The following is a 144179-nucleotide window of genomic DNA, read 5'->3' as shown; positions in this document are numbered from 1 at the left end:
TCCTTCTGTAGCCTACTTCCTCAAGACTACCTGCCCCTCCACCTATCTTCGTATCATCCACAAAATTGGTCACAAAACCATCAATTTCATCTAAATCATTGATATATAATGTAAAAAGAAGTGGTCCCAACACAGATCCCTGCGGAACACCACTATGTACCTGCCAACAAGCAGAAAAGGCTCCCTTTATTCCCACTCTTTGTCTCCTGCCAATCAGCCATTGCTTTATTCATACGAGTATCTTTCCTGTAATGCCGTGCACATTTAACTTGTTAAGCAGCTTCATGTGTGGCACCTAACTGTTCCTAAACCCAGTGGTGTGAGTTCTGAGGCTCATGTACCTTCTTCCTGAAGTGTGCATGGCCTGGGTGGTGGGGGTCCCTGATGATGGATGCTATTTTCCAGCAACAGCCCTTGGTGTAGATGTGCTCAATGGTGGGGAAGGTTTAATCGTGATTGACTAGGCCATATCCACTACTTTTTGTTGGATTTTTAGTTTAAGGGCATTGGTGTTTCCACACCAGGCAGTGATGCAACCAAGCAATATACACTCCCACACATCTATAGATGTTTGTCAAAGTTTTAGATGACATGCCGAATCTTCACAAGCTTCTAAAGAAGTAGCGGCTTTCTTCATAATGGCACTTGTGTGCTGGCCTCAGGATAACACCGAGGAATTTAGAGTTTCTGACCCTGTCCATCTCGGATCCTCCATTGAGAACTAGCTCATGGGTATCCGGTTTCTTCCTCCTGAAGTCAATAATCAGCTCAAAGACAAGAAAATCTGCAGATGCTGGAAATCCAAGCAAAACACACAAAATGCTGGAGGAACTCAGCAGTAAACAGTGAAAAAGAGCAAACAGTCAACGTCTCGGGTCAAGACCCTTCATCAGGACTCATGTAGCACCGTGCCAACAGATTTTCAATCTCCCCCCTATATGCTGATTTGGCCAACAACAGTGGCGTCATCAGCAAATATAAATATGGCATTGGAGCTGTGCTTAGCCTACGGTCATAAGTAAAAAGTGAGTAGACCAGGGGGCTAAGCACACAGTCTTGTGCAACTGTGCTAATGGAGATCATGGAGGAGATGTTGCCAGTCCAAACCGACTGGGGTCTACAAACGAGGATATTGAAGATCCAGTTGTACAAGGAGGTATTGAGGCCAAGGTCCTGAAGCTTATTGATTAGTTTTGGGGGACTGAGCTGTAGCCAATGAAGAATGTCCTCATGTAAGCGTCTTCACTGTCCAGATGTTCCAGGGTTGAGTGAAGAGCAAAGGAAATGGCATCTGCTGTTGACCTTTTGTGACAGTAGGCAAATTAGAGCAAATCCAAGTCACTTCCCAGGCAGGAGTTAGTAAGTTTAATCCTGATAAATATTGGTAAATTGATATGCCAATATGAATTTAAAATTAGTGCAAAAGGAATGTGCACACAAAGCAATATCATTAAATAATAATTGACAGCTTAATTGAAACATGCTACTAATTAAACAGAAGATAAGAGACCAGAACTGTATCCGAGATGTTCAGATTTACAGAATCCTAAAGCTGTAAATTTTGAAACAATGACACAGCTAAAATAGAAATCGGGTTGGAAGAATATTTGAACATAGAATGGCGCCACCTCATGTCCAGTAATTGAACTTGGTGGAACATTAGGAAAATTGCCCTGAAGGTATATGTATGATCTCTTCACTCACTGATTTTTCTTTTTATTGCACTAAGGTGATAGATAACTTATCAAGTACATAAATGCTCACATAAAATATTTTTGATGGTCATTCTTCTTTACATGTTTTATGAGCCATGAAGAGCTAGAGAAATTTGAAAGCCTTTATTGACTTCAACAAGTATTACATTCCTGTGTGAGGTTCACAAATCTGGCAGCTGAGCCTAGGAGAGGTCAAAATTAAGACAATGTGGCTCTAAGACTACTGATGGATGTACACGTGATCTCTTGGATACTTTAAGGAAATCATAGTCCCTACTGATAATTTCATCTGAGTCATTGAATTGGAGGACAAGGGGGGATGACGTAACCATGGCTGACAAGGACAGCAGAAAAGCAGAAGAGAGGGCGTATAATGTAGCAAAAATCAATAGGAAGGAAGTTAGAGGATTGAGAAGCTTTTAAAAACCAACAGAAGGCAACTAAATAAAACAATAAGCATGGAAAAGATTAAATATAAAGGTAAGCTAGCCAATAATATTCAGTAAAAGAGAGTACCAAAGGTTTTTTTAAAAATATACAATATAAGAAGTAAATGAGAGATGACAGTGGACTGCTGGAAAATGAGGCTAGAGAGGTAGTAATGGGGAACAACAAAATGGTGGATGAACTCAATTAAGTATTTTGTGAAGGTCTTCTCGGTGGAAGATACCAGCAGTATGCCAGAAACTGAAGAGTGTCAGGCAGGATAAGTGGGTGTAGTTACTATTAACTAGAGAGAAGATGGTGACGCGACGCGCATGCAGCGGCCACTCCGGTGATGAATATCTGTTATCTGTCAAGTAGGGTGCCATGCACAATTGTGATTTGATGGAGGCAGACGTGAGAGCACGGAGGAACATCTGGTGAAACTTCTGAAATGCCTGCTTCGCTGCTGCTGCTACTGTGTGGTCCAGAATCTCCAGAGGGGAAGGCCCCAAGTCCTCGGCTTTGCTTATTGCTCGGCAGCTGAGGCTAGGGTTGAAGCGCTCAGCAGAGATGGTGCTCGGTGCTTGGTGTTGGTGGGCTGGTCGGAGGCTCGAAGTTTTCGGATGGACTCAGAGTCAGCTGTGGTCGGGTGCTTCCAGGGTGCTGCATCAGCAAGTTTGCGGCGCTGGAGGTTCATGGCAGGGAGAGTTTCTCCTTTCTACCGTCTGCGTGAGATAATGGGGCTATCGGGACTTTGAGACTTTTTTTTACCGTGCCCATGGTCTGCTCTTTATCAAATTACGGTATTGCTTTGCACTGTCGTAACTATGTTATAATTATGTGGTTTTTGTCAGTTTTAGCCTTGGTCTGTCCTGTGTTTCTGTGATATCACACTGGAGGAACATTGTATCATTTCTTAATGGATGCATTTCTAAATGACAATAAACGAGGACTGAGTGTCCTCATAATCTAATCTATTACTGAAGCTGAAAAGTCTGAAGATAGATAAGTAACCTGAACAAGATAGACCACACACCAAGGTTCTGAAAGAGTAGCTGAAGAGATTGTGGAGGTATTAGTAATGATACTTCAAGCATCACTAGATTCTGGAATAGTTCCAGAGGATTAGGAAATTGCAAACGGGACTCTATTCTTTAAGAGATGGAGACAAAGGACAGGAAATTATAGGCCGGTTAACCCTGCTTCTGTGTTTTGGAAGATGTTGGAGTCCATTATAAAGGTTGAGGTTTCAGGGTACTTGGAGGCACATGATAAAATAGACCAAAGTCAGCATGGTTTCCTTAGGGGAATTCTTTCAGGAAATAACAGGCAGGATAGAGAAAGGAGAGTCAGTGGAGGCTGGTTACATGAATTTTCAGAAAGGCTTTAACAAATGCTGCACTTGAGGCTGCTAAACAAGTTAAGACTGTCTGTCATTCAGGACCCCCTTCAGCCAGGACATGCCCTCTACTCATTGCTACCAGCAAGGAGGTGGTACAGGAGCCTGAGGACACACACACACGCACCATTTTAGCAACAGCTTCTTCCCTTCCACCATCAAATTTCTGAATGGACAATGAACCCACGTACACTACCTCATTATTATTTTGCTCTATTTTTGTACTGATTTAATTTCTTATTGTAATTTATAGTTTTTTTATTATTATATTTTGCAATATACAATTGCCGCAAAACAACAAATTTCCCAACATACGCCAGTGATATTAAACCTGTCTGATTCTAATGCTGAGGCTGTATCAGGCATTGATCAGACTGCTTCTGGAGTATTGTGAGTACATTTGGGCCATTTATCTAAGAAAGGATGTGCTGGCATTGGGGAGGCTCCAGAGAAAGTTCACAAGAATGACCTCAGGAATGAAAGGGTTAAAGTTTGAGGAGTGTTTGAAAGCTCTGGGCCTGTACACTCTGGAGCTTAGAAGAATGAGGGGTGATCTCTTTGAAACATGGAATGTTGAAAGGTCTAGATAGTGTGGATGTAGAGAGGATGTTTCCTACAGTGGGGGAGTCTAGAACCAGAGAGCACAGCCTCAGAATAAAAGAAATTTTCTTTTGAAGAGCAATGGGGATGAACTTCTTTAGTCAGAGGAAGGTGAATCTGTGGAATTCATTGTCAAGGATGGCTGTGACGGCCAAGTCATTGGGTGTATTTAAAGTGGAGGTTAATCAGAATCAGGTATAATATCACCAACATAGATCTTAAAAATTGTCTTTGCAGCAGCAGTACAATGCAAAACATAATAATAGAGAAAAATGTGATTTACAGTAAGAATATATAGTTAAATTAAATAAGTAGGTTTTTTTTACAGCCCATTAAGTCACTGGCATTCATGGCAGAAATGAAGGTCTTCCATCTCTAGCAGAGTTCAGAACTTCCTTCATCATGTCAGTAGCCTCCTCTTAGTTTTCACTACTGTCAGTCACACAGGTCCTGGGTGGAGACTCAGGAATACCGTCAGGAATATCAGATGTAGGATTCTTCCTTGCTGCTTCTGTAACAATCTTGTTCTATCAGTCAGAGTTGCTAGCCCTGAGCTGATTCCCCGAAGCTGGAGGATCTGTGGACCACTCTTCAGAATCAGAATCAGGTTTATTATCACTGGCACGTGTCGTGAAATTTGTTAACTTAGCAGCAGCAGCAGTACAATGCAATACATGGTAATATAGAAGAGAAAAAAATATTAAAAGTAAATCAATTACAGTATACATATATTGAACAGATTAAAAATCATGCATAAAGAGAAATATATATTAAAAAAGTGAGGTAGTGTTCAAGGTCCATTTAGGAATCAGATGGCAGAGGGGAAGAAGATGTTCCTGAATTGCTGAGTGTGTGCCTTCAGGCTTCTGTACCTCCTATCAGATGGTAACAGTGAGAAAAGGGCATGCCCTGAGTGCTGGAGGTCCTTAATAATGGACGCTGCCTTTCTGAGACACCACTCCTTGAAGATGCCTTGGGTACTTTGTAGGCTAGTACCCAAGATGGAGCTGACTAGATTTACAACCCTCTGCAGCTCCTTTGGGTCCTGTGTAGTAGCCCCCCATACCAGACAGTGATGCAGCCTGTCAGAATGCTTTCCATAGTACGTCTATAGAAGTTTTTGAGTGTATTTGTTGACATGCCAAATTTCTTCAAACTCCTAATGAAGTGTAGTCACTGTCTTGCCTTCTTTATAACTTCATCAATATGTAGGGACCAGGTTAGGTCCTCAGAGATCTTGACATCCAGGAACTTGAAATTGCTCTCTTTCCACTTCCGATTCCTCTATGAGGATTGGTATGGGTTCCTTCATCTTACCTTTCCTGAAGTCCACAATCAGCTCTTTCATCTTACTGATGTTGAGTGCAATGTTGTTGCTGCAACACCACTCTACTTCTTTATCTGAGCTCTACCCTTTGAACTATTTGGCAGCCAACATAGTTCCCCAGGTCATTGAGGGACGCAAGCCTCCAAACCAATGACAAGGTTGTGGTCCTCTTAGAAGTAAATAAGTAGTTCAAAAATAAAAATAAAGAAGTAGTGAGGTAGTATTCATGGGTTCAATGTCCATTTAGAAATGGGACGGCAATGGGGAAGAAGGGGATGTTCCTGAATCATTGAGTGTGTTCTGTCAGGCTCCTGTCCCTCCTTCATGATGGCACCAATAAGAACAGGACATGTCCTGGGTGATGGGGGTCCTTAATGATGGATGCCACATTTCTTAGTCATTGTTCCTTGAAGATGTCCTGGATACTAAGGAAGCTAGTGCTCACGATGCAGCTTATTCTGATCCTGTGCAGTAGAACCCCTCCCTCAAACCAGACCGCGATCCAGTTAAGGTTCTCAAAAGTTATGGGGAGAAGGTAGGAGAATGGGGTTGAAGGCAATAATAAATCTGCCTTTTCAGAGGTCAGTCTCAATGAGCTGAATGGAATGATTCTATTTCTATGTCTTATGGAATGTACATCTAGGCTCACAATAAAATTCACTGTAACTAGTGGAATTTTACTTAGAAAACAATTTATCTAAAGTATGAAGGAAACAACTAATATCCAATAGTGCAACAACTTCTCCCAATAAAATTACGCAATGGGAACTCCAGGTAGCGATAACCACCTGGCACCTGCTGACCTATGAGGTATGCATCACATCCTCTTATACGGTTTTTCATATATTCATTAATTTTAGATTCAACTTTTCTAACTTTCCATTAAGGCTACCTTTCATTATCTCCACATCATCCAGATAACCTCTAACTATATTTTTTCCAAAGCTATTTTATGCCTTTTTCCATAATCACATAGAACAGATGACAATTTTGAAACAAAATGGTGTATCAGTTTTCAGATGTGTTTCTTTCCACTAAACTTTTTTGAACACCAGGGATGGATGTTCTATCGTCCTCAACCTCCACATCCAGCACATAATTCTAACTTCCGCCCTCTCCAACAGAATTCCACCATTTTTCCACCCCCACCCACTTTCTGCAGGGAATCACTCCCTACGCAACTCCTTGTCCATTCATCCCTCCCGGCATTATCTTTGTAAGCTGAACAAGTGCCACACCTGCCCCTACAACTCCACCCTCGCTACCATTCAGGGACCCAACTGCCACGATCAGGTTGGGGTGGGGGGACACCTTATATTCCATCTGGGTAGCCTCCAACTGTTGGAATGAACATCAATGTCTCAAACTTCTAGTAATTGTCTCCCCTCCACTCACCATACCTGCCCATCACCTTTCCCTGGTGCTCCTCCCCCTTCCTTTTCTTCCATGGCCTTCTGTCCTTTATCAGATTCCTCCTTTTCCTCTTTCACCAATCAACTTCCCAGCTCTCTACTTCATCCTCCCATCTTCCAATTTCACCTTTACTTCCTCCCCTTACCTTACCAACTTGTCTTTTCTCCAGTCCTGATGAAGGGTCTCAGCCTGAAACATCAACTGTTCACTCTTTTCCATGGATGCTGCCTGGCCTGCAAATTCCTCCAGCATTCTGTGTGCTGCTTCCATGTCCAGCTTCTGCAGATTTTCTCTTGTGTATTATTTCATCTTTTTCTTATGAATGCCACTGCCTGCAAGTTTATATTGCCGCTGTGCATAATGACAATATATAGTCAAAAATCCACGACTAATATTGGGGTTTTGGATAAGTGATATGGTACATGAGAAAAAATGATTTAAAAACCAGATGTCCATAGCAGATATCTCCAATAGTTTCAAACATTTCACTGGGGATTTAATCAGCAACTTTCTCCCAAGAATAAATATGGCCAGAGTTAGAAAGTGCCTTAACACCTGCCACAAATGGTGTGCGCACATACCAACTTTAAGGATTAAAGGCTGATTTATACTTTTGCGTACTAGCTTACGCCGTAGCCTATGCAAGTGAGCTACGCTGTTGCGAGCATTTATACTTGTGCGTTGGTGTGTCTGCGTTGCTGTGCAATTCACCGCCAAAAGGCTAGTTGGCGGTGGGGTTTCTATGCCACTGTGTTGAGACTCAAACTGCAAACAATGGCCACTAAAACTGAAGGAGGGTGAATTTTCTGTGCTTGTCCAGCCACTGAGAGACATGGACAAGGAAATGCATTTCAAATATTTTCAGATGTTGGCAGGTAGATTTGACGATTTGGTTCATCGTCTCCATCCATTTATTTCACATCAGTGTATGCACAGTATACTCAGACAGTGGCAATCGCCATTTGAGTTTTAGCTTCAGGTGGAAACATAGAAAATAGGTGTAGGCCATTCGGCCCTTCGAGCCTGCACCGTCATTCAGAATGATCATGGCTGATCATCCAACTCAGAACCCTGTACCTGCCTTCTCTCTGTACTCCCTGATCCCTTTAGCCACAAGGGCCATATCTAACTCCCTCTATTAAATATAGCCAATGAACTGGCCTCAACTGTTTCCTGTGGCAGAGAATTCCAGATTCACCACTCTTCTGTGTGAAGAAGTTTTTCCTACTCTCGGTCCTAAAAGGCTTCCCCTTTATCCTCAAACTGTGACCCCTCGTTCTGGACTTCCCCAACATCAGGAACAATCTTCCTGCATCTAGCCTGTCCAATCCCTTTAGGATCTTATACGTTTCAATCAGATCCCCCCTCAATCTTCTAAATGCCAACGAGTATAAGCCTAGTCGATCCAGTCTTTCATCATATGAAAGTCCTGCCAACCCAGGAATCAATCTGGTGAACCTTCTTTGTACTCCCTCTATGGCAAGAACGTCTTTCCTCAGATTAGGGGACCAAAACTGCACACAATACTCCAGGTGTGGTCTCACCAAGGCCTTGTACAACTGCAGTAGTACCTCCCTGCTCCTGTACTCAAATCCTCTTGCTATGAATGCCAGCATACCATTCGCCTTTTTCACCGCCTGCCCACTTTCAATGACCGGTGTATAATCACACCCAGGTCTCATTGCACCTCCCCTTTTCCTAATCGGCCACCATTCAAATAATAATCTGTTTTCCTGTTTTTGCCACCAAAGTGGATAACCTCACATTTATCCACATTAAATTGCCTCTGCCATGAATTTGCCCACTCACCTAACCTACCCAAGTCACCCTGCATCCTGTTAGCATCCTCCTCACAGCTAACACTGCCGCCCAGCTTCATGTCATCCACAAACTTGGAGATGCTGCATTTAATTCCATCTAAGTCATTAATATAACAACTGGGGTCCCAGCACTGAGCCTTGCGGTACCCCACTAGTCACTGCCTGCCATTCTGAAAGGGTCCCGTTTATTCCCACTCTTTGCTTCCTGTCTGCCAACCAATTCTCTATCCACATCAATACCTTACCCCCAATACTGTGTGCTTTAAGTTTGCACACTAATCTCCTGTGTGGGACTTTGTCAAAAGCCTTTTGAAAATCCAAATGTACCACATCCACTGGTTCTCCCCCATCCATTCTACTAGTTACATCCTCAAAAAATTCTGAGGTTCGTCAGACATGATTTTCCTTTCACAAATCCATGCTGACATCGTCCAATGATTTCACCGCTTTCCAAACGTGCTGTTATCACATCTTTTTTTTATTATTGCCAAGAATTTTATTTGCATCTTAAAGCGTGTACTACAACGTATACCAAGCATCCGTGAACAAGCTCGAGGGTATCAAGTCCAAAAAGGTGGGTTTATATTTGATTTATTTTCCTGCAAGCCAGATATATGTTCCAGAGACCCGATGAATTTTAATTCTAATGCCCCCATCCCACAAATACAAGTTATTCCTGTTAAATATTGTTAGTTAGAAATATTGAGCCTTTGAACTACCAAAACCAGAATACACAATATCCTTAAAAAGGCCAACACAGCATGGTATTATCAATGAACCTCAATTCTTATCTATTTCATGTCAAAAAAGCTTTAAGCCCATTCCACCATACTCAAATGCAAACCCACCTATTGCCTACATTTCCTCATCCCAATCCCCATCTATATTTAAAATACCAAGCATGTTAACAAAAAGCCTACAGCAATACAAAATAAAAACATAGGCCATTTGAGATTCCAATTTTACTGTCTGAAATCACTTAAAAAAACAAAAATCACAAGACAAAATCGTTCCAGAAGATGGTACTAGAGTAGCTAAACAAATATCAAAATAGTAACATCTCAGAGACTTTTTGTCCAAATTCTCTGCAACTTGTGCATTACATTATGTACATTTTAGGTTACTGAAACATATCATGCACATTCACTAAATACATCCAACAGTAAGTTAAAATAATATTTGAAACAGTAAAATACCAAAAAGACCTTATGTACTAACGCTCACTACAACTGATACAATCTGCAAAAAAACTTGAGGCAATAAGTGGAATGGCTAAAGACTACTGAATATTTTCAGGTCTGTATTTAGTATCTACGGCGTTTATTTGCACCAAACTCTCCAACTTGATTTCCATGGGGAAATCCAGCCAGGCTCCCTACCATCGGTCCACCCATCTTATTTGTCCCTTTAACTTACCTAACACCAATCCCTATTAACATGTATTTCCCTCAGTTCCTCCATCTCACTAGACCCTCTGTCCCCTACAGAAGATTATTAATGTCCTCCTTAGTGAAGACAGAACCAGTTATTCAACTGGTCTGCCATGTCGTTGTTCCCCATAATCAATTCACCTGTTTCTGTCTGTAAGGGACCTACATTTGTCTTAAACAATCTTTTTCTTTTCACATATCCATAAAAGCTTTTACAGTCAGTTTTTTATGTTCCCTGCCAGCTTTCTCTCATAATCTTTTTTCCCTTTCCTAATTAAGCCCTTTGTCCTCCTCTGCTGGACTCTGAATTTCTCCCAATCTTCAGGTGAGCTGCTTTTTCTGGCTAATTTGTATGTTTTGTCTTTGGAATTGATACTATCCCTAATTTCCCTTGTCAGCCATGGGTGCACTACCTTCCCTGATTTATTCTTTTGCCAAACTGGGATGAACAATTGTTGTAGTTCATCCATGCGATCTTTAAATGCTTGCCATTCATTGCATATCCACCAGCAACCCTTTAAATATCATTTGCCAGTCTATCTTAGCTAATTCACATCTCATACCTTCAAAGTTACCCTTCTTTAAGTTCAGAGCCTTTGTTTCTGAATTAACTATGTCACTCTCCATCTTAATGAAGAATTCCACCATATTATGGTCACTCTTACCCAAGGGGCCTTTCATGACAAGATTGCTAACTAACCCTTCCTCATTGCTCAATACCCAGTCTAGAATGGCCTGCTCTCTAGTTGATTCCACCACGTTGGTTCAAAAAACCATCCTGCATACATTCCAAGAAATCCTCTTCCTCAGCACCTTTACCAATTTGGTTCACCCAATCTATATGTAGATTGAAATCACCCCTTATAACTGCTGTTCCTTTATTGCATACATTTCTAATTTCCTGTTTAATGCCATCCCCAACTACTATTAGGTGGCCTGTACACAACTCCCACCAGCGTTTTCTGCCCCTTAGTGTTATGCAGCTCTACCTATATCCATTCCACATCCTTCCTGCTAATGTCCTTCCTTTCTATTGCGTTCTCCTCTCTAACCAGCAACGCCACCCCACCTCCTTTTCTTTCATGTCTATCCCTCCTGAATATTGAATATCCCCGAATGTTCAGCTCCCATCCTTGGTCACCCTGGAGCCATGTCTCTGTGATCCCAACTATATCACATTCATTAATAACAATCTGCACCTTTAATTCATCCACCTTGGATTTCCACCCTCCAACCATTCTAGTTTAAAGTCACCGCAGTAGCCCTCGCAAATCTCCCTGCCAGGATATTGGTCCCCCTAGAATTCAAGTGTGACCCGTCCTTTTTGTACAGGTCACACCTGCACCAAAAGAGGTCCCAATGATCCAAAAACTTGGATCCCTGCCCCCTGGTCCAATCCCTCAGCCATGCATTTATCCTCCACCTCTTTGCATTCCTACTCTGTCGCATTGCACAGGCAGCAATCCCGATATTACTACCTTTGCCGTCCTTTTTCTCAACTCCCTATATTCTCCTTTCAGGACCTCTTCCCTTTTCCTACCTATGTCATTGGTACCTATATGTACCACGACCTCTGGCTCCTCACCCTCCCACTTCAGGATATCTTGGACCCCATCAGAAATATCCTAGACCCTGGCACCAGGGAGGCAAACTACCATCCGGGTCTCTGGACTGCGTCCACAGGATCACCTATCTGACCACCTTACTATCGAGTCCCCTATTACAACTGCCCTCCTCTTCCTTTCCTACCCTTCTGAGTCGCACTCTGTGCCGGAGGCACGGCCACTGTCGCTTCCCCAGGTAAGCTGTCCCCCCTAACAGAGGGGCACAGCCACTGGGGTACTCTCTATTACATGACTTTTCCTCTTCCCCCTCCTAGCCGTGACCCACTTGTCTGCCTCCCGTGGCCCCGGTGTGACCACCTGCCTGTAACTCCTCACTCTCCCTGACCAGACAAAGGTCATCGAGCTGCAGCTCCAGTTCCCTAACATGGTCACTTAGGAGCTGCAGAAGTCAACAGGCTGTAGCAGCTAGCTACAAACTGGCATCAAGCACAGGGTCCTCCATAATTTCAGAGGTCTGTACAGCTTTATGGAAAGTATTGCAGCCAGAGATCCTTCCCTGCCCTTCAGTCGCCCAATGGGAAGCTATTGCAGTGTAGGAGGAAATGCGATGCTACCAAGCGGACCAATCACAGTTGTGCAGTCTGCATCACCGCAACGCATAGTTACATTTTTGGGGAGCTGCGCGTCAGGCTACAGCGTAGATTTGACGCACAAGTATAAATTGGCCTTAAGGCCCAATCCACCTACACAAACCACGTTGCCTTTCTGAGTTCAACTCATGGGCACTGGACCCCTCAGCATAGAGGGTATTTTCCAAAGATAACACCTCAAAAAGGCAGTATCATTTATTACAAACCCCCATTACCCAGGACACACACAGTTCTTAATGCTATCAAGATACAGGAGTGTAAAGCTGTTTTAGGAACAGCTTCTTCCCATCCCCTATCAGGTTTATTAAAGTATAATAAACCCATCATGTACACTACAATATACAGGCATGTATACATTTTTTGTTGCAATTTATTTTATCTTCTAAGGTCCATTCCTTTCCTACTTGTTTCCTTCAGTCCTTTACCACTCCCCCTTAACACCCCCAACTTCTTACATCATCCCCACCTTATTCTTGCCCCTTCCTTTCCAGTTCTGATTAAGAGCCTTAGTCTGAAGCTTCAGCATTTAACCTTTTGCTGTCTATAACATCCTCATCCATATTAAAACTGATCCACATAGCACACCACCACCCTCAAGTCTGGACAATATAACCAAGGCCCATTTATCATGAGTAAACCATCAGAACACAGGGCAACTTTCACCCTTGAAAAACGAAGGGGTACTCAGTATGACTGTTAAATTCCTCAAGGGTCAAAGAGCAGTGCAAGTATACCAGACCAGGTGAAAATGCAAATCAGCCACAATAGCAAATAATAGACTTGAATCAAGATGCTCACACCTGCTTAACATTTGTACATGTTCAGAAGTGCAATGGACAGAATGTTATTCCAGAAAAACATTTATTACGCCATTTTCAAAATAGATCAGAACTAATGCTTCTTCAGTTTGACTTCCTCCTACTGGTTATAGCACTGCTGAGCCAAGTTAATTCTTCATGTGCAAACTGGAAGAGAAAAAACACATTACATTACCTATCAATACAACAGAAATTCTCTAACCAAATTACACCCTGCGACTATTTCCAGATTTTCAGTGTACAAAAACAGCATCATTATTTCAGAAGCAGAACTGGATAATGTCATCATTAGATCAGGAAACAGTCTATCAGCACCCATCATTACAGATCTACATTAATTACAAATACCCACACGTAACATAGCCGATACTTGCCATGGATACTGTTCAAACCTCCTCCTCACAAATGAGAAAATCTGAGGAGTCCTCACCTTTTCCAGTCCTGAAGGTCCCAGCCCGAAACGTAGACTGTTCACTCTTTCCCACAGGTGCTCCCTGGCCTGCTGAGTTCCTCCAGCATTGTGTGTTGCTTTAGACCTCCAACTTGCCTTTACTGGCTACTTAAATAAGAACGTCTTCAAATCTGAAATACGATTCAAAGTCAAAAATAAGATACAACAGTAAGCAAATAGGTCAAGTACTGCTGACAGGATATTCCCTGCCCGTTTATTAATCTTTACCAAGTCTTCTTCAGAACACTATAGGTATCACCACAGATACTCAGAAGCAGAACTGACAAAAAGGTTTTCATCATGAGAAGACTGGATCATTTGTAATGCAGAGTATCAACAGAAGTCAAAGAACCGAGAGACTCCATTCCCAGTTCTAGTTACTCTCTCACCCCTTCTCTTCTCACCTGCCTGCAAATTCCCTCTGGTTCCCCTCCTTATCTTTTGTCCACCGTTCTGTTTTAGATTCCTTCTTCAGTCTTTTACTTGTCAGCTTTTAACTTCATCTGCTCACCTGTCAGTTTATACTCATTCCTGATTCCCAATATTATTCTTAATTTTTCCCCACTCCCTATCCAGCTCTGAAGCAGCTCAGCCCAAAATGTTGATTTATTTCCTTCCATAGATGCTGCCTGACTTGCACTTCTCTAGCATTTTGTGTACTGTTCAAAATTCTCAATACTTGCAGAATCTTCTGTCTTTATAAAGCTGATACAGGCACTCAGTCCCAAGGATCAGCTGGACATAGCATTCTTCAAGCAGAATGTTTTAGTTTTGCCTAAGATTCCAGCAATGATTTGTATATCTGATGCAGTTGAAAATGATCCTCAGTACTCTGGTTTTGATTTTAACAGTCAGGACAACCTCATCTTCAGAGTCCATTTATAAAAGGTGTTTTGGAATTTTGTCGACAGAAACGTTTAGAAAGGAAAATAAGTTTTAGCAATACCAGGTATACAGGGCACTCTAACAATTCATAAAATAAACACGTGGTGTGCAACCAGGTTATCCAAAGGAGTCTTAGTTATCCTACTGTAGCTTTTTTTAAATCAAAGCTTTCTACAGATCTGTTCTTCCCCACCTGCTATGCCATCCCATGTCCAAAGCCCTTGAGTTCTTTCACACTAGCAGATTACTTCTCAAAAATAAAGCAGTCTCAATTGTCGAAACTAATTATCAAAGAAACTCAGATCAGGCAACATTTGAAGTCCTACAAGCAGTTTTATGTTTTCATCACGATTGCAGCATTTACAATCTCCTACATCTGCACAAAGTTGTATTTTCTAAAGGAAATTACGAGAAGGTTAGCCATGCGAGTCGTTCTAGAAAATAATTAAGGATAAAAAAAATAGCTAAATTTGAAACGCTATAAGCAACCTGCAGTTATTTCGTTATTAAAATAAGACGCTTAAAGCAGAAGGGTCTCTAGTAAAATAAAATCAGTACAATGACATACTTCACGATTGCAAGCTGGAGCCACAACTCATCCCGATTCTAACATCCGCACCGGTTCAACGCATCGCCATCTTTGGACACTAAAAGAAAAAAAAAGAAATTAATGTGAGCCCCCGGATGGAAACGCAATCAAGGAGAACAGGTTGATTAACGAGTGCTCAGTTCTCCAAGGTAAATCTCCACAATGTGAATTCGGAAACCGCAGAAAATTGTCCTCACAGACACTCGCCTAGTTACTGTCCCACCGCCTGCACTTTCCCCCTCCCGACCCCGGGCTCATTTCGAGTCTGCCGCCGCGGCCTTCATTACCCTACCTCGCACATGGCCTCCGAGCCCGGGACAACAGCAGCGGAAATAAACCCATCCCACACCAACACGAATCTTCCGAGGAAAAGGGCGAACAGCACCCAGACCCTCTCTATATATAGACTGGCGTGACGCAGTGACGTTGTCGAAGGTGACGAACACGTAACTATGCGATTGGCCGGAGGCGTGGTCTGTACATTGGTTGTCCTTGTACGCGCAGCGATGTTTTTGACGAGTCCCGGAGCGGGGTGTCGGCCCGAAACAGCGACCGTTTATTCATTTCCATATACTGTCTGATCTGTTGACTTCCTCCAGCATTTTGTGTGTGTGTGTTGCTTTGGATTCCAGCTTCTGCAGACCTTCTTATGTGTCTGTAATGTACTAGCTTGAAAGAGCAGCGAAGGACCTTGGACGTTAAGCATAGTGTTCCTCATTTCCCAGATGACACTTGGCCAGATTTTTCTGTTCTGCTTTTATTCTTTGGAAAGGGATACTGTATTCGGCTCATATGCCTACGTTTCAATTAATCGTACTCCTAAGCTGTTTTTTTTTCTACACAGAACAATACTGTATAGCCTCCCATTCCATGCCTAGACTGCATTTCAGAAAATCTGATCATTTGGCTGTCTTACCTGCATACAGGCAGAGGCTAAAGAGCAAAGCTCCGGAGACAAGCATAACAAAGAGGTGGTTGAGGGAGGCAGGGGAGCGGCTACGCAATTTTTTCAAGACTGTGCAGTGGGCCGTGTTCAAGGACTCAGCAGAGGATCTGAATGAATACACCACAGTGGTCATGGACCTTTTACAAACAGATGAGTGTGTCCTCACAAAATTATCCAGAGTCTTCCCCAACCAGAAGCCCTGGAGATCCGCAATCTGCTGAGGGCCAGACCAGGAGCACTCAGGTCTGGTGACCAAATAAGATACAAGAGGTCTACTTATAATCTCTGGAAAGCGATCTCACATGTGAAGCGGCAATTCTGGACCAAACTTGAATCATTGAAGAATGTGCGACAGCTGTGGTAGGACTTGAGTGCTATCACCTCCTACAAAGTGAAATCAGGCGAAATGGTTTCATTCCCAGATGAGCTCAATTCCTTTTTCGCTCACTTTGACGGCACCTTCACGAACTACACAGCCTTTGATGACCTGTGATTTCGGTCTCTGAGCATCCTTCAGGAGGATGTACCCACAGAAAGCATCCAGCCCAGATGGAGTACCAGGTCAAGTGTTAAAGCCCAGACGGAGTACCAGGTCAAGTACTAAAGACTAGCTGGAGTGTTCACTGTTATCTGTAACTTTTCGCTTCAGCGGTCTAAAGTACCCACCTTCTTCAAGCAGACTTTAATTATTCCGGTGCCTAAGAAGAATGTGGTAACCTGCCTAAATGATTATCATTCAGTAGCACTTACATCCACAGTGATGAAGTGTTAGGTTTGTGATGAAACATATCACCACCTACATGAGAAGTGACTTGGATGTGCTCCAATTTGCCTACTGTCACAACAGATGCTACTTCATTGGCTTTTCACTCAATCCCGGGACATCTAGACAGCAAAAATGCAAACATCAGGGTGTTCTTTATCGACAACTTGGCATTCAATACTATCATCTCCTCAGAACTTATCAATAAACTTCAAGACCTTGGCCTCAATGCTTCCTTGTGCAGCTGGATCCTCGACTTCCTCACTTGTAGACCACTGTTAGTTTGGATTGATAAAAACATCTCTTCCACAATTTCCATCAGCACAGGTGCACCACGAGGCTGTGTATTTAGCCCCCTGCATTATTCGCTTTACACTGCTGACTGTGAGGCTAAACACAGCTCCAATGCCATATTTAAGTTTGCTGATGACACTGCTGTTGTTGGCCGAATCAAAGGAGGTGACATATCAGCATATAGGAGGGAGATTGAAAATCTGCTGGAGTGTTGCAACAGCAATTTCTCAGTGTTGATTTTAGGAGGAGGAAACTGGAATCCATGAGCCTGTCCTCATTAGGGGATCAGAGGTGGAAAGGGTCAGCGCCTTTGAATTTATTATTTCAGGGGATCTGTCCTGGGCCCAGCGTGTAAATATCATTATGAAGAAAACACAGTAGCACCTGTACTTCTTTAGAAGTTTGCAAATATTTGGCATGATATCTAAAACTTTGACAAACTTCTGTAAATGTGTGGTGGAGAGTAGATTGACTGGTTGCATCATGGCCTGGTATGGAAACACCAATGTCCTTGAATAGAAAATCTTACAAAAAGCAGTGGGTTCTGCTCAGCCCATCATCGTCACATCTCCCGGTCCAAAGGCAGCATCACGATCCCTTACCCGTGCACGGACTTCCGCAATAAACCATGGCTTCTGATTTGCCCTCACCTGGATATCCTCCCTACACTTCTCTATGTAGCTGGTCACAGAATCCACATATTCCTTGATGTTGACGTGGTTGCCGTAGGTAGCAGCTTCCCTGAACATTCTCCAGCTCGTTTTTTCAAAGCAGTTCTGCATTGCTGAGATTGCCCCCTCAGGCCAGGTTTTCACCACCTTTAGAACTGGTTTGGCCTGTTTTGATCAGTGGTTTATATGGTGGAATTTGCATTACAGATAAGTGATCAGAGTCCAATGTGGGGTTGAGGGACAGCTGTATATGCATGCACCTGGTATGGGCCAGCCAGTGGTGGTGTGGCATCAGCACTGAACTTCTAGGTGGATGGTCCCGAGTTCGAATCTAACTGGGTCCCAACCTGAGGAGCAGCGGTATCTGCATGGAAGAAAGGCCTGGCAACATACTTCTGTATCTTGCCACAAAAACCCTGTGGACAACTATATGAGTCAATGATGACTCGACGGCACTCAACAACAACATGTTAGTATAAATCAGGTCTGGTGTATTTTCACAAAGAGAGAATCTGCAAATCTGCACTGGAAATCCAGAACGGGTCAGGCAGCATCTCTGTAAAGGGTCTCAATCCCTCCACGGATGCTGCCTGACATGTGGAGTCCTCCAATATAAAATGCATTGCGCAACATCCTTTGACAGGTGGGAAGAGACGATCTGAAAGGAGGGGCAGAGTATTTTTTTAAAGGAACGCTTTGTGCTGATCCAGAATAACCACTATCAAAATGGGCATTCATTAGGCATAAGCACTTTTAGAAAAATATATATACAGGGCCTTAGGCACAACAAGTACAGAATGGGAAAGTACTGATTTCATGAGTTTGTGTGGACTCAATGAGCAAAATGAGTCCCCCTTTAAGTGTTACCCCTGCTAACAGCCACATGACTAAGTGGTGAGAAGGCTTCTTTTCATAAGCAATATACTTCCAGGGTCGGTATGATTCGAGCAACCAAACAGGAATGTTGTGATGTTCCAATTAAAGAAACCTCGTTTTGAATGATTGGTGTATAAATACTGCCCATACTCAGTTATTGGTCAGCAAGAAATTACAGATCGTACGCCACATAAAATTCTAAAAGTATATTTACTAATTTCAGCTCTATCTGTTATTAGGGGAAAAAAGAAATGTCCTTTTACAGTTAAACCAGTCCAATGCACACATAACCATTGAAGCACATATTGGAGTATTCAGGGATGTATCTCTTTACTCAAGCGCTGGACCTACAGTCTGTGTGAAAACACCCGCCACATTTTCGAACTCCCCTCAAAGACCATCTCAAGCTCTCTCTCATATGAATATTGCCCTTCCTCCTTGGAGCTATTCACCTGCACTTCTTGCAACGGGGGAACTCTCCTTTCCACAGTATTCTGTGGCAGCTTCCCTTCTATCCCGCTTCGCAGCTCCTGCCAAAATTGCCCAAACTGGGCTACTTTCTCCAGATCCCATCATCCTGATTGGCTAACACCACATTCCCAATTTGAACAGCAGGGCTCCTTTGCCGAAACAAAAACAAATTCTTCCAGCAGAACACACTGCTTTTGCAGAAAACTGCTAAAATGAGACCTACAGCAAAGCAGTAGAAATCTTAACCTGGGCATTACATAAATTATTATTGAAAACACAACTCATTGGTTAAGAATCACCTGCAATTCTGTGAACTATTTCAGGCCCTTTGAGGGTGGACATGGAGAGCTGACCATAATGCCAAGTCTAAAGGAATCCTGCACATGGTCCGTACCCCACTATTCTATGCCTGCTCACATCAATATCTCAATATCACTCCAACGTCGCTACCCACCACCTCCCTGGCAGGATGTTACAGCCACATACCAAAGGAAATGACTTCCACAACTCCTTTAAACTTCCCCACCCCTCGCCTTAGAATCAAGCCGTCCAGTATTTGATCTTTCCATCCTGGTTAAAAGACCCAATTTATCCTATATATGCCCTTCAAAATGGAATATACTGCTACAGGTTGCCTCTCAGCCACCGATGCTCCAGCAAAAACAATTCCAAATTTGCCAGCTTCTCCATATTACTAATATGCTCTAATTCAGGCAATATTCTTTGTGTACATGGAATGCACCATCTCCAAAACCTCTACGTCTTATATAGCATGGCAACCAGAAATGCATATGCATATATTACAATTGTTGCCTAATCAAACTTTAATATTGCTGTTTCAGAAAAGTTAATGTTTTATGACATTTGGCTCTCTTCCAGGCTGGGTAGGATCTGTACAAATGGGGTGGTTTACACCTGAACCGGGGGGGGGGGCGCACACATATCCTCATGGGAAGGTTTTCTGCTCAAGAGTGCTTCATAAGAGTTGCAGGGGGCGGGAACTAAAGTGACAGGACAGCAAGTGGAGCGGCTATGGGGAAAGTATATGCTAAGCCTACAAGCTAAGATGGAAACTGAAAGGTTGAGCATGGCGAGACCTGGGAATACAGGTCCATAAATCATTGACAGTAACATCACAGGTGACTAAGATTGTAAAGAGATCATTTAGTACATTGGCCATCATAAATCAGGGCAATGAGAATAGGAGTTGGAATGTCATGGTGAAGTTGTACAAAATGTTGCTGAGGCAAAATTTAGTCTATAATATGTAGCTTTGGTGAGCTAACTACAGGAAAGACATCAGTAATCTTGAAAGAGTACAGGGAAAATTTACAAGTTATAGGAAAAGGTTGAACGGATTGGGACTTTATTCCCTGGAATGGAAATTTACAAAGGCACACACAATTATGAATGGTATAGGTAGGATGAATGAATGTCCCTTTCCCCTCACGTTGGATGAGACAAGAACTAGAGGTGCAAACACGAGGAATTCTGCAGATGCTGGAAATTCAAGCAACACACATCAGAGTTGCTGGTGAACGCAGCAGGCCAGGCAGCCTCTCTAGAAAGAGGTACAGTCAACATTTCCAGCCGAGACCCTTTTAGATGTGGGTACAATAGTAAAATTTAAGATAACTTTCGACAGGTACATGAGAGGTGTGTGAATGGCTAGGGACTGTCTGGATGCAGGTAGATGGCACTGGGAAGATCACAATGGCATGAACTAGATGGGCCAGAGTCTGTAACTATGCTGTGGTGTTTTGACTCTATATTAGTATATTAACATATTTAACACATTAAATTATAAATTACAATAATTTATATTTATTTCTTTTACCAAAGTTGGGAGTAGGAATATTTAAAAAGGTAAGTCTCAAAATCTGATGGCTGCGGTAAGACAAGAGAAGGCTGAGAAGAGGCTGTTGAGTTTTCCTTTTCAACATTACTGAGCGGCAGTGGAATTTTCCTTACATACAATGTGAGAGATCCAGGACTCTACACCTGTGGGAAGGATGCCCAGTTCCACATTGACTACATTAATGAACTGGAGCTGGAGGTGAACATGGTTGGAAACACAGCTTTATTGATCCACTTTGAGGTTGTCACTCTTAAGGTGCAGATGACAATGTTTGGTGACCACCCCCCCAGGAATAGCAAGGGAAACAGACAGGGCAGGACCCCGCTAAAGCCCTTCTGTTCAGTAGCATATACCACATGCTATGGGAGTAATGAGCTTTCTGGGCAAAGTAACAGTAGACAGGTTGGTGGCACTGAAACTGGCTCTGAGGCTCAATAGCAAGGGAAAAGACAGACAGGGCATGGTGCAAAGGATCTATGCTGTGCTGTATCTCAATGAATAATTACCCTGGCACCGGGCCTTGAGGTCTTCACCTCTTCTCTGTAGGTCATCTCATTGTTGGTGATGAGCCCTACCACTGTTGTCACCAGCGAAATTGACAAGGTGATTACTTGGGTGTTTGCCTGTGCAGTCATGTATGGGCAGTGGGCTCAGCACACAGCTCTGTGAGGGGCACCCCTGTTGAGGATAATGGGGATTGAGGAGCAGCTGTACATCCCGACTAATTGAGATCTGTTTGTTAGTAAGTCCAACACCCAGTTGCACAGTGGGAATTTGTTCCCCAAGGACTGTGGGACAAGTGTTGAATGTTAAACTGGAATCCAGAAACAGCTGTGTCCTTGTTTTCTAGGAATGTCTGGGTCAGGTGCATGACATATGTTAAAGCAACTGTTTCAAAATGGTTTCAGATATCCTAGTGCACATTAGTACCAATGATGCAAGTAAGAGTGATGAGTTCCTCTACAGTGAATATAGGGAGTTAAGAAATTAAACAGCGGCCATAACCTCTGGATTACTTGCAGCACCATATGCTCACGAACAAGGGAAAACAGAAAGTTAGAGCTGATGAATGTGTGGCTGAGGAGCCGATGCAGGGTTTCAAGATGACTGTAACAGTGGTCACAGCTTACCAGGATGCTGCCTGTATTTGAGGGTATTAGTTTTAAGTAATGAAGTTGGACACAAATAATGAATGTTTTTAATCGGCAAGTGCCACTGTCAAATGTAGTAGTGTGCAGGGAGAAAGGATTTAATTTGGCATACTTGGCACATCATAGAACAGAGTTGGCCATGTGCTGTCATGATCTATGCTCTCCCATTCGTTGGGGTCTCAGCTCCTCTACCATCAGTTAAGTATGCCACATTATCCTTTAATAAACTCAAGGGCATTAGTTTTTTTTTAAACTGCAAGTAGCTTTTGCCCCATTCTTGATTCAGATCAATCAATAGGCTACCAGGACCAAAACTGTTAGGCTGTTCACTGATTATAATTTCTAGCACTCCCACATCTGGTGTTACAATGAGAGTTTCTCCTTCTGTAGTAGTGTAGTTCTCTTAATATACTTCAGAGCATATTCTATCAGGCAAGCTTAAAATTTTAATCTTTCCTACTTCAAATTCTACAGAAAATATGACATAAAAGCCCCCTCAACCTTATTCTAATCCCCCCCCATAACCTTTGATATGCCCCCTTTTAATTAAGAACCTATCAAGCTTAACTTTAAATATATTCAAATGACTTGGCCTCTACAGTCATCCATCCATGGCAACAAATCCCAGATTCACCATCCTCTGGCTAAAGATATCCCTCCATCTGTTCTAAAGGGACATCCTTGTATTCCGAGACTATATCTTTTGATCCTAGACCTCCCCCAACCTATAAGAAAACACCCTCTCCACGTTGTTGATCAAGGCCTTTCAATATTTACTAAGTTTTAATGACTTCAACACGTACTGTATAAGAGCCATTAAATGCTCCTCAAACATTAGCTCTTTCATTTCTAGGACAATTCTCATGAACTTTCTCCATACCCTCTCAATGCCAACAGATCCTTTCTTAGAGAAGTGGTTCAAAACTGCTTGCTCTCATCCCAAACATGAAAATCTGCAGATGCTGGAAATCCAAGCAACACACACAAGAAATGCTGAAATAACTCAGCAGGCCAGGCAGCATCGATGGAAGAGTACACTTGGCTTCTTTGGGCTGAGACTCTTCAGCAGGGCTGGAGAAAAAAGCCAACAAGACTTAAAAGGTGGGGGCAGGGGTAATTACTGTAAGTTTGAGAAACTGATGTTTATGCCATCAAGATGGAGGCTACCCAGATGGAATACAAGGTGGTGTTCCTCCAACCAGAGTGTGGCCACATCACATTGGAGGCCACAGATATTTTTCAGAGTGGGAAGTGGAATTAAAATGGGTGGCCACTAGGAGACCCTTTTTCAGGCAGATGGAGAGTAGGTGCTCAGTGAAGCTATCTCCTAATCTACATCGGGTATCACCAAGAGGGCACACTGGACACATTATATGACCCCAATAGACTCGCAAGTGAAGCATCAACTGAAAGGACTGTTTGGGGCCCTGAATGGTAGTGAGGGAGGTGTAGCATTTGTTCCACTTACTAAGGTAAATGTCAGGAGGGAGGTCAGTGTGGAGGGACGAATAGACAAGGAAGTTGCATAGAGGTTGATCCCTGTGGAGAGTAGACCCCCTTCAAAATCTACTCTGCAGCTTTTAAACTCCAGTCCTGCTTAAGGGTCTCAGCCTGACACAGGGATTGTACTCTTCTATAGATGCAGCCCAGCCTGCTGAGCTCCTTCAGCATCTTGTGCGTTGTTCACTCTCATCCCTTGTTTGCTTTGTGCGTGTGTGTCCTATGCACATGCCTCTTAAAATGTATCAGCCTCTACATGTCCTCTGGCTGCTTGTTCCAGGTAACAACTCTACAGAAAAAGTACCTTTAAATTTCTACCTTTCCTCTAGTTCTATGCTTCATTTTTAGAAATTTCCAAGCCCCTCTTAAATTCCAGTGAAGATTAACCCAGACCTATTCATACCCTCATTATAGCCCACTGTTCCAGGCAAATTACAGTGCTTTTTCCCCCCTAAATTCCCTCCATTACTACCACAGATGTGCAATAAAATTAGTCACTAAACCTAGATAGGTATAATTCTGTTAAGCAAAGCCACCCAATGCATTCTCCAGGAAGGTAGACATTTTTAAAAATTTCAGCTTCCCTCATCTCTACTTTGAATAAACTGAGTAAATTGACTAATTCAAGTCCATTTAAAACAAATTTCCTAAAAATGTTGAATTACAAGCAGCATTCAAGTTTTCTTTTTGTTGTACTTAACTCAGTAGCCAGTAGTTTAGATTTAAAAAGCCAAAAAATGAGGAAGCTTAAACCAGAGAAAATCCAGAAATCCCAGCAACACACACAAAATGCTGGAGGAACTCAGCAGGCCAAACAGCATCTAGCAAAAGTGCAGTCAACTTTTCCGGCTGTCAGCTCTCTTTTCTCCAGTCCTGCCGTAGGGTTTCAGCCTCTAACGTCGACTGTAGTCTTTTCCTGGACGCTGCCTGGCCTGCTGGTCCCTCTAGCATTTTGTGAAGGAAGCTTATGCCACTTGGTTTAATGAGCATTTCAGATCTTTGTGTTTGTGAACTTCCCACTTCCAATGTATATTTGCAGATAATGCTGTAAACAGTTACTAAATGGGAAAAAATGTTTCCTGCCTTCGAAAAGGTGAAGCTACAAATAAAGCTTTTCTTTCTGCAAACAGGAGTTTGATCTTGCACAAGAATGAGTCTTGAAATGCTACAGTAAAAGCACCAAGTCACTAGATTGTGCACGAGTCACTGTTTTAGTAAATTGATATTCCATGAAAACGTCCCTGTCCTTCCATTGTGCTAGCAGCCTCAGTAATCTGTAATTTTACAGAACCCCAATAAACTGTACAAAATCTGCCATTGGACATTTCCTCAACCAATCATGGTAAGCTTAAAAAAGCTGTTCAGTTGCAAATAAATCTTGACCTGGGAAACACTCTACTGTGTTATCTTATGCATTCGGTATTAGCTTCTAGTGGGATCAACTGGAAATTGCAAAATTGGTTGAAAAATGTTTTATTAATACATTTTCTACAGGAATAAAGCTTATTTGCCCTTCTTGGCTTTGATTTTCCTCAGGTAGAATTCCAGCTCCTTTCCTTCAAGGATGTAGCCATCAGCTCTTCCACACTGACCAGGTCTTGAAGATATGCAAGCTGCAAGGAAACAGCAAGACATAACTGGATTTAATCATTACATTACACAGATTCATAAATTTGTCATGTCAGAGTCATTCCCCACCTGTGCTGCCTTGCACTCCAAGCAGTATCCCTGCCTGCACTAGTTTCAAACAGATCTCATCAACTGTTACACCCTGATCATTAGCTGATATAACAAACCATGCAAATGTTTAAATGTCAATTCTCCAAGATAAACATAGACAACAGCCACAGAAAATGGAAACCAAAGTTGTTTCCTCCTCATTTTGATCATTAACTAAGGGTTGACCATCAAAAAAAATAGCAAATACTTTCATGCCCTAGAGTAGAAGATAAAACACCCATCACAGCATCAACATTGTATGGAATACAGAAAAGTCACCAAGATCAATATTAGGGGGAAAAAAGTTTATTAGCAGCAAATGCCCCTCTACCTTCACTGCCAATGCTTTATCAAATTCTCAGGTGTTATTGGCATCAACCTCCAATAAATGATGCATATCATGGACTAAGCATCGACCAAAGTGCACAGTAGCTAAGCAGAACCCGGAACCTCCAATCATGCTTTCAAACTGCACCCAATGCTCAAGAATTGTGTAGCAGTACACCAAAGCCCTTATATACACACAAAGCCATCTATTCAATTTAAAACAGAAGGATATCTAGCATGGATATAGATGTGCAAAATTTGTAATCTTCTTGATGGAAGAATAAAAGTTTCATTATTTACCAAGCAATTTCCCTTGCTGGAATTGTTCTTCTAGCAGTGTACTGATTTTTGCATTCTTTCTTCGCTCTTCATATTTCTTCTGAATTTTCTTTGACCTTTTCTTGTTCAGAATTTCTTCCTCTTCAGGTGTCTGAAATCAACAAAACACTCATCTTACAAGGCAATAACGATAGCAGAAAAGGTTACACTGCTTTGCACCAATTTACACAGCACTTTAAAAATTTATGCTGCATTGTTATATTTTCTCTTCCACTATCTTAATGCACTGTTGTAATGAAACGATGTTTCTATGGCCTGCAAACGTTTTTCCACTGTACAGCAGCAATATATCAACTTACTAATAAGAAAAATGGTTGTACAGTATTAAATGATTTTTCTTAAACCTATATTCCACCACTCCCAAGAAAAACACTGGGATTTCCAAAGTATATCAAAGCTGCTTAATGCAATCACTTTTAATCCTGGGAAAACAATTTATACTGAGGGGAGTTGGGACATTTTATATTCTTTGAAGGACACATCCAATCTATTGAATTATATCCAACTAAAGTACACTTTGAAAATCATTCCCAAGTAGCTCCTTTCCTCACCAATGGAAGCCTGCCCATTGCCTCTCCAGCCAAATTGTCTCCAGACAATTCTCATGTAACAAACTCACAAGCTGCACTCAGCACTCGTATGATCAAAATAGACGATCAAACTACACGTAAAGCTGCACATTTTCAAATATGTTTAATCCAGGTAAACAGATTTGACATTTGCCTAGATTTCAGCAATCTTTGCAGAAACTGGTCTATTATTTCTCTAGTTTAACAGCCTTAAATAATTCACAGAATTCAAAACAGGTTGACTATCATCTTCAGCAGTAAACCTACATTCTGCATTTTACATCAAAGTTGACAGTTGATTGCAAATGGAATGTACAATATCCATTAACCAGGAATAGGACAGTATACAAATAGCATACTGTCACATTTCAGCCACACTGTAGGAGAGACACATCCGTTCTCTATGTACATTGATTTTGCTGTTCATTGGCCATAGCTCAGCATTTAACACAATTCTCACAATTGTGATTGAGAAGTTGCAGAACCTGGGCCTATACTTCTTTGCAATTGGATCCTCAATTTCCTAACCAGAAGACAATACGTGCGATTGGTGATATTTCCTCCTCGCTGACGATCAACACGGGTGCATCTCAGGACGTGTCCCTATACCATCTATAAATTTGATGACACCACCAATGTTGGTAGAATCTCAGAGAGGGCATACAGGAGCGAGATATGCCAACTAGTAGAGTGGCATCGCAGCAACAACCCTGCACTCAACAGCAGTAAGACAGAAGAGCTGATTGTGGACTTCTGGAAGGGTAAGACGAAGGAACACACATCATCCTCGTAGAGGGATCAGAAATGTTGAGTGTGCAGTCTCAAGTTCCTCCATGTGAAGATCTGATGACCTAACATGGTCCCAACATATTAATGTAGTTATAAACACAAGACAGTGACTACAATTCATTAGTTTGAAGAGATTAGGCATGTCAACATATACTCAAAAACTTCTATAGATATATCATGGAGAGCATTCTGACAGGCTGCATCACCGTCTGGTATGGAGGTGGGGGGGGGGAACTACTGCACAGGACCAAAAGAAGCTGCAGAGGTTTGTAAATTCAGTCGGCTCCATCTTGGGTACCAGCCTACAATGTACCCAGGACATCTTCAAGGAGTGCTGTCTCAGAAAGGCAGCGTCCATTAAGGACTTCCAGCACCCAGGGCATACCCTTTTCTCACTGTTACCATCAGGCAGGAGGTACAGAGGCCTGAAGGCATACAATGATTCAGGAACAGCTTCTTTCCCTCTGCCTAAATAGACATTGAACCAGTGAACACTACCTCATTTTTTCAAATGTATTTGTTTTTTTTCATGACTTTTAATCTATTCAATATACATATCATAAATAATTAAATCAATTACAGTATACTTATTTTCCTTCTATATTATGTATAACAATGAACTGCTGCTAAGTAACAAATTTCACAACATGCCAGTGATAATAAACCTGATTCTGGTAACTTGTCATGAGTGGGGGCATGGTAATAGTGAAGGGAATAAGTTACATACTCAGGCCTTGCTCGTGGCAGTTTGCAGCTGGGGGCCGACTAATGTCCTAATGTTTTATTAACTGCTCAATTATGCTTACATTTTGTCATTTTAAAATTGTCTATCTGCGAATAAAGGGTTGAATACTTATCTTTGATTTTTGGAACAATCATTGGAGCTGAGGGCACATCATACAAGCATATCAAAGGGGGGGGGGGGGCGCCAGCAAAGGCGATTTGGCTTGGTTCAAATTGGCCACTACACGCATTTAAGACATATTTAATCACACCAAAAGTAAAGAAACTTAGGATACACCGTGGGACTCAATAGGAAGCTATGCATAAAGAGGTACATAGCAAACATTTAAAAACACACTCAAAGCCAGTCTTGGATTCAGTAGTTACTAAACCACTACATTAACATGTATATCTCACAATTCCCACCCCACCTCAACTGAATTGGCAATACACTGCAGATCTAACAAAAAAAAATTGGTAAACACAGACCAAAGCTTACCTTTTATGCATTTAAATAGCAGAAGTTAAGAACTTTCAAAATTGCAAAAAAGCAGAAAACATGTACTGGTTATGAATACATATCAAATATTTGCTCAACATACCAATTTGGCACCCTTCTTCCGACCAAGTGGAAGGGCAAAGTGAGATTCATACCACTGCCTGAAAGGAGTGCTATCAATCTGAACAATACAGTTCTTTACTAATGTCTTTGTCCTGACCAATTCATTGTTGGAAGCATTGTAGACTACATCAATGATCCTGGTCTTCCGTGTACAACCTATAAAGAGAAAGGCGATTTAGCTCTGGTTTAGAAACAGTAAGAGACACTTCAAAGGAGTTAAGCCAAAACTGCTACTGACATCCCACAAAAACTTACATTCAGAACCCCAGGAGTAGTTTCCTGCATCCAACCTCAAAGCCCGATACTTTTTATTTCCACCACGGACTCTCACTGTGTGGATACGACGTGGTCCAATCTACAGGCATGTAAAATATCGTTAAATACATAGCAAAAGACAATGAAATTGCCAAGATAGCACAAACAGCAAGTAGTCCTGACACAATGCTAAATAAACATACTATCCAAAACTGCCCACCTGCATAATGCTCTCCAAATACTACATCATGTTCAAGTTTTAGCAGATGTAAATTTCAAATAACATTTCAAGAGGAATAGATTATACAAGGAAGGATACAATGCTAAGGCTTTATAAAGCACCATGAGGCCTCATTTGGAGTACTGAGAGCCATTTTGGGTCCCTTATCTATGAAAGGATGTGCTGACATTGGAGAGGGTTCAAGAAAATGACTTTAGGATTAAAAGGCTTATCATGTGAGAAGCATTTGATCGCTCTGGGTCCGTATTCACTAGAATCCAGAAGAATGAAGGGTAACCTCATTGAAACCTATCAAATGGTGAAAGGCCTTGACAGAGTGGATATGAAGAGTATGTTTCCTATGGTGGGAGAGTACAAGGCCAGAGGACAGCCTCAGAATAGAGGGGCATCTTTTTTAGAACAGAGATGAGGGGGAACTTCTTTATCCAGAGAATGGTGAATCTGTGGAATTCATTGTACCTAGGCAGCTGTGGAGGCCAAGTCCTCCCCCCCCCCCCCACATATACTTAGGGGCAGAGGCCAACAGATTCTCAATTAGTCAAAGCATGTGAGAGGAATAGGCAGGAGATTGGGGACTGAGAGGGTAAATGGATCAGCCATGATGAAATGACAGAGCAGACTCAATAGGCCAAATGACCTAATTCTGCTCCTATATTTTATGGTCCAAAATACACCCTGGACAGATTAGGTGCAAACCTGCAATTCTATTTTAGAATACAAAAATATTAAATATAAAAACATTCAGATTCTACACAAAGAGAAATGAGTAACCCAGGCAGTGTGGTCAGTGTAACTATGACAAAGAAACATAGGTGGATGCAAAAATGACCAGAACAGTCACTAACAACCCACCTATCAAGAAAGTCATATTGTCATCATTCACACTGCAAGCATCTAGAATTAACCAATTCCCTCTCTGTGAAATGCATCCAAAATTCACTTGGGAGTGCTACGATTTACAGTAAGGCTACAAAATAAACTACGTCAGATACCTTGGTATTTGCAGGAGGACGTCCAAGTTCATATTTTCTCTTTTTATGATATGGCTTCCTTTTACCTCCAGTCTTGCGGCGCTTGTGCCAATTATTCCGGGATATACCTGTGACAAACCGCAAGTTAAACTACCGTCCCATGCAAACATATCAAGTTGACAGTGCACAACAGCAGGTACTCAGTTCTCCAAGGTGATTCTCTACAGGAAACATTCAGTGCTGTACGAGTTTCATCATTTATACCTGCTGCATTACAGGTCAACAAAAACCCATGAAGTTAGCAGCTAACAAAATCGGTGTACAATAAGTGCATCGCGACACGCTAGTCCCATAAAACCTTTAGTTGCGATACTCCAAGCCACTGTTCTTCACCGTTGTACTCTTTATTTGTTCTATAATTATTTGCAATTTAGTAACACCTGGGTTTTGGTGGCTGCTAGTTTGAAGTACCAAATTCAAGAAGAGTCGCTTGCACTAAGTACGATCCTACACAGCATCTCTAGAGGCCGCGTTTAGCTGTGATCCATGAACTACAGCACTTAAGTGTTGCCTGGCAAAACTCACCTGGGGAATTCCATCCTTCCCTCCACCCAGAGCTGCAATACACGCTGTTCGACTCACTGGGTTACCATTACACGAGTTATTGGGACAGTCGATGATAACCGGCCCTCATCTCCGCAACAGTGAGGGGGGACCAAGCCGGGCCCCGCAAACCTCCCCCCCCCCCACATACACACACACACTGATGGGGTCCCGGTTCTGTGCCCCCCACACTGACGGGGTCGCAGCCGTGCCCCGTCCATCCTAGTGCTCAGGGCGCGGGCTAAGCACCGCCATGACGGCCAGCCGGGCCCACCCGCCGTCAAACACCAAAGTATCAGCAGAGCCAGCGCGAGTTGTGCCCCCGGACAAAGCTGACCCTCATCTCCAAGCTTCCTTGGACGCGGCCTGTGGCAGAGCGAAGGTCCCGAACCGCCACAAGCGGCGGATTGACTCGGATTGCATTCGGACAAACCCCGCAGCTCACGTACCCATTCTCAGGCTTCGGGCGGAAAGAGGAACCGCAACGGCTGCTGGGTCACAAGTCGCTTCAAAGTCTCGCGTGGATTCGCTGGGCACCGCGTGACGTAGGAGGAAGCGGATTGTGTTTGTGGTGGGACGGTCGGGGAAAATCGCACTGTTGTGGCCGCGGCCGGGGTCAATCGCACCGTGTTGGCCGCGGCCTAGCGGACGGTCGGGGACAATCATACGGTGCTGGCCGCGTCTACCTGCACATCAGTGCCATACTATTATTCCAGGCCTGGAGCTTCCTTCTTTCCGAGTTATCCCAGTGGGACGGGCAGCCGGGCGATGTTTTTTCCCCCCTCATGTGATCCTTCCAGGTTTGCACAGGCTCGGTGAACATTTGCAAGAATCCCAGTTAGGGGTGAAGATGTTGCCGGAGTAGTAAACCTGGACTTTAAATTTTCTCTGCCCCTTCACCATAATTTCTTAAGATTTATCGACATGATTTCAGTTTCCTTTGAGTTTGCGAGACTTTGTGAACTGGAGCAAACGATAGTAGAAGTCTCCAACAAAAACATACCTTTCGTTATACACCACAGAAACAGGTCATTCGGCCTTTCGTGTCCATGTCGACCTTTCTGCCCATCTGCACGAATTCTATTTGCCCACGTTAAAGTCCACATCCTTCTAGGTCTTCCCTATTCGACTACCTCTCTAATTATCTTTTAAATAACAAGTTCCAGATAGTAACCACCCCATTTTAAAAACAAGCCTACTTGTACCGCAAATCCTCGTTAAAGCCGCTTCCTCTCACCTGAAACCTATGTCGCTTGTTTTTGATACCCTCACCCAAAATTAATCTGTTAAGAACGTCCTTCGGTATTTAGAGTTTGGAAGATAAAGTCTGATATCCAAATATTACCTGTTTTCATTAGCTTTTATTGTATCCTATTCGTTCAAATACAGTTTTAGAATTAACTGATTAAACCCCTTCATGGCCTTGCTCCTCCATTTAAATCCCAGGTTCATCCCAAATAAAACCTTCCCAGAACTCTTGTGTACAGCCATGAAGTGACTAGGATTATGTAGTTATTCAGTGGAAGCAAGTTCACATCAAGGAGGAGGTGTATACATATATACAGTGCATTAAAGTGGCTAAACCCCCAGGGGCTGACTGAGTATTTCTGTAGACTTGGAGGCTAAAGAAATTTCAGAGACATTTACAGAGAAATTTGCTTTATCATTAGCTGTTGCTTAAGGTAACGAAGACTGGAAGGTGACCAATGTTATTCAAGACTGTTTTAACGTCATGTCCTGTGCACAAGTGTAAGGAGAACAAAATACATGCAATTGTTACTCCAGATCTGAGGCAGCACAAAAGCACACAAAAGATTAAAAAAACAATAAACACACACAGTAAATATAAAAACACATGTATACACAGATCGATTGTAAGTCTATAAACACACACAGTAAATATAAAAACACATGTATACATAGATCGATTGTAAGTCTATAAAGTGATGCTGGGGCTGTACATAAGGTGACTGACGGAAAATAATAAAGTAGTGACTGGAGGTGTTGATCAGCCTTACTGTGGGGAAAAAAATAACTTTCTGAGTCTGGTGGTCTGGCTTGGATGCCACGTAGCCTCCTCCATGCTGGGAGAGGGACAAACAGTGCATGAGCAGGGTGGGTGGGATTCTTCATAATGTTACTGGGCTTTTTCTGGCATAACAGATCCTGCAGATGTTTTGCAAAAGATTAGCTTTATTTGTCACATGTACAGTGAAAGTTTGAATGCTTGTCACCAGTCATTAAAATAAACCAAGTCATGTGTTAATTAGTTTTGAAGACTTTAAAAATCTGTATAATATTACAACATAATGCAGTAAGTACCATTAGCTGGTTTAGAGCAGGGGTTCCCAACTTTTTTTATGCCATGGACCCCTCCCATTAACCGAGGGATCCATAGACCAGACATCCCACCCGCAAAAACCCATTTCAGGGAGGTAGCACCATCAATTTGCGGGAGACTCCGGGAACTTCTGGGAGAGGTGGGACGTCTGCAATAGAGTAGCTCCTTAGCAGCTAGCCAGCTAGTTTAAATAACGTTAGTGATGCTAATGAATGAATGACACCTGTTAAACTCACCTCAACATGTCTTTTACCGTCTTTTTTTATTTCAAAATATACTTTATTCAAACATATAATTATATACAATACACCATTCAATAACTTTCCATCCTTTACATACGTTCCCATTATAGTCAGTACATATCCGTACTTATGGCCACCCACGTGGCTCTCCAGTTGTTCACCTTACCACATCATTGTTGAGGGGTATACTCCCCGCCACCTGACCCCTCCCAATCCCACGGGTGGAGAAACCTATACTGTGGTCCTTCCCCACCGGGCCCTTGCAGTGGCTGCACCAAGTTTCAGTGCGTCCCTCAGCACGTACTCCTGCAGCCGAGAATGTGCCAGTCGGCAGCATTCTCCCACAGACATCTCCATGTGCCGGTAGATCATCAAGTTTCGGGCCGACTAAAGAGCGTCTTTCACCAAGTTGATGATCTGCCAGCAGCACCGGATGTTGGTCTCCGTGTGCATCCCCGGGAACAGCCCGTAGATCAGAGAGTCCTCTGTTACGCAGCTGCTGGGGATAAAACGTGACACTAGCCTGTCCATCCTCCTCCACACCCTCTTTGCAAACTGGCAGTGTGTAAAGAGGTGGGTCACAGACTCCTCCTCACTGCAGTCCTCCCGTGGGCAGTGGGGTGTGGAGACGACGTTCCGGGCATACAGGAGGGCTCTGACTGGGAGGGCCCCTCTCACCGCCAGCCAGGCGAGGTCTTGGTGCCTGTTGGTGAGATCTAGCAATGAGGCATTTTGCCAGATGAACTGGACAGTCTGCTCAGAGACCCACCCCACTGTGTCCATCACATCCTTCTCCTGCAGTGCCTGCAGGACATTACGTGCCGACCACTGCCTGATGGCCCTGTGGTCAAAGGCGTTCTCCTGGAAGAACTTTGCTACGTAGGACAGGTATGGCGGCAACGACCAGCTGACTGGGGCGTTGTGCGGGAGTAGGGCCAGACCCATCCTTCATAGCCAGGGCGACAGGTAGAACCTGGGCACATAGTGGTACTTGATGCCCAAATACCTGGGTTCTACACACAACCTGAAGCAGCCACATACGAAGCTGGCCATCAGGGTGAGGGTGACATTGGGGACGTTCTTGCCCCTGTTGTCCAGGGACTTGTGCATGACGGTCCATCTCACCCGCTCCACCTTGGATCCCCAGACGAATCTGAAGACAGCCCGGGTGATTTCCGAGCTGTAGGAGCGGGTGACGGGCCAGACCTGCGCCAAGTACAGCAGCCCTGAGAGTACCTCACACCTGATGACCAGGTTCTTGCCCGTTATCGACAGGGAGCGCCCTCCCCACAGTCCCAGTTTCTGTTTCACCTTGGCAGTCCGCTCCTGCCAGTTCTTGTTGCACGCCTCAGCCCCTCCGAACCAGATCCCCAACACCTTCACGTGGTCAGACCTGATGGTGAAGGGGACGCTGGATCGGTCGGGCCAGTTGCCGAAGAGCATGGCTTTGCTCTTCGCGCGGTTGACCCTGGCCCCCGACGCTAGCTCGAACTGTTCGCAGATGCCAATCAACCTGCGAACTGACCTCGGATCAGAGCAGAAGATGGTGATGTCGTCCATGTACAGGGAGGTTTTCACTTGGGTCCCTCCACTGCCTGGCAGCGTCACCCCTCTTATGCCCTCATCCCTCCTGATGGCTTCCGCAAAGGGATCTATGCAGCAGACAAACAAGACAGGGGAGAGGGGACAGCCATGCCTGACTCCAGACCTGATGGGGAAGCTGTCTGTTTCCCACCCGTTGACCTGGACTGCACTACGGATGTCTGTGTAGAGCAGTCTAATCCAATTCCGGATTCCCTCCCCAAATTTTATTTTGGAGAGCACGTCCGCCATGTACGTGTGCGATATCCTGTCGAAGGCTTTCTCCTGGTCCAAGCTGACCAGGCAGGCGTCCACCCCCCTGTCCTGCACGTAGGCGATGGTGTCCCTCAGCAGCGCGAGGCTGTCTGAGATCTTCCTGCCTGGTACAACACAGGTTTGGTCCGGGTGGATCACCTGTCCCAGAGCAGACTTGACCCTGTTGGCGATAGCCTTGGACAGGATCTTGTAGTCCACATTCAGGAGACAGATGGGTCTCCAATTTCTACTGTCCTCCCTTTCCCCCTTCTGCTTGTAGATGAGGGTGATGATGCCCTTCCTCATGGACTCTGACATACTGCCGGACAGAAGCATAGTATTGTACACTTCCAGCAGGTCGGGGCCCATCCAGTTCCACAGAGCCGAGTACAACTCAGCCGGTAAGCCGTCGCTTCCGGGAGTCTTACTGGACTCAAAGGAATGGATGGAGCCTGTCAGCTCGTCCAGGGTCAGTGGCTGATCCAGACTCTCCCGCTTGCCGTCGTCTAAGACCTGTGTGATAGATGACAGGAAGTTGCGGGAGGCTGTGGATCCTGTGGTCTTTTACAGTCTTAACCCACCATGGGCAATAGAAAAGTCACTGTTGCAAACAGTGCAGCGAGCAACACTGTCATTATTTTTGACCCCTATTCGGCAGGGTTACACTTTAGTGTAGTCTGGGGTGACGTACGTTTTATATTTTCTTTTTTTGGAACACTCTGCCATGGCGCTCTCTCTCTCTCTCTCTTGCTCACTCTCAAAAAAATCGATTTCCAGGATATTGTATATAATTTGCGGGGATCAGGAAGCAACTATCAATATGCGGGAGACTCCTGGAACTTCCGGGAGAGGTGGGATGTCTGATAGACCCCAAATCTGGAATGAGTATTGTGTCCATGAAAGCCTGGTGATTATTCATTGTTGGCAATGGCTATATCTGCACTGGCTCAATGATTTCCTATGGTTCATGGTCACGTCTGTAGACCACTTAAATATCCAGGTTGAAACTTCTAGAGTAATATTAAAGGTGAGCAGTTTTACATTCCTGGGTGTCAACGTCTTGGACAATCTGTCCCATGTTGATGCAATCTCTTAGAAGGCATGTCAGCAGCTCTTACTTTGTTAGGAGTTTGAGGAGATATCGTATGTCACAGCCTGGTTATGGAGTCTCCAATGCACAGGATCACAAGAGTCTGCAGAGGGTTGTAGGCTCAACCAGTTTCAACAACCCTCCCTCCCTCCACAAAGGGTATCTTTAGGACTTGGTGCCTCAAGGAGGCAGCATCCCATTGTTATGGACCCTCACTGTATGGGATATGCCCTCTTCTTGTTACAACCATCAGGGAAGAGGTATAAGAGCATTGAGACCCACATTCAGTGATTCAGAGACAATCTTTCAGGAGATCAGTACTGAGTGTGTAAGTATGTTGGATGTTAAGAGGTCAAGAAGGAGGAAGCGTTGGGCCTCCAAGTGAGTATTAAGATGGTTAAGTCCCCAGGACCTGCTGAGATTTACCACAGGTTATTGAAGGAGGCAAGAGGCAAGATTGCTGTGCCCTTGACCAGTGTCTTTTTGTCCTCTCTAGCCACAGGTGAGGTCCTGGGGAACTGGCAAGTAGCTAATGCCTCTTATTCAAGAATGGAACAAGGGAAAATCCTGGGAACTCTAGACCGGTGAGCCTCACATCAGTTGTAGAGAAATTGCTAGAGAAAATTCTGAGGGATAGGATATATGAGCATTTGGAAACCCATGGTCTAATTAGGAAGAGCTAGCATGGCTTTGTGCAGGGCAGGCAAAAAACTTGATTGAGTTTTTTGACAGGGTGACAAGAGAGATTGATGAGGGTAGGGTAGTGGATGTTGTCTATATGGATTTTAGTAAAGTGTTTGACGAAGTCCCTCATGGGAGGCTAATCCAGAAGATTAAGATGCACAGGATCTGCGGTGAGTTGTCTGTTTGGATGCAGAACTGGCTTGCACATAGAAGGCACAGAGTAGTGGTTGAAGGGACTTATTTGAGTTGGAGGTCGGTAATTAGTAATGTTCCACAGGGAACTCTGCTCGGACCTCTGCTGTTTGTGATGTATATAAATGACCTGGATGAAAATGTAGATGGGTGGGTTAGTAAATCTGCAGATGATACCACGATTGGTGGAGTTGTGGATTGTGTGGAAGACTGGCAAAGAATGCAGCGCAATATTGATCAGCTGCAGATATGGGCTGAGAAATGGCAGATGAAGTTTAACCCAAATAAATGTGAGGTGTTGCACCCTGGTAGGGCAAATGCAAGGAGACAATACACTGTTAAGGGCAATGTTGTTGACAGAGAGATCTTGGGATCCAAGTTCTTATCTCCATGAAAGTGGCTACACAGGTTGATAGGGTGGTTCAGCAAACTTAGGCAATGTTTGCAGTTATTAACCGAGGCATTGAGTTCAAAAGTCAAGTGGTTAAGTTGCAATTTTATAAAACTCTGGTTAGGCCACATCAGGAGTATTGCATAGAGTTCTGGTCGCCTTACTTTAGATGGATTTTGAGGCCCTGGAGCGGGTACAAAAGAGGTTTACCAGGATGCGGCCTGGTTTAGAAGGCTAGTGCTATCATGAGAGGCTAGACAAATCTGGGTTGTTTTCTTAGGAGAGGCTGAGGGGAGATCTGATCGAGGTTTATAAGATTATGAAAGGTATAGATAGAGTAGGCAGGGAGTATCCATTTCCCCAGGGTAGAAATATCTAATTCCGGAGGACATGCATTGAAGGTGAGAGGGGGTAGGTTCAAAGAGGATGTGAGGGGTAAGTTTTTTACTGAGAGAGTAGTAAATGCCTGGAATATGCTGCCTAGTATGGCAGTAGAGGCAAATACGTTGGAGGCTTTTATGAGACATTTAGATAGGCACATGTGTTACGTACCCCGTGACAGGGATAAAGAAACCAGCAGAAATAGAAACCACTTTGGAGTCCAGTATTGCTATAAACTACTAATATTTATTAGCAACTACGCAATACAGTAAATATCAATGTAAATAAATCAAACAGGTTAGCAATGATTATATATATAGTTACGCAAATCAGTAAGTGTGGAAATATATGTATGAAAACCAAGCTTCTTTCAGTCTAGGGGTAAAAAGATACAGGCTTACGATGTTGAGTAAAGTTCAGTTCGTGGTATGTAGTTGAGTAGTGATAGAGAGAGAGAGAGAGAGAGAGAGTGAGTTGAGTCTTCAGGTGAGCTGATGCCGTCGATCTCCTCATCGTCCTCCGAAATCCTTTACAAGTCACCGACTGTGACTTTAACCAGGAGGACCGGTTTTCCTGTGGTGGAGCTATCACCCCGGCAAGGGTGGACACGTAGACAACTTCCCACCAGTCAACTCCTTCTTCTTCACTGGAATAGCAATTTGGATCGATCCGCCTGATCGATCCTCCAAAACCCACTTTCTCTGCAGGCACAACAATGCTCATTCAGTGTCCAGATCATGTGTCTGAGGTCTGTATCATCTGACCTCCCATTTATTTCACCAGGCTGACCATCACCTGTCATTCAAAGAGTCCCTCCTTCCTTTGTCTGTAAAGAAATGCGAGCAGGCAACAAGTCCTTGGAAGAAACATCAATAATGTCCTGTTGGTCACCATAGCAACTTCCGAGCTGCTCGGTGTTGTCTCCAACTCCAAACTCAGTAAAGATCCAAAGTTACTTCCAATGCCTTAAAGTGACAGTCCAACCGTTGATCTTCATCTCTCTCTCTCCCTTTTCAAAAGCAACATATCGGTGGTAAATAACTCTCTCTCTGTCTCTCTTCAAACAGTTAATAGGGGCACTCCTGGATCCCCTCACACATAAATGTGAGGAAGATGGAAGGATATGGATATACTGTAGGCAGGAGGGATTTCTTTTTTTGGGTTTTTAAAATTTACTTTTTAGCTGGTTTGGCACAACATTGTGGGCTGAAGGGCCTGTTCTTGTACTGTACTGTTCTATGTTTATTTGGTCATTTTGTGGAAGTTGTGAGTGAAAATTTTAGTTTGTCTTTGGATTTACAGAGTTACAATGCTTATGTAGGCACTTCATCAACTGTAAAGCATTTTTGGATGTTCTGAAGTTGTGAAATTAGAAGTTTTACAGGACAAACCAAGCCAGAATGCAAATCAGAACCAGAACTAGATTTAACTAGATTGTTTTCAAGCACCATCTGCCTTTTACTTCAAAAACACAATCCATTTTTAATCTGTCCCTGGCCCAGGCAGTTGTCCCCACAAGCTTCAAGATCACCACCATCATGCCAGTGCCAAAGCATTCCATTGCCACAGGCCTGAATGTCTTCCGTCCAGTTGCACTCACCCCTGTCATTGCAAAGTGCTTTGAGAGACTGATTCTATCACATCTGAAATCCTGTCTGCCCTCTACCCTGGACCCCCATCAATTTGCCTATCGCACCAAAAGGTCAACAGAGGATGCCACCTTCACGGCACTTCACTCTGCCCTGACCCACCTGGGCAGCCCCAACTCTTATGTCAGAATGCTGTTCATTGACTTTAGTTCGGCATTCAATACTGTGATCCCCTCCAAGCTGATCACCAAACTTTGCCAGCTTGGTATTAGCGTATCCCTCTGCAATTGGACCTTGGACTTTCTGACTAACAGACCCCAATCAGTTAAGTTAGACAACCTCTCCTCCTCCACTCTCACCCTGAACACCGGCGTGCCTCAATGCTGTGTGCTGAGCCCTCTTCTGTACTCCCTTTTCACCTATGACTGCATTCCTGTACATGGTTCTAACTCTATAATCAAGTTCGCAGATGACACCTCGGTGGTTGGTCTGATCAGGGGGGATGACGAGACGGCCTACAGGGATGAGGTTCAGCACCTGGCTGCGTGGTGTGCCGACAACAATCTGGCCCTTAACACCCAGAAGACCAAGGAGATCATTGTGGACTTCAGGCATGCTAGGAGTCACATTCACGTCCCCATCTACCTCAACGGAACTGTAGTGGAGCGTGTATCAAGCTTCAAATTCCTTGGTGTCCGCATTTTCGAGGATCTCACCTGGTCCCTGAACTCCTCCATCCTGATCAAAAAGGTGCAACAGTGCCTTTATTTCCTGCGGAGCATCAAGAAAGCTCACCTCTGTCCCAGGATACTGACGGACTTTTACCACTGTCCCATTGAGAGCATACTCACCAACTGCATCTCAGTGTGGTATGGCAATTGTCCTGTATCGGACTGCAAAGCACTCCAGCCTGTGGTAAAAACTGCCCAGCGGATTATCGGCACCCAATTGCCCACCATTGAGAACATCTACCATAAACGCTGCCCAGGCAGGGCGAAAAGCATTATCAGGGATGCATCTCACCCTAACCATGGACTTTTTACTCTCCTCCCATCTGGTAGGCACTACAGGAGCCTCCGCTCCCGCACCAGCAGGCACAGGAAGAGCTTCTTCCCTGAGGCTGTGACACTGCTGAATCTCACATCACAGCGCTAAGCAGTATTGCACCCATATTGTACTGTCTCAGTACTTTTATATTTGTGTGCTGTAGCACTTTTTTTATTCGCAGTTATTTTGTAAATAACACTATTCTCTGCATTTCTGGTCAGATGCTGAATGCATTTCATTGGCTTTGTATCTGTACTCGGCACAATGACAATAAAGTTGAATCTATTCTAATCTATTGCAGAAGTTTAAATTCATTGTTTTCTCAGGGTGCTATAGTAGGAAGAAAGGGAGGATTAGACGCATTATTCTTCATTTTACATTTTTTAAAATGGGATATTATTAACAAAGGCAGGAGTAAAAAACTCTGAAGGTTTGTGGAGGTGGTATTTGTACTGAAGTAGGGATTGGGCAGAGAACCACGGGCTACTTGGAGGGAATTTCAATGCACATTTGAATCAAACTATGTATACAATATACAACCTTGAGATCCTTCTCAGTGCAGGCAGTCACAGAACAAAGAAACCCAAAAGATCCCATAAAAAAGGCCATCAAACACCCAATATACAGAGACAAATAAAAAACAAATTGTGCAAACAATGAAACTAAGCCAGTAACATTGAGAACAAAAGTGAATCCATAGACATGAAGCTGGGAGCTGACAGAGCAGTCTACAGCATTGGCCTCAGTTCAGCACAGAGCCAAGTAAACATTATTTAGCTTTCAGACGCAGAGCCTGGAGAAGCTGAAGCAGGCCACAGCCTCAACCTCAGTTTAGCGCAGGGCTGAGTAAATGGAGAAAAACTACTCTTGAAGCCTGTTGATCGAGAGACAATGCTTATGGGGCAGTAGTTGTTACAAAGCATTGGTTGCTAAATTCAGCGAATTCCTAAACACTTGTATCCTCTTTCATCCTCCGAATAGCATCTGTTACTCTAGCTTGACTGATTGACTGAATCTGTCCAAAGTCCTAAATTCCCCTCAAACCAAGGCTGGGACCAAGTTTTTGCACTATTCAGCATGTCACAACTGCATCAGTTCCTGTTTTAACTTCATGACCTCCTCTAAACTGTATTTTGACATTTTTTCCCTTGCCCTTCTAGCTGCAGGTTACATTTGGTTGTTTTGCTAACTGAACTTTATTAAATAATTGTGTCTGATGATAGACTACAGCTGCAGGATGACTGAAAATTCATGTAAGTACGTGTTGTGGAAATGTACTTGTAGTAACAACACAGTATTTTTGTCTGTAACAAAATGGAACTTGTATTGTACCAGAACACTTTGCTAAAATTGTTTGTGCAACGTTATTATGCCGATGGAGCTTGAATATATGACAAACTGCAGAAAGACAAGCCGATGCATTACGGGAAGAATGCCAAGGCCAGTGATTAAGCAGATGTATAGAATGTCCTTGAACTGAATCTAACATTTGGGTATAAAGGAGTGATTATGTGGTTTGTTTTTTCAAAGCTATCACCGGCTCTTGTGCGGTAGTATCCTTCCCTTGCAGCACATAAAATAAATGTGCTTATGACTGACCCTCTCTGTGTTATTGTTGTTTGTTATAAGACGTAGCTAAAAGGTACTTGTCAGGATTTGGAGGTCCCACCGAGATCTTGTGTTTAGGGGTGGGAGCAGACACAGGGATTCTGGTGTCTGCCTGCTCCTGGGGATAGTCCAGCGGAGGAGTGATCACCAAAAAGTAAATTTGCTCTTTTGTCTTTATGGCCTTTCCAGGTGAGCAGCAAACACTGGTTTCTGCCCCGCTCCTGTTCTATACACTGCGATCTATGCTACTGTCTATTGAGTGGATCAGTTTCTCTCTCCGTGATTCCGAAGCTTTTGGCATGTCAAACAGGAACACACTGTATGGGCATTAGTGATTAGATTCGAGCAGTAAGAGTGTCAGGAATACGTATGGCATCAGAGACGCACCACATTTGACCAGTACATGTGTCAGGAACATTTATGGCATCAGGGAACCACCAAGTTTGAACATTAAGATTGTTTGGACATCTGGTGCCAGAGATGCACCGGTACTGGTAAAAGGAGTGAGTAAAAGTGGGTTTGTGGAATCTGAGCTCATAAGTTTAATCCTTACAGGATGCTTTAGTGAACAAAAGAAAAAGAAAATATGGTAAATAGAATGAGAGACTAGACTTTTCTTGTTTCATGGGTATGTGAAGAGCAAGAATTTCAGGTTGTGTACTGTAAACAGTCTCTTGATATTAAATGGAGCCATTGAACCATTGAAATTAATAATAATGAGACAAGGGTAGACTTTCCCTGTCTCAAATAAGGGGGCACCAGCATGGTATATGTTTAATAATTATGGGAAAGGATTGGTGCAAGAATAACAGGTGGGGAGTCAAGGGGCATATCAATATTAGATGGCAGAGTTATGGGCCATGGTAGAAGAAATTTCTGACCCAGAGATAGGTTTGAAAAAGCTATTCAGAAACTTAAAACTATAGTTTTGTTTCATTAATCTAGTTTTATAAATTTGGGAACGTCAGTGAGGACATGGTTAGCCCCCAGATTCGAATTATATGAGGTTAAATTTCAGTGGTTTCAAGAAGACCGTAACAGTGCCAGGCCATAACCTGCTGTCATGCGAAATGAAGATTTTAATAAAAATATGTACAATGCATTGAATGCTGCCTTTCCTAAAAGGCTAATTGGTCTAAGATTATGGAAACAACAAGGTAGCAGTGAGTTTTTTGGAAAATATATACAGAAGATAGTACAGAAAATGGAACAATATTCAGGATTGCCAAAAGAGCAGGCCCTTGGTCCTACAATTAGTACTATTGAAAATGGTCTTTTGCCCAAACCCAAATTACATTGTCTTTCCCAACAAAACATCAGCTTATTAATGTTCCAAAATCAGACCTGGTGGAGATTAGCATAGGAGGCCAGGATTTGTATTATACCTTTCTACTTTCTCTGGATATGCCTATAAACTTATGTGGAAGAGATTTATTGTGTAAAATGTGAACTATTATTACCTGCACACCTGAGGGACTGAATTTGGTATAGCAGGGAGCCATTGTAGACTACTGTATACTATTTCAGTAGCAGTTAACCTATTTTGTATAAGTGGCAGTTACTCACTACCCACTTATAGAAGAGTTTGGAATATTTTTATGTAAGTGCCTTGAAAGCCTCCAGAGATTGTTCTAGATTCTGCTTAGATCTACACCACTGTTATCTTCATTGAACAGTTTATTTTAACTTGGCTGGAAATCTTTCCCTGAAGGCTGAAGATGGGATTGATAGATCATATAAATCAAAAATAGCATGCCTGTGGTTTATCAAAAGCTGAAAATCAAGTTTGGGAACAATATACGAGATGTATTTTTGCAAAATCCAGGGAAACTATTGAAGGTGGAAGGATCTCATGCACTACCCTCTGATGGACCATTTGTCATTATTGTATTGGTCATTATTAATATTTTTCATGATAGGCTGAAGCATTTCCTTGTAGAAAGAATGACTCAGTTATAGTAGCTAAATGACTCAGTTATAATAGCTAACTTCCCCGAGATGTTGGGGTGGAGATATGTCTCCACAAAAGGAAGCGTAAGGCACTCCTTCCCTCTGCTAGCCTGCAGGTCAGCCTTGGGCAAGATGTAGCACCTGTTTAGCCCCTGATCAGGGTCATGTGAAACCATGGGAACAGGTGGTGGGTGCTCATATGATGAGCAGGTGCATATCACAAGTCCTGGTTATGTGACCACTGACGCCAGGCAGACAAGCTCTGAAGTGTATTGATAATAGCTAGGGTCACCCATCTTGTAAAGACACTGCCCAGAAGAAGGCAATGGCAAACCACTTCTGTAGAAAAAATTGCCAAGAACAATCATGGTCGTGGAAAGACTATGATTGCCTACGTCATATGTCATGGCACATAATGACAAACGAATAAGGTAAGTATGTGAGACCTTACAGATTGACCAACATTTCCATTGTAGCTACCATCATCAGTTGGTAGGCTTATTAGAAAGGATGAATGGAATGGTTAAAAACAAACTTAGTAAAATGTGTGAGCTGTTATGTACTCTTAGGGTTTATATTTTATATGGACTGTCTTCTGGACACTGTCTGAGGTGCTCCGGGGGGGGGGGGGGGGGGACAAAACCTGCCTTCCAGATGGTGTTTATACGAACTCTAAATCGTGTTTACACTTATACAAGGACGCTGCCTGCTTGTGAGTTCCTACAGAGAGGTGGAGTTGTTTGATGGACAATCAATGTTATGGTTTCTCTGCAGCTTGTTTTGAATATACAAGAACAGTTACAGACACAGAGAAACACATGCCCAGAGTCAAGATGGATTTGATCAATGTAAGACACCAGTGAGTGTGGTCCTGGTTTAAACTTTCAGTAGCTCAAAAGGGGTGAATTGAGATCAATCCTGAGTATTGATAAATGATTCTCACAAGTTTTCTGCAACTAGAACAAATTTGCAGGAAGAGAAGAGAGGAGGGATAGGTTTGAAACAGAAGAAACGTAGTGGCAAAGAGGTCACTGTTTGGACTCTCTATCTAAGTAGCCCGTAAGGGTGAGTTTGAGTTCCATTCGAATAGGAAGGTGTGACTGTCACATAGTTAATGCACAGGAGTGGGTTCTGTGGTGAGGGGAGTACCTTTGTGAATACCACTTGTGTGTTACCCTTGTTTGGGTGTGGTAGTTCACTGAAGAAAGGCACCCCTGTGGCAAGTCACTGTTGGAGTTATTTCATATGTCATGGTACTGGACATGTGGCAATCACAGTTGTGTGTTTGGGTAACCTTGTGTGGAAACTACCTGTGTGTGATAATCCTTGCCTGGGTTGGTAGTTTTGCCACGTGAAGATGGTACCTGAGTGATAGACTACTGTTGGTGATAATCCACACGTGGATTCTGTCTGAGTATCCTGTGGCCACCACTTTGGGATGACCCATAGCTGAATTTGGTTGTGGTACCACTTGTGTTGAAAGGATATTCACCGAAGATCACTGTTGGTGATATTTTGTGTGTGGAGTGGAACAACTTAGGAGATAAAACCTACTACTATTGTTATCTGCTATTGCTATCGTGGAATCTGTGGAATATCGACGTATTGCCTTCTCACAACATTTGCCTTTTGGATTACAAATATCTCTCTCTCCCCTCAATTCTACTCAACTAAATACTGTATCACGAATGGAACTGACTTCACTTACCTACTATTGTAAGACTGTATCCATTTACCTCCTAAGCTTGAAGAAGTTTGGGTTCTATATTTACTCAACTGTATAAGCAAAAGTTCTGCTGACCTGTTTGATTTATCTGGTTTTATAGTATTATTACGTAGTCACTAATAAAATAGCTTATGTTAACAGCAATACCAGACTCCAGGTGTTTTCCATTTCTGCTGGTTCTTTAACCCGTTACGGGGTACATAACAGCAATTGAAAGTTAACGAGGTGAAGTCTTTCGCTTACCAAAAGAAATGCCAAACATGTGATAAACTACAAAAACATGTTAGGGAGTGAAAAGTCTAAAGACCAAATCTTTGCATTAGCTGAACGAGCAAAAGATCACTGTAGTTCCATTGATGTGCATTGTATGTAGTTTCAAAGCAAACTAGACAAAAGGTTAAAACGCAGCTGTGACTTCAAGTGGGCAGTTCTGCTGGTAATATTACTAGTGATGCTACTGCCCTGGGAAATACCTAGTTCTGAAGTTTAAGGCAGCGGTCCCCAACCACTGGGCCACAAAGGATGTGCTACCGGGCCGCGAGGAAACGATATGATTTGGCAATATGAGTCAGCTGCACCTTTCCTCATTCCCTGACACACCCACTCTTGAGCTTGAACGCACGCGAGGTCATTACACACGCGTCATCCATGTCAACGCGGGAAGGAGATCAACTCCTCAAGCTTGCAAATAACGGCGGGCTGAAAAGTGTGTTTGACATTAACATCTCTGCCAGCATTCTGGATCAAAGTCAAGGCTAAATATCCTGATAGCCACGAAAGCACTGAAAATATCCAAACGTTACTTAAAATGTTATGATGTTATTGACTTACTTATATAACCATATAACAATTACAGGACGAAAACAGGCCATCTCGGCCCTTCTAGTCCGTGCCAAACGCTGCTCTCACCTAGTCCCACCGCCCTGCACTCAGCCCATAACCTTCCATTCCTTTCCTGTCCATATACCCATCCAATTTTTCTTTAAATGATAATATCGAACCTGCCTCTACCACTTCTACTGGAAGTTCGTTCAACACTTACTTCAAGTTCCCCTGATAATTGACTTATCACTATATTCATGCGAGGAAAATATGCGCTGTGTGTTTAATATTAAATTCGTTAGATAAACCCTTTTAAAAATGAAATTGAGTGTATTAGCCATTCACCGATATTCCAGTCATGATTAACACCCCCCCCCGAACAAAATCGCCAAAAATGATTTGTAGAAAAAAAATCGGCACGTGCACTCATGCGCACTGGTACCCATGCAAGGCTTCATGGGTATTGTAGTCTTTCTCAGGGTAAACACAATGTATTTGACCGTTAACACGAGGCATTCTGCAGATGCTGGAAATTCAAGCAACACACATCAAAATTGCTGGTGAACGCAGAAGGTCAGGCAGCATCTCTAGGAAGAGGTGCAGTCAACGTTAGAGGCCGAGACCCTTCGTCAGGACTTCCCATCCCATATCCCTTTTGCCAATCAACTGTCCAGCTCTTGGCTCCATCCCTCCCCCTCCTGTCTTCTCCTATCATTTTGTTTCTCCCTCTCCCCCTCCCACTTTCAAATCTCTTACTAGCTCTTCCTTCAGTTAGTCCTGACGAAGGGTCTCAGCCTGAAACGTAGACTGTACCTCTTCCTAGAGATGCTGCCTGGCCTGCTGCGTTCACCGGTATTTGACTGCTACTCTTGTCCGTTGGCAACCCCCCCACCCCTCCAGGTCAACCGGTCCACAAGAATATTGTCAATATTAAACCGGTCCGAAGTGCAAAAAAGGTTGGGGACCCCTGGTTTAAGGAATTACAGGACTCCGGGAACAGTGACACCATTTGAACCCCCAAGGAAGGATTCACATGATATGGACCCTAGCGACTCACGAGAATGTCAGTGATGAAAGAAAAAGATTTAGAGCTATGTCAGATGAAACTATTGCTAATTAATATATTGACAAGTTAGTGGCAAATCATTCAACTATTTCTCAACAATCTGCTGAAGGGCAAGAAGTGCTTACAGAATCCTGTAACTCTTAATGAAGACCAAATGAAATCATTTTAAACTTTAAAGGTGACATTATGGTGACTGGTGCTCTTCCTGCTTTTTTTTCTTCTGCCGTTCTGTCCTCTCCTATTGGATTCCCCCTTCTCCAGCCCTTTATCTTTTTCACCAATCAACTTCCCAGCTCTTTACTTCACCCCCAGTTTCACCTATCACCTTGTATTTCTTCGTCTCCTCCACCCCTTCTTACTCTGATTTCTCAACCTTTTTTTCCCCAGCCCTGATGACAGGTCTCAGCTCAAAACCTCAACTGTTTACTCTTTTCCATAGATGCTGTTTGGCTTGCTGAGTTCCTCCAGCATTTGTGTATGTGTGTGTGTTACCTAGATTTCCAGCATCTGCAGATTTTCTTGTGAAGGTGACATTGTGTACTGAACATGCATTAAGAATCCCTAAAACAGCTGGACAATTCCCTTGTATGTCAACGAGAAACGGACGATAGCAGTCTTAATTCAAGAACATGGAGACTGAAAGCATCCTGTTGGCTATTACTGGGCCAAAGATTTTATTCTATATGGCAAAGAGGGATTCAAATGGTTGTTTCTGGAACCCAAGTGCTGGCATCAGAGTATAGGTACAGAACTGATAAATTTCAGTCCTTCCTGTCTGCTGAACAGCACTCATTGGTTATACGGTTACTGGGCTGCCAGGCATGTCCCATGTATGAGGGGATTGTGGAGAGAGCTGTGGTCCTGGAAGGCCCCACATGCGACGTGGCGTTACTACCTTACCACTCACTGGTGATGGTACCAGGTCCACAACGGATGTCGAGATATTCTGGATGATTGCCTTTCCAGGATATGAGATTGTATCAGCTTTGGAGAAAATAGCAAATGAAACCACATACAGAATTTTCTCTATTTCTGCATAAATAACCTAAAATGTGATCAGATCTTCATGCAAGTTCTAAACTAGACAAAGGGAACTCAATTAAATAACACAAAAAAAACATTATACTCGTTCATATATTTATCGAGAAAAATGATCCAATATTACATGTATTTGTTGGAAAAATTAAGTGAACCTCTGGGGTAATTGGAGTCAAAGCTATTTTGAACCAGGTGTTCCAACCAATAAGATGAGATTGGAGATGTGGGTTGAGATGCCCTGTCCTATAAAAAAAACCCCCACAAAAATCAGGTTACTGACAAAGCCTGCTCTTCTCAAGAAAGATCTGGTTATGTGCACTATGCCTCAATCAAAACAACTTTCAGAGGACGTTAGAAGAATTGTAGAGATGCGTGAAGCTGGAAAAGACTACAAAAACTTTCAAAGACCTGAATGTTCACCAGTCAACAGTAAGAGAAATTGTCTACAAATGGAGGAAATTCAGTACAGTTGCTGCTCTCCGTAGGAGTGGGCATCCTGCAACGATCACACCAAGGGCACAACATGCAATGCTGAAAGAGGTGAAAAAGAATCCAAACGTAACAGCAAAAGACCTGCAGAAATCTCTAGAACTTGCTAAAGTTGCTGTTCAAATGTCCACTATAAGAAAAACACTGAACAAGAATGGTGTTCGTGGAAGGACACCACAGAAGAAACTACTGTTCTCAAAAAAAAAATTGCTGCACGTCTCAAGTTTCCAAAAGACTATCTGGATGTTCTACATGCTTCTGGGACAATGTTCTGTGGACAGATGTGACAACAGTTGAATTTTTTGGCAGAAATGCATGTTGCTCTGTTTGGAGGAAAAAGGGCACTGCACAGCAATACCAAAACTTCATGCCATGGTGGAAGGAATATCATGGTTTGGGGCTACTTTGCTGTCTCAGGGCCTGGATAGCTTGCAATCATTGAGGGAACAATGAATTCAAAATTGTATCAAGACATTTTATAGGAGAATGCCTGGGTAGCAGTCCATCACCTGCAGCTTAATAGAAATTGGATAATGCAACAAAACAATGATCCAAAAGACGAGAGCAAATCAACAACAGAATGGTTTAAAAAGAAAATCTGTGTTTTTGAATGGCCGAATCAAAGTCCTGAACTTATTCTTATAGAAATGTTGTGGAAGGACCTGAAGAAAACAGTTCATAAAAGGAAGCCCATCAACATCCCAGAATTGAAGCAGTTTTGTAAGGAGGAATAGTAATTGCATATTTCAATTACGATTTTTGATGAAACATTGCGTTGTCATGAAATGACACAAAGGAGGGAATATAATGTATTTACTTGTAGTAACAAAATGGAATCTGAATTGTACCAGAGTGCTTTGCTAATAGTGTTTGTGCAATATTATGCCAAAACATTGACTGTTTATTCATTTCCATAGATACTGCCTGACCTGCTGAGTTTCTCTAGCATTTTGTGTGTGTTGCTGTAATCAGTTGATTAGAATTGGTAGAATATAAAATAACTTTAGACAAGTACTTGTTGCCACATTGGCAACACAAGAGTAATTAACTGTAATACAAATCATAGCATCTTACAGATTGTTGTGTTTTATTACTGCCGAGTGACCCAGGGCACACATTTGCAATCCTGTCTGCTCACACTGTAAACTGCAGAGCCTGCATACTACTTGGATTAGAAAGCTTAACACAGCTTTTCAATATCTCTAGAGTTGGAGTAGGTGATGAAGGGATAATAGGAATAAGATTCACAGTAGAGGACTTTATAACTAAATCTATATGCCTGTAATTGTTATGCAGCATTGCTCAGGATCTTATTTTTAAATCAGAGAATGTGTCTAATAATGGGAACCAGATAAAGGCAAAATGGTTAAAAGGGCTTCACCTTGTTTCTTCCAAAGCAGTTCAAATAACATTTAAATAAACAAATATTAGTAGAAATTTGCAGTAGTGGGCTACTTCTAAATCTATGTGCAATTTTCTTTTAAACTATTAATCAGTTCACCACATTCAAGTTCAGCATGTGATAGATATTTTTTTTTAAATGATCAGCTTGTATGGTAATTAATTTCTTTATTAAATATGTCAAAGGACATTACAGTATAATGATTCCTCAATTCAATAAATTCCAATGGACTATGTAATCTGGATCGACACAAACCAGAGAATAGTTCACATTTGACTTTTCCATCAGTACACCAATCATTTAAGGGTAGACTAAGAAAATCTTAATTCAGTTCTTTGCCAGGTGGTTGTTCATAAAAACATATCTGGGTTACTTCAGAATTTGGAAGTCAATTGATTTCTCTCCTCCTATTCCAGTGCAAAAAAAAAGTATAGAAAATTGTTTTAAGTTATGAATTAGGGACACTTATGGTTTGCTTTGTCCTCAAGTTGAACAGCTTTAGATAAAATGGATTGCAGTGCGTCACTTTGGCTCTTCCAGACTCCTATTGTATTAACGAGCATCATACAATTTGAGAAGAATCAAAATGTTGTGCAGCTGCTTTATATTTTGTTCACCAAAAAAGTAAAAAAAAGAACACAAAAAAACAAGACCATTTTAGCAATCCAATAGAGTGATATAATTCCGTCCTTGGAAAAACTCTGTAGTGTTTCACTGGTACACTGAATTGACTTGATTATAAACATGCTAGAGGATACCAAAGTCAGTCACTATTCATTAAACCCAAACACTAAGCATTCAGCAGGTTATTCTACTGGAACTATAAAACTAACGAGTTGTGAAATATTTAGCAAGTCATTACAGAGTTTTACAACTCCAGCACATTAAAATATTAGTTTGCCACCATGAAATATTTGTTATATTTTGGGGCAGGGAATGAAAACAAAGACAGAGCAATTCCACTCTCAACTTTTTAAAACAGGTTCATTTTCTAATTTGCAATAATGGAATAGATTAGAGAGATCAATGTATTCTGGAAAACTTAATACCATAACTGCATCACTATGTATGCAAACTTTCGCTCTTACATGTCACAACGTCAGTTCAAACATATTATAAACGAGATATAAATCTGTACATTTTCAAAAGAAAATATCCAAGAGAGACATATAGACAAATGTTTTAGAAAGAGGATTGTAAAGACATAAACAGCAAAGAGGAACATGTTTGAAATTTCACAGCCTCTGGTTGAATGAGAGGTGAATACAATGGCCACAAAAGTTACAATGACAATGCTTGCACAGATGCTCAAATTGCAGGTCATGGCTTTACCCATGAAATTTAGCAGCTTGCTCCTCCTTCTGCAAAGCTTGTCGCAAGGCTTTCACGATTTCTGCAGTTAGAAAGACAAGTATTTAATATATTATATTTCAGTTTAAATTTCAGATGAACAAAACAGATTACTCCAAACTTTACAATATGAATAACCTATTAATAAAATTTATGAAAATGCCTAAACAATTTTGGGTTTGATTTCCTGAACCTACCAATATAGTTTTCCTCATTGTATTCATTCATGGATTTGGGCACTTGACTAAATCGACTGCTTATAGTTTCAAGACTGGACATCTTTTGCCATCTTTCTTAGAGTGTCAATGTTTACATGACTATACTGTTAATTACTCACATGAAAATTAAGTAAGTGGGATAAATACAGATTTTTAAACATCAGATACCTTCTCCAACATTTGGCTCATTAAGCAATTCCCCTGCAACCGATTCTTTGGTACGCCCATCAACTCCACCTGGCTGTCCTGTCGTGCACCAACATCAGGTGTAACAATCATCACTTAATCTATAATTGAACTCATCCATGAGATATCATGCTAGGTTAATGTTTTCACCTGCAAATTGGAATTCTTGAATAATTCAGAGGGGAGTCCTTAACTAACATTTTCCCAATGATTTGAAAATCATTGCCACTACCCTTCCTCAGAATACATGACAAGATTGTCTTGACTTGGGATCAAATTGACACCAGGGAAGTCATAGGCATATTTCCTCTTTTTTGAATTACATTTAAATCCATTTGATTGTTCAAAATCAGGCAAAAAATTTGCTTCAATTTTTCTTTAAATACACCGAAAGACATGAAGATTTAACAGTACATTTTTTGGGATGTTGTAGTGGAATACACACATTGACCAAAATGTATTCTCACAGCAACACACACACAAAATGCTGGAGGAACTCAGCAGGCCAGGCAGCATCTATGGAAAAGAGTAAACAGTTGACGTTTCGGGCCAAGACCCTTCATCAATCCCGATGAAGTGTGGGAATATGCAGTGGTACAAAATAGACAATACAAAATTTATTGCCATCTGTTTTAAATTGGATATCTCACTGATAGGAAATAACTTAAGGTTGCCACTTAATTGCCCATAACCAATTTCAAACCTTTCCATTCGTGTACACTTTTAGTCAAATCTCCAGCTCACTTAGTAAAGCAAGACAATTTTGATCAGAAGTGAAAAGCAGCAGGGCTGCATTATGAATTACAAAATATTCAATGCTCCCCTTGTTTTTACATATTGAGATCAACATTCCTTAATTCAATATAAGAGTATAAATCTGAAAACTGTACTGTCAAACTCTTGAAATATTTCCATCCTCTCATCGATGTACGATTGTAATATGTTGACGTAGTTTTCAACATTATACTCTGGTAGTTGAGTCATCTTCAAGAGTTTATTATCTGCATCACTCCACCGTAGTAATTTCTGAGGAAAAAGATAAATCATTACTTTCCATATAAAAGTATGGAATTAAGTGTTCATTAAATGTCTGCTCCCTTAAGGGAAGGAAAATTACAGTATTTGGCACGGCTCAGATTGGATTAAGTGACTACCCTACTTAGCTGCAGCCAGCTAAATTTGAAATTTTGTTAAATTTCTCCACGAGTTCACTTTGCAGGAGCCCAGTGAGAATCACAGTAATTTTTTTTAAAAAAACTGTCAGCTCAGCAAAACATGCTATCCACTTTTAGCAGGGAAAAAAATTATAAGGTTTCCATTGATTCAAAGGGAACTAGTAGGGCAGAACCTCAGCCAATCGTTGAGATATGTTGAGCCAACCAGAGATACGTGACTGCTTCACAGAGTTCACCAACAAACTAAAACTAAAAATCTTACCTACTGCACTCCAATGGAAATGTGAATTTAGCGGGGACGTGTTTTCCTGGATAAACCACATCTTGTTTAATTGTTTCAAAGGTAACCCTGTATACACACATGCTCTCATTTGCCTTATGAAATCAAAATATTCTGGAAATTGGGAAACTTGCATTTAATTTACTTACTTCTTAGTACTTACTTTACTATTGCTCAAATTAACAATATATAATCAACAATCTAACAGAGGCAGCACAATTCTAATGACATTAAAATGAACTTCCAGGCTCCTTCTGAACCGCATATGGTGCCAGAACAAAATTAAACACAGGAACATCCCGGGGTTTGGAAACTGCATACTTATTGATAGAGTGTAATGGAAAATATTTCTTGATTTAAGCATTGCCCTGCAAGGTACTGCTAGCAGACCGTAGTATCAAAATTGAGTAAATAATTTGTATTCTTAGCCAACGAGTTTGTTTCAAAAATTCAAAGTATATTTATTATCAATGTACACAGAATACAACACAGCAGGCTGCCCGGAGCATATCCTCCCACAGGCTACCACGAAACAAAGAAACACCATGAAACCTGCTCAAGAAAACATCAATTTATTTTGTGTATTTAAACTATTAAACATTCAAGCGTTTGAACAACATTAAGAACCCCATCAAAACCTTTAATGGAATGGCAGTAAATTACGACGACCAGAATTTTGTAAGAGAGCCCTGACTGAACAAAAGTGGCCCACTGCAACAAGATGGAGAGTGGGAGGAAAGAGACAGAGGGGCAGATATCCTTGTATATAGAAGTTTGGTATGGCCCCCACCCGCCAAATTCTAAGAACTTTCTACAGGGGCACGATTGAGAGCATCCTGACTGGCTGCATCATTGCCTTAGGAACTGTAGTTCCCTCAATTGCAGGACTCTGCAGAGAGTGGTGCGGACAGTCCAGTGCATCTGTAGATGTGAACTTCCCACTATTCAGGACATTTGCAAAGACAGGTGTGTAAAAAGGGCCCGAAGGATCATTGGGGACCCGAGTCACCCCAACCACAAACTGTTCCAGCTGCTACCATCCGGGAAATGGTACTGTAGAATAAAAGCCAGGACCAACAGACTCCGGGACAGCTTTTTCCACCAGCCATCATTCATGCTGACAATGCTGTATTTCTATGTTATATTGACTGTCCTGTTGTACATATTATAAATTACTATAATTGCACATTTGAACGGAGACATAATGTAAACATTTTTACTCCTCATGTATTTGAAGGATATAAGTAATAAAGTCAATTCAATTCAATTTCTAATTGTAGCACTGACAGCCATCCTGATCATAATTATCTGAGACAAACTAGGAACCCTGCTGGTGTAAGTGGCCCCTATTCAAAGCCACTCAGGGAGGGAAGAAACTAGCCAAAATTATTAATTTTTTTTGCAAATGGAATTCTTCTTCTTACCTGCTGAATTTCTCGATGTTCATCCACCACCTGCTCTTCCAACTCAAGAATTCGAGAGACATCTACATGCAAGTCACAAATCTTTGATGGTGCCTCCTTAAAATGGGAAATGACATACTTAAGCAAGTTTTATACCTAGTATTTAAGTAGCTTAATTCACACCAAGGTCAATGGCACTTACTGAAATGTTCATAATTTCAGAAGGCTTTGCAACTTCTTAATAAAAGTGACAAATGTGCACAAGAGACTTGTCTACAAATGTGGGGAACTAGAAGATTATGCAGCTGAATGGGGTGCCACAGTAGCACAGCAATTAGCATGACGCTTTTACAGCTCAGGGTGGAGTTCAGAGTTCAATTCCGGCATCCTCTGTAACCAAGTTTGAAGTTCAAACCCATGTGCACATGGCCTGTTCCCTGCTGTATCTCGAAATAAAATAAACAAACAAATCACCATGATCATGCTACCCCTACCTTCTATACTATAGACAATTAAACTTTAAAAACAATTTCATGTTCACAACTAACAAATTAGAAAAGGTCTTTGATTGAGGCAAATGAAGAACACAAAATTGTTCTGTTCTTGATTATGTGCAGATGAAAGTTAAAGGTTTCTTAGAACTTGCTAGATTGAAATTAGTTGCAAATAACTGCCAACAAATATTGTTTGTAAATTGAACAAACTCTATGACTGACATTTTGTATTGACTTTGATTTAACATGTGACAACAATCCCAAATGATGATTTGATACAGAGATGTCCAGAAGAGCACTGAAAAATGTAATTAGTGAAATAAAATGTTTCTTTTACACACCATCAAAAAGTATAAGTGAAAATTTTAGATAAAAAGGAGCAGAAATAAAAAGGAATGAGGGCAAAGATCTGAGGATCAGGATTAGCATTCGATCCATTGTGGAATGTCGGAAAGGGGAAAGCTGGTCTTGTAAAATAACCTAAGGGCTACATTTCTGAGAATAGCTTTCAGCTAAACAAAGCTAAGCCAATATAACAATCTTTAAGCAAATACTAAACATCAAAAATCTACAAGATCTTGAAAATAAAAGCCCCCAGCCCTGAATATTCTGAATCTGGATACTTGCAGCATTTTGCTTTTACTTAAATGCATTTAATGTTTAAGCACAGCTTATTAGAATGGATGAAGTTAAATTAGAGCCGTTTCATTTAGGTAGGATGGGGAGTAGAAAATAAGAGAATCACATTGAAGATGAGAAAACAGTTGCATCTGAGAATTATATCTTTACTATTTTGATTCAGAGATCTACTTTATTTATTTCCCTGCATTAACAAGTAACTTTAATCAGGGCTGTTTCAGATACACATGGAGGTCATTTGAAATTCTTAAATAGATTCCCCATCTACAAGTCTCAACTAAGTAGAATTAGCAGCAAATTGTGTTTTGTGCATGCACAGATCTTTACTGATGTCTTGGTAACTCATTCAGCATACTTCATCATACATTCCATAGACAGTTGATAAGAAAATATTCGTTTCAAAAGATAGGTTAGCCTTGATCAGACCACCAGAAATAATGTGCACCAAAATGCAACAAGCCAAACTTCAAGCTACATTTGCATGCTTCAAAAGATAACATATTATTCACAATGAGACAAATAACTACTTCCACTGTTATATTTTAATATCCTGCACTGTGGCTCTTGAAAGCAGTACAAACTTGATGTGATTCAAGTGGTGAAAGGAGACAATTTATCATCTATTATAAATGTTTACAAATTTAGAATTCTTTCAACAGTTTGAATATATTTCCCCAACATCCACTCCCATTGCCTCTACTAGTACACAACACATGGGATTCTTCTAATAGAAAAAACTCCCAAGTGCCAGAGTACCAAAATCTACTGCTCCTTCAGCAGTCGTTGTCAGATTGACTTTCACAAGCAAAGATCTATTACATACTGCTAATTAGTGTTCTCCTGTAATTTTGTTATAAAAATACAATCTTCCTATAGAGATATGGCTCAGTTGAAAGCACAATATATAGAACCATGCTATATTCAGGTAGCTCTGTACTTCCAGTTTAACATTTTTGAATAGAATGTTAAAACTAGACAATCCATTCAGTGAAGAAACATGTTAACTTTCTTAATTGGTAAATTCTTCATCTTGAGGCTTTGAACATTTAACATCGACACTCTAGACTGGAGAAACGGCTTGACAATGTTGAACAGGTAGATATAGCAAAACTCTTTTATGCAATCCTGTGAGCTCATTACCAATTTCAAACTTTAGAGAATAGGTCCAAGGATCCTCACAGGACTTCCACACCCATTTTTACTAACTGACCATTTGTTCTCTTAATTGTTGCTGCTGCATAGCTACAGTAGGCTGCTACTGGAATGCAAGTCTTCATAAAGTTGAAATTGACATTAGTACAAATGCTTAATGGTCATGCTTTATCAACATAACCAACTTTCAAGAGCAATAAATCACATCAGCAACATTATTTGACAATGTTTACTTTTAGGTGTCAGGTTGATAGCTTGATAAACTTACTACCATCCCAATTTTGAATGTATTATATTCTGGAAAACAGAACCCCGCAAGTCTTTCTGAAACTCAACATAAACCATATTATAAAATACAGTTTCAGACTAACTCTGATCATTGGGTAATTGAATTATGACACCATTACTTGAGATATTGATGAATATTTCCACTCTTTGCAACTTCAAACACAGATGACGGATGTCTCTATTAATATCTATAAAAAAACAATGCAGATGCAGGAAATCTGAAATAAAAACCAAAAGAAATAGCTAGAAATCTTCAGAGCATCTATGTAAAGAGAAACAATTAATATTTCAGATTGTAAATGCTTCTTTGGAACCAGAAGTGAGAAAAACATTTACATCCAGATACAACACACATAAAAGTTGCTGGTGAACACAGCAGGCCAGGCAGCATCTCTAGAAAGAGGTACAGTCGACGTTTTGGGCTGAGACCCTTCGTCAGGACTAACTGAAAGAGCTAGTAAGTGATTTGAAAGTGGGAGGGGGAGAGATGGAGCCAAGAGCTGGACAGGTGATTGGCAAAAGGGATATGAGAGGATCATGGGACAGGAGGCCGAGGGAGAAAGAAAGGGGGAGGGGGGACGCCCAGAAGATGGGCAATAACGGATGGGGTACGAGGGGGAGGTGGGGCATTAACGGAAGTTAGAAAAGCCAATGTTCACGTCATCAGGTTGGAGGCTACCCAGACGGAATATAAGGTGTTGTTCCTCCAACATGAGTGTAGCTTCATCTTTACAGTAGAGGAGGCCGTGGATAGACATATCAGAAAGGGAAAGGGACGTGGAATTAAAATGTGTGGCCACTGGGAGATCCTGTTTTCTCTGGCGGAGAGCGTAGGCGTTCAGCGAAACCGTCTCCCACTCTGCGTCGGGTCTCGCCAATATATAGAAGGCCGCATCAGGAGCACCGGACGCAGTATATCACCCCAGCTGACTCACAGGTGAAGTGTTGCCTCACCTGGAAGGACTGTCTGGGGCCCTGAATTATATGTTGGACCCAGAGGCTGGTGGGGTGGTAGGTGAGGACAAGGGGCACCCTATTCCTAGCGGGGTTGTGGGAGGATGGGGTGAGAGCAGGTGTGCGTGAAATGGGAGAGATGTGTTTGAGAGCAGAGTTGATGGTAGAGGAAGGGAAGCCCCTTTCTTTAAAAAAGTTTTATCCCCCTTGTTCAATCCCTTCCTACCTATGTTTGTGACACTTCTCACGCTTTAAAATTTTTCAATGATTTTAAATTTCCTGGGCCGCACCGCTTTATTTTCACCATGGATGTCCAGTCCCTATATACTTCCATCCTCCACCAGGAAGGTCTCAAAGCTCTCCACTTCTTTTTGGATTCCAGACCTAACCAGTTCCCCTCTACCATCACTCAGCTCCGTCTAGCGGAATTAGTCCTTACTCTTAATAATTTCTCCTTTGGCTCCTCCTACTTCCTCCAAACTAAAGGGACCCACTGGCACCCATATGGGTCCCAGCTATGCCTGCCTTTTTGTTGGCTTTGTGGAACAATCCATGTTCCAAGCCTATACTGGTATGTCCCCCACTTTTCCTTTGCTACATCGACGACTGCACTTGCGCTGCTTCCTGCACGCATGCTGAGCCCGTTGACTTCATTAACTTTGCCTCCAACTTTCACCCTGCCCTCAAGATTACCTGGTCCATTTCCGACACCTCCCTCCCCTTTCTAGATCTTTCTGTCTCTATCTCTGGAGACAGCTTATCTACTGATGTCTATTATAAGCCTCCAGACTATCACAGCTATCTGGACTATTCGTCTTCTCACCCTGTCTCTTGCGAAAATGCCATCCCCTTCTCGCAATTCCTCCATCTCCGCTGCATCTGCTCTCAGGATGAGGCTTTTCATTCCAGGACGAAGGAGATGGCCTTCTTTTTTAAAGAAAGGGGCTTCCCTTCCTCCACCATCAACTCTGCTTTCAAATGCATCCCTCCCATTTCACGCACATCTGCTCTCACCCCATCCTCCTGCCACCCCACTAGGAATAGGGTTCCCCTTGTCCTCACCTACCACCCCACCAGCCTCCGGGTCCAACATATAATTCTCCGTAACTTCCGCCACCTCCAACAGGATCCCACCACTAAGCACACCTTTCCCTCCCCCCCCCGCGTCCGCAGGGACCGCTCCCTACGCAACTCCCTTGTCCATTCGTCCCCCCCATCCCTCCCCACCGATCTCCCTCCCGGCACTTATCCTTGTGAGCGGAACAAGTGCTACACATGCCCTTACACTTCCTCCCTTACCACCATTCAGGGCCCCAGACAGTTCTTCCAGGTGAGGCGACACTTCACCTGTGAGTCGGCTGGGGTGATATACTGCGTCCGGTACTCCCAATGCGGCCTTCTATATATTGGCGAGACCCGACGCAGACTGGGAGATCGGTTCGCTGAACACCTACGCTCTGTCGGCCAGAGAAAGCAGGATCTCCCAATGGTCACACATTTTAATTCCACGTCCCATTCCCTTTCTGATATGTCTATCCACGGCCTCCTCTACTGTAAAGATGGAGCTACACTCAGGTTGGAGGAACAACACCTTATATTCCATCTGGGTGGCCTCCAACCTGAAGGCATGAACATTGATTTCTCGAACTTCCGTTAATGCCCCACTTCCCCCTCGTACCCCATCCCTTATTGCCCATCCTCTGGGCTTCCCCCCTCCCCTTTCTTTCTCCCTAGGCCTCCCGTCCCATGATCCTCTCATATCCCTTTTGCCAATCACCTGTCCAGCTCTTGGCTCCATCCCTCCCTCTCCTGTCTTCTCCTATCATTTTGGATCTCCCCCTCCCCCTTTCAAATCTCTTACTAGCCCTTCTTTCAGTTAGTCCTGACGAAGGGTCTCGGCCCAAAACGTCGACTGTACCTCTTCCTATAGATGCTGCCTGGCCTGCTGAGTTCACCAGCAACTTTTATGTGTGTTGCTTGAAATTCCAGCATCTGCAGGTTTCCTCGTGTTTACATCCAGATGCATTGTGTCTATTTGCTTGCAAGCATTAAGAATCTCTGACATTAATTTGCTAGGCATTTCAGAGCCTATTTATGACCTTGGCAACTTACCACTGCACCTCGGCAAATTAAAACTCGTGAGTACCCAAGTTGATTACTGATGATTAAGAATAGATGAGGCGAGTCCAAAGTAGCTGGCTTTGGCATCAAGGCAGCATTTGATCAAATGTGACATGAAGCAGCAGTGAAGAAACTGAAGTCAATGGCCAGTAAGATGAAAAAACAATGCTTGGAGTTTTACCTAATGAAAAGGAAGGTTGTTTTTGATTCCACCATCTCCTCTGGCAGCGAGTTCTAGAGATAGAGTACTGCAGCAGAGAAACAGGGACTTCTGCCCAACTAGTCTATACCAAACTAATCTTCTGCCTAGTTGCATCTACTTACAAACCAGACTGTATCCCTCTCATTCAATAACCTGTCCAAATTTCTCTTAAAACATTAACATTGAATCAGCACCTCCACTTCCAATGGCAGCTTGTTCCACTCACAGCAACCTCTGAATGAAGAAGATTTCACTTTTCACCCTAAACCTATGAGTTCTAATTCTAGTCTCACCCAACCGAGGGGGAAAAAGCCTGTAAGAGCTCATCCTATCTGCAGATGGTTGCAATTGTTTGAGGCCAAACATCCCTTGTTCCAGGATATCAGAGTTACAGTAAAACCTTCTTTCCCATGGCTTATTACCAGTAAAGGAAGCAATGCATGTCTGTAAACAGAAAGACCCAAGTAATATACAGGAGCAGCCTGTGTTAAGTCAAATAATATTCATACCATGAAAAATATAACAATTTCTAATGTGGGTGAGTCAAAAAGTCAAAGTCAAATTTAGTATCAGAGTGCATACATGCCACCACATACAACACTGAGATTAATTTTCCTGCAGGCATACTTAGCAAATCTACAGAACAGTAACTGTAAACAGGATCAATGAATAACATAAAGGCATTGGTGCTCCCATACCAGGTCAATACGCTTTCCACCATACATCCACAGAAGGTTTCAAGGTTTTTGATGACGTGCCGAATCTCCGTAGACTCCAAATGAAGTAAAGGTGCTGTTGAGCTTTCTGTGCAATTACATTTATACATGTCCAGAACAGGTCCTCTGAGATAGTGACACCCAGGAATTTTAGGTTACTGACCCTCTCTACATCTGATGAGTACTGACTCAGACCTCTGGTTTCCCTCTCCTGAAATCTCCAATCATTTCCTTAGTCTTGCTGACATTGAGTGAGAGATTGCTGTTATTATACCATTCAACCAAATTTTCAATCTCCCTCCTCTATGCTGATTCATCACCACCTTCGATACAACCCACAACAGTGATGTCACCAGCAAACTGTATATGGTGTTGGAGCTGTACTTAGCCACACAGTCATAGCTGTAAAGCGAATATAGAGCAGGGTCTAAGCACACATCCCTGCGGTGCACCTGTACAGGTGCTGATTGTGGAGATGCTTTTGCCAATCCAAACTGACCGGGGTCTGCAAGTGAGGAAATCCAGGATCAAATTGCACAAGGTGGTATTGAGGCCCAGGTCCTGGAGTCTGCTGATTAGTTCTGACCCTTATCAACAAAATCCTGTGGTGGTTTGGAGGGTACGAGTATCACTACTGACTCAAAATTCAGCTGAAATAGCCATTTTCTGTAGCTAAAAGTAAGACAGAGACACAGTATCCTCTATCAATTGACTTGCTTCCTAACAACTCAACTTCTTCCACCACCTACAAGAGTCAAATCAATGGACAAAACAGCCCACTGGATTGGCACATCATCCACCAGCCTGGATTATCCCTGCACTATGGTTGGATTGTGTACAACCTGCAAAATGCCCCATTGTCAGTCACAATCACATTCCAATAATATCCATGAACTGCATGGTAGAGGAAAAGATTGAGATTTCTTCACTGGATGCCTAAAGGCACTGTGGGAAGGTTGACAGGGGTTCAAAGGCAGCTCAATATCTTTAAGCAATTAGATTGGCAAAAAATGCAAGTACGTTAGCAACATACATCCTCAAGCAAAAAAAAGACAACAGACCAACAGTGACCAATCTGGAAAGAAAACTTACAAAAGATTTTAAGCTTTAAAGTCAGCAGGGTGTGCTTCCACTGCACTGTTAAGTGCAAAAATCTGGTTAAACTGAATGTTGGAAGACCTACTATTTACAAATGATTTTTGTACGCACAAAAATGCTGTCAAATTTAAAGCACGCCAAATCCATAAGAAATAATCGTGTATATAATTTAAGCCTAAATCTAGACCATCTCACCAATACAATAGATGCAGGAGTAGGCCATTCGGCCCTTCGAGCCAGCACTGCCATTCACTGTGATCATGGCTGATCATCCACAATCAGTACCCCGTTCCTGCCTTCTCCCCATATTCCTTGACTCCGTTATCATTAAGAGCTCCATCTAACATTCTTGAAAGCATCCAGACAATTGGCCTCCACTGCCTTCTGAGGCAGAGCATTCCACAGATCCACAACTCTCCACAAGCTCATATATTACAAAAATATCTGGATACCAAAATATCATATTCATAAGCCCTGATGAAAAGTCTCAACCTCAAACATCGACTGCTTACTCCCCTCCATAGATGCTGCCTGACCTTTTGAGTTCCTTCAGCAATTTGTGTGTGTTATATTGGATGGTTACTCATAAAGAATGCCTGCTCTTAGAAAATTAAGGAATATAAATTTTAATGGTGCAGATTTTAAGTACTGCCCTGAATAAAATCTGAAACAGCCCTGAAGTTTGGGAAAGCTCTTAAAAAGACTATTAGCCTAACCTGAGATACGTCCAAACCACCTTGCGCTGTAACCTTCTCACTTAGAACTTCACTTTTGCCGGGCTTAAAGACAACATCAGATGGGAGAGTGAGAAAGACAGTGCGGTCTACAGGAATTACTATAAACAGAGGTTAGACTACATTCGGTAGCAAGGAAAACTAAAAATCAGGAGCATTGTTTCCAGTTCTCTTGGGCAATATTAATAGTTAATTCCTTTTGTAAAATCCAATATTTAAACAAATTTAGTCAAATTATTCCACCAAACAAGATCTGTAAACAATACAAACAGCAGATATTGTTTAAATTCATGTATCAACTGTGAATGCAATAGATACTGAGCACCAGATGTTAAAAAAAATGCAGTGTTAATTTCTGCAATGAAGGTCTTTTCATGTGCTTAAAGTCAAAAGTTGTACACTGCTGATCTATTTTACACTAAAGCTGCATCAATTTCTTAAGATCACATTATGTTAGCAATTGGTGTCATTACAGTCAATATTGATACTTGAGATGCTTTCAATGAATAAATTCAGTAGGCTGAATAAATTATGACTTATTGGGACTAGATTATATCCTTTGAATCTAAGATTTTTGTTATATCTACCATCATACATCACAGTCACCTTTGGATTTTGCTCCCACAAAACTGAACGTCCTTATCCCCAAAACCCTCTTCTTTCTCTATTGGAACTGGAGTCTGCCCATGTTTTGGCCAGGTAGACAAAGGAAAAAGATTGAATGGACATTAACCAAACATATACAGAATCCCTATTCTTTAAAGTAAACCCTATAAAAATTTAACATACAGAACATTGTTCTCTTCCTGAATGAAATGAACATCAGATGTGGCAGCTGGAAAAAGATGCAAAAACAAAGAACATATACTCTAAATTCCTGGTACATTGAACCCAGCACTGAACTTCGAAGAACGAAACATTAAAGGATTCTCATTACTTCAAACTCTTGTTTCAGACTAGAAAGGATCAGAATGTTTGTCAACAAAAATAAAGGAGTCATTCCTGTGGAAACAGTAGAAGCGTTCCAATGCATTATCATTGGTTGGAATTGGGTTAACCAGGACTGCACCCACCCCAGCTAAACACCACTCTTCATTTAAACTCACCCGGTTCACTGGAAAAATTATACCATCGCGTAACATCTAAATAAAAAGGGCAATTTAAAAGTACCCATTCAATAGTCTAAAAAAATCTGTAGGTCCTGAGGTTGCCAGATTATCAGTCTTTTACTGCAGATAGTATTCTGCCTGGGCAACATTGTTAGTATCATTTCAAAACATTCACTACTGACTCTCAGAAGTTATTTCAAAACAGCAGTTCAAAACTATACTTACAATTTTCTCACACAGCAACCGAATATCAGACTGTTCCAAGGATTCATTGAGTTTTTTATCTTTAGAGAATGTGGAGCATTCTGGTTCATTGGGAACTTCTTCAACACCAAGCTCTTTTACCCTTGAACAGATTTGAGTACAATTCAACATTTCTGTAATTACCAAATAACAAGCAACAAAGTTTAAGAAGCTACACATGCTTTTATGGTTCTGCCTTTTCCAGATTCACCCCAGCGAGATCTCTTAGAAGCTTGTTCTTTTTACTTAATTACCTCCAACAGGTACATTATGTTTAATTCACATCTTAACTGTTAATGAAATATTATTTCAGATCCTTATATTAAATGTCAAGGCTTATTTGACCAAGATTCTTCAGCTCTGGAACAAAACTAGAGTTTTCACATTTATGATACCTTTATGATTTAGGTAATCCACACAAATGCTAGGGGAACTCAGCAGGCCAGGCAGCATCTATGGAAAAAGAGTAAATTGTCGATGTTTTGGGCTAAGACCCTTCAGCAGTTCTGCTGAAGGACCTTGGTCCAAAACATTAACTGTACTCCTTTCTGTAGATGCTGCCTGGCCTACTGAGTTCCTCCAGCATTTTGTGTGTATTACTTTGATTTCCAGCATCTGCAGATTTTTTCTTGTTCATGGACCTTTATGACTTAAAGTTTTGGTTAACTCTCTTTTCCTGAAAAGTGACTCCTTTGTAAATTGAGGAATACCTGTACTTCTGAGTAACTGTGTTAATATAACACCCAAGCAAAAACTCTCCCCGTACAACTTTTAAGTATTTGAATGAAAGGAGTTAATACTTGATGTGAGTAACTTGCAGAGCACCTCGAATCGGTTGAATACAGCATCTTGCTCATACTACAATCTGGGAATTCAACTGTAAAGCTTGAGTTGTTACCTGTCTGCATATCTTAATGTGTTTAGAGTGTGTTCGCAGGAACTCAAACCCGGTGAAATCATTGCAATCTAGAAAAGAAAGAAAGCGTTACCTGATGATATTGACAAAAGGCTCCCCATGGATCTATACAAGGGCAACATTGGACACCTTTTCCCTCACACAAATCTAAATATATTTTTGAAATTTGTGCATGTTTCCACACATCCCACAGTGAAGTCATAAATACTCCTGTAACAGTGTTGGATAACAAATCTTTCACTTCCTTTTGAATAATCTCCTATGCAGAACAAGAGATATGCCCATTGCCCACTACAGGTAGCCATTAAAACAGTGTAAAATTTGAGCCACTTGGCAAAGTCTGCTCACCATTTCCTTATGGCCTTGAAGCTTGAAATAAAAGTTAGTTGCTATGCTATGTATGCATTTGAGCTGTGGCTAGATACATCTTTCGTTGATTATTCGATATAGAATTCAGTTCATATGCACTGTATGCATCATATTCAGTGGTGCATACAGGAAGTCATAAATAGTCAATTACTTCCCAGCAACTGCTGTTGGAAACTAAAATCCGAGAACTTGGACACTGACATTCTTGCATCATTAAAGTAGCCACAAGTACATAATATGCAGTATTATCATTTATATGGCTACTGAAGAGCTGATGTTACCTGTAGAACCAGACCCAAACATAAAACAATTAAGTCATATTATAAACACACTTCATTGTTAACATTGATACCCATTTGAAACACTGAAGAACCTTAATCTTGGATATTGAAGTGTCAGATCATTAAATTGTTTTGGGGAAAAAAATCCACAATACCACATGCCACTCTTAAATTATACAACTGTAAGAGCATTCAATTACTAGCTTCAAAACAAAATCACAAATTGCAAGAAGCAAATCTTCATCAAGGAAAGAAACCATACCATGCAGGTCCTTGAATTTTCACCAATAAATGAATCTCTTAGTACCAAGGTCAGTTTGCTCGCTCGAAAAGGTGTATAGATATTATTCTGGCCCAATGATCGAATGCACTCCTAATAGAAAATAAAGAATTATTGCAAAACATATGTTTATAAACTGCTCAGTTGTACCTTTAAAGGCTTCGAAAGGTACCATTTCAGTGAAGCAGTACAACAAATTAGACAAATTTCAGTTAATCTTCTGCTGAGTTGGAAGTATCATTTCAGCAGAAAGAAATCTACAAGACCATAGGATATAAGAGCAGAATTAGGCCATTTGGCCCATCAAGTCTGCTCCGCCTTTCAATCATGACTGATCCTCCCCACTCCCACCCACCCCGCCTCAGCTCCACTCCCCAGCCTTCTCCCTGTAACCTTTGATGCCTTAAGTATACCCAACGACCTGGCCTCCACAGCTGCCTGTGGTAATAAATTCCACAAATTCATCACTCTTTGGCTAAAGAAATTTCTCCACATTTGTTTTAAATGGACGTCCCTCTATGCTGAGGCTGTGCCCTCTTGTCCAAGACTTCCCCACCATGGGAAATATTCCTTCCACATCTATTCCATATAGGCCTTTCAACATTTGAAAGGTTTCAATGAGATCCCCCCCTCATCCTTCTAAATTCCAGTGAGTACAGACCCAGAGCTATCAAGTGTTCCTTGAATGCTAACCCTTTCATTCTTGCAAACTTCCTCTGAACCCTCTTCAATGTCAACACTTCTTTTCTTAGATAAGGAGCCCAAAACTGTTCACAATACTCAAGGTGAGGCTTCACCAGTGCCTCATAAAGCCTCAGCAACACATCCTTGTTCTTGCATTATGTATAATGGCACACAGAGTACAACCTAACTCATCCCCTGAAATTCTCCTGCATCCTCTGATAGGAACTTGTCTCATATCTCCATGAGTTCACCATAACTGTTCAGCCAAAAATTCCCACGCATTGACAACATCTACACAATGTACAAACTCAATTCTGCATTTTCATTCCCTCATTCCTTATGCCTTCCTCTAATCTAGTATACTGCTTTGTTAACCAGAGTGCATCTCCACACGGAGATAAAGGATCTCTAAGAAGGTATCTTCGAAAACCTCTACAGATGTGTGGTGGCAAGTGTGCTGACTGTCTGCATTGTAGCCTGGTATGGGAACACCAATGCCTTTGAGTGGAATATCCTACAAAAGGTAGTGGATTAGGCCCAGTACATCACGGGGTAAAATCCTTCCAAACATTAGCACATCTACATGAAACATTGCCGTAGAAAAGGTGCATCCATCATCAAAAATCCTTACCACCCAGGCCATGCTCTTTTATGGCTGCTGCCATCAGGTAGAAGATACAAGTGACTCAGGACATTACCACCAGGGTACTACTCCTCAACCATCAGGTTCTTGAACAAAAGGGTGTTCCCACAACCAATGGTCTCACTTTAAGGACACTTCATCTGGTCATTTCATGCTCGTTATTCATTGCTATTTATTTATATTTGCATAGTTTGTTGTCCATCGATCCCGTTTACAGTTACTCTCCTACAGATTTAAGTATGCCCGCAGAAAAAGAATCTCAGGGTTGCATGTGGTGACATGTATGTACTCTGATAATAAATTTTACTTTGAACTTTGATAAAGAAAAAAAATTAGAAAACTTTCTTTAAAAAATGGTTTAGATGGGCAACAATCAAGATACTGCTGCTCCTCCATTATTCTAGCAATTATCAAATGTTATCAGTGATCCTACAGATGATCTTCCAATTCAATCCTATAATAATTTCAAATAGTGACATCTCAGAATACAGTGGATTCCTGTTAATCAGGGCACCCGCTTATTTGGGGCAACTCTCAAAGAACAGAAACAAAGAGAAAATTACAGGGATTCCCTTAGTTTAGGGATATTAAACTGCTTCACTGGGACAGGTCATGGTTGCCAATCAGGTTCTGATTAGTGTCACATGCCGTTATACACTGTGCTTAAGAGCAAACAGTTTTTAAAATAGAATCAGTTGCACGTATTTGTTTAAAAAGCAGCAATTTTTGACACTGATAGCTGGCGAGAAATATGCAGCAAGACAATTCAGAACCGTTTTGTTCACTGCAGTTTCAAGCATTCAGGCTTGGAGATGCCAAAACGGCTGGGAGTGAAACTATTTCTCTACTTTAACAAGTTACGAACTACATGGAATTTGAAGGCATTCACAATCATCTTCAATGTTGCAATGAAAATGAAGATTTGGAGGATGCAATCATTGATAGCATTGTTTTAAGGCAGTTCATCATCTGCACTAGGTGTCTGCACTGATTTTGTTCATTGTGTACACTAGATGAATTCCTCTGTCAGTAACTATTAGGAACTAATTCACAGTTTATAGTACTGTAGAACATTGGTAGTGTTTAAATATACAACTTTTTAATCATTTCCATGAAATTTCAACTAATTGGGCCAAAATATACTGATCCTGATGTGTCCCAATTAATTATAACCATATATAACCATTAACAATTACAGCACGGAAACAGGCCATCTCGGCCCTTCTAGTCTGTGCCAAACTCTTACTCTCACCTAGTCCCACTGACCTGCACTCAGCCCATAACCCTCCATTCCTTTCCTGCCCATATAGCTGTCCGGTTTAACTTGAAATGACAACATCAAACCTGCCTCAACCACTTTTGCTGGAAGCTCGTTCCACACAGCCACGACTCTCTGAGTAAAGTAGTTCCCCCTCGTTACCCCTAAACTTTTACCCTTTAACTTTATCTTCTGAATCAACCTACCAAAACTCCTACGACAGTCAATTGTATTAGTTACAGTACACTTGGATTATAAGTAACATACAAAATAATCAAATAATTTATAATATTCAAAAGAGACCTAATTATGCATAATTATATCTGATTAAATTGTTTACTTCTAGCATTTTAGAGAACACGTATTATGGACTGACACGCCAAAGCCACCATTTTCCTACAAGCTCTGCACCTTCCATTGAGAGTATACTAATGATCCTAATTGTCATGCACTTTACCTGCTTGTTTTCATTATTGTATGAATATTTACTTTGAAATATTAGGAAGTATTGTCTCCCATCTACATTTACCTCTATTGGAAAACCACTTAAATTCTTGGAACTCTGTAGAGCTCATAATAATCCAGCACAACTGTGTTGCAAAATTAAACATAACTATCATCTTCCCATGGTGTCAGCATTAACAAGTTTTTTTAAAAGTTATGTTTCAATAACTACAACTCAAAGCTGTGAAATTAAACAGAAAAAAAGAGGCAAGGTCATAGGCAAAACAAGAGGGGAAACGTTATCTGGGAGCTTTTAATCTCTAACAAGCTTCTTGAAAGGGAAGAAAAAGTAAATTCAAATGCAATTTACGGAAAGGATTTGATAGGTACTTCACAGCAAGGCAATCCAAGACGATGGAACAGTTTGGTCAATTAGACAGTAACTGTTTTACAATAACTAGCACTGACATGACAAGCCAAAACCATCTTATTATTCTGATACTGTTGTTCACGCTAATGCAATAAGCTTTTCATTGGGTTATTTTCCTTTCTTCTTGGTGGCATCAACTTTTCTGGAATATGATAATATTCATTAAACAATTACTCATTGAACAAAAGCACAAAAAATAGTTTTTATGCATCTATTTATATATCCAGGTGATAAATACTACCTTCAATGCGAGTAGACTCTTATTAATTTCTGCACCTTCCATTCGTGTTTGTCTGTCTGCACTGCTGGTATCAGCACCTCGCTCATTTCCAGCCAGATCAATGAAGGAAAACTGGCCATAAAGCTTATCATTCCTTCGCAGAATAATTTGAAAGATCGCATGAGACCTGGAAGAATTATTATTTGCAGAAGTCTGCCCTGAGGTCCTATTAAAAAAAAGCAACATCATCTTTTAGAAGCAACCTTGTAGAGTCAAGTTGGATACAAAAATACAATTAATTTCCTGTAAGGACTTTGAAATGCATGTGTGAATGAACTCTAAAGTGCTTCCATTTATTTTCAAATAACACTGCACAACAAAGATTTTGGGCTGCTGATCATGAAAATCACCATGAAATTTCCCCATCAAAAAAAAAATCTCAGCTATATTTGTCATTTCAATTTATAAATCAATTAAAATGTAGACCACAATGTAATCTGGGAAGTTTTCTATCTTGTCTATTCTATGCATTGCGTTTATGCATTATATCGGTTTGCGCATGTTCTACACGCATAGCATATTGTGTATACCATTGGTCCCCAACCACTGCGCCACGGACCGGTACCGGACCGCAAAGCATGTGCTACTGGGCCGCAAGGAAACGATATGAGTCAGCTGCACCTTTCCTCATTCCCTGTCACGCTCACTGTTAAACTTGAATGCACGCAAAGTTATCAGTCAGTCATTAAGCTACAACTACTCGATGAGTAAAAAACAAACGTCGCTTGAGGGTTTCTTTGGAAGAGATGGTAGGGAACATAAAAAGCCTAATGATGATGATAACGCAGAGACAGCTGAGGCCGAGACTGCAAAAAAAAGCTTCAACAGAAAATATGACCAGTTGTACATAAAATATGGCTTTAATGCGACCGGTGACTTGCACGCTCCAAGCCCCCTGTGTGATACGTGGAGACAAGCTGTCTAATGAGGCAATGAAGCCCTCAAAACTGCTTCGGCACCTTGAGTCTAAGCACCCTGCACTTAAAGATAAACCCGTTGAGTTTTTTTGAGTGGAAAAACATGAGCAAGAGGGACAGAAGCAAGTGCTGACAACCACCACCTCCACAAATGCTGCTGCTCTGAGAGTGTTGTACTTAGTGGCTAGCCGTATTGCTAAGGCTAAGAAGCCTTTCACTGTTAGTGAAGAATTGATTCTGCTTGCTGCCAAGGACATGTGCCATGAACTGTTGCCAGAAGCTGCAGCTAACATAAGCTCCTCTTATTTACCCCTCGATCGTGACCCCACTAAGGAGCACCAGGCCATTGTCTCCCACACCACTACCAACTTTATCCGCTCAGGGGATCTCCCATCCACTGCTACCAACCTTATAGTTCCCACACCCCGCACTTCCCCTTTCTACCTCCCACCCAAGATCCACAAACCTGCCTGTCCAGGTAGTCCTATTGTCTCAGCTTGCTCCAGCCCCACCGAACTCAATTCTCAACACTGTTTTATCCCCCCTTGTTCAATCCCTTCCTATCTATGTTTGTGACACTTCTCACGCTCTGAAACTTTGATGATTTTAAGTCCCCTGGCCCCCACCGCTTTATTTTCACCATGGATGTCCAGTCCCTATATACTTCCATCCCCCATCAGGAAGGTCTCAAAGCTCTCCGCTTCTTTTTGGATTCCAGACCTAACCAGTTCCCCTCTACCACCACTCTGCTCCATCTAGCGGAATTAGTCCTTACTCTTAATAATTTCTCCTTTGGCTCCTCCCACTTCCTCCAAACTAAGGGTGTAGCTATGGGCACCCGCATGGGTCCTAGCCATGCCTGCCCTTTTGTTGGCTTTGTGGAACAATCTATGTTCCAAACCTATTCTGGTATCTGTCCCCCACTTTTCCTTCGCTACATTGACAACTGCATTGGCACTGCTTCCTGCATGCATACTGAGCTCGTTGACTTCATTAACTTTGCCTCTAACTTTCACCCTGCCCTCAAGTTTACCTGGTCCATTTCCGACACCTCCCTCCACTTTCTAGATCTTTCTGCCTCTATCTCTGGAGACAGCTTATCTTCTGATGTCTATTATAAGCCTACTGACTGTCACAGCTATCTGGACTATTCCTCTTCTCACCCTGTCTCTTGCAAAAATGCCACCCCCTTCTCGCAATTCCTCTGTCTCTGCCGCATCTGCTCTCAGGATGAGGCTTTTCATTACAGGATGAAGGAGATGTCCTCCTTTTTTAAAGAAAGGGGCTTCCCTTCCTCCACCATCAACTCTGCTCTCAAACGCATCTCCCCCATTTCACACACATCTGCTCTCACTCCATCCTCCCGTCACCCCACTAGGAATAGGGTTCCCCTTGTCGTCACCTACCACCCCACCAGCCTCCGAGTCCAACATATAATTCTCCGTAACTTCTGCCACCTCCGACGGTATCGCACCGCTAAGCACATCTCCCCCTCCCCGCTTTCCACAGGGATCGCTCCCTACGCGACTCCCTTGTCCATTCGTTCCCCCCCCCCCATCCCTCCCCACCGATCTCCCTCCTGGCACTTATCCTTGTAAGCGGAACAAGTGCTACACATGCCCCTACACTTTCTCCCTCACTACCATTCAGGGCCCCAGACAGTCCTCCCAGGTGAAGCGACACTTCACCTGTGAGTCAGCTGGGGTGATATACTGCGTCCGGTGCTCCTGATGCGGCCTTCTGTATATTGGTGAGACCCGACGCATACTGGGAGATCGTTTCGCTGAACACCTACGCTCTGTCCACCAGAGAAAGCAGGATCTCCCAGTGGCCACACATTTTAATTCCACATCCCATTCCCATTCTGATATGTCTATCCATGGCCTCCTCTACTGTAAAGATGAAGTCACACTCAGGTTGGAGGAACAACACCTTATATTGTGTGTTGGTGGCGTGCCTGCATGTGCGCAGCCCTCTGGTGAAAAACAATATCGTATCTGTTAAATAGGGGCTGCGGACAATTCTGATTAGATGGAGAATGGACATGAAAGCACAGAGGAACATCTGGAGAAATTTCTGAAACGCCCGTTCACTGCTGTCGTTACTGTGTGGTCGGGAATCTTTCGGAGGGTAGGCCTCAAAATCCCCGGCCTTGCCTGCTTTTTGGCGACCAAGAAGGAGGTTGAATCGTTCGGACAGAGATGGTGCTCAGTACTCAGTGTTGGAGAGCTGATCAGAGCTTGAAGTTTTCGGATGACTCAGAGTCAGATTGTGGTCAGCATGGCAGGGAGAGTTTTTCTTCCTTGTCCCATCTGCGCGAGATGTGGGACATTTGAGAAACTGAACTTTACTGTGCTCATGGACTTCTTCATCAAGTTATGGTATTGTGCACTGTTGTAACTATGTTATAATTATGTGGTTTTGTCAGTTGTTTCAGTCTTGGTCTGTCCTGTGTTTTGTGATACCACACCGGAGGAAATAATGTATCATTTCTTAATGCATGCATTACTAAATGACAATAAAAGAGGACTACGTGTCTTCATAATCTATATTCCGTCTGGGTAGCCTCCAACCTGATGGCATGAACATTGACTTTTCAAACTTCCGCTAATGTCCCACCTCCTCCTCGTACCCCATCCGTTATCTTTATATATACACATACACACACACACACACACATTCTTTTTCTCCCTCTGTCCCTCTCACTATACTCCTTGCCCATCCTCTGGGCTTCCCCCCTCACCCTTTCTTCTCCCTAGGCCTTCTGTCCCATGATCCTCTCATATCCCTTTTGCCAAATCAACTGTCCAGCTCTTGGCTCCATCCCTCCCACTCCTGTCTCCTCCTATCATTTTGAATCTCCCCCTCCCCCTTTCAAATCTCTTACTAGCTCTTCTTTCAGTTAGTCCTGATGCAGGGTCTCGGCCCGAAACGTCGACTGTGCCTCTTCCTAGAAATGCTGCCTGACCTGCTGCGTTCACCAGCAACTTTTATGTGCGTTGCTTGAAATTCCAGTATCTGCAGATTTCCTCGTGTTTGAGAGCTAACAAGATGGCACAGGTTTCTCTTTCAGCTACCACAGTTTCAGGAAGAAACGATGACATAGCGGAGGACATCGAAGCACAGCTGTTGGAATGGCTTAACGAGTCTGGTTTCGCTACCAGAGTCAAAGAGGTTGCTCCTGAATGCCAGTCTACACACGGTGTCACACCCAGGGAAATGCTGGCTAGCTGAAAAACGTCACTTGATCTTAACAGCGTATTGAGTGACATTGTTGACGTTATCAATCACATCAAAGCAAAAGCCCTTAACTCACGACTGTTTGAGCAGCTTTGCGAGGAAATGGATATAGAGCACAAATGCCTTCTCTTACACACTGTAGTCAGGTGGCTATCAAGGGGGAGAGCCCTGACCAGGGTTTTTGAGTTAAGAGAGCAGCTACAAAGATTTCTTTCAGGAAGAAAGTCACCACTGGCAGCACACTTCAGTGACGAGGAGTGGATAGCAAAACTCGCTTATCTGTGTGACATCTTCAACCTGCTCAATGAACTCAATTTGTCACTTCAGAGGAGAATGACAACTGTCTTCAAGTTGGCAGATAAAGTGTCTGCTTTCACAGCCAAACTGGAACTGGGGACAGCAAGTGGACAGGGGCACATTTGACATGTTCCCAACATTAGCTGGGAATCTGGGAGAGAGTGAGGCTCACAGCTGGTGCGTGAACACCTATCTTCGCTGTTGACAGAATTCGAGCGTTACTTCCCAAACGCAAATGACCCAAGATGTGCAAAGGATTGGGTCCGTGACCCTTTTGTGAATGTCCCTGGTGAATCATCCATGTCAGCGCAGGAAGATCAACTCCTCGAGCTTGCAAATGACAATGGGCTGAAAAGTATGTTTGACATAACAACTCTGTCGGCAATCTGGATCGAAGTCAAGGCTGAACATCCTGAGATAGCCATGAAAGCACTGAAAACGTTGCTTCCATTTCCAACATCATATCTCTGTGAAGCGGTGTTTTCTGCAATGAATGCAACTGAAAACTAAATTGCAGAATAGACTGGACATAAGGGACCCTCTTATGACTTATAATTGACTTACCACTATATTCATGCGAGGAAAATATGCGCTGTGTGTTTAATATTAAATTAATCAGATAAACCCTTTTAGAAACAAAATTGAGTGTATTAGCCACTGATAAGTGACTTATAGTTGACTTATCACCTATATTCCAGTCGTGATTAACCGCACCCCCCTCGGTTGGCCGGTCCGCAAGAATATTGTCAATATTAAATCGGTCCACGGTGTAAAAAGGGTTGGGGACCCCGGTGCATACACATTATAATAAAGTAATTGTATTTTCACGAGTATTTGTGATAGCAAAATGTCTCGTCAATGTTACAGCTGCGATATTTTCTATTGTATTTGTGGCAAGTATATGCTTAAATCTCAAAGAAGGTGCATGACTCCTCTTATTAAGAAAGCCTATGCGCCTAGGCTCCACACATTTGTTGTTCAACATGTACTGTCGATTTCAGAGCTTGGCTCAATGGTACTCGGTGGTCAATGCCATTTGCTGTCCTAATGATATGGTGAGAACAAAAGGTGACAGACTGCTACTTCTGTCCCAATGATATGGTGAGAACCATGTGACAGACTGCTATTTCTGCCTGACCAGTGTGTCTGGTTTCTCTGCTAAAAGCAAGAAATCCATTGAATACCCTAATCTTCCTTCAGCCATGAGACCCGTGCTACATGACAATAGTCTTCCTGTACCAAAGTCACCAGAGGCATGGAGTCTAGAGAAAGCAGCCAAAGACACCATGATGCACAAGCCAGGAACGGAAAACAGCACTGGTACTGATTTTGAACCCTTTATGTTGAGTGAGCATCATCTTATAACTCAATCAGAATGAAATAACCTGGTCAGAAACTTGGGTTTATCAAAGGCAAAAACAAAATTACTGGTTTCAAGACTGCAAGGATAGAATCTGCTGTCACTAAGTACAAAAATTTCCATGAAGGATTTCGATATCTATGACAAATGTTGCCCAGAATAACTGATGCCAAGATTAAGAAAGGCATTTTTGTTGGTTTACAGATCAAACAAATTGACAATGATAGACAATTCAAAGAACTTATAGTGGCACCAAAGAAAATTGCATGGAAGGCATTCAAAGATGTTGTTGAAAATTTTCTTGGCAACTACAGAGCGCCAAACCCCATGCAGTTGGCTGACAACATGCTTCAAGCATACAAAACCATGAAGTGCAACATGTCACTAAAGATTCATTTTCTACATTCCCATTTAGACCTCTTCCCTGCAAATCTTGGCACTGTCAGCGGTGAGCAGGGTGAATGGTTTCACCAGGACATTGCAGTCATGGAGAAACTGCATCGGGGCAACTGGAATCCATCAATGCTGGTTGATTTTTGTTGGACACTTCAGCAAGAAGCCTCAGACACTGAGTACAAACAAAAATTATCAACAAAACATTTTTAGCTTAGTTGAACTATTGCAAAGCATCAGCACCATGATGCAATTACACGCATTATATTCAATAAAAGTTTATTTTTTGGTTTTCCAAATTCCTACGATGCAAGTAGCCTGAAATTATATTTGTGTTCAGCTTCAACGTGGTCTATCATAAGCAAAATAAATTTCTGACGAAACAACACTTTCAATAAATAAATAAATAAATAAATAAATAAATTACTGTCCAGTGGATGCGATGAGCCACAAGTACTTTCAGATCATCTTTCCACTAAACTTCCTTGCCAAGTGCGAGGCTCTGGTGAGAACTTTCTTATAGAAACTGCAGAGCCTCATTAGCAAGCACGCTTGGAGGTAAACCCCATCACTGCGTGGAACAAGTGCACATCCAAAATTGTGTTGAAAATCAAATTGACTAACAGCTCACCCAACCATAACTTACATGAAAAATACAAAATAAAATTTCAATTGCTTCATTAACTTGAGTACTCCTATTTACATAGATATAATTGAAAATTACATTAAATGATCCAGCTCTTCATAGCCTATCCTCTCCTCTGAAATGAATAGAGTCATCATTTTCAAAGTCCAGGTTTAAGAAACAGATTCCGCACTTTAAATTATCGGCAACTGCAGGAAATTGTGTTTTACATTGGAGTCCAGCAGAGGTATTTATCAAAACACTCACACAACTTGCCAAAAGCTTATGATCTCCAGGAATCAGGCAGAAGTTCAAATTTACTGACACTAATGAGGAAATAGTAGGGAAGGAATTTCTAGAATTTGCTTGCGGAATGACTCTGACTAATTGCTGCCCTTCCCCCACCCCTGGAAAAGGCTGGCCAATAACAAGAGGAACGTATGAATTTGGAGATATCAAATCCTGATAACGGGCTGCTTCTGAGATTTAATTTAATAATTAAACTATCAAAACTTTAACACTCTATTCATCTCATCTAAGCCAGGACCAATAGTCTCCGCAACAGCTTTTTCCACCAAGCCATCAGACTGATTAACTCATGCTGCTTTGAGTGTATTTATTCTAAATTACTATGATTGCGCACTGTACATTTAGATGGAGACATAATGCAAAGATTTTTTACTTCTCATGTATGTGAAGGATGTAAGACATAAAGTCAATTCAATTCAGTTCTAATGCTCATGGGGCAAACCAGTGAATGCAGTTTTACTGCATTTCGCTGATTTCACCAGTGCGCTACAAGTTAGGTGCTGGGATCTCAGTATTTTACAAATTTTACATGGAAGGCAGTAAAGGATGTGGCTACATGCATAAGAGATAAATAGGTTAGGTAAGTGTGTGAAGATCTGTCCTGTGGAGTATTATGTGGGAAAATGAGAAATAGTCCATTTTGGCAAGAGAAATAAAAATGCATTTATCTAAACGGACAGAGATTGCAAGCTCTTAGGTACAAAAAAAGATCCAGATGCCCTAATAACAGATTCATGGAAGGCTATCATGCATATACTTTAAATAATTAAGAAAATCAATAGAACAGTGATTTTTCACAGCAATAGAATACTGTGAGAAATGAACAGAAAAGTAGGGAGGATTACATAGGGTATAGGTGACCCCACATTATACAACTTGCTTTTTGTTCTCTTTAGTTAAGAAAGGTTGCAAATAGTAGGTAGTTTATAGTTGGTTTACTAAAGCTCATATCTGAAATGGGGAGGATGCTTTGAAAAGTTTTGAAGAGTGAGAAATGATCCCAAGGTATAAATGTTCCAAAGGGGTTTGACAAGATGGACAGGGAGAAAATCTTTCCTCGTAGTTGAATATATTATCTGGGAGCAGAGGGTTGGAGGAGTGGCAGTGGTTATTGTTTATTCAAATAAATTTATAGGATTACCCTGAATGACAAAGCAGGTCTGAAGGACTCCTGGTCCTAATTCCCATGTGTAGGCAATCACCTCAGATGTACTTAATCAAGAGCACAGTTCCAAATTTCCAAATATTTGTTATATCAGTACAAATTAAATCTTGTTTGAAAGGATTTAGATTGATTTGTATCCACTCAAGAGTTACTGGTCAATCACCAAGAAGGAAAAGTGTTTACACAATTAGTTATTTCACGATTCTCAGAATAAACAATGTCCCACAAGTAGAACATAGCTTATTAAGAAACAAAGATAGTTCAATTTACTTGCAATGAATGCCAGATGAATTGTGTCATTACAGTGGAAAGATGTAATGGTTTACTTTGGGAAAGAGGAGGTCAGTGGTGCTGGTGGGGAGGGGAACTTGATATAGTCATCCACAAGTTATGAGAGGCGTGATAGCATAGATAATGGGAATACAGCAGAGGTGTCCTAGACCATGGGGTTTAAGATAAGGACAAAAGATTTTGCAGAAATCTGAAACACACTGCCTAAGATAGTGGATACACATACTCTCATCTTCTAAAAATCTGGATGAGCATTTGAATTACCAAGGCATAGTAGGTTAAAAGTGCTGGTAAATGAAATTAGTATAAATAGATCTTTGATGATCAGTATGGGCATGGTGAGCTGAAGAGTCCATTTCTGAGCCATATACCTTTTCCACTCAAAGTTTTGTTTTAACAGAATTTCTTCTGAGACAAAACAACAAGGGCTGAGGAGAGTAAAGCAAGGTTTCCCCATCTGTCCATAAAGAATATAGAAAAATTGGGGGTGAGAGAAGATAGTTACCTGTAATTATTTCCCATGTCAATATTCAGAATTACATCATCTACAGAGAAGACATCCTGCTCCAGCAGCCCGACTATTTGCACCTGTTGCTTATTGTCTTCCATCATACGCAACTTTGTTTTCTTGTTCAGGAGATCAAATACCTTTATAAGAATTTTCAAAATGAGAACCAGATGAATAGCCAACAATGGAAGCAATATTTATTTGAAAAGTACAATATTAAGTACATTTTCACTTGTTCTGCTTCAAAGATTCAATGTATACAGAATACAACTGAGATTTGCTTGCAAATTGGTTACAGTAGTTTCAATAAAAGATGACGTTTTTAAAAAATCCAGATCAAATCAAGTTTAATTGTCATTCAAACCATATATGGATAAGCTGAATGAGACAGCGTTCCTGTCTCACACAAAATTATGGTTTTATTGAGGCCAGGAATCACGGTAAACTCTGCTAATTTTATTTTGGACAGCAAATTTGTGATTATTTTCTGAATAAGCCTCCTTAATTGAATATATTCTGAAAAACCACTTAGAATGATCCTATGCTTTTCTATTGCTATTGAGGATTTAGAAAAGCAGTCAGTCTGCATTTCCATTTCACTAATTATAATTACTTAATTTAGTCCCTTCTTTTCTTCAGTGGTGATACTTTAACAGTTAAACACCAGCTCTTCAGCTTGCAAATTTAAAGATTTAACAAGGAATTATAGTTTGAGTCAATGCTTTCCTGAAACAGCTTTTGACATACCAAATGGATATGGTAACCTTCACAAGATCTGTTCTCCTTGCGGCTTTAGCACTAATTTGATCTGCATTTTCACCTCCATCATCATTTAAAAACAGGGGATAACCAATTTGTGGATATACCACAGCCACTAAAAACTAGCAAAGTTAACTGATGAAACTGCAGAATTAATGTACAGTATATAGGTGATTCTTACTATAAAATTGACACAGGTTATCAGAAGCAGTTTATTACATAATGACTGGGAACCACAAAAAAAAAATAAAAACAAATGTTTGTTGCACCGTTACCCCAATATTACTTTCCTCTCTGTTGGGCATTCCCATATTCTTTAAAAACCTGAGTTGTTTTATTTTACAATTTACATTGGTACAGTTAACACACAAGTTCTATGTACTATGCCACATCAAGTTCTCACTCAATGTTAGCAAGACCAAAAAGCTAATTATTGATTACAAGAGGAGGAAACTGGAGGTCCTTGAGCTTGTCCTCAGAGGTGGCGAGGGTCAGCAGCTTTAAGTTCCTCAGTATTATCATTTCAGAGGATCTGTCCTGGATCCAGCACACAAGTGCCATTATGAAGAAAGCACAGCAATGCCTCTACTTTCTTAAGACTTAGCGAAGATTCAGCATGACATCTAAAACCTTGACAAACTACTATAGATGTGTGGGAGAGTAAATTGACTGGTTGCATCATGGCCCTTGTACGGAAAAGCCCACAAAATGCATTGGACACATCCCAGTCCATCGCAGATAAGCATCCTCCCCACAATTGAACACATCTACATGGAGTGCTGTTACAGGAAAGCAGCATCCCTCACCAGGGACGTCCACCACCCAGGACACACTCTCTTCTCGCTGCTGCCATCAGGGAACGTAAGAACATAAGAAATAGTAGACCATCCAGCCCATCGAGCCCACCCACCATTAAATAAGATCATGGCTGATCTGTCTGTAAACTCAGCTCCATCTACCTGCCTTTTCCCCATAACCCTTAATTTTTCTACTATGTAAAAACCTATCTAACTGTATCTTAAATATCTTTAGTGAAGAAGCCTCAACTGCTTCCCTGGGCATTGAATTCCACAGATTCACCACTCTCAGGGAAAAAAAGTTTCTCCTTCCCTGAATCTTGAGGCAATGTCCCCTAGTTCTAGTCTCACCTACCAATGGAAACAACTTTCCTACTTCTATCTTATCTATCCTTTTCAAAATTTTGTATGTTTCTATAAGATCCCCTCTCATTCTTCTGAAGGTGGTGATACAGGAGCCTCAGGACCCGCACCACTAGGTTCAGGAATAGTTATTACCATTCAACCAGTAGGTTTTTGAACCAGAGGGGATAACTTCATTCGCCCCATGACTGAACTGTTCTCACTTTCAAGGACTCTTCATCTTACGTTCTCAATAATAATAATAAATTTTAATAATAAATAAATTTATCCCCTCCTTTTTTGCATTTGCAGTTTTATTTTTTTGCACATTGCTTACTTCTCTGCCCTGTTGGGTTTGCTCTTTCATTGATTCTATCTTTTTTTTTGTATTTATTGTGATTGCCCGCAATAAAATGAATCTTAGTGTTGTATATGGTGACATATATGTATTTCGACAAAAAAAATTATTTGAATGTTGATTCAGAAATTGTAAACTCACCTTACCACTATAGATTTCAAAAAAGCTTACAAATACTTTCAGATTAAGATCCTTGTATCGGGGTTGTTCAAGCAGCAAAAATACATCTTGACCTGAAGAAGAAAAGTTGAACTTTATAATTTGACGATTAAACAATTATATTTTACAATCATTTTTGTCTATTTCTTACTTGCAAGAGCATAGATTCCTTTGGAGCAGTCTTGATTTTTCCCAGAGAAGTCACCTCCCATTGTCTACATAAAAAGGATGGAAATATTGAAACATTTTGTTTTGACTGAATGATTGCTAAATTAGCTAAGAATCAAGGCTCGCTGTTGCAAATCATTACGACACCTACATAAAAGCATGCAAGTGACTTAGGTAATAACAACTCCTTGTTTTCCCCGTCACCACCCTATTTTTATATACAATAGGTTGGGGCTCACCATTTAATAGGACTCCATTCTATTGGAATTTATTATCCAGTTAATAACAGAATTAGGATCAGAGTAATATCGTTGGCACATATCATGAAAATTGTTGTTGCAAAGCATTAAAAAGCTACAAATTATAAGTACTGTATATATAAAAAAGTAAATTAACTAAGAGAAAAATAGTGAGGTAGTGGTCATGAACTCATTTTCCATTCAGAAACCGGATGGCAGAGGGGAAGAAGTTGTTCAAGAGACACTGACTGTGTGGCTACAGGCTTCTCTACTCCCTTCTTTGTTAACAATAAGAAGAGGGCACATCCTGGGTGATGGGCATTCTTGATGATGGATGCCCTTTGTTCAGGCATCGCCTTTTGAAGGTGTTCCTGATTCTGTGGAGGCCAATATCCATGATGGAGCTGGCTGAACTTACAGTTCTCTGCAGCTTTTCCACCATCAAGTGCAGTAGCCCCTCCATACCAGATGGTGATGCAACCAGTTAAAATACTCTCTATGGGCCATCTGCACAAATTTGAGAGAGTCTTTGGTGACATACAAACTCTCCTCAAACTCCTAATGAAATAGAATGCCTTCTTTGTAAATGTGTCATTATGTTAGGTCCGGGATAGATCTTCACTGATGTTGACACCAGGAACTTGAAACTGTTTACCCTTTCCACTCAATGAGGACTGATGTGTGTTCCCTCACTTTCCCTTCCTGAAGTCCACAATCGATTCCTTAGTCTTACTGGCATTGATTACAATGTTGTGAAGACACCACTCAATCAGCTGATCTATCTCACTCATGTATGCCTCCTTGTCACCATCTGAAATTCTGCCAGCAACAGTTGTGCCCGTGATAATTTTATAGATGGCATTTGAGCTGTGCCCAGCCACACAGTCATGCATGTAGAGAGCAGAGCAGTGAGCTAAGCATGCATCTTTGAGGTGTACTCATGTTGATTGTCAGTGAGGATGAGATGTTATGAGAAGTTCAGGAAATTGTTGATTAGAACTGAGGGTATGATGGTGTTTAATGCTGAGTTGTATTCAATTATCAGCAGCCTGATATAGGTATTGCCATTGTCCAGGTGATCCAAGGCCCAGAGGAGAACCAGTGAAATTGAACCTGTTGCCGAGCTATCGTGGCAATAGACAAATTAAAGCAAGTACAGGTCTTTACGTAAGCAAGAGTTGAAAGAGTTGATTCTGGCCATGACCAACCTCCCAAAGCTCTCCATCACAGTAGATGTGAGTGCAAATGCACGATAGTCATGGAGGCAGCTCACCCTGGGCACAGGTATAATTGCTGCCTTTTTGAAGCAGGTGGGAAACCTCTGATCGCAGCAGTAAGAGTTTGAAGATATCCTTGAACATTCCCACCACTTGGTTGGCACAGGTTTTCAGTGTCCTATCAAGTACACCATGAGGGCCCAATACCTTGCGAGGGCTCACCCTCTTGAGATGTTCTGACATTGGCCTCCGAGTCAGAGATCCCAGGGTCACCAGATGCTGCAGCGATTTGCACAAGTGTAGTTTTAGTCTCTTTTTCAAAGCATGTACAAAAGGTGTTGAGCTTAATTGCAAGTAAAGCATCACAGCCATCCATGATGTTAGGTTTCACCTTGTAGGACGTAATAGTCTGCAAACCCTGCCTCAGCTGATATGCAACTGATTCTGTCTCTAACTTTAATCAAAATTGTTTTTTCACTCTTAAATAGTCTTCTGTAGCTCATACTTGGACTTCTTGTATAGTTTTGGGTCACCGGTTTTGAATACCACATATTTGTTTATTTATTGAGATACAGTGCAGAATAGGCCCTCTGAGCCACACCGCCCAGAAATCTCCCTACTTAATCCTAGCCTAATCACAGGACAATTTACAATGACCAATTTACATATCAACCAGTATGCCTTTAGACTGTGGGATGAAACTGGAGCACCTGGAGGAAACCCATGTGGTCATGGGGAGAATGTATAAACTCCTTACAGGCAGCGGTGGGAATTGAACCAGGGTCGCCTGTATTGTAAAGCGTTGTGCTAACTACTGTGCTACCATGCCACCCTCAGCAGACTATGAATCTTTTGGTTCATCCGCAGCTCTTGGTTTGAGTATGTCCAGTATGTTCTCGAAGGTACACACATTATCACAGGTCTCAGTGACAACTTGGTGTATTCATTCAATTCAGAGAGAAATCCCTGAATATTGTCTAGTCTACTGACTCAAAGCAGTCCTGTAAAGTGGTCCTCTGTCACCTTTGGTCCTCGCCACTGGTGCTGCATTTTTTAAGAAATGGAGTTTGAATCACTTTAGGCTGTCTTGCAAATATCAGAAGCTTGCATAAGTATTCTAAAGTCTTCAGATAATTTTAATAGCTGGCAGTCAGATCATATATGGAATATAAAGGATCTGGCTTTGGCAACTTGGACAGAACATGACAGCACAGTTAGGCCCTTTGGTCCATAATGTTGTGACAACTCTTTAATCTACTCCAACATAACCCTCCATTTTTCTATCATCCATGTGCCCATCTAAGAGTTTCTTACATGCCCCTAATGTATCTGTCTCTACCAGCACCTGAGGTAGGATGTTCCATACACCGACCACTCTGTGTAAAGAATATACCTGACATCACCCCCCCACCCACACATACTTTCCTCTAGTCACCTTAAACTTATGCCCTCTGGTATTAGCCATTTCTGCCCGGTGGGGGGGGGGGGGGGGGAAGGAGTGCGTAAAGTATCTGGCTATACACTCAAACTGTGCCTTTCACCATTATGTACATCTCTATCAAGTCACCTCTCATCCTTCATTTAAGCATTGAAGCAGATCAGAGTGAAACATCTATAGGTCAGATAAGGTCTAACTAGTGCTCCTCTCTCCAGAATCTCTAACATCATTACTTTGTGGAATGCTCTGCTGCTGGAAATACATATTCAGAGTAGCTATTCATTTGAATGGGATTGCCAGACTAGATGGAAGATCTAAGCAAAAGCAAACGGTTTTCTTTTTGCCAATCACCTGTCCAGCTCTTGGCTCCATCCCTCCCCCTCCTGTCTTCTCCTATCATTTTGGATCTCCCCCTCCCCCTTTTAAATCTCTTACTAGCCCTTCTTCAGTTAGTCCTGATGAAGGGTCTCGGCCTAAAACGTCCACTGTACCTCTTCCTAGAGATGCTGCCTGACCTGCTGCGTTCACCAGCAACTTTGATGTGTGTTGCTTGAATTTCCAGCATCTGCAGAATTCCTCGTGTTTGCATACGTAATAAACTTCACAAGTGTTTTAATATGTACTTGAACTGCCTTAAAGTCTCCAATTATTACAAAATGTAAAAAAAAGGCCACAAGGGTGACCAGGGCAATTTTGTTTGGGTGGATAGGAATTTTGGTATCTGCTGCTCAAGGAGAGTTTTTTTGGGGGGGGGGGGGTGGAGAATAAGAGTCAGATCTAGCACGACCCAGGCCAGAAGCTGCACATTTTGTGTTTTCAGGCTTATGCTCCAATTTCCAATCTTCTAAATTACTTTCTTTAAAATGCTTAGTGCTCAGACCCAGCTTTCCAACATCGTTCCAAATGCAGATCAGAAGTGACTCTGCAGTGAAATGAACAGACAACTCTCCAAGGTGGATTTAACCCATTTTCCACAAGAGGGCAAACAAAGCAGCTGCAGAGGAGACTTCCATCTTCAATCGTTAACTGGTGGCATTTCTAACTGAAGTGTGACAACATCCAGAGGCATGTCTACAGTCCAGCAACTCCATACAAATCTACAGTAATCTACAGTTAAATTAAAAAGGCAAACGACAGACAGGAATCCATGTTAGAGTAGATAACATATGCATAGTATCTCACATGAGTTTTGCCGCTTCCAGTCTGCCCATAGGCAAAGCAGGTAGCCATTCCTCTCTCAAAGATGGTTTGTACTAAAGGCTTTGCTGTGAACCTGTGATTAAAAATAATTAAAATTAAAACAGTGCACTTTATTAGCATACACAACTTTGTCCAAATTCAAGGGGCTATTTGAATAGGATGAAAAACATGAAGACCTTATTGCAGAATCAAACTACAGTGGATTCTGGTTAATTGGGTCATTAGTTAATCAGGGCAGCTGCTTATTTGGGACAAATATTAAAGAAAAACTAATTGAGAAAATAGCTGGAATTTCCTTTGTTTATTTGGGACACTATGCTACTTAATTGGACTGTTGCCAAACAGTTTCTAACTAGCGTCAGCTATGTGTGTTTGTGTGGCTGTTAGACATTACACTCTGCTTTGAGTGAACAGTTTTTAATTAGCGTCAGTTGCCTGTGTTTATGTTCAAAAAGCAGTGATTTTTGCCACTAAATTGGTAGCAAATAAGCAGAAACAAAATTATGAATGGTTTTGCTCACTGTGATTTCAAGCATTTAGGCTTGGAGATGTCAGAAATAGCTAGTGAAATAGTTATTTCACTACTTCAAGTCAGAAATTAAGAAGAATGTGAAGGTTTCAACAATCACCTTGAATGTTGCAATGAAAATGAAGATTTGGAGGATGCAATCAACAGCATTGTATGAAGGCAGTCCATTATCCGTACAAGGTTTCTGCGCTGATTTTGTTCATTTACAAAAGAAACTTGAAACTGCTGGAGGCAGCAGAGATACAGAGGAGCAGATTGGGAGGCAGATGTTGGAAAGGTGCAAAAATAACAGGGTTGTTATCATGGGTGACTTTAACTTCCCTACTATTGATTGGCACCTGATTAGTTCCAAGGGTGTGGACGGGGCAGTTTGTTAAGTGTGTCCAGGACGGATTCCTGTCACAGTATGTTGACAGGCCGACTAGGGGGAATGCCATACTAGATCTAGCATCTGGGGGACAGTGACCACCACTCCCCGGCCTTCAGCATCATCATGGAAAAGGATAGAATCAGAGAGGACAGGAAAATTTTTAATTGGGGAAGGGCAAATTATGAGGCTATAAGGCTAGAACTTGCAGGTGTGAATTGGGATGATGTTTTTGCAGGGAAATGTACTATGGACAACTGGTCGATGTTTAACAATCTCTTGCAGGATGTTAGGGATAAATTTGTCCCGGTGAGGAAGATAAAGAATGGTAGAGTGAAGGAACCGTAGGTGACAAGTGAGGTGGGAAATCTAGTCAGGTGGAAGAAGGCAGCATACTTGAGATTTAGGAAGCAAGGATCAGATGGGTCTATTGAGGAATATAGGAAAGCAAGAAAGGAGCTTAAGAAGGGGCTGAGGAGAGCAAGAAGGGGGCATGAGAAGGCCTTGGCGAGTAGGGTAAAGGAAAACCCCCAGGCATTCTTCAATTATGTGAAGAACAAAAGGATGACGGGAGTGAAGGTAGGACCAATTAGAAGTAAAGGTGGGAAGATGTGCCTGGAAGCTGTGGAAGTGAGCGAGGTCCTCAATGAATACTTCTCTTTGGTATTCACCATTGAGAGAGAACGATGATGGTGAGGACAATATGAGTGAGGTTGATGTTCTGGAGCATGTCGATATTAAGGGAGAGGAGGTGTTAGAGTTATTAAAATACATTAGGACGGATAAGTCCCCGCGGCCTGATGGAATATTCCCCAGGCTGCTCCACGAGGCAAGAGAAGAGATTGCTGAGTCTCTGGCTAGGATCTTTATGTCCTCGTTGTCCACGGGAATGGTACTGGAGGATTGGAGGGAGGCCAATGTTGTCCCCCTGTTCAAAAAAGGTAGTAGGGATAGTCCGGGTAATTATAGACCAGTGAGCCTTATGACTGTGGTGGGAAAGCTGTTGGAAGGATCTAGAGATAGGATCTATGGGCATTTAGAGAATCACGGTCTCATCAGGGACAGTTAGCATGGCTTTGTGAAGGGCAGATCGTGTCTAACAAGCCTGATAGAGTACTTTGAGGAGGTGACCAGGCATATAGATGAGGGTAGTGCAGTGGATGTAATCTATATGGATTTCAGTAAGGCATTTGACAAGGTTCCACAGCTTATTCAGAAAGTCAGAAGGCATGGGATCCAGGGAAGTTTGGCCGGGTGGATTCAGAATTGGCTTGCCTGCAGAAGGTAGAGGGACGTGGTGGAGGGAGTACATTCGGATTGGAGGGTTGTGACTAATGGTGTCCCACAAGGATCTGTTCTGGGACCTCTACTTTTCGTGATTTTTATTAACGACCTGGATGTGGGGGTCGAAGGGTGGGTTGGCAAGTTTACAGACAACACAAAGGTTGGTGGTGTTGTGGATAGTGTAGAGGATTGTCGAAGATTGCAGAGAGACATTGATAGGATGTAGAAGTGGGCTGAGAAGTGGCAGATGGAGTTCAACCTGGAGAAGTGTGAGGTGGTACACTTTGGAAGGACAAACTCCAAGGCAGAGTACAAAGTAAATGGCAGGATACATGGTCGTGTGAAGGAGCAGAGGGATCTGGGGGTACATGTCCGCAGATCCTCGAAAGTTGCCTTACAGTTAGTTAGGGTAGTTAAGGAAGCTTATGGGGTGTTAGCTTTCGTAAGTCGAGGGATAGAGTTTAAGAGTCGTGACGTCATGATGCAGCTCTATAAAACTCTGGTTAGGCCACACTTGGAGTACTCTGTCCAGTTCTGGTCACCTCACTATAGGAAGGATGTGGAAGCATTGGAAAGGGTACAGAGGAGATTTACCAGGATGCTGCCTGGTTTAGAGAGTATGCATTATGATCAGAGATTAAGGGAGCTAGGGCTTTACTCTTTGGAGAGAAGGAGGATGAGAGGAGACATGATAGAGGTGTACAAGATAATAAGCAGAATAGATAGAGTGGATAGCCAGCGCCCCTTCCCCAGGGCACCACTGCTCAATACAAGAGGACATGGCTTTAAGGTAAGGGGTGGGAAGTTCAAGGGGGATATTAGAGAAAGTTTTTTTTTAAAACTCAGAGTGGTTGATGTGTGGAATACACTGCCTGAGTCAGTGGTGGAGGCAGATACACTAGTGAAACTTAAGAGACTACTAGACAGGTATATGGAGGAATTTAAAGTTGGGGGGGGTTATATGGGAGGCAGGGTTTGAGGGTTGGCACAACATTGTGGGCCGAAGGGCCTGTACTGTGCTGTACTATTCTATGTTTTATATGAATTCCTCTGATGAGTATTAGGAACTAATACAGTGCTATAGTACTGCAGTATTATTGGTAGAGTTTCAATTTGTTCTGTAATTCATTTCAATATATAATTTGTCAGTTTATTGTTTTTATTCCCTTTTAACCATTTCAATGAAACATCAGTTAATTGGGGTCACCAGTTAAATGGGCCAATACCAAAGCCTGTCTACCCACCCCCAAACCCGACAGACCTGACATATCGGGATTCAGACACAGGCAGTTCAGTACTTACATACAGCTTCATATGCAAGTAGACCACTATGGCTACATCATTCTCTGTATAACCCAGGCTTTCCTAAAACAACTACTGCTAAAATAAACTTTCTCAAACCTGACAGGTAAACCAAGAACCAGATAGACAGTAGTACCCAAATATTGCATTACAGAACGGCCATTAAACTCAACCAATCTATGTGACAACTTAAGACCCAAATAGCCTCAATATATTTCATTGCAAGCTGATATCAACAACTTCCTACTGGATTCTTTTCTATACATATCACTCTTAAATGTATGTATTCTGATCTTTACCATTCTAGGGAATATCAACATCCACATCACAACATTCAAAATTTGTTAAATTTCAGCTGTACTATACATACGAGGGTCAGGTCACTTGTCTGAGTGCTACTGGTACCATGTAACCCAGTGCTACCTGTCACATGGTCGGGTGGTTGGAGACTAAACTAGCTCCCCCACCAGGCTTGCCCGGTGAGGAGGGTGGCTAGACACCCTGCAGGATGAAAAACAAGACCTGTCAAAGGGCGGATGAACCCTCTCGTAGGGTCAATGGCCATCTGGCAAACACTTGCCGTGAAGCATGAAAAGGGCATCCCTTGTATCGAAGCTTGGTCTGGCCATTCACTGCAACAGAACTTCCCCCAGCCGTCTGGGACCCCACCAAACCAATGGATCCAGGAGGGGATGTCGAGAGGGTGGGTCTGGACCTGTGCAACCCCCTACTCATCTAAAATCCATTCACGCACACACTGTTCCTTTCTGAGGAGTGGGGTAAACCCCACTAACTGACTGAAAGGAACCATCATCATCCTATGGGATGGATAGCCAGAGAGAGAGAGATTTTAAATACAGCCTAATGAACACAACTAGTTTGTTTTAGTTCAAGAATTTAGCCCTACTGCATTCTTTGACTTTGTAAATCTGTTGTTCGAGTCAATAATTTGTACACATAGATTCCATTGTGCCTCTTAACTCATAATCCACAGACTACACTTTAGCCTTACCCTTTTCTTCCTACTGAAATGCACGAACTCAATATTCCCCATTTATTTTGGTCCCAAACAAATTTTTGTTTCTCTGCTACAATGCTAACAGTACATCATTTAAAAATACTGCGATTGCATTCAATCAGAAACAATGATGTAGTGGTTCTTTCTGATTAAATTGCACATTTTGGTTTGTCAGATTACTTTTAATAATGGTCAGAGTAGCAAAAGAACAAGGTAAATAATTTGATAAAATAGACCAGGCCTTAGGAAGTCTCAATGCATTTGAAATAAGTGTCTGGAATAATTGCTCAGTTTATGCAAAATTAAAGTTTTAGCACCATATGCCATAATGTCAAAACAGCAAATCTTTTAAAAACTTTAAATACCTTCGTATCAATCACATTTTAATTTGAAGGATTATGCAAAGTTACCATAGTGGAAGGGAAAGTTTGGCAATATAGCTACAAAACCTAGGTTCAAATCGCATTTAAAATATTATATGACTAAATCTGATACAAAATTTAAAGAAATTATAATTGAAAGGGGGCAGACATGAGGTCCTAAGATGAAGACCTTCATGGTTCAAGACTCACTTCTACCACCGTATATTCAGTATCTTATTCATTTTACACACATCCCATCAGTGAAAATATCTTTAATGATCACCCATTCACTGAAAGGGTGATAATAGTATTGTTCAAAATGAACAACTTCAAAACAAAATTTAGACTACCTGTATACTTCTTCGTTTGTAACTGATTCATCAAAGGCATAGTCAAATCTGAAGGGCTGGTTATCCAAGTACTTGGTGAGATCAACTTTCATCTTTGTCTCATGCACAAGGACAACATTTTTACTTGAAACTGTGATAACATCAATCTCTTTTTTCAATTTTTCTGTGAAAGTAAAAAAAAAATTCAAGCTAAACCTTAAAAAGATGATTAAATAAAGGTTAGTTAAACTCTGCAAGATCAAGTTATTTTCTCTTGTACAAGTGTAAGCATAACCTAATATGATTAACTTGAAATCTCTTAACACACAATGTCTTGATCAAATACTTCTGCTTTTTTTAAACAAAAACAATATTGTTACTTTTTGAACACAACTGAATGGAAGAAAAACGATATGGCCTATAAAATTCCATGTAGTTTGAGATAACTGTACCCTAGGTTAACACATTAGCTTAATATCATGACTATTTTGACAAAGTGGTACATCTGCTTAAATATCACTTATAGAAATAACTCCAAAGAACAATAATGTAAAAAAATGTAGAAGGTATATACACTTTCATTGAAGCTATCCAATTTACCCCTGACCAGAATCAGAACATAGCATGTGCCAACATCTTCTCCATTATAAGACCATAAGACAAAGGAGCAGAAATAGGCCATTTGCCCCATCGAGTCTGCTCCGCCATTTTATCATGAGCTGATCCATTTTATCCTATTCAGTCCCACTGCCCCGCCTTCTCACCATAACCTTTGATGCCCTGGCTACTCAGATACTTATCAATCTCTGCCTTAAATATGCCCAATGACTTGGCCTCCACTGCTGCCCGTGGCAACAAATTCCATAGATTCACCACCCTCTGACTAAAAAAATTTCTTTGCATTTCTGTTCTGAAAGGGCGCCCTTCAATCCTGAAGTCATGCCCTCTCGTACTAGACTCCCCCATCATGGGAAACAACTTTGCCACATCCATTCTGTCCATGCCTTTTAACATTCTCATATACTCAAGTTTGAGACATATTTTTGCCAAAACATGTTAACAATTGAATTTAGGTGATGTCTGGAAGTGGATATAATGATCCAAATATTCTTTTTGATCATTCAGCAGAGTATTCCCTCTCTAAATTACCTTGAGTATGATACTAAGATCTATGGTAGATTTTTTCAGAATTAACATCGTTTAATATCACTGGTATATATTGTGAAATTTGTTGTTTTTGTGGTAGGGTACATTGCAATAGATAATAAAATAAACCATGTTAAGTACAGTTTATATAAAATTTTTAGTGCAAAAAAGGGAGCAAAATAAATAGTGAGGTAGTGTTCGTGGGTTCACTGTCCATTCAGAAGTCTGACGGCAGAGGGGATGAAATAATGCAATGAGGCATCTGTGACATAAGTAAACACCAAAAACAACAGTCGGTAACTTTTTTGTTTAGGGTTGGTAAAGAAGCGATTAATAGTAAAGGAAATAAAATGAACTAGCATTAAATTAGAGTAACACATACAAAATGCTGGAAGAACTTAACAGGCCAGGCAGCATCTATGGAAAGGAATAAAGAGTTGATATTTTGGGCCGAGACCCTTCACCTAGATCATTAAACTAGAGAAGTGTTAAATTAGACAAAGTTGACAATTAAGACAATCACAATCGCCTACCATACCCGCCTCACTGGCCAGAAAGTAATAGGCTTTATATTATTAAATGGATACCCAAACTAAGTTTTAACTCCAACTTTCTAATCTACAGCAGGTGTGATGATTAAGCTGAATACAAGCATTTAAAAAAAAAAATGGCGTCATCTGTCTGAGGCAAGAGGAATAAAAGTAAATTCAGAAAATATTCAATGAGGTGCATCTCTTCTTTCCCTAAAAAATGATATGTGCTGAGAATGGCCTTTTGTTCCCCCCCCACCCCAATAAGAGCCCAATCTGTCCACCCCAAGGAAAATTCTTAAAAAAAAATTCTAAAACGAATCACTAATCAATAGCTATCAGAAACTAGATCCACAGGTGATTAAGAGTACAAGACAAAACTAAGACACAGAAGCAGCAGTGGGTGGACCAGATGACTCTTCAAGTTGGTTCTGCCCATTGACAAGATTTATTATTATATCATTGATCTTCCACTCTGAATTTTTTTGGGGGAAAGGGAATACATTGGTCCTTATTCTCTGATCTAATCAGATTTAACCACCGATCAAACATAGCTCCGTGGGGTAGAAAATGCTAAAGATTCAAAACCCAAATGAAGAAAACTCTCAACCTTAGTGTCTGATATCTTATGCTCAGATCATATAAATGTCTTCTCACCAGTTATAGAAATGATGTTCCTGCATTTGTCCTGTTGCTCATTACCTCTTGTCCTTTCAGAACCTTCCATGCCTCAATATCACTTTGATTCTAATGGATGGGAATAGACCTGCTCTATCCAGACTCAGACTCTACTTTACCTAGTCCTGATAAAGGGTCTCAGCCCTATACGCTGACTGTTTATTCATTTTTATAAATGTTGCCTGACCTGCTGAGTTCCACCAGCATTTTGTGTGTGTTGCTCTGGATTTCCAGCATCTGCAGATCTCCTGCACTTTTGGTTTGTTGCTCTACTCAGTGATAGTTCTTTAGCATTGTCACAAGGCAAGGGGACCAGAACTGTATTCAAAATTTCACTTGAAGCAGGACTTCTTTACTTTTGTACTTCAACTGCCTTCTTACAAAAGCCAAATGGTATTTATTTCCCTAGCTGCTGTATTTGCACAATACTTTTCAGATTCAGCTTAAAGATCATCCAAATTTCTGAATTTCAAATGCTGATAATCATTCTTTATTTTCTATTCTTGCTACCAAAATAAATAATCATCACATTTGTCCACATTATACTCTATCTATGCACATGCACTTAATTAGGCTAAATCCATTTGCGTTTTTCTCACAACTTACTGGAATTCAAATCTCAATGAAGTGCAAGATTAGCATTGTGCAATTTCTGAGAGAAAGTGGATACAACATACCACAGAGTCATATTTCTGACTTCTGTAGAAGTCTACAAATTCTCAGATCTATAAAAGTTGTAAATTCCTTCTGTCCCATGCAAGAAAAAAAAGTGCTGACAAAAAAAGACTACAAGCAATTCAAAGCCTATAGAGCACCACTGTCTCTTAAAAGGTCTGAAAATTTCCTATTCAGTGCTGAACAAACCTTTATTGCTGAGGGGTCGCTTCCGAACACAGACACATATTTTGTGTAACTCAACCTGAAAGAATTGAAAAGGCAAACATGAAAATAGCACTCCAAATCTTGTATCTTGCGGTTTTCATTACTTATTTATTTTTTTTGAAATGGGCCCAAATCACAGATCCCAATAAGTTAACTGTCAGGATCACTAAGCTATGGTCAGCTCGGAAGTAACACCCAAGGTATGTTTGGTCTTTCCTTTTTGGGAAATTTTGACGCACAGATCAAGATGCATTTCAGCTATTCCACAGCTGCATACTGTAATTTATTGCAAGGTGGTAAATCTACACCAGATCTTTGAGATCAGGTTTCTTAGCGGTTAGTGGTAAGCACCATTCCTTCATCAATAGCCATTAAATCTAAATCAATGAATATGATACAAGATCATTACTCACAGGATCTGAAGAAGAAAGGTGAGGATAACAGTCTAGTGTTGCTCTAAATTCTGCAATCATTTTCATGAACTCCCAGTTCGGATTGCTGGTGTCATATTCCTATAATAATTAAAACATTAGATACTTAATTGTTAAAAAGGTTTAAACAAAATCCTGCTTGTAACCAACACAGATGGAAGAACCCAGTTTAAAATGTAGTTTGCGCAATTCACACAAAAAATAGGAATCTCAGGTGATGAAATGAAAGTGCAAGAAAATGTTTTCTTTTAAGAAAAAAGGGAAAACTGAACCAATGTCAGGTCAAAATCCTGGAAAGGAATGGCATTTTTCTGGTTAAAGTATCAAACTTTGAAGTTGGTTTTATATTCCAGTAAAGTAGTATTTATTCAATTTGCACCATGTTTGCATATCTGAATGGGGTCCTACCTGTAAACGCTTTTCTCTTATTTCTTGAAGCTGAGTTAGTCTATTTTCTCGCTGTCTCTTAATCTTTTCAGTTTCTCTTATACAAGTAGGTTTTCTTCCTGCAAAGTATTTTATTAATCTAGGATTTTACCATTAACACGTAACATGAACCAGTTAAAAAGTTAACACAAGGGCAAATCAAAATCGCAAATTACACACTGATAATTTTAAAAAAGTGGTATTTACTTAGTGATCCACGGAACATGTAAATGTAGCACATTGAGCAGTCAAATGGAACTTCGATCAGGTGGTGGAAGTTACATTGAACTGAATTGAATTGACTTAGTTACTTACATCCTTCATATACATGATTAAGTAAAAATCTTTACCTTATGTCTCAGTCTAAATGTGCAATGAATAGTAATTTATAATGAATAGTATGTTACATACACATTATGGGCAGATTTTGCTTACACTGCTAGTGGCTTATGAAGAACATGGACTAACCCCAATATGATTCACCCAGCTGGTCAGACCCTTTCTGGTAAAGCATCAGACCTAGCTCGATTGATTGAAAAAGGATAAAAAAAAACAAAACAATTGGCAGTTGGATTTTTACTTTAAAGTGGTTGCTGATGTTACATGGGATGATGTTGGTGATTGCTAATAAATTCTGGACGGAAGTCATAAAACTGAAGTGTACCACCAAGTAACCCAGCTCCACAAACTCATCATTTTTGGGACAACTTGACAAACTTAACCAAGCAACGTTTCTTTGTTGTCATGAAAATATTAGGAGTTCTAGTCATTATATATTATTCAGGCTGTGACAAATCTGGGACTCTGGTATCAATCTGAAAGGCTATAAACAAGTCGGATAATCTCATTTTGAGAACAACTCAAAGTAAATCAATTAATTGAGGACTACAGTATTTGGGCCAAGTCGGTGGTGTAATGGCATCAGCACTGGAGTTCGAGGCGGATGATCCCAAGTTCGAATCCGGCTGGGTGCCAACCTGGACAGCAGCAGCAGTATTTGTGCAGAAGGCCTGGCAATCTACTTCCGTATCTTGCCAACTACACTATCCATAGGGTCACAGCGACTCGACGGCATTCAACAACAACAGTATGAGTATGCACTTAAAATCTAAACAAACTTGTTGATGTCTTTCTTACCTGAAGCAACGCTCTTGCAGTTTACAGGGTCTACTTCAGCTGATCTCAAGTTAGGCATAATTTGTGCTTCCAGTGCAACTTGTGCTCGTGAACGAGTCCGACGTGATACTTGGAAGATGTAGAAAAATATACCACGTTTTAAACAAACAGCAAGTAACTAATCACATTTACCCCAAGGGACAATACAATATACCAATGATTTTCCATAAAGTTGGTGATCAATCCAAGTTATATTGAACAAAGCATCTGTGAGCCTAGATTCCAACCCAATTGTCATTTTTTAAAAATTAATTTTTTATGCGTTTCTACAATACAGCAACAGAAAAAACCATCAACAAAATGGAGATTTATACAGTGCAAAACAACCGCGTCCAATATATAATTCAGAAGAATAAGGAAAAAGCACCCAAAATAAAATCATATAAAGTTAGGGTCCTCCCCACCCTCCCACTATAAAACCCCAAGCCAAACATTTCTATGTACAATTGTCATTTTTAAACTACAGCAATCTTACATGGATTTTTTTTTAAAAAAAGGAAAAAACAGCTAAAATCAATTTGATTAATGACCCAATTTTCTTTTCATACCTAATGCTGCACCAGAACCCTGGAGACCAAATTTGTACTTTTGTTACCTAACAATCCCATTGTAACAGAGCCATCACCTTTGACAATGACCATTAATATACCAATAGCACGAACAAACTGCTCCATTATTATTGTGGAGTTTGATATTCATGCAATCTGATCATTTCACTTCAACAGCAGAAATTCAATCAATATAACAATTTTGAATGAAATTTTATACATGGAATAAAATATTGAACTCTCTCTTATGGCTAGGAGGGCGCTTTTGCTTAAATGGAAGGATGCTGTTCCGCCTAACCATGCTCAGTGATTACAGGATGTTAAGGCATTCTTAAATTTAGAAAAGATTCGTTGTTCAATTTCTGAATCTAACCAAGATTTTCAAAATTTGTGGGGGGCCGTTTTTAAATTATTTTCATAATCTTTGATTTCCTGTTAAAGTACAGAAGCTCGTTAATAGCATATTTCACTATCTGATAAGGTTTTTTTTTCTTTACCAAACAGCTTTGACTTTAGTAGTGGGGTATAGATTTTTTAAAAATATAAATTGTTCATATTCTAACATACAAATTAATCTAATCGATACAAATACAGGTGTCCCCCGCTTTTCGAACGTTCGCTTTACGAAACTTCACTGTTATGAACGACCTACGTTCAGTTCCCTGCTTTCGCTTTCAGAAGGTATTTTCACTGTTACGAAAAGAAAGCAGCGTGCACCCTGGGCAGCCACTCTCTCCCGGATTCGGAACTGCATTCTCACTGGTATTGCTTAAACATGTGCCTGTGAGCAGCCGTTAGCAAGATGAGTTCTACAGTATTGGAAAAGCCTGAAAGAGCTCGTAAGGGTGTTACACAGTGTAAAACTAGACATAATTAAGCGTTTTGATTGTGGTGAACGAAGCAAGGGTAAAGTGAGTTTGGCTTGTGGAAGCTGACGAAGATGATGTTGAAGAGGTTTTGGCATCCCATGACCAAGAACTGATAGATGAAGAGCTGATGCAATTGGAAGAGGAAAGGATAACAATCAAAACGAATGCAGTAGCGAACTGAACGTGAAGCAACTGCGTGAGATTTTCGCTGCAATGATAAAGTACGACTTTAATTTTGAAGGGGTACGTCGGTTTAGGAGATATTTGCAAGATGGTTTGAGTCCTTACAAAGAACTGTACGATCTAAAAATGCGCGAGGCTCAGCAGTCAAGCAAGCCTTCCACATCAGCCACAACAGACGACGAACCTCGACCTTCGACATCGAGGCAGGCAGTCATAGGAGAAGATGAGCTGCCTGCCCTAATGAAAACAGACGACGATGAGATGACACCCCAGTGTCCCACCACCCCAACCACCAGGCCGCGGACAGATACCAATTCGTGGAGAACGCAGTGATAGCTGGGAGGCACACAGCACATCTTTAAAAAAGCTGAAATAAATATGCTAATTAATTAGGTGCCGCCGACACTTAATTGTCGGCCCAGATCAGAGACAACGCAATCGGCAATTACCTTTGATCTGGGCCGACATTTACGTGCCAGGCGGCACCTAATTAATTAGCTTGTTTATTTCGGCTTTTTTCTTAAAGATGTGCTGCGTGCCTCCTGGTTACCCCTGCATGCTTCACGGATCGGTATCGGTCGGCGGCCTGGAGGGTGGGAACCACTGCACCACCCAAACTCTGACGACTCAGTCTAACACACCATCATCAGTGTGCTCGGCGCTGTCCCAATTCCAGTAAGTGATACTACACTGTACATACATTATTTCTACTTTATATCGGCTGTGTATTTTTACGTGTTATTTGGTATGATTTGGCAGCTTCATAGTTTAAAGGTTACTGGAGAGAGTGTTTTGCCAACAGCGCTTGTGTGAGATTTTCTGCCGAGAGTGTTTGCGTGAGATTTTCGCTGAAAGCGCTTGTGTGAGATTTTCGCTACGGAGAACAGTGCAGTAATGATTATGGAAAAGTATTTCTACTTTATATAGGCTGTGTATTTATCATATCATTCCTGCTTTTACTATATGTTACTGTTATTTTAGGTTTTATGTGTTATTTGGCATGATTTGGTAGGTTATTTTTGGGTCTGCGAACTCTCACAAAATTTTCCCATATAAATAAATGGTAATTGCTTCTTCACTTTACGACATTCCGGTTTACGAACCGTTTCATAGGAATGCTCTACCTTTGGATGGCGGGGGGAAACCTGTATAGGGTAAGGAGTTTGTTAATGTGATTCACTATAATGTATCTGGTATTATTATATTTTTTCTTTTGTTTTATAATATGTATTTTCTTGGACTCTGTATTCTTCTATGTAGAAATTAATAAAAGTATTGTAAAAGAAAGAAATATTGAACTTTTAATAAGATTTGGTGATGCCAGTGCCAGCTTTCTAGTGGATTGTTATAGCACACTCTCTCAACTGAAAGCACCACTGGCCAAAACAAAAGGAAGCCTTCACCTCAGAGGTAGAAACTGAATAATGAGGAGGAAAATGAATTAAAGCTCATTAAGCACTAGCTTTCAGAAACACACCGGTACCCTAGACTTACAATTCAGACAAATAATTAAATCTGCTGTCAACTGGAAGTGAGATGGTCAGGTCTTCAAACTCGCAGAAATTTGTGTAGTTTAAAATTTTAAAAGGAAGCAATACCTCAAGAATTGCATATACTATACTCCCTTAAAGTTATTAAGATAAAGATGTGAATTAAGTGCAGTTTAGTAAATAGTAACATTAGTGTTACCTTCATCACCATCAAATACAGGTTCTAGAGTATTCATCACATGAAAAGATAAACAAAGTCTATTAGATTCCACACAAAATTAATTCACCAACTCTCTCACCCCTTCCACAATCTTAATTGGTTACAGACAAATGAGTCAACCGCACTTCAATTTATATTTAAACGTATGAGATCTCATTTCATTGGGGAAACCTGAAACATTTAACATTGCTTCAAACACAACAATGAAATCAATTCAAAGCGTACAAAAGATCCAATAAACTCATTGTTGATTCTCCAAAAGCTACTGCTATCATCCGGCAGGAGAGCAAAGATACAAACTTCCAGCAAAATGAAGTCTGAACATTCTTGGAAATGGAGACCTTTCAGGAAAAGTTTGAAATTCAGATGGAAATATTTAATCATTCCACTCAAATCTGACACCTTTATTTCCCAATGACAAAAACATACTAAATTTAAAGCTGCCAGTTGCAGTGATAGCTACAAAAACCAAGTGATATTTTCGTGGACACCAATATTATATTTGATATAGAATCTGTCTATTCAAAGGTCAATTTATTTTTTCTCATGCCTTTTCCTGCCTGAGATTGCCAACTTCTGGCAAGAGTACAATTCTTAATCTATCAGTCATTCTCAAACAAAAACACCTTCAGTACATAAAACTCGAGAATACAAATATCAGACTATTTGATTACTGGGGAACTAATCAATGCGGAAACGTCATGGCTGAATAATAGCAGCTAAGTCCAGTAAAGGGGATTCGCCAATCAGCCATAAAAAAATTGTACCAAATAAGAGTCCTGATGAAGGGTGTCGGGCCGAAACGTCGACTGTTTACTATTGTCCATTGATGTTGCCTGGCCTGATGAGTTCTCCAGCATTTTGTGTGTGTTGCTTTGGATTTCCAACAACTGCAGATTTTTCTCTTGTTTGTGATTGTACAAATAAGTTTGTTTTCCTGAGTTATATGCCAGTATTGGAGTGAAAATATTTTGCTGTTATCTGCAAAAACCAGCAGTTAGTATTTTCATACCAAGACCAGCAGCACTCTCCATATTCACTCTTAAGTGAACCTGTTAATGAGCATGTCTATTTAAGACACAGACGGAACGAAATTCTCTTATGGCTCAGTCTTTGAAATGCTTTCTGAGAACGGTGGATGAGAGCCTTTGAATTTTTTTTTAAAAAAGGTAGATGACAGATTCTTGATAAACTTGGATGAACTGTTATTGAGAATAATGAGGAATGCGGAGCTGAGGTTACCATCTATTTTATAAAATGACTAATGCAGAAATTTTCTTGTCAAGCTGTATCAAGGAACATATTTTAATCAGCATCCTTTCTCCAATCTTGGCACTAAGTTTGTTAAACAGTTTTATGTAAAAGATAATTAAATGGAAGGAGCAATTAATATTGACTGAAAGCTCACTATCGTCACTATTTTCTGTTAATTTCCTTAACATCTTGTATACAAAGAGGGTGGAGCTTAGTTATGATGGCACTAAATGACGACTCCTTTGTCATGGAAACAGCTCTATTTCCATCTTTTATATCTCTATATTTCCCTTTCAGGGTTCTTTTGAAGACCCTGACCTGGAGTTACACGCTGACTTTGGTTCTTTACGGGAATGACACCCGCTCTCGGGGTTTCACGACTGGCCATTATCCGACATGCCAAGGATGCGGCCTAAGAGCTTCGCTTGACTTTGGAGGCCCGGGATCTTGTGGCTCTGGAGACAGGCTGAGCAAAGGTCGGTGTCCCAGCAGGAGATATATTTCCTGAGGGTCAGACACCCTGAGCCAATAGGCTGATCCTGGACTTATTTCCTGGCATAATTTACATATTACTATTTAATTATTTATGGTGCAACTGTAACGAAAACCAATTTCCCTTGGGATCAATAAAGTATGACTATGATTGGTGTGTCGTGGGAGTCAGAAGATCTTTGGCCATGTGCCCAGAGACCAGAGATCTTTGGGCACAGAACTTGGAAAAAGTGACGCAACGGACTTTTAACATCATAAACCAGCAAATTGTTTGTTATGTCTCCCCTCTTGCTGTGAAATGGAGACACCTCTTTCTCCCTTATTAGTGAGAGAGACCCTGTGGTATGTCGAATACTGGGTGAATGAGTAGTCTTTGGGGTATTGCAAGTCTGTGTCTTTACTGTACGCTTGAGTGCTCGGTGGTGGGTGCTGATGCTTTTTTTTTCGCTGGTGAGGGGAGCTGGGTGGGGGGGACTTTGGGGGAACTCCTCTGTTTTCATGGATGGTTGCGAAGAAAGAGCATTTCAGGATGTATATTGCATACATTTCTCCGACGTTAAATGCACCTTCAAAACAATTTCACCTGATTTTAAAAGAGGCAGTTATCAGATAAAGGAATTCTTTTTGATGACGTAAAAAAAAAATTCAATGCATTAATGTAGAACTTTAAGCCACTTCCTTTCATAGATCATATCAACTTGTTCTATTATAGGATGTTACAAAACCATTTGATCATGAGACGAAATATCGTCTAGCTCCCTGTCTAGCTGGTAAATGATAAAGCAAAACGTAGTGCACATTTGAATTTGAAGTAAACTGCAACTCACTTTCTTTTGCAGTCCCATTCCTTGGGACTGGCAGAGCTGATTCACGTCTTGGGACCTAAAAGAGACAACTAGTTGTGGTAACTGGAAGGGCAAGTAAAATCTTATACCTACCTTTTTAAAAAGATATTTCAAATAACTATTCCACATTATTAATGACACATTCAAGAATCAGTTTCAATTAGAATGAAAATAAAGACTGCTCATGACTATTGTAAATAATTAAGAAACTAACTTAACTTGCAAGAAAAGCTACTCTTTTCCAAAACACAAAAAAATTTGAAATATGAAATACAAAAAGTGGTCGTTTGGGGAAAAAAAAGCAAAGAAATTAAGTGAGCTACTTTGAGTGGTCATGATGAGATTCAGGACCACTGGTAAAATCTACTGCACTATTTTTTAATGTAGCAATCCCCAAATAATCAAATGAAGAGATCAAGAAACACTTCTTCATACCTGCTAGATACGCAAAACACATGAAAAGCTGTTGCTTTCAATGAAATATTTTGCCCCCCCCAAGAAAATGTCCATAAAATTACCTATTCTTTTTCCTCCCAACAAATATATTGTAGATTTATTCCAATTTTTTAAAATCCCAAAATATATTAGCGAGAATTTATTTTTAATTCCCAAACTGGAATTGGTCCACAAAAGCTAGCTTCGCCAGCATTGCCTTGTACAGCAAAAGTTGCACCACTAGAAATTTAATGCTGCAGGAATAAATTAAAACAATATCCAAGTCAGCTTGTTTGAGAAAGTTATAGCATAACCCAATTGAGTCAAAAAGATAGTCTAAAATGGGGATGCAGTTATGTAATGTCAAAGTGTCTGTGTGAACACCCATTCAGCATGTTACCATACAAAAATGTCAGGCCTGGACAGGAAAAAAACTCCTAATTTTCTCTAAGTTACCCACACTTGACCTTAAACCTGCACTCTCTTGTTATATACACTTCTAAGAAAAACAAGATTTTTTGCTATCGGTTTCATTTGCACCAACCAATTTCAGATACTCAGCTTTTTTCACTTGAAAGAAAATTTTTCAGAGCTAACTGATGCTCCAAGAAATTAAAAAAAAAATTCGAGCATACTTATAGTAGCTCATAATTCAGAAAGATTCTTTTTAAGTATATTACTGAAGATTGATAAATGGATTTAAGCTCATACAAGTAAAAATGTCAACCTGACACGCTCGGTTCTTTGATGCCAGAGTCAAAAGGTAGCACAAGAGCTGGGTCCCTAGCGAGTAAATTGGGAACACAGCAAGCATCAACTGGTGAGGCAGATTTGAAAGATCAGAACATCCAAATGGTGGGATATAAGATTATCAGTTTTACTGTTTCAATCACAAAATAACTCCAGAATCGATTGACCTACACCTGCTCTTAAGCAACACTTTTCTCCACATATCTTTATGGGAAAATGAGTTACCATTCAAAATAAGGAGAATACAGCAACTAAGATAAACATATTTTCCAAGAGCCAAAAATTTAAAACTTACCCGTGTGTTCCTTCTTGGTACACTTGGAGGTGGCATCTTTTCTACTAAGTTAGGATTTAACATTAGTAAGCTTTCAATGTCAATCTGAAGGTAAAAGAAATATATTCAGAGCTCACTTAAATCAATACAAAACTTTTGCACAAATGCTGACCACATATCATATAATTTGGCCATGCTTATGGAGTTGAACAGTACAGATGTCTTTATCCCAAGACTAAAGTTTAAAGTAAATTTATTAACAAAATATGTACTGCATGTCACCATATACTACCCCAAGATTCATTTTCTTGCAGGTATCCACAATAAAAGAAAAGTACAATAGAATCAATGAAAACTTGCACACAAAACTGACAAACAACCAGTGTGAAAAAGACAAACTGGACAAATAATTAATAATAACAACACATAATACTGAGAACACAAGTTCTCAGTAAATGCCTTAATGCTTGTCCCCTATATCATCAACATCCAAACCAATTTTAATCCTTTTCCTATCATGCCATAACTCAATGGAAGTGGGTGGGTGGAGAAAGCAAAAAATTCCCAAAAGCATTATCAAATTCCAGCTCTTCCTGTTATGTTTTGTAACTCCAAAACATAAAACTAATTGAAAGGAAAACATGGGATAAGCATGGCTTTGTGTGGAGCAGGTCGTGTCTTACCAACTTGACTGAGTTTTTAAACAAGGTGACGAGAGAGATTAATGATGGTTGGGTAGTGGATGTTGTCTACATAAATTTTAGTAAGGCCCTTGACAAAGTCTCTCATGGAAGGCTAATCCAGAAGATGAAGATGCATGAGATCCGTGGCGAATTAGCTGCTTGGATTCAGAAATAGCTTGCACAGAGAATACATAGGGTAGTGGTTGAAAGAACTTATTCGAGCTGGTGGTCTGTAATTAGTGATGTTCCACAGGGATCTGTGTTGGGAACTCTGCTGTTTGTAATGTACATAAATGACCTGGATGAAAATGTAGATGGGTGGGTTAGTAAATTTGCAGATGATACCAAGATTGGTCAAGATGTGGATAGTGTAGAAGACTAGCAACGAATACAGCACCATATACAGTGATACTAGAAAGTTTCTGAAACCTGTTAAATTTTCTCTATTTCCGCATAAATATGACCTAAAATGCGATCAGACCTTCACGCAATTCCTAAAGCTAGATAAAGAGAACCCAATTAAATAAATAACAAAACATTATACTTGTTCATTTATTTATTGAGGAAAAATGATTCAATGTAGTTGTTGGGAAAATAATGTGCACTTTTCCTTTCAGTAACTACATTATGTGACATGGAAAACTATATAATCAGAAGTGAACAACACTATCTCCAAAAATGGAAAATTTGCTTTTGGCAGAAGACTTACATCTTTGGCTTTGCTAATGGAATCTTCCAGCCATTCGACTCTTACACAAGATTTCTCAGTATTCAGCTCAGTTATACCTGCATCTTGTACCATCCCTATGAAAAAAAGATGCCATATCAAAAATGAATTAATGGGAAAACAAAATACATTTCCTTCCTCCAAACCAGAATAACATTATTAGCTCTTAAATTCAGCATCCGTTCAAAAGCAGTTTGACATGTTTAAAGTATTTTCCTTAAAATATAGGCAATTAGTTGATGACAGAGGAACTGAATTCAGGCTCCCACCTTAGAAAACCTTGCACAATTCTTAAAAATATCAGCAGTGTCTAAATAGGGAGAATTGTCCCACATACAGATACAGCAATGCCATTCACAGAATCGAATTTTGTCAAGTTCCTCCATTTTATTACCGGACACCACTCATTACTATCTGAAAACACTAAAATCAGCAAAACACAGAATGCACTCTAATTTGGAGGTGAGCTACCACCTTGACTAAGATGACTGAGCCTTGAAACATGAACTGTCAGTTTGCACTTGCAGAAGGCAGCAAGTGAACAGACAAGAATAAATTTGATTTTGTCCTCAGTCTGCACGAGATAGATCTGTCCATTTCGACCCTGATAGAAGAAACCAATGCACAGTCCTTAGTGACAGTCCCTTCATGTTAAAATCATGCCAAATAGGATAAAGCCTAAAACAAACCTTGCAACTCAAAATAGGGTATTAAAGAAACACCGTGGACCACCAGCAGAAATGTAAACCACCTCATGGACCAGTGCCTCCTTCATGCTATCAATACTATCAGGACAGGGCATGAACTCACTTGCGCTGGGCATATATCAAATAGCAAGTACAACAGGACCAATATGTTCAAAAGACAAAGATCATGCACTGGACAGATCCAAGCAATCTCACAATCATACTTAAACTGTAGCCCTTCAACATGGTCACAAATTGAGAAAAAGATAACAGAGGCAGAGGCTCAAAGAAAATCTCCACCTTTAGTACTACAGGTCCCAATATCTGACACACATCAAATGAATGATCTATCTCAGAGCCTTTATGAGAAGTTTTCAGACAATTACAGACTCATTCCACATGACATCAAGAAATAGTAAAGAATGCAAGGAATAGCAAAAAGCTATGGAGCAAAATAACATCCCAAGAACAGCAGTGTTAACCTGTGCTCCAGAACTCACTGCACCCCTGACTAAGAATTCACATGTACCTCCAACTATTGCATTTGGTGTTCGTGATGTGGCCTCTTTACATTGGTGAGACCATAATGAGACCAGGTGATCACTTTGCAGAGCAACTGCACTTTGTTCACAAAAGCCATCGATCTTCTTGTTGGATGTCACTTCAACTCCCTTTCCCATTCTTACACAGACCTGTCTATTCTCAGCCTACCTCATTACCAGGGCGAGGCCAAACACAAACTAGGACAACAGCTCATATTCTATTCGGTTAGCCTAAAGTCTAATGAATGAAATGAACACCAAGTCTTCCAATTTCAGGTAACCAACAACCCTTGAGCTCCTTCCCAACTCCTGCCAGTCCACCCAGGTTCTCTGACTTTCCCCCACCATCCCCGTTTCCACCTACCTATCACCTACATATGTAGCCACATTCCATCTAGGCTCAACTTTCCCATCTCCTACCCATATCTGGTTTCATCTGCTCACCTCTCCACTACCTGGTTCCATGACCAGCCTGTTTCTAATCTCTCCTGGCTCCAGCTGCCTAGTTTTCCTCTCCCTATCACCTACCAGCCTGTCTCAACATTCCCCTCTCCCCACCTAGCTCCATCTCAATAGCCCTCCCTCATCTAGCTCCATCAATCACCCACTAGCTTCTGTCATCCCCCTTATCTTCTCTCTGTGCTGAATGCAAGGTCTCAGCTGAAAAATGTGACCTTCCCTTTGCCTCCACCAGTACTGCTGGACTTGCTAAGTTCTTCCAGCAGGTTTTTTTTTGTGCTTCTAGCAAACTGTTCCTGTTCAGTTGCAACATCTATTTGACAATGTCCAAAACTGTCCACCAAACACAGGACCAATGCAATCTTGCCAATTATCACCTAGTCTTCTTCAAATTGTGATTACTGAGATAATGACAACTTCCACCAAGTTCCATTTACTCGCCAATGCCCAGTTTGGATCTGCTGGGACCACTCAGTTACAGATATCTCATCCTTATCAAACAGAAACCAGTGAACTGAATTTGGGCGAGCATAACATTAAAACAGCCTGATAAAAATGAAGTATTTCCCTGTTGGTTTCAGTGGCTGGAGTTAAATGTCACACAAACATGATGGTAGTTATTAGAAATCAATTATCTAAGCCCCAAGACATCTACAGGAACAATTCAGGGCAGTGTGCTCAGCCAAACCATCATCAGCTGTTAATTCAATGACCCTCCCTCCAACACCATAAGGTCCGAAGAGGGGAAGCTTGCTAATGATTGCATAATTTTCAATTCTATTTGCAAACCAGCAGCAAGTAATACAACTGATACCCACACATAGCAAGACCTAGACAAGGTTCAGACATAGTTTAAAAACAGTGGCAAGTAACAGTTGCACCACAGAAGTGCTATATCTGTCGATTTCTGTCTTCAACAAGAGAGTCTAATTAACATATTCTTGACATTCAATGGGATTACCAAACTTTCCACCAAAATCCTAGGGGCTATAATTGACCAGAAACTTAACTGATCTGCCACAAATGCTTGCAGCTACAAGAACAAGCAAGAAACCCCATATCGTGCAGCATCTTCTGAAAACTAGATTTTCTGCTACCTACGGCATAGGGCACAAATAACTAATGTGATGGTATACTCTCATATGCCCTGATGAGTGTAGCTCCATCAACTCTCAGGAAGCTCAACACAAAGTGGGATAAAGTAACTCCACATACTATCCCAACACTTTTCTTCTCTCCACACGACAGTCACTGTGCTCCACTTACAAATCAACTGCAGCTACTTTAACCAGGCTGCTCTGACAGTACCCAAGAAGCCCATAAATCACTACCATCAAGAATAAGAAAATAGTATGCTGACTTGGAGATCCAACATTGGTCTTTGATGTCACCAAGTCCAAATCCTGGAACATCCTTCCTTCCCAAAAACAGAGTGTAGTTCACCAGGGCTACAAGGTCAATTAGCATAAGCAATAAATGGCAACTTTGCCAGCATGCCCAGATCCTAGAAAGTGAATAAAATTCTTTTTTTAAAAAAAAGTACTTCAAAAAGCCTAAACAGCATTTATCCTAGAGTAGGCATGGGAATAATTCTAAAATTGCAACATTATACATAAATCTCAGTCTAAGGTATACATTCCCTGTAATTTCTTTATATGCTAATTATAGAGTAATTGAATTCAGCCATTTTAATTATTGAAATGCAATAAAGCTTATGTAAAAGATTTAAGTTCTTCAAAAATTAATTTACTTGCAATTTAAGTTGAACATTGGTTATTTGTAATATACAGTATAAATAATTCAGATGAAAAAGTAGGTTCAAAGATCAAAACCTCAAAGTGAACTTATTATCAAAGTATGTATATGTCACTATGTAGTACCCTGAGATTTATTTTTTTGCAGGCATTCACAGTGGAACAAAGAAATACAATGGAATCAATGAAAAACTACACACAACGACTGACAAATGACTGATACGCAAAAGGTGGTAAACCACGCAAGCACAAAAAAGTAAATAAATGATACTGAGAACACGAGTCGTAGAGCACTTGAAAGCGAGTCCATTAGTTATGGAATCAGTTCAAAGTTGAGGTTGTTCATGCTAGTTGAAGAGTAATAACTAACCTGGTGGTGTGAGATCAAAGACTCCTGTACCTGCTGTCTGATGGCAGCAGCCAGAAGACAGCATGGCCTGGATAGGGGTGGGTATGTTGCTTTCTTGTGGCAGTGCTCCTTGTAGAAGTGCTCATTGGCAAAGAGGGCTTTGCCTGTGATGGACTGGGCTATATCCACCACTTTTTGTAGGTTTTTCTGTTACGTTTTACAAACAGACTGGATACTCTCCAGCATGCACCTATAGAAGTTTATCAAAGCTTTAGATGACATGCTGAATCTGCTCAAACTTCTAAGTAGAGGCACTGTTGTGCTTTCTTTGTAATGGCATTTATATGCTGGCCCCGAGACAGATCCTCTGATATAGCGCCAAGGAGTTTAAAGTTACTGACCATCTCCACCTTCAATCCATAATGAGGACTGGCTCATGGATCTCCAATTTCTGCTCACTCTTCCCCTTTGGAATGCTGTGGACCGGGTCCGAGACACCCCCGACCCTGGCACCTGGGAGGGAACATATCATCTGGATGTCTCATGTCCACAAAATCTCCGTCAGTTCCTGGAACTATGGAATTCCCAATCACTACTGCCCTCCCCTTCTAAGCCACAGAACCTGACTCAGTGTCAGAGAACTGACCGTTACGGCTTTCTTCTGTTACAGCGTCCAAAGCGATAGGTGGTCTTGAGGTGAATGGCCACAGAGGTACTCTGCACTGGTTGCCTATCCCTTTTACTCCTCCTGAGAGTCACCCAGTTACTTGTGTCCTGCACCTTGAGTGGAACTACCCCTCCGTCAATGGGCAATCCCTCTGCTTCCTGAATAATCCAGGAGTTCATACAGCTTGAGCTCCAGTTCCTTAATATTGTCTGAAAGAAGCTGCAGCTGGATGCACTTCTTGCAGGTGTATTCATCAGCCTTCCCACATCCCCCAAGAGGAATATTCCACTATCCTGCCTGGCATCCCTACTGCTTTAACTGTGCGATAAGAAAGAAATAAAGAAAAATTTTTTTAAAAATCACCTACAGCCTTTGCTCCTTCTCATTGAAGCCTCTATGAGCCAAAGCCTGAACTCCTTACTCTAACATGGCCCATTCACATAATGGCAGCTCCGTTTAAACCCAATTTTTTTTATTATTGGTCCTTGCCAAGTGTCTAATTATATGCAATCTAACATCTCCTCAGGAACTGTGGCATGCAGAAGTTCAACAATACACTGCTCGTTTCCTACTGGCATTTCACATATTATGTAAATAAAGTTTACTATGATGACAGCATTAATTTAAAAAAAAAATTGACAATTCCTTAGTTTAGGAATTGTACAATACATACTCATGTTTAATACCACAAAATCAATGTACACATGTTTGAGATCAATCATTCCAAGCATCACTTCAAGTGATAATATACTTGCATTTTATATGCACAAAAATTGTACCTGCAATACACAAGCACACAGTCTTATCAATTATATACTAACGAAAGCTACTTTGCCATCTATGCACATCCAGGAAAACATGGCTGATGTGATCTACTGATTTGAGACACTCAGTACACTTCAATTCACAGAATATGTTAAAGTTAAAAGTACTTTAACTTCAAAATACCATTGAAGTGAATGCTGGAAGAACACTGTTTATAACCAGATTTGTGACTTCTCACATTCTGTGTAGCGTCTCCATTTCTCACAAAAATTAGTCACATTCAGCTTAATTACAAAATGATGGATGGGAAAGGCAGATTGATCACGCTGCCCACATAACACTTAAACCATCAGCAGGAAGACATTGTGACATCATAAAACAGCTCAACTACCATTTGTGGTTAAAATCTTAACAATATATATGCCTAAACAGTGTGAACAGCTCACCACACACATTTCAGCTTCTAATTGTTTTAGACTGATGATGATGTGAATATGAGTTCAAAGCTTATCATGGTGGGGGGGCGGGCACATGTAAATTTAAATTCATGAAATCACACAGTGCAAAAACCTATTTGGTTCATTAAAATCCTCTGGAGAAATCAGCTTTCCTTGTCTTACCTGGCCTACAAGAGACTGAACCAACAATAATTTACGTGACCTTTCATAACCCACTGAAATAGTCTAGCAAGTATTTACCATTTCTACCCTTGGAAAATGATTCTGACTATTTATGCCTCTCAGTTTTAAGACACAAGACATAGGAGCAGAATTAGGTCATTCAGCCTATCGAATCTGCTCCCCTATTCCATCATAGCTGATTTCAAAGTAAATTTATTATCAAAGTACATATATGCCACCATATACTTCAAATCCAAGAAACAATATAATCAACAAAAGACTGCACCAACTGGGCATTCAACCAATATGCAGAAGACAACAAGCTGTGCAAATACAAAAAGAGGGCGTGGTCCAGACAGTAGGGGTCCTTAGTAATCGACGTTGCTTTCCTGTGACAGCGCTCCATGTAGATGTGCTCAATGGTGGGGAGGGCTTCACTCATTATAGACTTGGCCTTATCCACTACTTTTTAAGAACATAATCACATAAGAAATAGGAGCAGGAGTCGGCCATCTGGTTGTCAAGCCTGCTCCACCATTCAATAAGATCATGGTTGATCTGGCCATGGACTCATTTCCACCTACCTGCCTTTTCCCTATAACTCCTAATTCCCCAACTATGCAAAACTCTATCCGACCTTGTCTTAAATATATCTACTGAGGTAGCCTCCACTGCTTCATTGGGCAGAGAATTCCACAGATTCACCACTCTCTGGGAAAAGCAGTTCCTCCTCATCTCCATCCTAAGTCTACTCCCTGGAATTTTATATTTTTCTATAAGATCTCCTCTCATTCTTCTGAATTCCAGCAAATACCATCCCAGGCAACTCAATCTCTCCTCAGAATCTAACCCCCTCATCTCTGGAATCAACCTGGTGAACCTCCTCTGCACCGCCTCCAAAGCCAGTATACCCTTCAAATAAGGAGACCAAAACTGCATGCAGTACTCCAGGTGTGGCCTCCCCAGTACCCTGTACAGTTGCAGCATAACCTCCCTGCTCTTAAATTTAATCCCTCTAGCAATGAAGGTCAACATTCTATTTGTCTTTTTGATAGCCTGCTGCACTAACAAGCCAACCTTCTGTGATTCATGCACAAGCACTTCCAAGTCCCTCTGCACAGCAGCATGCTGCAATTTTTTACCATTTAAATAATAATCTACTCTTCCATTTTTCCTTCCAAAGTAGATGACCTCGCATTTACCAACACTGTACTCCATCTGCCAGACCCTTGCCCACTCACTTAATCTATCTATATCCCTCTGCAGACTCTCCATTGTTTCTGCACAATTTGCTTTTCCATTCAATTTAGTATCATCAGCAAACTTAAATACACTACACTTGGTCTCCTCTTCCAGATCACGAATGTGAACAGATATCATGAACAGTTATGGGCCCAGCAACGACCCCTGTGGCACACTGCTCACCACAGATTGCCAACCAGAGTAACACCCGTGTATCCCAACTCTGCTTTCTATTAGTTAACCAATCTTCTATCCATGCTAATGCATCCTTATCTTATGGACAAGTCTTTTCTGCGGCACCTTATCAAACATCTTCTGGAAATCCAAGTATGTAACGTCCATCTGTTCCTCTCTATCCACTGTGCTCGTTATATCCTCAAAGAACTCCAGTAAGTTTGTCAACAGGACCTGCCATTGCTGAATCCATGCTGTGTCTGCCTAATGGATCCGTATCTTTCTAGATGCCTCGCTATTTCTTCTTTAATGATAGCTTCAAGCATTTATCCAACTACAGATGTTAACTGGCCTATAGTTACCTGCTTTTTGCTTACATCCCTTTTTTGAATAGCAGTGAGACATTTTCCATCTTCCAATCCGTCGGGACCTGCCTAGAGCCCAGGGAATTCTGGTAAATTATCACCAAAGCTCTACTATAATTTTTGCCATTCCTTTCAGTACCCTGGGATGCATTCCATCAGGACCAGGGGACTTGACTTTCTTTAGGTCCACGAGTTTGCTCAGCACTACCTCTTCAGTGATAGCTATTGTATCGAGGTTCTCACCTCCCATCACATCCATAACATCTCTCTTTGGCATGTTAGACGTGTCCTCCACCATAAAGACAGACATAAAATAGTCATTCAAAGCCTTTGCCACTTCCTTGTTATTCAATATTAATTCCCCCTTCTCATCCTCTAAGGGACCTACGTTCACTTTAGCCACCTTTTTCCACTTTATATAATTATAGAAACTTTCACTATCCATTTTTATGTTTTGTGCTGGTTTATTTTCACAATCTACCTTCCCTTTCTTTATTGCTCACTTTGTGGTTCTTTGTTGCTTTTTAAAGTTTTCCCAGTCTTCCAGTTTCCCACTGCTCTTGGTGATTTTGTATGCACAAGCTTTTAGTTTGATGGTCTTTTATTTCCTTAGTTATCCAAGGCTGGCTTTCCCCACCCTTATTGACCTTGCTTTTAACTGCAATACACTTTCATTAAGCACAGTGAAAATCTCTTTGAAAGTCTGCCACTGTTCCACCATATGGCCTGTGTTCCCAGTCTACACTAGGTAAAGTCTCCCTCATCCTGTTGTAGTCTCCATTGTTTTGGCATAATACATTGGTTTTAGATCGAACTGTTGCACTCTACATTTGTATGAGAAACTCAATCATACTGTGATCACTCTTTTCAAGAGGATCCCCGACTACAAGATCACTAATTTTACCTGTCTCATTTTTGTAGGGGTTTCTGTTCAAGGGCATTGGTGTTTCCATACCAGGCTGGGATGCAACTATACATGTTTGTCAAATTTTAAGATAACATGCCAAATCTTAGCGAACTTCTAAGAAAGTGGAGGTGCTGCAATGCTTTCTTTGTAATGACACTTGCATACTGGACTCAGGACAGATCCTCTGAAATTATAACACTGATGAATTTGGGGTTGCTGACCCTCTCCACTTGATCCCCAATGAGGACTGGTTGATGGACCTCCAGTTTCTTCCTCCTGAAATCAATAATCAGTTCCTTGGTCTTGCTGACATTAAGGGAGAGGTGGCTGTTGTTGTGACACCACTCACCCTGATTTTCAATCTCCCTCTTATATGCTGATTTGGCCAACAACAATCAGTAAATTTAAATATGCCTTTGGAGATATGCCTGGCCTCAGTCACAGTATAAAATGGGTAGAGCAAAGAGCTAGGTACACAACACTGAGGTGCAGTGTGCTGAAGGAGATTGTGGAGAAGATGTTTTTGCCAATCCAAAATGACTGGGCCTGCAAGCATGGAAATCAAAGATCCAATTACACAAGGAGGAATTGAGGCCAAGGTCTGGATTAATTTTGAGGGGATGGTAAAATTGAATGCCGAGCTGGAGTCAATGAAGAGCATCCTGATGTATCCATTTTCACTGTCCAGATGTTTCAGGGTTAAGTGAAGAGCCAAAGAAATGGCATCTATCGTGGACCTACGTCCTTTGTCACTCCAGAGAAAACAGTCCAAGACTGGACACTCTCTTGGGGTCCGAGTCCATAGGACGCTCAAAGCTGCTGCGCAAGTTGACTCTGTGGTTAAGAAGGCATACGGTGCATTGGCCTTCATCAATCGTGGGATTGAGTTTAAGAGCCGAGAGGTAATGTTGCAGCTATATAGGACCCTGGTCAGACCCCACTTAGGAGTACTGTGCTCAGTTCTGGAAGGATGTGGAAGCCATAGAAAGGGTGCAGAGGAGATTTACAAGGATGTTGCCCAGATTGGGGAGCATGTCTTATGAAAACAGGCTGAGTGAACTCAGCCTTTTCTCCTTGGAGCAATGGAGGATGAGAGATGACCTGATAGAGATGTACAAGATGATGAGAGGGATTGATCGTGTGGATAGTCAGAGGCTTTTTCCCAGGGCTGAAATGGTTGCCACAAGAGGACACAGGTTTAAGGTGCTGGGGAGTAGGTACAGAGGAGATGTCAGGGATAAGTTTTCTTTAAAAACGCAGAGTGGTGAGTGCGTGGAATGAGTTGCTGGCAACAGTGGGGTGGAGGTGGATACAATAGGGTCTTTTAAGAGACTTTTAGATAGGTACATGGAGTTTAGAAAAATAGAGGTCTATGGGTAAGCTCAGTAATTTCTAAGGCAGGGACATGTTCAGCACAGCTTTGTGGGCCGAAGGGCCTGTATTGTGCAGTAGGTTTTCTATGTTTCTAGGTTTCTCTTTATAGCACATACCCTATAATACAAGCCACTTCTGCACTGTCAACATCCCTACTGAAAAGGGCAACCAGAATTGATGCAATACTCGAGATATGGCCTATCTGGAATTGTATAAAGTAGTGAATAATATTAACTACTTGCCAGTCCTCTGGGACCTCACCTACGGCTAGAGATCTTGGTCAAAGCCCCAGAAATCTAATTTCCTGAGACTCTGCATAATGTGGGGTAGATTCCATCAAGCCCCAGGGTTTGATTCACCTTAGAAGTTCTTTTGAGAGACCTAAAATTACTTCCTTATCTTAAAATGCCCTAACATATTAGTGCTCTCCACACTGATTTCACTATTACCCATGTCCTTCCCCTCAATAAATATCGTTAACATTCACATCTGCATCCTCAGCCTTCAAGTACGTGCCCCACCTTTAACCTTGAGTGATCCCACACTATGCCTAGTAACTCTGTTTCTATTGGTAAATGGAATGCCTTAGAATTCTCTTTATTCCTACTTGCCAAGGACCTTTCATGGTCATTCCAGGTTCTAATTCCCTCTTGCAGTTCTTTTCTAGTTTCTCTGTAATTACAGCCTCTGTTTAACTTGAGCTTCTTAAGCTTTACTGAATATCTGCTTTTTTCTTCTTGACTACATTCACCACCTTTCTTGACAACCAGTTCCCTTTGCTGACTAGCCTTTCCTTCTTACTAGAGATGCCTGTGCAATTCCTCTTTAAATCAGATACATCTCCATCAAAGATTTGCCCAAAAACAAGAGTTCCCAATTACCTCACCCTGGTTCCTGCCTAATACTCTTGTAATTTGCCTTGATTGATTGTAATACTCTCCCACAAAGTCCATACTTATCTATAACTATCTTAAAGCTTCTGTTACTGTTCCCTAACTGTGCTCCCACTCAAAGGCAAGTCATCTGGTTGGGCTCTTTATCTGACACCTGGTCCAATATGGCCCCTCCTTTTGTTGATCTACTTACATACAGATTTAAGAAACTGTAATGGATGTATCTACCAAATTCTGCCCCTTCTAAAATTGCACCAAGAAGCTCCCAGTCTATATTAGTGAAGTTAAAATCACCCATGACATTCACATTATTTTTAACACCTTTCTTAATTTTACTGCTCTACACACTCTACACCCTTGAGTGTGTAGCTATGCATGGCTCAAATGCCATCTATAAACTTGCCAATGGAACAACTGTTGTTGGCAGGCATACAGGAGTGAGATCAGCCTTTTGAGTGTATCTCAACAACCTTACATTCAACCTTAATAAGACCAAGGGGAAGTCAATAAACACACACCAGTGCTCATCAAGGAGTCAGGAGTGGAAAGAGTAAGCAATTTCAAGTTCCTGGATGTCAACATCTCTGAAGATCTACCCTGGGCCCAACATATTACTGCAATTATGAACAAGGCATGTCAACAGCTTTATTTCATTAGCAGTTTGAGGAGTTTTGGTAGCAAATTTCTAGCTGTACCGAGAGCATTCTAACAGGTTGTATCACCGTCTTGTATTGATGCGCCTCAGAATAATGGGCTGCAAACTCAGTGTAGCTCCATAGTGACCACTAGCCTCTCCAGCAGAGATCTTCAAAAGGCAGTGCCTCAAAAAGGTAGCATCATTTAGGACCTCCAACCCCCAGGATGCACTCTCTTCTTATTACTACCACCAGGGAGGTACAGGAGTCTGAAGAGACACACAACATCTTAGGAACAGCTTCAGTCCCTCCGTAATCAGATTTCTGAATGGACAATGAACCAACCCATGAACACTGCCTCTATCTTTGCACTTATTTTTTGATACACTTCTTATTGTAATTTATAGTTTTGTTATGTATTGCACTGTAATGCTGTTACAAATTTCGTGACATATGTCGGTGATATTAGATTTGATTCTTCCTGCAAATTTGTTCCTCAATGCCCTGTTGGTTATCTCAGTATAACCATTGCTCTACTAACATTAAAGTAAACACAGTTCAACCCATCTATTACTTTGATCCTGCCTGTTCCTCCTTGAAAAACATACTGGTCATATATAGTCATACTTTATTGATCCTTCTCTCAATCCCTCCACTTTCTGACATGGTGCTGTGTTTCACATCCACTTGCCAAACCATCACACCTCTGAGTAAGGATACTGGTTCCCTTCCAGTCAAGGTACAACCCATCCCTCTTGTACAGGTCACCTGTCCCAGGTTCCAATGATCCAAGAATGTGAAACCCTGCTCGCCGTACCAGCTCCTCAGGCATATATTCACCGGTTCTCTTTTTATTTCCGCTTCTGATTAGTATGTAGTGAGGAATTATATGCAGAATTAAAAGGGCTAAAACCTAACTGACTTATTGGCAGCTTGACAAGTTGTGCTGTGAGAATAATCTATGAACAAAGTAGTGTTTGTTGCATGAGAAAGCTTGTCTGTCTACCCTTATCAAAGTATGTATGTGATAATCAATGTATATCAGCAGCTCCAGACAGTATTCGGGACTCACTTGATTGCAGATTTTCCCAGGCTCTGTGAGCAGGGACTCTGCTCAGTTGACAAAACAATGCAAGCTTGCTAATAAACAGCGTGTACTTTTAAGTAAATTGTGTTTGCCAATTTTTCCTGGGTCTAAACCTAAAGTCCTCTGGTAGAGAGGCAGTTCGACAGTAGGAAAATGAGCAATCCAGAAACTGAGAGCCTGTGTTTCAACTTCTTTCCTAATACCCTATACTCACTGCATAGGACCTCATTCCCTTTTTACCTATGTCATTAGTGCCAATGTGTACTACAACCTCTAGCTGCCCACTCCCTCCCCTTCAGTCATCCAAAAATACCCCCAACGCTGGCACCTGGGAGGCAACACACCATCCTGGCATCCCTTTTGTGGCCACACAATCTCCTGTCTGTTCTAACTACCGTGTACAGTATTACTATTGCTGTGTGTGAGTACTCTACTGGCGTTGTTATTTTCATGGAAGTATGAAATATTAAGGATGGAAATAGAACTGTTTTGGAAGATGCAGGCAAAGGAGTCTCCGTTGGGTGCCATAACTATGAAGAGTCCCTTGTAGATGTGCATCTCCAACAACACTCAAAGTCCCATGACCAGCCCAGAGAAAGCAGCCCACTCTACTCGCACTGCATTCAGCACATCAGCCAGGGCTGAGGCTGTCCTAAGTACATCTACAAAATACAAAAATTATATGCCAAGTTACTCATACATTTCACAAAGTCATAATGTCAACTACCATGAAGGTCAAGAGCACTTAGCACATAGGAACACAAGAATCAGCGGACTCCCTTTGCATAGTATATCATCCTAATTTGGAAGTATAGTGGACTCCGGTTAATTGGGACACATCAGAACTAGAACATTTTGCCCCAATTAAGCAGCTCTCCTAATTAGCTGAAATATCATGGAAATAGTTAAGAAGGTATAAAGAAAGACAAGCTACTGTTTAACTGAATAACAAATTAAGCAGTTAAATTAAATTCAGAACAAATTAGAACACCACCAATACTACAGGTGGTTGTCTATCTTATCTGATGACAACAGGAAACCTGCGCAGTAGAGTTTTTAAAAAGTGGAAAACCTGTTGCACTGGGGCAGATTCACTCCCTGGACCTCGGAGGTCAGAGTCCAGTGATGCCAACAGACAACATTGGGCCTTCCTTGGTTGCAGTGGATGATTATGACTTCTGCACCTCGACATGCCCTTTGCTCTCCACAGAACATTGTAGAACCTCCTTCTTGGTTGTCAGTTCTCACTGTAGATCTTACCCACTCAGTCCGCCAGTCTTCGCACACTGAGACAGGCATGTCCTTATTGCACCGGGTATGAAACCTGCTGGCTACCCTCACCTGGTTTGGCCTGATGGCCAAAGCAATATACAGAAGTATGGCCGCTGTCATTTGCAAACAGCTACTTGGAGCCATAGATGAGATCCGAGTGTCCAGTAGGGAGAAGAGGTAGCATTCAAGATGATTGTTCTTTGCAGTTATGTGGTGAAATTGTTTCATTTACATTCCTAGCCATTTCTGGTATCTCCAAGCCAGAATGCTTGAAACTGCAGTGAGCAAAACAGTTCTGAATTGTTTTACTGCTTACTTCTCACCAACCATCAGTGACAAAAATCACTGCTTTTCCACACACGCAACTGATGATATTTTAAAACTGCTTGCTCCAAGTATGATGTAGCATCTAACAGCCACACAAGTGCACACAACTGATGCTAGTTAGACCCTGTTCAAAAAGTCTCCTGCCCCAAGAGGAATAGTGTCCCAAATAATCAGCTGCCTCAATTAACTGATAGCCCATTTAACAGGAATCCACTGTCGATCATTACTTCATGGTTGCCAGGGTAAACATTGGAACGTCCTACCTTGGCCCAAGTTTACAGGTAGGAAATTGAAAATCTGGCTGAGCGGTGCCATAACAACAACCTTTCACTCAATGTCAGCAAGACCAAGATGTTGATTATTGACTTCAGGAGGGGGAAACCAGAGGCCCATGAGCCAGTCCTGAGAGGATCAGAGATGGAGAGGGTCAGCAACTTTAAATTCCTTAGTGTTGTCATTTCAGAGCCAGCACGCAAGTGCAATTGTGAAGAAAGTACAGCAGTCCCTCTACTTCCTATGAGGTTTTTGAAGATTCAGTATGGCATCCAATACTTCAATAAACTTCTAGTAATCATGGAAATTATATTGACTACTTGCATCACAGCCTAGTATGGAAATACCAATGCCCTTGAATGGAAAATCCTATAAAAAGTAGTGGATATGGCCCAGTACATCATGGGTAAAGACTTCCCCACCATTGAGCATAGCTGCACCGAGCACTGTAGCAGGAAAGCAGCATCCATAATCAGGGAATCCCCCCCCCCCACCAAGGTTACGCTCTTCTCACTGCTGGCATCAGGAGGGTGGTTCAGGAGCCTCAGGACTCACACTTCAGGTTCAGGAACAGTTATTACTCTTCAAACTTCAGGGTCTTGAACCAGAGAGGATAACTTCATTCAACTTCACTTGCCCCATCTCTGAACTGTTCCCACAACCTATGGACTTACTTTCAAAGACTTTCCATCTCATATTCTCAATATATAATTGTTATTATTTACTCTTTCGTATTTGCACTGTATGCTATCTTTTGCACGTTGGTTGTTTGTGCGCCCACTAAAAACAGAGATAAATGATATTGTTTAAAAATTACCACTTGTCCAATCAATTGGCTCAAGATCTTCCCGACCAGCAGACTTGACAGTCCATTTACAAACTTAACTCATTTACCCAGGTTGAATACATTTCAACTTAGTACTTAACTATATTAAGATCCAATCTTCCCAGCCTGAAAAAATAATCCACCAATCAATCTCACAGAAACAAAGGCTGGCATTAACCTAGCATGATGAGTTTTAAAACCTAGCGTGATCATGTTGTTTCCAGAAAGACTTAAGAATCCCCACTTAAAAACACAATTAACAGTTTTCCCATGTATTCAGGAACACAACTGTTCCTAATCTTGTGGAAGCATTCCAAAATTTTATTCTCTAACAAAACAGGGAATATCCAAGCGATCAATTTTATATTAAAGAATGCTGACGCACATTAAGCATATTTATTCAAACTTGTATACGTTTGCTCCCAACATTTGCAAATAATAATCGCAATGCCTGGTTTTGTTTTTTCATGAACATTTCCTAAGTTTTGTGCAGTACAGATGGAGGTCTAATAGAACAAACGCAGTGCCCAAAGAATACAGTCACAGCGTCCAATAGGGCGCCGGCAGTGAAGTCACGGTGCACCAGTCATCCAATCACCGATAAGGCGGGTCCCACGTGAGTGACGTCCACATGGCGGGTAATTCAAAAAAATTCGTGGCCTCATTACGCATGTACCATTCGCCATCCAACAGCCGGCTAGTACGTTTCCTGTTCTGATTAAAATATGGTCCTCACGAAAAGAAAAAAAGCCAAAGAGCTACCCGAGACAAGCCTCTTCCCAACAGCCCAACAGAATCAGGGTCGAACAGAATTCACCGTTGGCAATATCCCTTCAGTTAGAAAATAACGCCTTACCATTGCTGCGTTGGATTTTTACAATAAGACCCACTCTCAGCCTCGCAAAATTTTCAGCCATCCTTTCACAGCGTGAATTAAAATCACACAGTCTGCGACTTCAGCCGCCGCCAAACCGAACAACTTTCAAAACAGAGCCCGCCTAGATTCGGCGAATGAGCATGCGTTGCAGTGACGTCACAAACGCAGCAAACGTAATAGAAACCCTTAAAGAGACAATTAAACATCCGGTGACGTCACGGAGTAGTGAGCGCGTTAGCTAATGGTAGACCTGGCAAGTTGTGCCTTTAACTTTGTTACAAACATTTTCTATTCCATCCAGCGGGGAAAAGACCTGTTATGGCCATTCCAGGACGTATTAAAGTCCTTTCCTACAAATGAAATACAATCATTAATGATCAAAGTTCAAAGTAAAATTTAATTATCAGGGTACATACATGTCACTATGATACAACCCTGAGATTATTTTTCCTGCCGGCATACTCAGCAAATCAGTAAATATAGAACAGTAAATGTAAACAGAATCAAAGAGCAAGACAAAATGTGCAAATGCAAATAAAAATAAATAGTAATAAATCACGAGAGCATGAAATAACAAGATAAAGAGTCCTTAAACTGAGAGTATTGGTTGTGGGAACATCTCAATAGATGTGTAGTTATCCTCTTTTGTTCAAGAGCCTGATGGCAGACAGGTAGTAACTGTTCTTGAATCTGGTGGTGCGAGTCCTAAGTTATTTGTACCTTCTACCTGATGGCAGCAGTGAGAAAAGAGCATGGCCTGGGTGGTGAGGATCTTTGATGATGGATGCTGCTTTTCTATGACAGCATTTCATGTAGATGTGCTCAATGGTTGGGGGGTGGCTTTACCTGTGATGTACTGGGCCGAACCTACTAACTTTTGTTGGATTTTCTGTTCAAAGACGTTGATGTTCCCATACTAGGCAACTTGCATAGAGTTAGCTACTTTAGTATCAATGTGTTAACCTGATGTGTTTTTTGTAATTATGTGGAGGATCAGAAAAAGTTATACACTTAGATATTTTGATTGATATTAAAAATTTTAAATGCAAGTAAGTTCCCGAATAAAGAAAACATATCAAAATACTTGTGTAATTAGTTAAAATATTTATAAAGGAAGCAACATTGTCACTTGTATTTATAATGAATTTTCTATTTTGATTATATATTTGAAGGCAGGAGTACAGTAAAACAAGGGCTGAGGAAACAATGAGTTCAAATTTATAGGCTCTTCAGGAGTCTTCAGTCTGAAGTGTTAATTCTGGTTCTTTTTCCTCACATGTTAAGTGTTTCCAATATTTTCTGATCTCACTTCAGAAAATCCAGCACCTGCAACTTTCTTTTTTTTTGATATTTACAAGCAAAGTTTTCCAGAGGTATAAAAAAAGGGATTTCCAGCTGGGCAGCTGGGTTGCTCTCTAAGTGTATATACTGTTTACATTTCAGAGGGGATTCCTGCTGTTGACAGGAGTGATCACTATGCGGCTTGAGACAAATGTGAGTGAGCCGTAACATTTTAAGAACAGAAACATAAGACAAATTCAGAGGCATGGGACACTGTTTGAAAATGATCAGAGCACATGAATAGCCGTTGAAATCTAGAAGGGGCTGCAGGATTGAGTTGAAACCATGGGAAACTGCTCATACCTTCAGAAGATTCCGTGAAGCTAACTTTGACAGTTGTAAGGAAAAGTCGAAGTGACTCTGAAGCAGAAAGTCCTAACAGAAGGTGATGGAGGAAAAACAGATTACGCCAATCAGAGCAATCAGAATCAGGTTTATTATTACCGGCATGTGTCGTGAAATTTGTTAACTTAGCAGCAGCGGTTCAATGCAATACATAAAGTTGAAGAAAAACAAATTAAAAAAAAAATAATAATAATCATAAATAAGTAAATCAATTATAGTGTATATATATTGAATAGATTAAAAATTGTGCAAAAATAAAACAGTAGATTAGTACCCAAGATGGAGCTGACTAAATTTACAACCCTCTGCAGCTTCTTTCGGTCCTGTGCAGTAGCACCCCCCCCCACCCCACCCCACACCCCACCATACCAGACAGTGATGCAGCCTGTCAGAATGCCCTCCATGGTACATCTATAGAAGTTTTTGAGTGTATTTGTTGACATTCCAAATCCCTTCAAACTCCTAATGAAGTATAGTCACTGTCTTGCCTTCTTTATAGCTGCATTGATATGTTGGGACCAGGTTAGATACTCGGAGATCTTGACACCCAGGAACTTGAAACTGCTCACTCTTTCCACTTCTGATCCCTCTTTGAGGATTGGTATGTGTTCCTTCATCTTACCCTTCCTGAAGTCCACAATCAGCTCTTTCGTCTTACTGACGTTGAGTGCCAGGTTGTTGCTGCAACAACCATTAGTTGGCATATCTCACTCCTGTACACCCTCTCGTCACCACCTGGAATTCTACCAGCAATGGTTGTATCATAAGCAAATTAATAGATGGTATTTGAGCTATGCCTAGCCACACAATCATGTGTATATAGAGAGTAGAGCAGTGGGCTAAGCACACACCCCCGAGGTGCACCAGTGTTGATCGTCAGTGTGAGGGAGATGTTATCACCAATCCGCACAGATTGTGGTCTTCCGGTTAGGATGTCGAGGATCTAATTGCAGAGGGAGGTACAGAGGCCCAGGTTCTGCAACTTGTCAATCAGGATTGTGGGAATGATGGTATTAAATGCCGAGCTATAGTTGATGAATGGCATCCTGTCCAGGTGGTCTAAAGTCGTGTGGCGAGCCATTGAGATTGCATCTGCCATTGACCTATTGTGGCGATAGGCAAGTTGCAATGGGTCCAGGTCCTTGCTGAGGCAGGAGTTCAGTCTAGACATGACCAACCTCTCAAAGCATTTCATCATTGTAGATGTGAGTGCTACCGGGCGATAGTCATTAAGGCAGTTCACGTTATTCTTCTTAGGCACTGGTATAATTGTTGCCTATCTGAAGCAAGTGGGAACTTCTGCCTGTAGCAGTGAGAGGTTGAAAATGTCCTTGAATACTCCTGTCAGTTGGTTGGCACAGGTATTCAGAGCCTTACTAGGTACTCCATCGGGACCCTCTGCCTTGGGAAGGTTCACTGTCTTTAAAATCAGCCTAACATCGGCCTCTGAGACAGAGATCACAGGGTCATCAGGTGCAGCAGGGATCTTCACAGTTGTAGTTATATTCTCCCTTTCAAAGCGTGCATAGAAGGTTCATCTGTTAGTGAAGCATCGCTGCCATTCATGCTATTGGGTTTCGCTTTGTAGGAAGTAATGTCTTGCAGACTCTGTCAGAGTTGTCGTACATCTGATGTCGTCTCCAACCTCGTTCAAAATTGTCTCTTCGCCCTTGAAATAGCCCTCCATAAATCATACCTGGTTTTCTGGTACAGGCCTGCATCGCCAGACTTAAATGCCACAGATCTAGCCTTCAGCAGATAACGTACCTCCTGGTTTATCCACGGCTTTTGGTTTGGGAATGTACAGTAAGTCTTTGTGGGCACTCACACATCCACACAGGTTTTAATGAAGTCGGTAACAACTGCAGCGTACTCATCCAGGTTCAAAGATGAATCCCTGAATACAGTCCAGTCCACCGATTCAAAGCAGTCCTGTAGGCGCTCCTGTGCTTCCCTTGTCCAAACCTTCTTGGTCCTCACTACTGGTGCTGCAGTCTTCAGTCTCTGCCTGTACTCAGGGAGTAGAAGTACAGCCAGGTGATCAGACTTCCCAAAGTGAGGGCGTGGAATAGCACGGTAGGGATTCTTGATGGTGGTATGGCAATGGTCCAGTGTGTTGTTTCCTCTAGTATTGCAAGTGATCTGTTGGTGGTAATTGCTGAGTGATTTTTTCAGACTAGCCTGGTTAAAATTTCCCAAAATGATGGTGAAGGTGTTAGGGTATGGTGTTTCATGCATGTTAATCCCATTGCTCAGATCATTTAAAGCTCCATTGACATTAGCCTGAGATAGAATGTATACTGCTACCAAAATGACCCGGGAGAACTCCCACTGTAAGTAAAAAGGACGGCTTAACTGCTAGATATTCCAGGTCTGGTGAGCGGAATTGGGACAGTACTGATACATTTGTGCACAAAGAAGTGTTGATCATGAGGCATACTCCTCCACATTTGCTTTTGAGAGACTCTATTGATCTATCCTGACGGTGTATAGTAAACCCGTCGATCTGAATCACTGCATCCATTATGGAAGGGGTTAACCAGGATTCCGTGAAACGAAGGACACACGCAGTCCTAATGTCCCTACACCCTAGCTCTGAGATCATTGATTTTATTCACCAGACACTGCATGTTTGCCAGCGAGATAGTCGGTATTGGGAGTTTAAAACCCTGCTCCCTTAAACACACTGTGTCTCTGATCTGCAGCCACCCCACTGTTGTTTCCGTCAGTGTTATACAGCAATAGTTTGTTTTAACGCATTAAGACATCTTTGTTGACTGTACTGACCTTGTGCTTTTTAGCTGTAACAGGCTGAAACGAGAATATTTCATCATATCCATTGAGAGTACTGCTGCTACCCGAGTCGCCCCTAGGCGCTCCAAAAGTTCGCCTCAGACCGTGACAACGATCTTTATTTTAACCCTAACGTCTGGTGGAGACTAGGTGCTACTTACCTACAGTCTCAGTAACTCAATCATTTCCCTCCCTGAATCACCTACCTTTCCAGTTTCCTCTGCTTGTTGAATGCACAATTTAACTATCATCTCTTTAATCAAGTCTTTATCTTCTTTTGTGCAGAATTCAATTTTGTTCTTAGCAGGGTTGTGCTTATAAAAATTGTTAAGATAGGAGAATTGAGGGTTATGGGGAAAAGGCAGGTAGGTGGAGATGAGTCCATGGTCAGATCAGCCATGATCTTATTGAATGGTGGAGCAGGCTCGACGAGCCAGATGGCCTACTCCTGTTCCTGTTTCTTATGTAAGATGGAAAGGAAGACTTATGAAGGGACATTAGGATAAGTCACTCACCAGTTGCAGAGTCCTGCAGGTGCCATCTGAACATCCATAGCAGCAGAGAAAGCTTTTGTAAATTGTCCCTAGAATCAGTGACTACCAGGAGAATCAGAAGAAGGGTTTAATTGATGGATATACAAGAGGAAATATGTTCAAAGTTCAAGGTAAATTTATTATCTATTGTGCTCGTTAATGAGGGACAATGCAGAGTCCACTCCAGCACAGCATTACACAGGATATTCAAATGAACTTTATTGATAACTCTGCTTGTACAGTATGGCTAACTGAGTGGCATAGGATTAACCTATTAACTACCACACCATCTCTGCTACTTGAAAAAGAAGAAAAACTCAATATCTAATTCTTGTCCATAGAACATTCCACCTCAACATTCCTTGAGTAGTAATCCACAGTGAAAAGATGTTCGTCTCTCTCTTGCTCAAAAATGTCTGTGCCTGCAATTTGCCATGGGAAATCTGGAAATTCTGTAGACAGAGAGGTTCAGCCTGATTTTTGTGCAGTTTTCTGCATGCTTCACATTGCTTCACATAATCTCCCAGCTGTGTGCTCAGACCAGGTCACTACATGATTGCCTTGCTCTTAGGTGACATTTTTCGATGCCTGGATGTCTTTGGTGGATTTGACTGATGATTTTAGCATGTACAGAAGCAGGAATGACACGTCTGGAGCCCTTTACCAGCACACCATTAAGAATGGTGAGTCTGTCTCTTACAAGCTAGTAAGGTCTAAGTTTGTGAGCTCCTGTTGGAACTACTTGCCATCCATGTTCACAGTATTGAATGACCTTGCTGCAGATTTGGTCCTTTTCAAGTCAGCTTTAATTTCATCCAGTTTACTCTATAATGCAGGAAAGCCTTCACATACCTGAAGTAAGTAGATATTGGTATCTTCCATGAGGGCGGAGTCAGCTTCCGTCAACTCACTTTGCATGGCATCCTCAACAGAGTGTCTGGTATTGAGAAAGATTTGTTAGGGACATGTTCAATATCAAAACAGTATTGCATAAGCCTCATTCTGAAATTTTGCAGACATGGGGGTAAGTCACCCAAGTTTTTCGAGCTGAGGAGGCTGACAAACGCCATGTGGTCTGTTTCAAGTAGGAATTTAGTGCCTATCAAGGAGCAGCTGAAGCATTCACAAGCCTGCATTAGAGCCAGTGTCTCCTTTACATAGGGTGTAACAATGCCCCTGATGCATATGCCATCGGTTTCCATACACCACTGCAGTGTTGCATGAGCACTCTCCCTAAAGCAAAGGAAGAGACTTCTGCTGAGATCTTGGTTGCTTTGTTCGGATCCAAGGATGACAATATTGGTGGAGAGATAAGCTTTGCTTTAAGTGATGAGAGTGACTTCTCCTGTGGTGCATCCCAGGTCCAAACATTCGTAGAGGAGGTCACTTAGTGGCTTTATTTTCTTTGCCAAACCAGCTGGTTTACCATGCCAAGGAACTGCAGATCTCTAATACGTTCATAGGTTGTTCTATGTTCTGACCTATAAGACCGTAAGACATAGGAGCAGAAGAAGGCTATTCAGCTCATCGAGTCTGCTCCACCATTCAATCATGGGCTCATCCAATTCTTCCAGTCATCCCCACTCCCTTGCTTTCTCCCCATACCCTTTGATGCCCTGGCTAACCAAGAACCTATCTACCTCTGCCTTAAATACACCCAATGACTTGGCCTCCATGGCTGCTTGGGGCAAGAAATTCCACAGATTTACCACCCTCTGACTAAAGTAATCTCTCCACATCTCCTGTTCTAAATGGACGTCCTTCAATCCTGAAGTCCTAGACTCCCCTACCATGGGAAATAACTTTGCCATATCTAATCTGTTCAGGCCTTTTAACATTCGGCCTGTTTCTATGAGATCCTCTCTCATTTTCCTGAACTCCAGGGAATACAGTCCAAGAGCTGCCAGAATTTCTCATATACTAACCCTTTCATTCTTGGAATCATTCTCGTGAATCTTCTCTGAACTCCTCCAACGTCAGTATATCCTTTCAAAACTGCACACAATACTCCAAGTGTGGCCTCATGAGTACCTTATAGAGCCTCAACATCACATCATAGAGCCCTTTGACAAGGAGTGGAGACTTGCTGCATCTCCTGCAGCTGGACATTTTATCTGCTCTTTGTTTCACTTGTCCTTCTTTCTTTGCGTTTTGCTCTTCTGCACCTCTTTTGTAGTTTTTCTGCCTGCACCTTGTTTGTACCCTTTTTTTTAGTAGCTTCTAGCTTTAGCTCAGCATTGCTTTCATGCCTGAGTTCTGTCTATTGCTGACAAACATTCTCACTCTGCCTGACCATAGTAATAGATTTCTCTAGTATGAGATTTGCCTGCAACTGAAGTCTCACTGACAATTTGGTGTCCAGTAGCCCGACAGCAATCCTGCCTCTAATGAGCTCATCTCTCAGATTTCCATATACATAGTTGTCTGACAGGGCATACAGTGCTGTGATGGAGTAAGTTACACTTTCATCTAGCTCCTGTTTTCTGGATTTGAACTTTCCCTTTTCTCTTTCCTGTGAAATATTCTTTGAATTTGTCCTGCACTGTTTTGTACTCCTTCTCCTGAGCATCTGTCAATCCTAATTCCCCCTTCATATCATCTGCTTTGTCCTTCATGCAGTATATCAGTGTACTTACCTGATGCCTGAGTGAGATTGCTTGCAACCCAAAATCTCCCAAGGCATCTGAGCTATCTCTCAAAGTCCCCTGGTTTAGGAAAATCAAATGTCTCAGGGGCTTTATTAAGTAAGTAGCTGTAGGTACTCCAGGTATTTGCTCCATTTTCCTGTTTGTTTGTTCATTTATTATTTTATTTATTTGGATTACAAAAGTCCTCTTTTCTCTTCTTGAGAGTTTGACTGACTTCTCCAATTTCTCTGCCGTGGCTCTGTCTCTGTGCACTTCCCCAGGCTAGTGGCCCACAGATTATTACAATGTATTCACTTTGGATGTAGCTCAGAGGTGTTGCCTAGCAACCCTGGCCAGTTCTCAGTTCATGCACATACAGTTAGCAAATAGCATAAGCAATGCAGCTTGATAAGACTTTGGACATTTTTCATCAAGAGCAGTCTTACTGTAAATTCTTTCTTGTTGGGAATCTCCTTCAGTCTGTAGCCCAAATTCATTGATGATCAACCACTGCTGTGTTCAAGGGAGAGTACAGAGCACACTAGGATGCCAGCATGTAGGATATTCAACTGAACTTTATTGATAACTTTGCTTGTAGAATATGTGAACTCCTCTCATGTGGGTGTGGCTAACTGAATGGCAGAGGATTAACTTAATAAATAACACAAGATTATCAAAGTACATAAATGTCATCATATATTACCCTGAGATTCATCTTCTTGCCAGCATTCACAGTAATTTAAAAAAAACACAATAAAATTGAAAACAAAGACGGACCAACAACCAATGTACAAAAGACAGCAAATTATGCAAATACAAAAAGAAACAAGCCAAAATAATAATTAAATAAAAAAAGTAATAAATATTGAGTTGTAGATATGGGAGATTTGTACAAATACGTGCATGATCACCACTACCAACAGGTGGGTTGTAACTGTACAACTGTTTAAAATGGAGCCGGGTCTTGATTGGATGGTTGTAGAAAAAAATATTTCCTCTTATGTTTGATCCTAAAGAACAAAGGATCACTGTTTCAATATAGAGCAGGGATTCCCAGCTTGGGGTTAATAGACCTCTTGCTTAATGGTCCCTGGCATAAAAAAGTTAGGGATCCCTCGATACAGAAGGTCATTCATTTAAGAAAGAGGTTTGACAAAATCTTTTCTCTCAGATGCTTGTGAGTCTTTGGAACTCTTCCTCAAAAGACAGTGGATGCAGAGTCTGTTATAGACACTATTTAAATCAGTAGGGGTCTTTTTTTATGACAGAGCTTTGCTAACTGCCCTTCGTTCTTTTGTTTCAAATATTTAACAGATTTTCCCTTCAACGATACATCTATTTCCTGCTTCTTTCATTCCATGGCATTGAATGGATTAAAGTTATCACCTCTCTGATGATCTGGAAGATAATAAAAAACATGGAAAGCAGTATCTTACTTCACATGTTTTCTCTATCCATCATCATTTGATGAGCTCAGGATTTGCATTAACGTTTGATGGCCATGAGAGGGCATAAGGCACCTGCTCTAAATATATAAACACAAGAGAATGTGCAGATACTGGAAATCCAAGCAATACACACAAAATACTACAGGAACTCAGCAGGTCAGGCAGCACCAAAAGAAATTAATCAACATTTGATGTTTTGGGCTGAGACACAACCTGGTTTTAATACCAGGCTGTGAGGTAACCTGTCAACATATTCTCCACTGACATCTTTTGAAGTTTGTCAAAGTTTTAAATGATGTGCCAAATCTTTGCAAATGTCTAAGAAAGTAGAGGCATGTTATGGTTTCATCATAATGGCACTATGTGATGGATCGAGAACAGATCCTCAGAAATGATAAGACCAAGGAATTTAAAGTTGTTGACACGCTCCACCTTTGATTCCCTGATTAAGAATGGTTCATGGACCTCCAGTGGCACGGGTAGTTCAGCCATATATACAAGGCAGATATTTTGGCTTTTTACTTAGTTGAGGCGATCCAGTGACAAATTTCTCAGGTAATTCCATTTATGTTCCAATGTTTTAGGTGGCTATTAAGAAAAGATTATCAGACAAAGTACCAGTATTCACATCTGAGATGGTTGCTATCATTTAAACCTTGTACCAGGATGAAAAAATACGCCCTGATTATGACTTTTGAGCTTTGATTGGTTCTTGGTTTTGACATCTATTAAGATAGGTACTTCAAGTTGTAGGCCAAACATACTTATTGAGATTGGACAACAGTTGTTGAGGCTTCAGCACCTAGGCTTGTGCATCTAGTTCTCATGGGTGCCTTCCCGTACTGGGATTGAAGGAAATAAGGTGGCAGGCACTCTAGCACAGCAATCACTTAAAATTAAGGATGTAGATGTAGTGGTACCTTTACATAAAGAGGAGGTGAAAGCCAAAACTAAAAAGTCTATTTGATCACTGTGGCAACAAAGCTGGGATAAGGAAAAGAAAGGATGACATTATTATAAAGTTCGGAGGATGGTGGGAGCTCAGCTGGGAGATGGTATAGGGTGAGGGAAGAATTTACACTATAGGTTTACATATTGAACATACCAGGTTGAATAATTCTTTGTTCAGAATTAATATGCATGATACGGGCATTTGTAGGGAATGAACTTGTCAAGAAATGGTGCAACATATATTGTTTCAATACAACTTCTATGAGGTGTAAAGGAAACATCTAATTGCTAAATTGAGATCTTTGGGATAGACACAGTTTAACATGGAAAGTTTTTTAGAACTATTCCTCTTCTCACCCTGTCTCTTGCAAAAACGCCATCCCCTTCTTGCAATTCCCCCGTCTCCGCCGCATCTGCTCTCAGGATGAGGCTTTTCATTCTAGGACGAGGGAGATGTCTTCCTTTTTTAAAGAAAGGGGCTTCCCTTCCTCCACTATCAACTCTGCTCTTAAACGCATCTCCCCCATTTCACGTACATCTGCTGTCACTCCATCCTCCCACCACCCCACTAGGAATAGGATTCCCCTGGTCCTCACCTACCACCCCACCAGCCTCCGGGTCCAACATATTATTCTCCGTAACTTCCGCCACCTCCAACGGGATCCCACCACTAAGCACATCTTTCCCTCCCCCCCCCTCTGCATTCCGCAGGGATTGCTCCCTACACAACTCCCTTGTCCATTCGTCCCCCCCATCCCTCCCCACTGATCTCCCTCCTGGCACTTATCCGTGTAAGCGGAACAAGTGCTACACATGCCCTTACACTTCCTCCCTTACCACCATTCAGGGCCCCAAACAGTCCTTCCAGGTGAGGCAACACTTCACCTGTCAGTCGACTGGGGTGATATACTGCGTCCGGTGCTCCCGATGTGGCCTTTTATATATTGGCGAGACCCGACGCAGACTGGGAGACCGCTTTGCTGAACATCTACGCTCTGTCCGCCAGAGGAAGCAGGATCTCCCAGTGGCCACACATTTTAATTCCACATCCCATTCCCATTCTGACATGTCCATCCACGGCCTCCTCTACTGTAAAGATGAAGCCACACTCAGGTTGGAGGAACAACACCTTATATTCCGTCTGGGTAGCCTCCAACCTGATGGCATGAACATCGACTTCTCTAACTTCCGCTAAGGCCCCACCTCCCCCTCGTACCCCATCTGTTACTCATTTTTATGCACACATTCTTTCTCTCACTCTCCTTTTTCTCCCTCTGTCCCTCTGAATATACCTCTTGCCCATCCTCTGGGTCCCCCCCCTTGTCTTTCTTCCCGGACCTCCTGTCCCATGATCCTCTCGTATCCCCTTTTGCCTATCATCTGTCCAGCTCTTGGCTCCATCCCTCCCCCTCCTGTCTTCTCCTATCATTTTGGATCTCCCCCTCCCCCTCCAACTTTCAAATCCCTTACTAACTCTTCCTTCAGTTAGTCCTGACGAAGGGTCTCGGCCTGAAACGTCGACTGCACCTCTTCCTACAGATGCTGCTTGGCCTGCTGCGTTCACCAGCAACTTTGATGTGTGTTGTTTGAATTTCCAGCATCTGCAGAATTCCTGTTGTTTAAGTTTTTTAGGATATCACTGCCATCATAATGTATGTAAGTGTGTATTTGACTTTCTGAAAAGCATTGGACTTTTTGATATTAGTTGAGTTTTTTGAGTGGACATACTTCCTGTCTCTTTGTAATATACCTAATGCTGGGTGCCAACTGCCATTAAACTTTACAAGAAGAATAAAAAGATGAAGTCGCCAACAGTGATTTAAAAGGTTAGGCAGTTCCTTGTTTGCTGAAGGAGGTATGTAAACTGCAGTCAGGATCATGAAAGAGAACTCTCTTGGTATGTATAATGGTTGGCACTTAATCATTAGAAGTTCTAGCCGAGATTCAAGAGTGTGTCAAGACTGCTACAGCTGAGCACCACAAAGAGTTTTTGTTTTCTTCTAGACTATGTATTGCATTGAACTGCTGCTGCTAAGTTAACAAATTTCACGACACATGCCGGTGATAATAAACCTGATTCTGATTCTGATTCTGAAACACAGACCCCCACCTTTTGCCTTCTCTGAATCAGGTGTCCAGTCCATCCTGTGTGTCAAGAAGTCCTCAGGTCTTACCAAGGTATCCAGCAAGATCCTCCAGCATTTTGTGTGTGTTGCTCGAATTTCCAGCATCTGCAGACTTTCTCTTGTTTGTGATTCAGATAATGTATATTTTTCTAAAAAATATTTTAATTTTTACATTCATTTATGAAATGCGGATGTTATTGGTTAGGTCACTAGTTACTGCACATCCCTACTTGGCCCTGAGATGTGTTCTTGCTGTTCTTATGATATAAAGGTTTTGTGCAATAAAAAGATCTCCATGTTTGGTCATTAACATGAATGCCTGTTGGATGAAGCATAAGAATCTCTAGTTTTCAATGGTTTCCTGAAATCTATGTAAAGTAAAACAGAAAAGAGGTTTGATTCTTCATGAAATATCCTGCACATTATCTCTCCTTCATTGCATCATACCAGGTTTTTTTTGGTATCTCACATTTATTTTCACTAATACTGAGAAAAGCAGTTTATGACTGAGTGACAAGTGTTAAATGCTCACCTGCCAAGCTGTGTGGAATTGACCTTTGGCCTGTAATAAGATATTGAAATGTCAGAGATCTTGTTCATTATTACATTAATGGTGGTCACTGGCAGGATGAAGAATTCTGAGAATGAAATTTTCTTTATTATCTAGACTGGTTTATGTCAGGCAGCGCACAATGTTCCTCCTTTTGAATGTTACTCTATGGCACATTACAAATGTTTTTAAATCTTAGCAATTTAACTACCTTCTCCCTTCTCTTATGTTATTGAACAATTTTGCATTTCATTGGTACTGTGATTGAAATAAAGTATTTCAGATGACTAAAGTAAAATGCTTACACTTCATCAGTGTTATCCTATAAGGATCAATGTTGGAATATTGACATTTGGTTGGCATCTGTCTGTCTCGAAGGACAATGGGTGATGCTGATGGTCATCACAAGCATGGGCAGAAGGTATGGAGGTCCTGAGATGCCCAGTCGTCAAGATCCCCCTCTTGGCCTCACCAGCATAGCCCAAAGGAAAGCTTATGAAGAAATACATTTGGCACCAGCTTAGCTAATTAGGTGCCGCCTGGTACATAAATGTCGGTCCAGATCAGAGGCGATTGCCGATTGCATCACCTCTGATCTGGGGCGACATTTACGTGCCGGGGGGCACCTAATTAATTAGCTTGTTTATTTCGGCCATTTTCTTAAAGATGTGCTGGGTGCTTCCTGGCCACCGCTGTATTCTTCACGGCAACGTTTTGGTCCGCGGCCTGGAGGTTGGGGACCACTGGATAAGAGTACAGACTGTTGCAAGCATCATATACGGCACTCGCTTGATAGCATGGCAGAGGCTCCATGAAAGAAGGCGAAAACATACAAATTCCCTCCAGAATGGGAAGAGGAATTTCAGTTTACCTTGGTGAAAGACAAGTGTGTATGTATGTTGTGCCACCAAACACAAGCACTGACTAAAAGAGGGAATCTGGAGCGGCACCACAGCACCAACCACCAGAAATTTAAAGACTCCTACCCCCCAGAGGGTGCAATTCGTGCCAGGAAAGTTGAGGAACTGAAATCGGGGTTGAAGGCCCAGCAATCGTTTTTCACAAAACATGCTGCTCAAAATAAGGCTGCTATTGAAGCATCATTTCGTGTAAGTTACCTTTTGGCTAAATACAAGAAGCCTTTTACAGATGGTGAAGCAATGGCCATTACCGCAGAGACTGATTTTAATGACTTTAAAAACAAAAACAGAAACAACATCACAACCGCAATACATAATATGCCGCTTGGCCCTGCAACAGTGACAAGGAGGGTAGAGTCACTAACAGAGGACGTGGATTGACAAGTGTTAAAGGAATTGTCACTCTGAATATTTTTCACTACAGTTCGATGAATCCCTGGATGTATTGCAAACAGCTTGTTGTATTTGTCAGAATGGCTTTCCAGGATTTTACAACAAAGGAGGACTTCCTCACTCTTTTGCAATTAAAGGAGAGAACGAGAGGTGAGATATTTACAATGAGTTTAAAAAATATGTCTGTGAAAATGACATCCTCATTCATAAACTGGTGGCAATTACTACTGATGGGGCCCCAGCAATGCGCGGTGTACGTGTTGGTTTTATAGCACTAAAAGTCAGTGCCTTCTTCGGGTCAACTTATATATGTGAAATCGCATTTTCACAGATGAAAATTATTAAATCTAAGTACAGGAGCTGTCTTACTGACAGACACCTCACAGACTGTCTCAGACTGGCTGTCTGTAGTTATGAGCCAAATTTCGGGGAACTAGCAGAAAATATTCAGCCCCAGTCATCACACTGAGTGCAACAGTCAATTTTTATTCATTTATTTTTCGTGTTGAAATAAAATTAAATAATGAAACTTAGAAGTAAAGGTGTGAAGTATTGTAATATTCTTAAATAAAGACATCTATGGCCTGTTTGATATGCTAGTTACAGTGTTTTTCTTGTTTGAATTAATTTGAAAGTTTGACAAAAGTATTTTGTGTAATTCAAATACAATTAGCCCAAATAAAAGGCCTCATATTGGAAGTACAATCTAAGCTGTCTTTTCTCTAAACAATTTAGTAGGTAGATCTTGCCTTTCACTGAGGTCGAGGTAGGGGATCTTGGGCTTAAAAAGGTTGGTGACCACTATTCTAGTTATTGATGTTCCCTTGTTTTTTGCTTCCCTTATCCATCTAGCTGGTAGAGGTCATGGATTTGAAGGTTCTCTCTGTGAGTTGCCTGCAATGCACCTTGTAGATGGTACAGATTGATGCAACTATGCAATGGTGGTAGAGTGAGTGAGTGGTTGTGATGGGATGCCAACCAACAGGCTGCTTCATCCTGTTGTGGAAGTGAGTCATTTGCCACAGGATTTCTCGATTCCCTTGTAGCCATATTGTGTGTATAGCAATTCCAGTACAGTTTCTGGTCAATGGTAACACTGAGAATATTGTAAAGATGAAAGAGAGCAGCTTATTTGTCACATGTACATTGAAACATCAAAACATAGAGTGAAGTGCCTCACTTGCATCAAACCAAATCAATGATTGGCCCGAAATGTCGACTGTACTCTTTTTCATAGATGCTGCCAGGCTTGCTGAGTTCCTCCAGCATTTTGTGTGTGTTGCTTGGATTTCTAGCATCTGCAGATTTTCTCCTGTTCATGTTCAGTGAGGATTATGCTTGGGGCAGCCGTAAGTGTGCTTCTGGTTGTTGTTGTTGTTGTTGTTGTTCGTCCATCGTGACATCGATGAGGACCTCGACACCATAATGATGGTGTTGAGACTAGCACGTGATTTGGATTTAAGTGAGGGAGAGTTGCGCAGCGTCAGCCTCACTCTCTCTTCCCAATTCCCATCTGGGTCCAGCGGCAAGACAGAGTCTAGATGGCTGGAGATGGGACTAGACGCAGTGGATGACCAGGACGTCTTCTGTATCTTGTCCTGCTCTACACGTTCCACAACGCTTGCACAGACCGCCTTCTTGACCGTTGGACCTTCCATTGGTCTCATCCGCTCAATCCGCCAGAGTCTGTCTTCACATGCTGGGATAGACAACTCCCTATCACATCGAGGGTTTGAGACCCGTTGGCTACCCTCACCTGGTTTAGCCGGCTTGTCGAAGCCGTTGCCTGGGGTGTGGCCGCTGTCGTATGCAAACAGCTACGGGGAGCCACAGGTGAGAGCTGAGTGCCAGGTGGGGACCAAAGGTGGACTAACCACCCTGAAAAGGATGCGAGATGTTCCCCACCAGAGGTGCTACCCCTCCCTGACACCCCATATACCCCATGCTATGTTGCTTCTGGTGCAACATAGCATGCCCACAACTTACTAGTCTTAACCCTAACCTAACCCTAACCTTACATCTTTGGAATGTGGGATGAAAGCAGAGCACCTGGAGGAAATCCACATGGTCACAAGGAGAATGTACAAACTCCTTATAGAAAATGGTGGGGTTTATCCACCTACGGTCTTTTATTATCCACCTACGATCTTTTATTGGCTCTCCTCCATTATGTCCTGTTTAAGCTTAGAGAAAATAAGAAGTCAGACATTTGATACATCCTTTAAATTTGAACAAATATGGCGACCTTTTATCCAATATTTTCATTTAATTTGATTTATTACCCTTCCACGTTTTTTTTTCGAGGTTTTAGATTTGATCAGAAAGTTTTTCTCTCCTCTTTTTTTGGTTGTATCCTCAAAATGGACTGCCCAGTCCCTTTTTTTTTGTTTTGTTTGTTTTGTATTTTTTTAATAGTGTAGTGGGGTTTTTTCCTCTCTGTTTAAAACCCAATTTTTTTTCCTCTCTCCTTTAAACTGGTAAGAGGAGAATTGTTATTTTCTTTTTTTAAAATATATATTTTATACTAGTTTAACAATATCTATGATTTTGACAGTGTCTATTTTAATTTTGGTTACTGATATATATATTTGAACTAATTCTCCTCTTGTTTGTATTTGATTGTATCTATGTTTTTTTTCAATCAATAAAAAGATTAACAAAGGAAAGGAAAATAGTGGGGTTTGAGTCCCAATCAGTGATTGCTGGTGCTATAAAGCCATTGTGTGACACGTTACCATGCCAACCTAATGTCTTTGTTAGGTCATTGATTGTCAGTGGGGGGGGGGTGGGTGTTGGGTGAGAGCTAGATATAGATAAATATTTAAGTATGTATAGGATATACAAATGGATCGCAATTTGTTCAGAGAATCTGAACTTGGCAAAAAGTGTTTAACTTTGGAAAAGTGTATTGTTATGATGGATGGTATCTCCAGCTCAGACTGGGACACAAAGGAGGTGATGAGGAACTGGATATTGGGTGTGGGGGAAACTATACTACAAGATTTGATATATTACTCACAAGGAAACCTAATAATAAATATATATAAATATATCTTGAACACTAAATGTTAAGAAGGGAAAAGAAGCCAGGTGCTTCCTGTTTCTTTCTTCTGACATTCACAACTTAATCACTTCCCAAGGCAAAAGGAGGATTACTTTTAAATTGGATTTAATATGGAGGTTAAGTTTTCCTAAATATATACAATTAGTCTTGGGTAAGTATATAATTATAGCATCTGTCCAGAAAGAGAAGATAGGCAGGAAGAAAAACAGATTTTGATTGAGGTCCATATTCATTGCACTGGGCTGCTTCGTTATTTCATCTGACACAGAAAAATCATTCAGGAGAAGCTTATGCCATCAAGGTCATTTGCCTACATTTCTGTTGAGTTAAACAGAGATAAAGTTGAAGGAATGATTAAATATGTCTATTCAGGATATCCTATGCATTAAGTGCAGGAATATAGCAATGTTTTCCTATGGTCTTCATATGTATCATGAGTTTCATCCCAGTAGCTGCCAAAAATCTTTTATTTACTATGGAATAGAATGGACAGAGGATGAGGATGAAACCAGGACGAGGACTGCAGAAGGGCAAAGGTTCAGCAATTCAAATTGATTGGGCAGACATTCAAGTTGCAGGAGAGCCACTCTGCACTAGGGTAGTGTCAAAGAGCAAGTTTTAGACAGAGTTTCTTTACTTGCTTTGGAGTTATTTGATATATTGGAGCAATATTTACAAATGTAAATCGACACCATCTTCAACCACTTACCAACTATTCTGACTGGAAAAACCTCTTGAAGATGTTACTTCACTTTTGTGCTTCAGATTAAATGATTTAAAGCTTACCAGTCCAGTGATTTGCTTAAAACTCTTTATTCAGGGGATTCTAGCCAACAGCAAAAATATTTACTGCCTCTGGTTTGGATTTGGATGGCTATTGGCAGCCCTCTAGAAATAGAAGTAGGTTTCAAGTGGGAGATATTTAAAGCCAGGCACCTGAACAGAATAGAATATTCTCACAACATGAGATAAACCAATATAATTTATTACGCATAAAATCTTCTGTTGGAGTGAAAGCTTTATTAGAACATATAAAATAATTTCAAAATGTGGGCAAGAAACAAATCTGTTGCATGTTGAGGTGGAAATTAAGCTCTGTGAAGCAATAGCCCTGCTATGACATTACATGGAACCAAGCCTTACGCTGATACAAAAACAAACCTCCAAGAAGTGGGTTCGGGTTAGTCATAGTCATAGTCATACCTTATTGATCCTAGGGGAAATTGGTTTTCGTTACAGTTGCACCATAAATAATAAATAGTAATAACACCATATATAGTTAAATACTAATATGTAAATTATGCCAGGAAATAAGTCCAGGACCAGCCCATTGGCTCAGGGTGTCTGACCCTCCAAGGGAGGAGTTGTAAAGTTTGATGTCCACAGGCAGGAATGACTTCCTATGATGCTCTGTGTTGCACGTCGGTGAAATGAGTCTCTGGCTGAATGTACTCCTGTGCCCAACCAGTACATTATGTAGTGGATGGGAGACATTGTCCAAGATGGCATGCAACTTAGACAGCATCCTCTTTCAGACACCACCGTCAGAGAGTCCAGTTCCATCCCCACAACATCACTGGCCTTACGAATGAGTTTGTTGATTCTGTTGGTGTCTGCTACCCTCAGCCTGCTGCCCCAGCACACAACAGCAATCATGATAGCACTGACCAGAGATAGTTAGAAATAGTTGCTCACTAGCAATATCAAATATAATTATAGGCCAGCTAGCTTGACTTCATTGATGATCGATTCCATTATTAAGGTTGAGGTTTCAGGGTACTTGGAGGCACATGATAAAATAGGCTGAAGTCAATATGGTTTCCTTAAGGAGAAACCTTGCCTGACAAATCTGTTGGAATTCTTTGAGGAAGTAACTGGCAGGATAGAAAAAGTGGAGTCAGTGGATGTTATTTACTTGGTTTTTCAGAAGGTCTTTAGCAAGATGCCGCACAAGAGGCTGCTGAACGAGATAAGAGCCTGTGGTATTACAGGAAAGATATTGGCATGGATAAAAGACTGGCTGACTGGCAGGAGGCAAAGAGTGGGAATAAAGGGCTTTTTTTGATTGGCTGTCAGTGACTAGTGGTGTTCTGCAGGGATTGGTGTTGAGACCAATTCTTTTCACATTATATGTGATTGATTTGGATGACAGAATTGATGGCTTTTTGGCTAAGTTTGTGGATGATACAAGGAGGTGGAGGGCAAGTAGAGTTGATGAAGAAGGGAATCTGCAGCAGGACTTTGCACCTCTGATTTTGTAATCTTCTCCCCTGTTCAAAAGATAGTCTATGCCTTTATGCCTACAGTCTAGCTGGCAGGTTGAGTTGGTGGTGAGGAAGGCAAATGGAATGTTAGCATTCATCTCGAGAGGACTAGAATATAAGAGCAAGGATGTAATGCTGAGACTTTATAAGGCACTGGTCAGACTGTACTTGGAGAATTGTCAGCAGGTTTTGGCCTCTTATCTAAGAAAGGATGAAGAGGATCTCATTGAAACGTATCGAATATTGAAAGGCCTGGATAGAGTGGACTTGGAGACGATGTTTCTTATAGTGATGGAGTCTAGGACCAAAGGGCCCTGTCTCAGAATAGAAGGATGTCTCTTTAGGAATTTCTTTAACCAGAGGGTGGTAAATCTATGGCATTCATTGCCACAGAAGGCTGGTGGAGGCCAAATCATTGGGTATTTTTAAAGAGGTGGATGATTGATTCTTCATTAGTCAAGGCATTAAATGTTATGGGGAGATGGGAAGAGAATGGGGCTGAAAGGGATAATAAATCAGCCATGATGGAATTGCAATCCAGACTTGACGGGACGAATAGCATAAATCTGCTCCTACATCTATGGTCTTATGATGCAGACTGGTATTTCTTGCTGCAGATATTGATTTATGTGAAATGTTTGAAGGAAATGTAATAATTTATTCATGGAGCAGGAAGAAGTGGAATAAGGATATGTATGGGGAAGGATGTAAAGTGGTTATCTTGTTTGCCCTAATATGACATTATGGATTCTGTACTGAAATGTAGGCTGACCTGGGAAGAGGTTGGTACTACCTGTTTTAATATGTCTTCTTATTCGAGTAGCACAGTGAAACAAACATTAAGGTTGTTGCCTCACAATGCCAGAGCAATGGGCTCAGTCCTGACCTCAGGTGCTGTCACTGCGGAGTTTGTATATTCTCCCTGTGATACATTGGTTTCATCTAGGTGCTCCAGTCCCACCCCCTCACCCCCACCATGTCCCAAAGATCTATTGGTTAGTAGGTTATTTGCTCACTGTCAATAATCATTTGTGACACACAGAAAATGCTGGAGGAACTCAGCAGGCCAGGCAGCATCCATGGAAAAAAGTACAGTTGATACTTCCATGGATGCTGCCTGGCCTGCTGAGTTCCTTAAGCATTTTCTGTGTGCTGCATGGATTTCCAGCATCTGCAGGTTTTCTCTTCTTTATGAATCGTCCTTAGTGCGCTAGTGACTGGTAGAACCCAGGAAGACTGCTTAAATCTGGAGAGAATTTATGTGAAGTGCTCGTTAATGGTTGGTGGGGACTCAGAGGGCCAAAGGACCTGTTTCTGTGCTCTATGTCTCTATGATCCTATGATATGGTGTCCTCAAGTAAAGGACTGAATTACAAAATCGACACCAGAAGGATTTTTACATTTTGGAGAAGCGAACACCAGACTCTTGTTTCTTTTCTTTACCTGATCTATAGATACATCTCAGAGCATTGATTAATTCTAGATATCGCTTTCAGGGTGGGGTTGCCGTTTGTCCTAAATTAACAAAAATGATGTCCACATTATCCCAGCTTTTGCAGTTATTAAGCCCAAGTTTGGCACTGAGCTTTGGGTTTGAGGGACTAGGACTAGCAATTGGACTTTTTAGTAAGAATTACTTGAATTTCAGAAATTCTGATGCAGAAAATTGTCTTGCCAATGGCTTGCTTTTGGTCAGTATGAACCATGACTTTTGATTAGGAGCAGCCTATTCCCATCCACGTCGCATCAAAGATGCTGAGATACATGGTTGTTTTCCAGAAGCCTTTTATTCCTTTTGCAGCTATCATAAGACAATAAGATCATAAAACATAGGAGCAGAATTAGGCCATTTGGCCCATCGAGTTTGCTCTGCCATTCAATCATAGATGATCCTTTTTTCCCCTTCTCAGCCCCACTCTCCGGCCTTCTCGTAATCTTTGATACCATGTCCAATCAAGAACCTATCAAGCTTTGCCTTAGTTACACCCAATGACTTGCCCTACACAGCTGCCTGTGGTAACAAATTCCACAAATTCACCACACTCTGGTGAAAGAAATTTCTCTGCATCCCTGTTTTAAATGGACGTCCCTCTATCCTGAGGTTGTGCACTCTTATCCTAGGCTCCCCCATCATGCGAAACATCCTTTCCACATCTGCTCTGTCTAGCTCTTTCAACATTCAAAAGGTTTCAATGGGATCACCTCTCATCCTTCTAAATTGGATTTTCTCCCCACTTAGAAAATCATTTGCACATTTATTTCTACTACCAAAATGCATGACCATGCATTTTCCAACATAGTATTTCATTTGCGATTTTCTTGCCCATTCTCCTAATCTGTCTAAGTTCTTCTGCATCCTACCTGTTTCCCCAACACTACCAGCCTCTCTACCAATCTTTGTATCATCTGCAAACTTAGCATCAAAGCCATCTATTCCATCATCTAAACCATTGATAAACAGCATAAAAAGAAGTGGTCCCAACACCAACTCCTGCGGAAGACCACTAGTCACTGGCAGCCAACCAGAAAAGGATTCTTTTATTCCCACTCACTGCCTCCTACCAATCAGCCAATACTCTAACCATGCCAGTAACTTCCTGTAATACCATGAGCTCTTAACTTGGTAAGTAGCCTCATGTGTGGCACCTCGTCAAATGCCTTCTTAAAATCCAAATATACAAGATCCACTGCATCCCCTTAACTATCGTCCTTGTAATCTCCCCAAAGAAATCCAACAGGTTCATCAGGCAAGATTTTCCCTTTGTCCTATCTTGTCCTGTGTCATCAGGTATTCAATAACCTCCATCCTTAATAATTGACTCCAACATCTTCCCAATCACTGATGTCAGGCTAACTGGTCTATATTTTCCTTTCTGCTGCCTTCCTCCTTTCTTAAAGAATGGAGTGACATTTTCAATTTTCCGGTCTTCTGGCACCTTGCCAAAGTCCAATGATCTTTAAAAAATCATTACTAATGCCTCCACAATCTCTACCACTATTTCTTTCAGAACCCTAGGGTGCAGTTGATCTGGTCTGGCTGACTTACGTACCCTTAGAACTTTCAGCATTTTGAGCACCTTCTCCCTTGTAATAGTAACTGC

The 144179-nt window shown here is 41.3% G+C and overlaps 2 protein-coding genes, 1 long non-coding RNA gene and 3 other non-coding genes across 8 annotated transcripts; all 6 read right to left on the bottom strand.

Annotated features, from left to right (window-relative positions):
• Positions 1-13189: 13189 nt before the first annotated feature.
• LOC140205844 (uncharacterized) lies at positions 13190-15474 on the bottom strand. Its single transcript, XR_011887982.1, has 4 exons — positions 15381-15474; positions 15068-15146; positions 13594-13745; positions 13190-13310 (listed from the first exon to the last, which is right to left on the bottom strand). It is a non-coding gene; the product is annotated as an uncharacterized lncRNA (long non-coding RNA).
• Positions 13850-13921, bottom strand: LOC140206489 (small nucleolar RNA snR61/Z1/Z11). Its single transcript, XR_011888177.1, has one exon. It is a non-coding gene; the product is annotated as a small nucleolar RNA snR61/Z1/Z11 (small nucleolar RNA).
• Positions 15218-15294, bottom strand: LOC140206486 (small nucleolar RNA SNORD55/SNORD39). Its single transcript, XR_011888174.1, has one exon. It is a non-coding gene; the product is annotated as a small nucleolar RNA SNORD55/SNORD39 (small nucleolar RNA).
• Positions 15475-24688: 9214 nt separating the features above from the next.
• Positions 24689-24818, bottom strand: LOC140206490 (small nucleolar RNA SNORA35). The gene has a single exon (XR_011888178.1). It is a non-coding gene; the product is annotated as a small nucleolar RNA SNORA35 (small nucleolar RNA).
• Positions 24819-25075: 257 nt separating this feature from the next.
• LOC140205843 (small ribosomal subunit protein eS8) lies at positions 25076-31302 on the bottom strand. Its single transcript, XM_072273622.1, has 6 exons — positions 31226-31302; positions 30195-30301; positions 28962-29061; positions 28687-28862; positions 25965-26094; positions 25076-25231 (listed from the first exon to the last, which is right to left on the bottom strand). The coding sequence occupies exons 1-6, from the start codon at positions 31227-31229 to the stop codon at positions 25122-25124; spliced, it is 627 nt and encodes a 208-aa protein (XP_072129723.1). The 5' UTR covers positions 31230-31302; the 3' UTR covers positions 25076-25121.
• A 19526-nt stretch (positions 31303-50828) lies between these two features.
• Positions 50829-121813, bottom strand: kif2c (kinesin family member 2C). Of its 3 annotated transcripts, XM_072274634.1 has the most exons (22): positions 121703-121813; positions 105612-105706; positions 104241-104324; positions 102743-102797; positions 100149-100172; positions 96821-96928; positions 95666-95763; positions 95240-95338; positions 94809-94863; positions 91612-91774; positions 86382-86472; positions 82289-82352; positions 82120-82211; positions 79720-79862; positions 70579-70783; positions 66861-66971; positions 65931-65998; positions 65015-65135; positions 63663-63725; positions 55304-55399; positions 53315-53450; positions 50829-52063 (listed from the first exon to the last, which is right to left on the bottom strand). In XM_072274634.1, exons 1-22 carry the CDS (start codon positions 121761-121763, stop codon positions 51999-52001), a joined length of 2097 nt encoding a protein of 698 aa, XP_072130735.1. In that variant the 5' UTR covers positions 121764-121813; the 3' UTR covers positions 50829-51998. The 3 variants fall into 3 exon arrangements, with proteins under 3 accessions (XP_072130735.1, XP_072130737.1, XP_072130736.1); XM_072274636.1 differs by lacking the exon at positions 63663-63725; XM_072274635.1 differs by lacking the exon at positions 100149-100172.
• Positions 121814-144179: the final 22366 nt, after the last annotated feature.

The sequence above is a fragment of the Mobula birostris genome, chromosome 12, assembly GCF_030028105.1.
Source record: "Mobula birostris isolate sMobBir1 chromosome 12, sMobBir1.hap1, whole genome shotgun sequence".
Classification (NCBI taxonomy): Eukaryota; Metazoa; Chordata; class Chondrichthyes; order Myliobatiformes; family Myliobatidae; genus Mobula; species Mobula birostris.
The sequence above is the reverse complement of the archived record's forward strand: the minus strand, read 5'-3'. Positions and strand labels throughout refer to the sequence as shown.

What these genes read in the sequence shown, in the direction of transcription:
- kif2c (XM_072274634.1), bottom strand. Translation starts at nt 121,763, where the DNA reads ATGGCTGAAAATTTTGCGAGGCTGAGAGTGGGTCTTATTGTAAAAATC. An exon ending in CTGGAAGCGGCAAAACTCAT is followed by an intron (nt 82,353 to 86,381) that starts GTGAGATACTAT and finishes CTTTTTATGTAG; the next exon opens with ACAATGGGAGGTGACTTCTC. An exon ending in TTGAAATCTATAGTGGTAAG is followed by an intron (nt 79,863 to 82,119) that starts GTGAGTTTACAA and finishes ATTCTTATAAAG; the next exon opens with GTATTTGATCTCCTGAACAA.
- LOC140205843 (XM_072273622.1), bottom strand. An exon ending in CTACTCCTGGGGTTCTGAAT is followed by an intron (nt 28,863 to 28,961) that starts GTAAGTTTTTGT and finishes TTCTCTTTATAG; the next exon opens with GTTGTACACGGAAGACCAGG. An exon ending in GGAAGAAGGGTGCCAAATTG is followed by an intron (nt 26,095 to 28,686) that starts GTATGTTGAGCA and finishes TGTTGATTTCAG; the next exon opens with ACACCTGAAGAGGAAGAAAT.